We start from the raw sequence: 142248 nt of genomic DNA, 5'->3' as shown, positions 1-142248 counted from the left end.
ATGCTGCGAGGTAATGATCCCAGGTGGCCTTGCTGCTTGCCTCTGAGGGCACGGCTGTCATGGGTTCATCTGCGCATGCCCCGTACCCAGCCCCAGGCCTGGAGCTCCAAGTATAAGGGAAACAGCACTGCTGCCTTCGAGGTGATCCAGGAGAGACACACACAGACACAAACACTGACGCCCCAAGTAAACACTACGGGAGGTGACATCTCCGCAGGTGCAAGGGAAGCAGAGCGCGGATCTGTGTGAGCCAGGTGTGTAGACAGACGTGCTAGAAGTGAGGAGAGAGTACAGCGCGGGCTGTGTGTGTGTGTGTGACTGAGTGGGTGGACAAGGAAACGGGAGAGGGCGGGGCCGAGTTAGAGGGAGAGACGAGCGGCTGGGTGAAGTTCGCGAAATAAAATTAAAAAAGCATCAGCTACTGACAACACGTGCCACTTGCCTTTCTGGGAGGAAGGTAAGAAACTACAGGAAGATGCCATTCGCTGGGTGCCTACGCAGGAGACCTCGAAGTCACACCGCCCAGACTGAAATCCCAGCTCACCCCCTGGTTGGCTGCCGGGTTCGGCAAGTCATGCGACCTCGCCACGCCTCACCTGTACGTGCAGGTGTGGATGGTACCAGCCCCATCACATTGTTGAGAGGATTACATCAGCCAACGATGCAAAGCACCTGACACGGAGACCAACGCGTGCTACGCGGGATAGAGGCGAGTTACTGCTGCTGTGGTAGGCCCTTCTCCTGCGCTTGCATACACACTTGCAGAGAAATGTTTCCACTTCCTTTTCCTATTTTTATAACAAGATTAGAAGCTCTCCGAGGGCTTTCCGATGTTTCTGGGACTCACAGAGTCCAGCAAGGAGCTCAGAGGCGTCAGCTGGGCCCCCAGAGGACGCCCAGAGTAGAGTGACAGGCAAGCCAATTCTCCTGTCAAAGTCAAAGGCATGAGACCCAGCCCAGCTGGGGACGGTAGCACGACGCTCTGACCGGCATGCCCTGGAGCGGGCGTCCGGGGCCCTGTCTGCCGGCTAACTCCCCGAAACGCTTCTGTGCATTCTCAGAACAGCTTCAGTGAATGGGCAGTCCTAGAAACAAAGTGATTTGGATAATATAGTGATTATTATAAGGATGGCTGTTGCTTTCAGAATCAGTTCCCTCTGAACAAAGTCAAGTGGATCATAAGCAGAGTGTGAAAATATCATTTTCTCTCTGCCCCCTCCTGACCCCGCGCCATGAGAGCAGCAATAATGCATCACTCCACAAAATCTTCCTTTGGCTAGATTTTATCTGAATGGTGACTGGTGATGGCCTTGCCAAGTGGCAGGAGAGGGGTCTGTGTTGGCCAGCAGCTGCACAACGTGGGCACTGATGAAGACAGATGAGTCCATTTACTCAGTACACTGGATCTACCACTAATTTTCTAGATGACAATGACACTTCATCCTTCCAGCACTGGAGGCTGCTCAAAATAAGACTGGAAAAGTAGAAAACTGGCAAAAAAACTGACAGTCAGCCCCCAAAAGGCGTCACCGCGTTCATGCCCTTTACTCAAGAATTCTCAGACCCCCGAGCTCAGCCCTTAACTGATTTACTCGTATTATGCATATGATTCTAACACTAATCAGCCTGGTTATCTGACTTGGGGTCCAGACGAAAACCAGATCAGGGAGATGGTCACCTCTAACAAAGAAAGTCAGCCTTGCCCAGGAGCAGGGAGTCTGGAATAAGTCTTGCTATTTAGAGGATCGCAGGACACCTCTTCACTCACTATACCCCAGACCTGCTGCTAGAGCACCTGGCTCGCCCAGGCTGACGGCTTGGCTGCATTCCTGCAATTCCTACTAGGACCAGAGCCCAGTCCAGCCTCTGTCGGCTCTCATGCTCCCTGGAGGCAGGAATGGGATATGGCAACCTGATTCCTACACCCACCAACTGCTGGTTCAGAGGACTGCTCCAACAAACCAATCTGAAACCATAATAGTTCTCAGACGCTGGAAAGTATTTATGTCCTCGGTTCTGGTGTATCTTGGAAGATGCTATGTATGCTTGTCAGGGGACAGGAGAATGACATCAGCTTTGCACATAATCTGTTGGAACATCTAACAAGTAACCTTTCCCCTTTGCATTCCACAACTACGGGGACCCCGAAAGTACCAGAAAGCAGGAACCCAAATGAACAAATAAAGAGCAAGCAGGAAGCTCACCCCCCAAGGCTTGGCATTCAGAGCACCTCCTCGATTTGTTAGAACTATGCCCATTAATCCTCTTACACCCAGAGAGCTGGGTTCCAGGCTTTTAGATCTATTTGTTTGTTCAATAAATACTTATTGAGCTCCTGCTCTATGCCTGGCCCTGAGATAGCGCCTGGAGAGACCACAAGGGAGCCAGACACACTCAGGGCCTGCTCTCACAGTGCTCACGACGGGGCAGACATCCCCAAGCCTGCTACAATTCACAGAGAGAAGCAGGAACTTCCCCGTGGTCTTAACAACGAACCTAGCACCAGAGCCCAGACCGCCAACCCCATCTGGGACTCACACTCCCCTGGCTTCAGCCTGACACACCTGCTTGTTCCTAGAAAGGGACAGAGAGAAAGGCATCTCACCAGCCCCACGGCACATCATTACATAAGCCTGCAGAATGAGGATAAGATTAAGGAGCAGATGAATACGGATGCTCTTTGGGTGAACCATGCCATTTAATTTTCTCACCTTCCTACAATCAAAATAAATAACCAAAAAAGTAAGCGACAGGGAGCCACCTGTATTCACAACCAAACACAGGGAATGACCAAACAGGTGCCTCCAAAAGGGGGACACGCCCCCCCCCAGCATCCTCCGAGGACCCCTACCGCGATCGGCTCACACCACGTGCAGTGGTTTCTGTGTCACTGACCACCTGTTTAGACCACGAGCTCTTCAAGGGCAAGGTTTGCGTCCCATCTGCCTCTGTGTCCCAGAGCCTAGAACAGAGGCTGGCAGAAAGGTCCACCGATGAGAGTGGGTCACACTCGGGCACTGAGGCAGAGGCCAGGAGCAGCCGTGGAGGGGTGGCGGGGGGGGGGGGCGGTCGGATCTCCTCTGCAGGGAGAGCCAACAAGAGGAGTGCGGTCAGCTGATGGCCTTCCCTACAGCTTCAACTCTGTCACCACAGCTAATTCAGCGAAGGACACAAGCTCGCAGGCAGCCCGCAGCCAGTGGCTGAGTTGCGCAGGGACTCTAGAGGCTGGTTACTTTGGTCCGACGTGGGACCCCTCTAGGGGCAGGCTTTGCTCAGAGCACCCCACTGACTGGCCCAGACTTGTTGAGCCTCTCCCGCCCACCTCTCCTTCCCCCTCCTTCCGCGTGTATCTTCCCCACCTCCTCTTGTATCTCTCGTGGGCATCGCCCCCAAGAGCTCTTGCACTTCCAAATCCATCTCGGCATCTACTTCCAGAAGGACCCGGAACAAGTGTGCATGGCATCCACATGTTCTTCTACGCTTCCCACCTTCCTTTGAAGGCAGGTTGACCTGTGACTATCTCCAGCCAATGACACACCAGTAGGAATGATGTGTGTGTCACTTCCAAGGAAAGACGGTTAAAAAGCCCACGTGCCTTCCCCATGGATTCCTCCCTACCTCCATCTCCGTGAAGCCACAGGGATGCGAGAGTCACAACACAAAAGCTGCCTGGATCCCTGCGTTCCCGCTTAGAGGAGAGCCACTCAGAAGGACCTCTGACACGCCTTGGACTTCGGGCAAGCAGTATGTACTTTTTATTATTTAAGCGACAGAGGTTTCAGGATCTGTTTGTTAATGCAGCAGGACCCCATTCAACCTGACTGACAACAGACATATATCCTATACATCTGTTTAGCACCTCTATTTTCACGGCCCTCTTACACTTCCAGCTCGCTCACTTCTCTGCTGAGGCCAAAGATCTCTGCGTGAAGATGCTGGTGTTACTCTGTGTCCACAGGAGGGAAGGCTAAATGCACGAACAAGCCCCCGGTAAAGATAAAGTTAAGCTAAACTCTTAGCCCAACGCATACTAGTTTAGCACTTGCTAAACGGGCCCTCGGGTGTGGGTTCCACCCACTGCCCCCATGGGTGCCTGGCCAGGTCTGAGGAATTGGCTGGAGGCTGGCATGGCCCAGGGCACTGCCCTCACACTGGGGAAGCACCGGGGTGGTGTTGGCGGGAACACACAGGAGGCAGCTACCGCCCGGCAGCCACTCGATCCTCCGAGATGGAGTCACCTGCGTCCCCAAGGTAATGGGGGCGGGGGCAAAGAGCTAGAGGCCAGCGGGGGAGAAAGAAGGCAAGATGCTATGATACAAGGCAGAAGGGAAGATGTGCTGCTCGCATTCCCTTTCTCCAACAGCCCTCTCAGCAACGCGGCGCCGGAAAACAAGATTACAGATAACACTGCTTTACATTTACATCCTGTCGTGAGGTCCCATATCCGTGATATGTATTCCTTATTACAGCCCTGTGAGGTCAGCATAGTTGTCCCCATATGGTACAGGAATAACGACAACAGTGACAATACAGCAGCAAATATTTATCGGGCACTCAGTGTACCAAGCATCAATTTGATTACTTTACCAGGGTGGTTTCATTTGTCAGCCCCATTTTATAGATGAAGAAATGGAGGCAAAGTGGCTTGCCCCAGGTCACCAGGCAGATAAGTGGTACCCACCAGGGATACAAACCCAGGTCTCCTGACATACTGAGGAGCACATCCAACAGATGTCAGGAGCTCAGGGAGCTGAAGGGTCTGGAGACAGAATTTGGCATTCTGTGCTCAGCCTCACCCCTGCAGAATGCTCTCTCCTTGCTCCCCTACAATGTAGTGCCTCGCTTCGGGGATTCTTGCCTGCCAGATGCACCCACCTGATCCCCCAGGGATCCCTCTCTGTTGCCCCTCCAGCCCTCCGTGCCCCTCTCAGTGCTGCCCGCTCCCCTCCAAGTCCCCTCACTCTGCCTCTCCACCTCCACTCAAGCCTCAGCATCTCACCCTTCAACTGCTGGAATAGCTTCCTGGCTTCTGTGTCTCTAGGCTCATCTATCTACCATCTCGGCTCTGCATTCCCACTGGCCCTGATCATGTCACATCCATGTTCGAAACTACCAACCCACATGGCACCTCACAGTTCCAGAATAAAGTCCAGCTCCTTGACACATTATTCAAGGCCTTCCACACCCACCACGAGGCTACCTATCCCTTCACAAGCCCACCACTCGGGAAAACATAACAAGTCAGCGCTCCCCAAACACACCTCACACTTTGTCACTTCCATCCTTTGATCTTGGGGATCCCTCCTGGGATCCAACCTCCATTTCTCTGTGCGTCCCGGCTTCCCTGTGTCAACATTAGATTTGCCCTTCCAGCCCCACCTTGACTTCTCCTCCTCCAGGAAGCCTCTCTTGACCTACATATGATCTTCCCTTTCTCTTAATCCCCTTCGCATCTCTGGTTTCTTTCTTGATGTAGCGTTTGCCACGTGCCTGACTTTGTGGATATCGGTGATCAGAGCCCCGTCGCATCCACACCTTTCACAGCCTCTGATGTCCTTCAAGGGATCACTTCTTCTCCACTCCCCACCCATGTGGTTGGGCAGGTCTGACCTCACTGCCCTCCCCCTCCAGGAAAGCCTGGCTGATGTCCCAGACCCATGAGTGTCACGTGATTGGTTCAGGGATGGACACATGACCCAATTCAAGCCAATGAGAGCCGAGTTGGGGACTTTTGCTGAAACATTTGGGAAAGAAACCCTGGAGTTTCTAAACTGGGAGCGTGTAAATTTGCAGCTGGTAGGGGCCATCTGTGCCACCACAGATGTATAGGTAGAGGCTGCCTTAGAGTGAAGCCAAACACGAGGAAATCAGAGTGAAGGGACAGAGAGAGAGGGAGAAACATTCTTTAAAAATATCATCTCAGTCCCTGGATTCAACCATGCCTGAATACAGCCCACTCCAGGATTTTTCAGTCATATGAACCAGTTAACATGGGGTTTCTATCACTTGCAATGAATCCTAAGCATTTCACCTCCTAAGGGCTCGGTACCATGCTGGGTAGTGGGGCTATAACCACAGAGAAGAGATAGTCTAATTCTAAAAGGGTTCATTTTCTATCCTTTTATTTCTAAAAACAACTGTGTTGAAATATAATACATATATGATAACATTTATTCTTTTAAAATGTATGCTCTCTGGTTTCTGAATATTCGTATACCTGTCATTACTATGACCCCTTTCTGTCTTACCGTGAAAATGACAAATATGTGCTTGCCCTGTTCTCCCCTATGCACCGGCTCCTCTCTTGAACCCAGGGCTGGGCTTTACCCCCTTCTGAGCCACCAGCAACCGCAGCAGGTGCTCAACTAATGCCTGCAGAGTTGGACTCTGTGGATATCCTTGAAAAGCTCAGCCTCCATCCAACAGGTGTTTGGCCCCTTTCTAAAGCACAATGAATGAGACCATGGATTTGGCAAAGCCACTCAAGAAAAGGACATGCTCACCTATCACCAGGTTTTCTCTGGATTTTCGAAGCTGGATCCCTGCATCGCGGTAGACTTCCTGAGAGGTGCACACCTAGACTGTGCTCCTTTGGCTCCCTGAATTTTTCCTAAGTTTACTACAGAATTATTTAAAATAGTAACAAGTGGAAAAACATATAAATTCAACCATAGAGGAATGACTTAACATCTATGGTGCACCCATAGGACAGGCTAGCATAGAGCCACTAAAAAGCCATCTTTGCAACTGAGGAAATGGGAAAGTACCCATAATATAATGTTACTTTAATGAAACAAAATATAGAAGTACACATAGAGCAAGATCTCAAGTACATAAAATAGTAAAACCTGGCGACCAGAAGAGACTAACACTAATTATTAGGTGTAATTATCTTTGATAGGTGGATTATGGGCAATTACTATTTTTTGTCATGCTCCTCTCTAATTTTCAATTTTTCTAAAATGCACATTACTTTAATCAAAGTAAAAAAGCCAACACTATTTCTTAACTCATTCCTTGGTTATTATTTAATTAACGTAGCTACCAAAGAATGAGAAACAAATGCCTGAAGAACATTCTGAACTTCCTGCATAGCTATTGTTTTAAAAGACGATGTCCTGCAGAATCTTTCAACCAAACACGTAAGTAATGTAATCCACTATTTTTACCTTTTTACTTTGACTGCCAGGAAGCTCAGAACTAAAATTTAATAATCAAAATTGCAGTAACCCAGGTTCTTGGTATAGTAATGTCCATGCTTCCCAATGGTATCTGCTGCTTCCTTTTGTTTGCACATTCAGTTGTCTTGCTTCTGTTTTTATACACTCAACTCTACTTTGGAATACATAAAAAAATATTTGCTGATATGATTTTATCCACAGCAAAGAAAAGAGGTCCTAACACGCAGATGCACCCTTGGAATGTTTCAGTTTTACAAACACAAGTTCACTGAGTGGGGTTTTGAATATTCTACTGCTATGCTATTTACAGGAAGAGTCAATCTACAGAGATCCATGCAGGAGGCTCCTTTATTGAGACAGGCTCTCCCAGTGATCAGATTCACCCAATACTTGGTAAATCTCCATCTCTTTGAAGGCTGTGTGGACAAAAGTCCATCCTGGCTGCCCACAGTCTCTGGCCATTGACAACAGCCAATGTCGCAGAGCCAGCCAAAATCCATTCATCACCTCCATCTTGTGTTCAAATCTACAGACAAGTGACACAGCCAGAAAATGATAAGGGAATATACAAACCCGCCAAGACTCCCATCTGAATAAAACAGACCCCGGACACTCTAACATGGGCCCCAGATATCCTTCGGATCACTGTGGATTTTGCTGCAATTACCCACACTGGTCACCCCTTTTACTTCAGCTCAGCAAGCAAGTACCTGTACTTGAAGATGGGCCACTTGAAAAAAAACAAGTATTATATCACCTGGGTGTTCTCGCAAACATGACACCTCATGGCAGGAGATGACACACATGTTTGCTTGCAAGCCAGAATTCTTTTTTTCTGGTGATCACTTCACTGACCCTTCACGAGACTTCCAAAGTGAGAAAAACAAAACAAACAGTCTGAATTGTTAGTTGTGGCCATCTCATCACAACTAAAGTAGCGACGTTTGACTTGTGGGTTCACGCCAGAAGAAAACGAAGGAAGGGAGGCAGGAAACACTTTTTTTTGTTGTTGTTGTTGTTGCTTACAGCATGCCAGACAGAGCCCTGGCTGCTGGGCCTGCCAGCTCAAGGCATTTCTTCACCGGCCTGTCCTCAACCCCCCAGCATCACATCACCACCCTACAGAGTACATGTAACAGCCCCCACTTTTCCAGATGTGAGAATCTAGGCTTACACAGATTCAACACCCCACTCAAGGTCACCCAGCCGGGAGATAACGGGTGTCTGACTGGAACCCAGATCCGACCCACCCCAAAGCCGGTGCTCTGAGATTACCCCGTGCCCCCTTCCCACAGCCTCCTGCATCTTCCCACCAACTAAGGAGCTCCATTCTCTCGACTTTGGGCCCTCTCATTCAGAAAGTCATCAAGATGCACTTGAAAAATAAATGTAAAAGCTTCAACCGGCACCCTGAAACCAAGCACCCATCCCTTTGCTGCCACAAACAAGCTAATGTGAAATCTCTTTCAGGGAAGCGTTCCGAAGGGACTAAATTGATGATGAAAACATTATGCAGCTGACAATACTTAGCAATGATGCAAGCACGGCTGCCCTATCTACAAATGCCTCTGTCTCCACGGGCCGGCTCTCTCCTGTCCCTTCTAAAAGAATACGTATGGAAGCAACGGAGAAGCAGTAGGGAGAGGCATGCCTCCTTATAATTGCATTGCCCTGCCCATTTATGCGTGTCAGACAAGTGCCCCAGAGAACTTGAAATGTTAGGGCAAAGACGAGGGCGATGGGAATGTCATTCAGAAATTATTCCACACAGGGTTAGCTCTGCTCAGCCACCTAGCTTGCCTCCTCCCGGGGCAGAGGAAGCCTCTCCGCTTGCAGCAACCTGCGCGCACCACCACCAATTGCCACCCGTTCCTTCACCTTTTATTTACAGCGCAGAGCAGGCTGGTTCATGGGGGGGGGGGGGGGGCGGAGAATAATATGCAATCCGGAATTTCTGCTCTTTCTCAGGGGACAAAAAAAAAGGGGGTCAGACAGGAACGAAGTGGAGCCCAGGCTGCATGGTCAGCGAGGCAGCGTGAACCTCCTCACTAAAGGGTCTGCACCTGCGCTGGAGCAGAAGCTCCCGGGAAGCTCCAGGAAGCCAGGGTCAAGCTCAGCGCCTGGCCAGGCTCGCTCGGCGCGGTGTTGAAGGCGCCAACAGAGCGCACTGCACAGGAAATCACTGCCCCCTTCAGGCCGCGTCTCAGACGCGGCGGCCGGAGCGTTAGGGGCTCCCTCAGTCCGGAAAAACTCGCAAACCAGACCTCGCGCGGCGGGCGATCGCTCCTCCAGGCCCCCTCGGCGCACGCCGGGAGCCTTTAAGCGGCGAAGGTCCGCGCCGGGGCTTCAGCCAGCACCCAAGCTGCGAGCGTGAGGAGGGGGCTTGGGATGCGAAGCTCTGGGCTCTGCGGCTCCCCTCGGAGGAGGCGGGAGGGCCAGCCCGCTGATGCGCTCCAAGTCCGTGCTTCAAGTCTGCGCCCGGAGAAACTGCGCCTGCAACCGCAAGGCCAACAGCAGCGGCGCCGCCGGACACCCCCGCTTCCTCCGCAGCGAGACCTGCTCAGGGCACTCTCGGAGCAACTAAACCGAGGGGGAGTCTCCCCATTAAACCGCTCCGGCTGCAAGCAGCGCCGGGCACATTCAGGCAGCAGCCTTCCAGAGCCAGCGGCCCGACACCTGCTCGCGCGGTGCGGGCTCCGAGCCGCCAGCGCGCACCAACGCGCCCAGCCCTCCGGCGCGCTCTGGCCCTTCGGGTCCCGGAGCCCTCCAGACCTCAAAGCGCCGCCGGGCTCTCCTGGGGGCCCGTGAGCAGGCCATGGCCTCTCTAGCCCCGGGTGGCCCAGTTTGCGGTCAATGAGCCTGTTCCTCCCACCCGGCAGTCCACAGCCCCACCAGCGGGACATGGACAGGGGCAACCACTGCAGGCCTTTCAGAGGGTCCAGTCCCCACGTTCGACACTGCTTCTCTGGTCAAAGGAAACCCTAGTCTTCTATCCACCTCCCCCCACCAACACATACATAGACACATATAATCCCAGAGGGGAGAGAAGCTCAGCAAATCTTGGTGCCAGGTGTGCCAGCCAAGCCCAGAGGGACCTCGGAGCGAGCACTAAGCACCAGCCCGCGGTGCCCTCGGCAGGCACGGGTGGCTCAATCAGGGCTCTGCCCAAGGGCCGGAGCTTCCCTCGGTTGGGCACTCCCTCACCCACCGTCCCCCACAGCCCCGACGGCGCGTGCGGCCGGACACTCACCGCGGTGTCGTAGAGCCGCAGGTCGAGGAAGTAGGGGCGCAGGAGCGACTCGTTGCGGATCTGCTCTATGGCCAGTTCCACGGCGGGAAGCACGCCGCGCCCGATGCTGCCCTTGGCCACCTCCTTGGTGAGCGGCATGAGGCCCATGATGGAGAGCGGCGGGCTGCTGGGCGGCGGCCGGGGGGCACCCCGCGCCCAGCCCCAGGCCCCGGGCGCCAGCGGCAGCAGCAGCGGCAGCAGCAGGAGCAGCAGCAGGCGCGCGGGCGGCGGCGGCGGCGGCGGCCCGGGCTGCCCGGAGCTCCGCGGGGAAGCCATGCCGCGCCGCGGGCTGCGGGCGCCGGCTCACTCGGCCCGCATGGCCTGGCCCGGCCCGCCGCCCCGCGCCAAGCTCTCCCCGCGGCGCCCGCGCAATGGCGCCGGTCCCGGCCGCGGCCCCGGCTCCGGCTTGGGCTCCGGCTCCTGCTCGGCTCAGAACGGCCGCGGCGGCGGCGGCGGCGGCGGCGGCGGTGGCGCCCGTGACGGATCAATCACGCCGGGAAGGGGTGGGAGCGAGCGGAGTGCGGGAGGCGGGGAGCGCGAGAGCAAACGCGGAGAGGGGGGCCGGCGTCTTCGCGCGCGCCTCTCTCCGGCGCGGCCACCCCGAACCAGGCCGCCTCCGCCCGCCCCCGTGCGCGCTCTGAGCCGCTCTCCCGCCGGGAGCCTCTCCGCGGCAGCCCCTGGAGCCCGGCCGGGGGAGGGCAGGCGGCAGGAAACGCGGGAGGCGAAGGCGAGGCTGCTCCGCGGCGGCTCGGGCCGCCTCCAGGGACGGGGACGGGCCGTGCGCGCCGGGGGAGGGGGAGGCGCTGGCGCAGGGGCGGCCGCGGGGAGGGCCGCCTTCCCAGCACACGCACACACGCGCCCCTGGCCCTTCGCCGCGCGGGCTGCCGATGTCCGCGGACCGCGGGGGACCTGAGTGCCCGGGGACAGGGGTTGGGGGAACGTGGACTGCGTGCTGGTACACGCAGTGGCCGCCGCCGCTCCGCCGAGCGCTTCCTGCACGGTGATTTGGGACTGCTGCTTGGAGGTCTGGCTGGGAAGGTCTGGGCTGCCTGCGCGCCACGGAGGCGTCCTAGAGCCACCTGAAGCCTTATGCTCTTCTGTTCCGCGCGGGCGTCCGAGGAGGCCCTAAGCGAGCCCGAAGGGGCGGCCAAAGATGCCAGCGGCGCTCGAACATCCCTCGGTGCTAAGGTGTCGGCGCCTAAGGCCTTGACTGAGAGTCCCCCACTTTCCCCACCAGACTGAGAAGCCGTCCTCTGCCAACCTCAGAAGAAACCAGGGTCGTCACTTTGCGTGTGCTACCGCCCCCTCCAGGCATTTGACCTCCCCGCGTCCCCACTCCCCAAGGGCTCCGCCCTACAATTCTCCCTCCCTCTGGGTGGGATCACGGCCCAGAGCACATCCGTGCTCCCCTCGACTTGGCCCTCTCTGCACTGAAGGCATTGGCTAACCTTAGGCAAGGCAGTCTTGTGATCTGACTTAGCCCCTCCGTGCTTAAAGAATAGGAATTGTAGGTCAGTAAAATATAAAATCCCAAAGGTGATTAATGAGGGGGAAACAGTAGGACATCAAATGAGAAAACATCCTTGTGCTTGAACCAGCCATTGTGGACCATATCAATGACCTTGTAACAAGGTTGGCAGTTTACCCTTCACTGAACATTTTCTACATGCTTTATAATGTAATCCTCACAACAGCTCAATGAAGTAAGTACTGTATTTATCATCCTTGCTTTACAGGTGGGTACACTGAGGCTCAGAGAGGTTCCACAGCTTGTCCAAGTACACAGAGCTACCAAGGTAGGACCGGACCCCAGAGCCAGCAGACCTCTACCTAGTGCAGTGGGAGCCAGGATGAGGAACAACTTCCCGTGTGGGAGGGCACTGCCCTGACTTCCGATTGTTCTGAACCTCAGTTCCCTTGGGTATGTGGTGAAGGAGTTGGACCAGATGATGTCCACAGCCTTCCTCTTCTGGGGTGAGGTAGGGACAGCCCTGAATCACAGGCTAGGTTATCAGGGAGTATGAGGACAGAGAAGAGAGTCTGAGCCCAGCTCCTGGAGAGTGCCTTGGACAGCTCTGGGAAACGCAGGCCAAGTTCTCTCTGTCCCAAGTCCTCTTTCGAGGCTTCTGCAGACATCACTCTTGAGCTCACTTAGCTGGAGGGTTTGCGTGGGCAGAGTCCACTGAAGCATCTCTACCAACAAAACCAAAGAAGGTCCAGAGGACAGGTAATCTCGCTTAGCCAGTGCCTAACGTGACATCACAGGTAACCTCCTGGTCACAGGTCCTGGGCATCTGCCCTTCCTCAAATTCTAAGGTTTTTGAAGGAGCATTTTCCCTTTTTTCCTCCCCCCCCCCTTAGTCATTTGTGTTTTCCTTGTAAGCTGTGCCACTGACACTTACATCTGGGAATAAGTTGAAAACTGGGATAACTGCTTGACATTTACTAAGTGGTTGAAGGGCCTGCCTGGCAACCTGCCTTTCAGCCCCTCTGTCTCCACTTATGGGGTGACCTGGCTCCAAGACATATGGCTGGGACCAGCCCTGACCTGAAGATCACCGGCCTTGACTCTCTCCATCGGCCTGGCTCCAAGCCAGGCTCTGATCTCATGCTCACTTCTGGGCACCCCTTTGGTTCCCAGATCCTACCCTGGCCTGTGTTTCAGTTTGGACAACTGGATTCCTGGCATGCTTCCAAGGTCTGAGTTTCTGCCTCGGTCACCAGCCTCGAGTCAATATCCCCCTACAGCTGGAGTCCAGCCTCTTGCTTTATAATGATCACACATTCCTTCAACAAATGTTTTACAGCATCTACTATGTCCTAGTAGCTGGGGAGACAAAGATAAACAAGCCAAACTAAAATCCCTGCTCCCGTAAAATTTACATTCTAGTGGAGAGAGAGAGAGAGAGAGAAACAATAAACAGAAATAGTAAGGAGATATCTTAGCATGTCAGCTTGTGAAAAGTGCTATGGAGAACAAATGAAGCAGGAAAGAGGGTTGAGACTGACAGAGTGTGGCTGCAATTTGAAATAGGAGGTCACAGAAGGACATACTGAGGTGACTCTTCAGCAAAGACCTCAAAGAGGTAAGTAAGCAAGACATGCAAATAGTGTTCCAGGTGGAGGAACAGCAAGGGCAGGGGCTCCGAGACGGGAGTGTGCCTGGCATGTTCAAGGACCAGTCAGGAAGCCGGTGTGGCTGGAGCAGAGTGAGCAACAGGAAAACTGGTAGCACTCAAGGTCAAAGGCAGGCGGGACCAGGTAAGACCGATTCCACCTGATGAACTGGGGAGCCACTGGAGGGTACTGAGTGGAACAGTGACATGATCTGATGTGTTTGAACAGGATCAATCTGGCTGCCAAGTGAAGAATCCTTGATAAGGGAGGGAAGGTGGAAAAGGTAGAAGCAAGGAGATCAGCTAGGAGGCTGCACACGGTGGCAGGAACCAGGGTACAAACAGAAGAGACAATGAGAAGCCGCTAGGTTAATAATTGTTCTTATTATATTCTTAAAAAATTTTTAACGCTTATTTATTTTTGAGAGAGACAGAGCATGAGCGGGGGAGGGACAGAGAGAGAGGGAGACACAGAATCTGAAGCAGGCTCTGAGCTATCAGCACAGAGCGACTCGGCGTTCAAACCCACAAACTGCCAGATCATGACCTGAGCCAATGTCAGACACTTAACCAACTGAGCCACCCACGTGCCCCTTGCTCTTCTCATGATTAATGGGAATAATATGCATCAGCAGATGCCAAGTCCTAGGACTGTGGTAAACACTGATGTACAGGCTCGTCTACCTTACGAGGGACTTAGCAGAGACTTAAGAAAGCGTCAGCCCTGTTCTATATGGCTTAAATTCTCGTCTTAGCAATCCTTTCTCCCAAGCCCTCTCCCTCCACATAAGAACCAGAAGCCAGTGTCCAAACCCTGGCTCAGAGGTTGGGGCTGCTCTGAAAGATGATGCCCGTTCCCTTTCAGAGGAGGTTGGAGGCTCCATGGTCCATCTGGCTGCCTTTGAGCAGGATCCTGACAGAGAGGCTTCCCTCTGCTGTCCGTCCTTTTTCCAGGCAGGGCTGGACACCCCTTGCCACGCTGGTGCCAGCGGCTGGGATCTGCCATGTGGCAGCTGTCTCCTCCCAGGAACTGGCTCCAGTTTCCAGCACCCTGTTCCCAGTCTGACCTGTCATCCATGCCTGCCTCTGCTCTGGCTCCAACAACACAGAGTTCTTCTTTCACTTTTTTCTTAAAACAAAAACAGAAAAAAAAAAAAAACAACCCCAAATCATAAGTCATCTTACAAACATCTTCCATGTATTTCTTTCCCCACATATTTCTTATTTGTGTTTACATTGAAACGTTTCTTTCAATCAAGTAGCTCATCTGTTTTTTTTTTTTTGTTTAAATACCTTGTTTGTTTTCAGTCCTTTTTTTAATGGATAAGTTATGAATGATGGCTCCAAAAAAGATTAGCTGAATGAATCTAAGTTGCTTTTCCCTTTTCACAAGACATGTTTTTTTAAACCATAAAATTGGGTTTCAAACCATCAAATGTGGTCTGGTGACACAGTTCGAGTAATAATAATAGCTACCGCTTATTAAACACCTACCTACTCTGTGCCAGACACCTTGGTACGCACCATCTTAATCCTCACAACTGTCTGAAAAATAGGTCTTAGGATCCCAGTTTTGCAAATTACAAGACTGAAGTCCAGATGGATTAAATAACATGCCTAATGATACTTGGCAGAGACAATGACAGAGCCCAAACCCGGGCTGTCTGACCCCAAACTCCCGCACATTTCTCTACTCCACATGCCTCTCCTTGAAGTCATACCCTTCTATGACTGAGGAATTAATAGTCTTAAAGAAGTAAAGAATGCTCCTGAGGGTCAACACCAGAAAAGTTTAAAATGACTTTCGCCACCAAAACGGAGATGAAGCTGGCCTTCCTCCTGAGTTATCAGAGGAGAGCATCTGGCTGGGGAGTCTCTGACCAAACCCTTCAGGAGGTAATGCTGAGCCTGGGGTAGACCAGTAGAGCCTGGAGCCACTCCTTCTGCCCATGTTCTTTGTCAGTGTGACAAAAGTGGAAGGATGGGGGAGTCACCTTGCTCCATACCGGCTGGGCAAGCTCCAAGCAGACATAAGCAGGAAATCTGGCTCATAACTGAGAAATCTCCAGAAGGACACAGACTGGCAAGGAGGCCAAAAGTCCCTCCCCCCCCTCATTTACAGGTTTCACAAACAATAAGATCCTTTACAAAGCGGGCTATCAGTGAACAAGAGGCCCAGTTTAGGAACAGAGCTTTGGACAGATGGGTAAGTCTCTGGTCTAACCATTCACCAAACTGTAGGAAGCAGACAGTCCTGGGCTCAAAGTCTGGTTTACCAGTCATTAGCGGTGCAACCGTGGGTGAGTCGCTCACTCTCCGTTTCCTCATCTGTAAAGTGAAGATAAACAATTCCTCTTTCACAGCAAGTTTATTGCGAAGATTAAATAATTACAACGGCGAATATATTTCAGGTGCTCACGTGTGCCAGGCACTGTTCTAAGCACTTTTCATATCACTAATTCCCTTAGTAAGTAGGGTAATGCATACGTGCATTTAAGGTACTTAACATAGCACTAAGCTCTTACTAGGCATGCGACTAATAACTGTAATAGTAATAATACCACCAGAAATGGCAAGATCAGTGCCTCCTGAGGCTCCCACTCCATTATTTGGTCACTGGCAGTTTTGTGCATTGTTTCTTAGGCTCCACCAAAGTCAGCCTTCCAGTAGCACTCACTCTGGATCCCGGTGGGACTCACTACTGGAGTCCGTGTCTCCCTCACCCGTGGCATCCTTCACCAAAGACAGCTCATAGGCAACGTTGCATACCACCGCCAACCAAGTCCCCTCTTCCTCAGGAGGAATGTCCCCAGATTCCTCAACTCTCCCTGGCCACTCATCTGCTCCTGGCTTTTTTCAAGGGTGATGTCCAGAACCGATCACAAGCCTTCCATATGGACCAAGAGGCACATAGAATAGCAGGGCCATCCCTCTGTGTTCAGGCCTCTGGGCCGCTGTCCTTGCAATCTGGGGTCACCTGCATTTTGCCGGTAGCCACATCACACTGTGGTCCTCTGAGAGCCCAGGTTTGCTTTCTGTGGACCTGTAGTGCTGTTTCAAATGAACAACAGGCCAGATCTCTCTGAGCCTACTGACCAGCAGTTTAACTCGGGGGTCTGTGAATGGGGCGGAAACATTTCACCAATGATTATGTCCCCGTGTTCCAGCCTATTGAGGGCATCCAGATTAGTAACCACAAGCACAGGGAGTGTGGCTGAACCCATATCCATGGTTGGTGGTGAACCCACATCCATGCCTAGGGACCACCTCTCTCTGTGTGACCACCCAGCATGTGTACAACCGGGACTTCTAGAAAGCCCCTGAGGGTCCACACCCAAATCCCATATTGCTGACCTCACCCTTTTAGCCTCTCAGGACTCCCAGACTCTGTTGTGTCCCCCACTCCCTGCCCTTCTTTTCACTCATCTCCCAAAATATCCTTAGGTGCTCTGGCTGGATCCCATCCACAGTGCCCTGCCCCGCCCTCACAGGTACATGGGCCTGGAGACATGGGCTCGTTGAAGGCACTAGATGCGCTCTGGGATTCTCCTCATCTCTCCTTTCCCTCATAATTATGCTCCCCCCACTATTTCTGTTAGCTGGTCATTCTCCACCAAAACATCTGGTGTGCCTCTGTCATAGGCCTGGAGGTGAGAAAGTTCTTCATTCTTCTCCCCATCCGCCCATACTCACTCCAAGTACACGGTGCAAACCTCTTGAGTGGGCTGTGACGCATTCTGGCATTGAGTGCCGGCGTGTTCCCGCAGCTTCCTCCGTTCTAGACCCCCACTTCCAGTTTCTCTCTGTGTCCCTAACTTGGGGTGGGGAGAGGGGGTTAATTGTATCAAACCACAACACACAGACAGAAAGTACACAAATCTTAATGCATAAGTCAGTCAGTTTTCATAAAGTGATCACACCGATGTAAACAGCACCAAGAACCTGAACATGAGCAGCACCCAGATGCCCCGGCTGGGGCCTGCCAGTCACTGTCCTCCCTCAGGGTAACCAGCATCCTGGCCGCTAACACTGTAGACTGGTTTTGGCCTTTCCCCGGTCTTGGTATCAATGGACTCACCCCGTGTCCTCTTTTGTGTCTGGCTTCTCTCACTCAACCTTGTGTTTGTGAGCTTCATCCATACTGTTGTGTGTCATTGTGGCTCTTTTAGTCTCATAGCCTTGTGGTTGCCTTCGCCCTTGATAATCTGACTTGATCTTATGGATCCATGTGCAGCCCCTTGGTTTTCTCTCCACGTGCCCCCAGCTGGGCCGGCTGCAAGTCTCACCTGTATTCCCACCTCTGGTCTCACCCTTCAATCTACCCTTCATTTACCCGCTAGATGAACCTCTCCGCAGCTTGGCTCCAAGCATGCCTTCCCAGCACAAAACTTTCTATGGCTCCCTGTCACCTAAGGGGCACTAACTCCCAAGACTGGGGCTACAGGCTGCTGACAATCTGGCTTCAGCGGCCACAGCTTCAGCAACCAGCTCTACCTCCCACATCTTCTATATTCTAACTACTCAGAATGTATTGGCAGGTCCATAACCAAGCCTGCCCTTTTTCTGCCTCCGCAACTTTGCTTGTGCTATTCCTTCAACTTGAACGTTCTTGCCACTCTTCCTCCCATGAGTGAAATCGTTCATGACCCAGATCAAATGTCACGTCCCTGGGATGCCTCCTCTAGTCACCCAGCAGAAGTAATTGCTACCTTCTCCCAGCTCCCGTGGTGGGGCTTGGCTCATGCTGAGAGGTATCACCTATCACTTCTTTAAAAGTTCATTACCGCATCTCACCCATTCTGAGACACACATTTGTATTCGTCTCTAGCATCAGGATGCACCTCCCCACTGATGGTATCTTATAATTGGCAGTATTTTTTTCTCAGTGATACAGAAAATAATGGTGTCTTAGATTGGATGAAATACAGTTTTTCATTTTTCATCTCAGCACATTCTAGAAAGAGTCTCTGACACCACACTGCGTTGTAGTTAGTCTACATCTGTGTTCTTTCCCACATGTGAGACCGCAGGCACACAAATGCACACAACATGGGTTTGTTAAATGAATAGGTGTGCATTATTCATTATTGCCCGAACACCTTCTACATGCATTTCTACAATGGGGAGAGGAGGTAGTGTGGGGAAGTCCTCTCAGGGAGGCTCTTCATGAGGTTTGTCACAAACGGCAGGGTACTGAGGGCCAGGTGACAGCGGGGGAATCTCACTTCATTGGCACTGGAACAGCTTGGGAGGGGGGAAAGCTACATACAATTAATTTAATGCCAAATCCTTGATCAGCAAAGCCAGCTTCAATTGTAACAACCTTCCTATCGGGAAAATATGATTTGCTCTTCAAGGATCTTATTTATGGCCTGGTTTTCAGGAGCACGCTGAGACAGGAAGCTGTACATCCTATCTTGCCAATCTTGCTCCAAGCTTTAAATAACAACAGTGAGACTTTTCATTTGCCTTTTCCTAATGAAATCACTTACTCCCTCTGCCCTGTCCCCCAACCCAGCTCTCTAGTATATTAAATAGCAAAGGGCACAGGTGGGCTGGCATCTGACTTTAGTGGTATTTCGGTTACTCTTTGCCCTTTTCTTAATATTCCAACTGTTCAAATTCCATAGGTGATTTTAGTCAACTCCAGCATGTTCTAGTGTTTTCCATGTACTTCTAAAATTTGGAAAAACAGCATCCGTTGTCAGACGCTTTGGGATGATCGACTTGATGTGATGAATGGTACTGTATCTTCCTGAGGTTGCACCATCTTGCACAAGTCTGATTCTTCTGACTTCAGATGGATCTGTGTCTATGTTTCAAAGACTGGTTTGGCAGCACCTGGATGGCTCAGTCGGTTAAGCATCTGACTTTGGCCCAGGTCATGATCTCACAGTTCATGAGTTCAAGCCCCACATCGGGCTCTGTGCTGTCAGCAAAAAGCCTGCTTCGGATCCTCTGCCCCCCCCAACCCCCCGTCCCTCCCTTGCTCACACTCTCTCAAAAATAAATAAACATTAAAAATAAATAAATAAAAGACTGATTTGGAAGGAACTCTGCTCCTGTGTTCACCAGAGATCCTAAACAAGCTAACAACTTTATAGGATTTGCTCCAGTTAAGGTCAGTTTGATAAAGAATTCACTATACATATCAGGTGTTGCTTTCAATTGCATGGTTTTCTTGGGTATATCCAGGGCATAGAGACTGCCAGGCCGATGAGCATGATAAAGTTCAATAGCATGGCCATCTGGACTTCCTTTGGGGAGTTTTTTTGATTGATATCTTTATTTTGTCAGGATCTTGGAAAGCACTTAATTCTTTTATACAATGTTCATTATCTCTTAGCAAATTAGATGCCTCTGGGAATTTTCTAAATTCCATCTTCTCCTTTAAAAGATGGATACAATCACTTGCAATGTGAAAACAACAAATAAAAAGTTTCTTGCTGTCAAGAGCAGTGACCTCTGGCTAATAGGACCGAGAGAGAGAAGTAATGGAAGGGTAAAAAGAGATGTATTTTTCACCCTCTATCCTTCTGTACTGTTTGATTTTTTTATTTTACTACGAGCATATATTTCTTTTATTAAAGAAAAAAACCAGCTTCCTGTATCACTTTGCTCCCTGTTTTATTATTGCTTTTGGTTCTATTTTTCTCCCTCTTATATTTTCATTTCGAGACATTCAGCTAAAGGATGATTCAGTTCATTTAAAAAAATTCCCAACAACAACAAAACAACAAAAAGACTGAAGAAAAACCCCACTACATTTGGTTTCTACTGTTTACTGTTGCTTTTTCTCTTAAATTTTCTTTTTATTTATGCTTTGATTTTTTTTCAATATTAGATTTAATCTTATAATAGAAAAATAATATAACCTTTTGGTCTCTGAAAAATAAACGGGGGAGGAGTTAGGGACCCTTCGGAGAATCTGGAGGAGAATCTAGAGATCCCCTTGGCAGAGGAAGGCACAGACACGCAGCCTCAGAGACTGTACCCCCATAATATCTATTCAACACAATCAAGGGCACAACGTCTTTTCTATATATTATCTCGTTAAATGATGTCATTAATAATTCTGTAAGGCATTCTTATGCCCATTTTACAGAAGATAAAATGGAGCCTTAGGCTGAATGTCAAGAGAACACAGGAGAAGGGACAAACTTTGGGCTATCATTCTGGACTTAAGAGGCCAACCGGTCTTTTCTATCATACCGCAGTTTCAAGGTTAAGTGAAGTGTTGATTTTCTAGCTTCTCCTATCGTTTCTGTTCGCTTTGCTAAAAGCGGGTACCTGATGCCTCACTGTTCGTTTCTGTTAGCAAGCTCCCCTGTGGCTTGCATGTTCTTCTGTCCACATTATCCTATGCTGCTATGAGTCTCCAAGAGAGTCAGTTTGATTTACTGCCACTTTGGAGGTCCTCAAGAAAACACCCCAGAAGGGTCACGGGACCTGGAGTTCAATCTTTCTCACTTCAGCATCCCTGTCGCGTAACAACGTGGGCCCTAAGAGCAAGGAAGGGAGGTGGGGGTGCAGGAAGGAGAGACAGAGGGAACCCAAGAAGGAGACATGGAAACTGAATTTTGTTCCCAGTATGCTGGCACTGGGGAAGCTCCTTGGCCTCGGCTTCCTTTTTTTAAAATAGCGAGAATGATGATCATGGGTAATTTTAACAACTCCAAGTGTGTGCTGGGCTTTTACCATGGGCCTCACTCTGCTTGGCACTTTATAACTAGGAAAGGGCGGAGCTAGGACTCTAACCCAGGGCTGAAAGCCTCCAGGGCCCTCTACCCTACTACCTGATGCTCCCTTACCCTCACTATCATACCCCACTGGGCCCACTCTCCCGAAATGACTGGTAGGAAGATCAAAGGGATGTGAAAGGAGATATGCCACACCCTTCCAAATATCTCTTTTCTCTCTTTTTGTGAAAATTATTTCTTGCCAAAGCCTACATATTTAATGTTCATGAAAATGATACTATGATCAATAAAAAATTAATGTTCTGTGTCTATTCTTAGGCATTTATTTGTCTCCCAATCCACAACGATAACATTGAGCTTACTTCAGGAGAAGCAGCATGCATCTGGGGTGTACTTCCTCCCTACCTCAGGTAACCAGGGTGTTGCTAGGGCTTGCTACTGCTTCAGCGGCTCTGCCTACAGGTGTTTGGGGTGTTCAGCCACGACAGAGAGCAGGACCAGTGTCCCTCAGCCTGGCGATCTGATCGGCTTCTGTACTGGCCGCTTCCGGTCCCCTGACAGGCCGAGCATCCCAGGTCTGTGCCGCTGTGCACACGAAACCTCCACCCGGACAGCTTTTCCCTCTAAGTCTAAACCACACCCGGTTAAATTCCACCTCCTCTGTGAAGTCTTCTCTGGTTATCCCTCCGAGGAGACGACCCCTTTGTCTTCTGAACACTCAGCCCTTGTCTCTCACCGAGCTTGGCCAACCTGCTCGCACCATCACTGCCAGCACTCAGGACCCCTCTCCCACCAGGCCGCAGCCATCTTCCTCTGCCTCCTCTTCAGCCCCACCCGGGGGCCCTGGCAGGTAGTAGATGCCTGGCACACGTCTGTTGAAACGCACTGGGGACGCCCAGGACTCCTCTCCACTTTTTCCGGCTCTCAGAATCCTCCGATTCAGATTCATTGTCACCCTTCTGACCCGCCGTGTTCCCTGTTCTCATTTCCCCCCTCACTATCCGATCAACACTGCATGTTCTGGGAATCCATCGCCGCCACCGCAAACCACTCCAAGATCCTGCGGCTTAAAATAGCAGCCGTTTTGCTTAGGACTATCCTGTGAGCTGGGCTCAGCTGGGCAGTTCTGCTGGTCTCGCGGGTGATCGCTCGCGGGCACATTCAGTTGGCAGGTTGGCCTGGGCTGGGCTCAGCTGGGGACGCTGGCACATTTGGGATTCTCTGGCTTTCCGGTTGGCCTTGGACACCCTCCCTTTCCACATGGCCTCACACACCATCTCTCCATGAGGCCTCTCCAGCAGGGTAGCCAGATTTTATGTGTCAGCTCGGGACTTTGAGGGGAAATCGCAGAAACCCCAGGCTTTCTTAGGGTTTCGGCCCAGACCAGGGACCATGTCACCTCCATCACATTTCATGGGATGGCAAGTCACAGACCCAGCCCGGATCCACAGGGGCCACCTGTCCCATTGGTGCTCCCTTCCACTATGCCACGCATCAGGGCTGTTTGACCCTCTGCCTATCCTGCTCCTGTGAGTGCACCCCTTGAGGGCAGAGGCTGTGTCCCCAGAGCCAGCCCAGTGCGTGGCACAGGGTGAAAACTTAGTAGAACTCAGTAGAAATTCACTCTGGATGACTTTTGTCACAGCAAGACCGTGGGGCATCCCTGACCCTCTCCGGACCTCACCTTCCCCATCTATACCATGAGAGGTTGAGCAGATCTTTACGATCTTTTGAGTGTAGCTGACATTCTGTGATTCCAGTGGGCACGGTACCAGCATCATGTCTGGCTGTTCCCTGGACAGGCCGTTTTTAAGCCTCTGCTCCTTTTCACACATTATGCTCTCTGCCTGGACAATCATATTCTTTTCCTGCTCATCTTTTCAGGGCATAATGTCCATTTTAAACCTCATTTGCAGAGGTTGAGTAAACTACCTCCTGGACTCAAGATGCAGTCATCATTCATTCTTTCGATGCAACACGCTTCTGCTCTGTCTTCCGCTTCATTCGGGTCCCCATTCCTCCCCCAACCCCCAACATGGTCACCCCTCCAATGTGCTTACACATCGTGCATTACCTACCCTTGTACAATATCCGTTCCTCTGGCAGTGGGTGGCCATGCCCCCTCCTCCTGTCCGTTTTCACAAACACTGTAGACGTTCTTAGACATCTCTCCGTGTGCACCTGCAGGGGCGTGGCTCTGAAGTGCGGACCTAGGATTGCGGACTGCGCGGATCCTGGGATGTGAATCAGTCTCACCAGGAAACAGAAGCAGCTTGAGTAGTATTTAAAACTCAGGGACGTGCAGGCAGGGAATCGGTTACTTGCAGAACGGAGAGGCTGAGAAGCTACATGGGGACAGTGAAGCAGCCAGAAATTAGCAACAGTGGGAAAGTGCTGCTGGAGGACCAGCCAGGGGAGAGGTTATCTGGGAAAGCTGGAGTCATAACTCACCAGTCCTGGCCCCTTGGAAGGAGGCGCAGCTGCTGCTTGGAGACACCACCTGAGGCTGAGAAGAAGACGAGAGATGCCCTGGCTTCTCCCTTCCGCCCTCCAACCTCCCGTCAGTGCCTCTCAGTGGGAGTCAGCTGACAAGGAACCTGGAAAACACCCTCTGCGGGGACCAGAGCCTCACAGTACAGAGCAGGACAGGACAAGGAACATGGATCTCAGGGCACCCAGCCTGGGGCCAGCTCCTCAGTGGGCACATACCCAATGTCATGAAAATCTGCCAGACTGCTCTCCAGATGACTGTGCCAGCTTAACGCAGCCCACATCCTTAACGACACTCTGCATTCTCCACTCTTCTCATTTTTTAAATTGACAGGTATGAAATCGAATCGTGCTGTCGTAGTCTGGGTTTTTCTCAATGACCGGTGAGATTGGGCATCTCTGCATAGACTTCTACAAGATTCTGCTTCTGTGAAATGGCCTCTTCCCAGTTTGCAAATAGTTCTTGGATAAATCTAGCTCGTAACCCCTTATGAGCCCCTCGTCAGATCTAGGCTTTGAAAATATGTCTTCCCCCTCTGTCAGCTTGGTGACCTTCATTTATAAAGAAATCTGTAGGGGTGCCTGTGTGGCTCAGTCGGCTGAGCATCTGACTCTTGCTTTCGGCTCAGGTCATGATCTCACGGTTTGTGAGTTCCAGCCCCACATCGGGCTCCGTGCTGACGGTGTGGAGCCTGCTTGGGATTCTCTCTCCCCCTCTCTCTCTGCCCTTCTCCTGCTCACTCTTTCTGTTTCTCTCTCAAAATTAAATAAATAAACTTAAAAACATTTTTTAAAGAAATCTTTAGTGGGGGCACCTGGGTTAAGCGTCTGACTTCAGTTCAGGTCATGATCTCATGGTTCATGAGTCTGAGCCCCACATTGGGCTCTGTGCTGACAGCTCAGAGCCTGGAGCCTGTTTCAGATTCTGTGTCTCCTTCTCTCTCTGCAGCCCCGTTCCCCAGTCACACCCTGTGCCTCTCTCTTTCTCAAAAATAAACATTAAAAAATTTTTTAATAAAAAGAAATCTTTAATTCTGCCGAAGTTAAACCTACAGGTTGCCAGCTATCACCTTGGGTGGGTCGTGGCTCCCGGCGGTGCTGTAATTAGCTAAGTGTGCGACTGCTGAGATAGGGGAAGAAACTTGGTGTTTCCTCCAGGTTCCCTCGGTGGCCCAGTTTCGAGCTATTGTCTCAGGGAGATGTTCTCTGCTCTGTTCCCAGGCTGTGTATTTCATCGCTAAAGAAACCTTTGTTTTCTGGGTGTCAACTTCCCAGAGAACATACTAGACATTGTCTTCACAAACAACACCACAATTGCAAATAGCAAGGCGGAATATGAAGGAAAGACGCATGTAACAAAATTGGTTTCCAAACCAGGCCCCTATCAGGAAACTGTAAGGAAAGGAAGTAAATAGAAAATTGAGAGTTGGCATTTCTCAGTTCTCACTTTTCTCAGGTGCTGTGTCTCGAGGAAATATAAGCATCTCAAGTTCATTTTCATGCCCCTCATTTTAAAGCATTCAGAGAGCTGGACACTTCCTGGTTGCGAGGAGACAGAAGGAACTTGGATACATGTCGGACAGACCCCGCTCCAACATGTGGCTGATCTGGGGTTCCCCGCAAGTCACCCCGCTCCTTCAGGCCCAGTTTTCCCCAACCTGGAAAATGGGATTTACCATGGATTCTTTCCAAAGAAGCTTTAGAGAGTGGAAATGAAGTGTTTGTGCAATTTTTATAGATTTTTGTTTTTTAGTGATAGAGGTTTTTATTTGTTTATTTATTTTGAGAGAGATAGTACATAGGAGGGGCAGAGAGAGAGAGAGAATCCCAAGCAAGCTCTGCACTGCCAGTGTACAAAGCCCAATGTGGGGCTCGAACTCACAAATCATGAAATCACGACCTTAGCTGAAATCAAGAGTCAGATCCTTAATCAATTGAGCCACCCAGGCGCCCCTGCAATTGTTATAGATTTTTAAAGCACCTACTGTGTACTAAGCACTAAGGTTTCTTTTTCTCATTTAATTTTCCCAGCCATCACTGGGAGAGAAATTTAGTATCCACATCTTACAGGTGGCAAGGCTGAGAGATTCAGAGGTGCAGAGAGGTTAAATCTGTTCCCAGGCTTAAACATGTAGGTAGGATTGCTATGCCCTTGCCCCTAGTTGGACTAGAAACTGTCGTAGGAGGTCACCGAGGGGACGTGACCGCTGGTTGACCCCTGGTCCCCAGCTCGAGAGGCTCCTTGCCCCTCCCCTATCCTTGCACTGTGGTGCCACTTGCCTTCCCCACTCCCAGAGCCTGCTCCAAGCACATAGCCTTGGGATAGAGGTGGTGTTAAGGCCATCTGGATGTATATATGACTTAACCCAGTTAAGGCCTCCGTATAAACTTTTAACGGGTGGTGGGCGGTCGCGGAGATCCACTTGTCTTGCAGGGCGTCCAAGACAAGCCCCTTATGTAAGTTCTGTTGCTTATCAAACCTGCCTCCTACCTGTTTGGGGGGCCTGCCTCTTCCTCTCCCTTCCTTCTTCTCCCTGCTCTCCACACACGGGGCCCATTTCAGATCACGCCTGGGAAGTGGCGAAGAGCTTTCGAAACAGCAGAAGCATGGAGTTATTTGGGGTGGGGGCTTTGGCTCTTCCCTCAGGCAGCTCTCAAGTTCTTTCAGGCCACAGAGTAGCTCCCGGGAAATATGAATGAGCCACAGTCCCGCTTTCCCTGCCCTGGGCCTCCAACTGCAGACGGTGCCGCCCAGAGCGTCCCTCCTCACCCCGCTCAGGCACCCTTGTAGCCCTGGCAGACCCGGGGCTCCCCAAACCCAGATGCTGAGGCTTGGGGGCTCCCTCGAGATGGCACTGAGGTGCTTCCTATGGCTCCGAGCAGGGGAAGGGGTGGGAAGACTGGGGCTACCCCAAGGGGCAGAAGGTGGGTGACGGCCCCAAGGGATGCGGCTTGTCATTAATATAACGGGATCCAGAAAAACCAGGGCCATCCCAGGGAGTGAGGCTTCCCCTTAGGCTTGTGGAGCCACAAGATGTCCCAGGTCCCCAGCCCCTGCCCCACTGCCGGGAGAAGACGCTACCTGTAACCTGGGGGCGCCAACATAGGACAGAGGCGCTTGAGGACAGGACCTGGGAAGGTTCTGAAATTGGGGCGGGGTGACTTGGGGTAAACACAGCCATAGGCATGCTCGATGTCACTGCTGCCCCTAGGTGTCACCTGCCAGCTTAGGCTGGGGGTCCTGGAGCTATGACTGGGGACAGTGGTCTCAGATGTCCCCTCTCTTTGAGGCTGGATAGAGACTCTTTCTAGCTGAGCCCCATTCACAGGAAAAACCCGGGACCCAGACAGCAAGCAGCTGAAGGGCCAATGCCGATGCTTCTCTCCTTGGGTCCATGGCAGCTGCTGAACCGTGTACCAGGCTGGCTCTAGGAGCAATGTGTCTTCTTTCCTTTCTTAAAAAGTGATTAGCTAGTCACAGAATGTCAGAGCCAGAAGGGACCTCAGAAGCGGTCACGTGGGACCCTCCTCACGGTGCACCTGGGAAAACAGGCTCCTCCGAGAAGGTAAGCCCGTCTACACGGCAGCAGAGCTCTAAGCTCAGATGATTCCCGGCGCACTTCCCCCACCCCCCTCCCCCCCAGTCACGAGAAAAGCCTTCGTTCCCAGAAGACCTCTGCTGAATTTGGAGCCGGCAATGAAAGCCAGATAGTCCTCTAGACTTTGAAACCTCAAAGGCATCACCCTCTTGCTTTGAAAATTTCATCCCAATTCATTTGGGCTCATGGGGTTTACAGAAATCTTGTTGCTCCCAAGAAAACAACAAAGAAATGATGGCTTCCTGAGTCGAATCCCTGGGAGGTGCAGGACTCAAGAAACATTCTGCTTCTCATCTCGCAGAGCCCACGGGGAACCGGAGAAGTCCCCAGTCTTGTGGTTCCCGGGGAGCAGCATGACAGCGCTGGAGCAAATACCAAAGGAGGTAGCGATCGTCAAAGAACGAAAACAGTGACTTTACCATTCAGACACTTAAGATGCAAGTTTCAGTTTTGTCCCTGATTTGCTGTGACCTTGGGCAGGCACCATCCCATTCTGGACCTGTTTCCTCGCTCAGAATTTGGAGGGGAGATGAGATACGCTCTAAGCACCATTCCAGGGTCAGCTCTGCCTGGGGTTCCAGCCCCTCCTCCCCCCACCACTGCTGTCACCTTCAGCCTTCCCTCTGCACTTGCACCTTCAGCCTTCCCTCTGCACTTGCAAAGCCTAGGAGGGTTGGGCATGCATCTCCCAGCAACTTTTCTTTCCATTTAAGTTCAGGTTTACTAAGTGACTTGCCACCTTTCTGTTTTTAGAAGTGACAGCTAATGGATAAGGAGTTCCTTAGGTGCTTTGTCTGGATCTGACCAGGGAGATCAGCAGAAAGACGTTATCTAGGTTGCTCCGGGCTGACATTACTGCTAGAGGATGATGTTAATTCTGCTGTTTACAGAAATAAGTCCAGTGTGAGTCGAGGCTTTTTGGTGTTTAAAACCAGATGGTATTTCCTGCCTTGATCAGCCTTGGAGCTTTGGTTCCCATGACAACCCCGAAGTTCCGCCTACTGCAACTTCCCCATTCTCCAAGCTTCTTCCTCTTCCACCATTGTGCCAGGGTCCCTGGAGAATAAAGCCAGTGAGCAGCATGTGCACAACACTTTACAGTTTACAACACACTCCCGTATTTATGGTCTCATTTACTCCTCACCACAGCCTTGCCAGACAGCATTTGCTTTTCTCTCCATTTTACAGACAGGAAAACCAAGGCCTCAGAGATGAGCTCATCTGTCTTCTCAGCCCCCAGTCGTGTCAGCAGGACTCGAACCCAGGCTTTATAGCTTTGAACGTCATGTGGGGTCTGCTCCGCCTGGGTGGATAGGAATGCCCTGCAGAGCATCTATTTGCTGAGGGCTTCTAAGGGGTCAATTCTATACCTATATTGGGTCTAGATCAAGGTGTGGCATCCCTAGGCAAGTTAACTTCTCTGTGCCTCGTTTTCCTCCTCTGAGAAATGGGTAGTAATAGTGGTACCTCCAGATGGCTGAGGGGATTCAATTAGTCTGTGTGTAAAAGCACAATCAGCCCTTCCTGGATTCAGTAGGTCTGAGAAGCCTGGGTTTCACTCTAACCGTGTGACCTTGGGCGGATCACTTTGCTTGTTGGAGCCAGTTTCCTCTCTGTGTAGAAGATGACAGTCTCAGCCTCCATGCGGATGTTGTGCGTGAGATTAATGCCCGGGAGGGGACTTGGAGAGTGGTCTCACACCGCAGCATGTGCATGCATCCCCTGGGGGCCTTGTGAAGATGAAGGTTTGGGTTCAGTAACGTGGGACACACCTGCATTTCTCACCAGCATCCAAAGGGTGTCAAGCCTACTGGTCCAAGGACCGCACTTTGAGTAGCAAGGCTGTATCTTCTAAGAAAGCACCATGCAAGTGTTACTTCCAGAAAGCCATGGCCACAGGCCACGAGTTATAAGCTCAAAACTTCAGGAAAGTTGGGGAGTCAGCAGGAGTCCATTTGGAGAGTTTTCTCAGGGGGGAGATTTCCATCAAGAGAAGGGCTCCCTAGGCCCCCCAGCCCCGGGGCTCTGTATCCTGGGACCCCCACAGAGCTCTGGGAAAGCTATACCTGATCTCAGGGCTCTCAATAGAGGATGTAAAACTGTGTGTCACATCTTGTACGTCAGAATATTGCTCATTGATAATGACTTGTGCGTTTTTTTAAAAATAAAAATAAACTTTTTAAATAAAAGTCAAGGTGACCTAGGAATGCTAAGGGATCCAGGTAAAAGCGCATGGTAGAACGTGGATCAAAGTAGAGCCATTACACAGGTCTAAAGAACACAGGCTGCACCGTGTGCTTTGTGTCTAATTCTTTGTTCTGTCTTCTTCCTTATATAATTGCAGATTGTGAACTCAATTATGTGCGCTAAGTTCATTGTTTCGCAATAAACAAATGTTTTCAGCTCATTCCTGCAATTCATTTGGTTGGGTGCATCTCAGGTCCTAGTTGCAGGTCTATAAGCCAGCTCCTCTGACAGCCGCCAGCGCAGGGGACGTTCATGTAGTAGAGCACAGTGTTCCCTGCACCGTGGCGGCTGCAGGGCTCCCTGGGCCCTGGCCCCCAAAGAACAGGGAGAGAAATGAACGCTTATAAGTGGCTGCCGCCCCATGTGCACTTGCCCTGTGCCAGGCACCATGCTGAGCACTTGACATGGAATATCACCCTGTGAGCCAGGATTCTTATCACCCCTGGTGGATCACAAGGTCCGTGAAGGCGGGGACTTTGCTCCGGCTCCCTCGGTGCCTCCCCAGTGCCTGTGACGGTGGTCCATCGGTGTCTGCAGAGGGAGCATGCCTGCTCTCATCCCAACAATGAGGAAACAGAGCTTTGGTTACTCAGGGAAGACTCCCACCACCCACACAGCCCTCTGGTGAGCCTGTGGCTTCACATGCCCTGGGGGGCATTCTCTCAGAGGGTTCTGACTCAGGCTCTTCGCCACTGTCCCTTGTGAGAAGTTACTAAGATCAGTTTGCCCTGAGGTCACCTACCTCACCGATGGAACCAACCTCCAGAAGCTGCAGGGACTGCGTAGAGATCCTTCTTCATGGCAGAGGCTCCTCTCCACTCACACACAGCCTCCCCCCTTTATAAAGTCCCTGCTCTCAGGCTTCATGTGGAGATTAGCTTATGGCAGGTGGTCTAGGGGCTGTTTTGGGAAGACCCCTGGAAGCAGGGCAGGGGGCCGAGGGACTGGGCGGAGGGCGCAGCGCCGGTGGCCACTGCGGTGGGGTAAGTGGGAGCTCATGGGCCTAGGACCCTCGGAGGCATCAACAGCTGAAGAAGTCCTTCATCCACAGGGTGTCCATGCCAACGCAGAAGGGCTTCTGAAAACACCCATCTGCGATTCAAACAGAGTGTTTCTGATTGTGAGCAAAGTGGAGACAATTATTCCACTGAAAGAGCTGCGAGCAAGTGAAGCGGAGAAGCTCCGAGGTCCTTGGGGAGAAGAAACGAGAGCCAGAGAGGGGGCCTGGAGCACATGAGGTGACCTGGTGCCGGGAGAAGGTCCCCGCCTTCCGAAGGGGCTTGCCTCCCCAGAGCCAGGACCAGGAACAGCGGTGCCCCCCCCCCCCTTTCATGAGGGTTTTCTGGAGATGCTGGCCCGAGACCCTCCACCCATCTCTACTCTCTGATAAAGAGCACAGAAAGCCGCGTGCACCTGTGTGCATCGGAGGGCCAGGGAAGGAAGACCCCAGGGTGGCTGTGGACCTTTCACACGGTGAGAAGGTGGAGATGAGCACACTGACAGAAGAAAGGAAGACCAGCCAGGTGATGAGCTCCCCTCTTCTTTCTTTATTAAAATGATGATAAAATAGGTACGAAACTGAGCTCCCCTCTTCTTTTTTATTAAAATGATGATATAATAGGTACAAAACGTAACCACTTGAACCACTTTAAAGTGTAGTTTAATGGCATTAAGTCCTTCCACAATCTACAACCATATCATTTACTTCCAGAACTTTTTCATCACCCCAAAAGTAAAGCCCCTACCCATCGAGCAGTTACGCCGTGTTTCCTCAGCCCTCCAAACTCTGGCCAGCTCTGTGTATTTGCCTACTCTGGGCACTCTGTCTTAATGGTATCAGAACACGTCATCTCTTGTGTCCGGCTTCTTTGGCTTACTCTAACGCTTTCAAGGTTCGTCTCTGTCACAGCAGGTGTATTTCCTTCCTTTTTATGGCTGGATAATGCTCCATTGTGTGGCTACACCACATCTTGTTTATCCCTTCGTCTCTTGATGGCCATCTGGATCGTCTCCACCTTTTGGTTAATGGGAAGAGTGCTCTGAATATTTGCATCCAAGTTTTTTTTAATACCCATTTTCAATTCTGTGGGGTCTCTAGTTGGGAGTGGAATTGCTATGTTACATGGTAATTCTAGATTTAATTTATTGATGGCCCACTCCCCTTTTTTATAGACTTTCATAGAATCACAGGGCACAAAGGGACCTCAAAAATGACCTAAGATGGTTTTTCTCAGACTTTTGGATTCACACATCAGTAAAACTAAAACTACCACCACCACCACCCCTTCTCCCAAAGTGGAAGGGACTTGCATCAAGGTCAACCCTACAAAAGGCATATATTTACCGTCACGTAAACTCATTGCCTTATATACCTGCTTGTCTCCCCTCATCCCCACCTTTGGGTCATGGGGGAACCAATTGCTGGGTCCCATTCACATCCAAAGTCTGAATTCCCCCCTCTGGCTGCCCAGGTACGGGCTTGCCCAGCCTTAGGGGAAGCTCCCTCTCACAGGCAGCTCTGGTTCCTGGAAGACTCCTCCTCAGGGATAGCTGGCTCTAGTCCCATGGTCTCCGCAGTATCTTTGCCCCATCCCCTGGGGCCTCACAGACCTTGGCCTCACTCTACCCACTTCAGGACTGGAACCCACACCACCTTCTACTGCCTGTAGGCTCTACAGGGCTCAGCACACCAACATGACATACTCATACCAAAGGAGGTGGAGATGAGGCAGTCCCCGGACTTGTAAGGATTCTTAGAAGAAACAAAGAGAATCTCCAAGGTATTTATAGTATTTCATGAGCAAACCCACAAAAAAAAAATTGTGAACAAGCCATACAGACTAACAGGTTTTATTTTTGTTGTTGGCTGGGCTTATACCAATGGAACGTTTCTCTCTGTGTGGAAAGGCAGCAAGATAGCATGGAGAAAATGTGGCTCCTCTAACAGGGAGAGGTGAGATCTGCATTGAAGCCCACCATCGCTGGTTAACTGGGGGACCTTGGTGAGGTTGACATCTGTGTGCAGATATGACCAGAGGGGATAGAGAGAGAGAGAGACAAACCAAGAAACTGACACTTAACTAGGGAGAACAAACTGAGGGTCACCAATGTGAGGTGGGTGGGGGGATGGTTGAAACAGGCGATAGGGATTAAAGAGTGCACTTATTGTGATGAAAAAAATATCTGCGTGCCACAGCCACTGAATCGGTAGAAAGGGAATTTGAAGGCTGCCTGATGGGGCAATTGTGAAGGAGGCGGGACAGCTTACAGCCGCACCGGCACACCGCAGGCGCCTGCTCTAATTGTTATCACTGGAAGAAATCTGAGCAGTATTTATGCCTTCGATGAGCAAAATCAAAGTGAGAAGACAAATTCACGGTTATTTAATACACACTTGGCAAACAAAACTCCTTTAAAGGATCACGTTCCTGCATGGCAATAACCATAAACTAATGAAAAGTAACATTTGTGGAAACCCACTCCGCAGGGCTGAGGCAAAAGCGCAACCTGGTGTCTTATCAGACGACACAGGGGGCTTGCTGAGGGCGCAGGGTAAGGCTAAACTCTACCCCAGCCACCCGGAGGTGGGCACAAGGCCCCTCTGAAGAGGATGGCCGTGCCCTGTGTCTATCAGCCCTGGGGAGGTGGCTCTGACAGGAGCTGGGGACTTGGGATCGGCCTGACCCACTGGGCAGGGCCCTGAGAAGGGAGCCCGGGGTCGTCTCCACGCTAGAAGGGGCTGGAGACAGACGACCGGGGCTTTCTGCTCCGTCCTGCTACGGGGGATTCTGTGTTTGTCCCTCCTGTCATCCCAAGCGTTGGTGAGTCACCATCTACAGAGACTGGCTTCTTAGATGAGGGGCTAAAACTCAAGGCAGGATCGAATCCGCTCCTGGGCTTCATGTGACAGAGGAGCAGAGGCCCCCTGAGGCTAGCAGGGAGCCTGGCTGGCCCTGCAGGAATAGGGAAGGAGAGCCCACCCAGAGGAGGTGACTCGCCTACCCCATCTTCCAGGGAGGAGATTCATCCCCCGGCCTGTCCTCCAAATTTAGTATTGACTTTATCAGGGAAAAAATCAGGTGTCCTTACATGCTGAACAGGATCTGTTAGTTAAGAAGACATGATTATCTTTCTTGAAATGGACAAAGACTGATGGGCACAGATGATGCTTTACAACGCCCTCGGGCTGGGCTTCGGAATCTTCCCAGGAAGGGTCCTGAGCCTTCGGGAGGCATTCTTGGCAGCGCAGGTCAGTGCGGACGTCAGCAGCCGCCCAGCCGTCAGATCCTGGCCTGTGTGGCGGTGTCCTTGGGCAGCTCCAAGGAAAGAGGGAACTGGAAGGGGTTCCTGCTTCCTCTTTGTCTCCTGGGTCCACTCCTGCAATCTGGCTCGAACGCCTTCCTGCTTTTCTCTGTCCACCTTGCCGGGAATCCCAGTCACAAACACCCAGAGTCCGGCACAGCTGGAGTGCGGGGATCCAGTCAGTCCCCGCGTCCCTGGGCTCTGATGCCAGCAGCACCATCTAAGCTGGGCTACCTCTGGCCGCCGGCCCCTTCCTCTGGCCTTACTCCCCCTCCCCAACCATGGAGTGGGCGGTATGGGTTGGGGAAGGGAGGGAGGCGGGGGAGGGAAAGAGAGAGAGAGAGAGACTGATTTCAATGTGCAGCAGCTATAGTGGAGAGTTCTCAGATATGCAAAGCTCCATGCAGTATGAAAAGGGCTTTCTCACTTTCATCTGATTCTCAGCACCATGGGGAGCACTAGCCCCTTCTAACCAAGAGGGAAATTGAGATTCAAGGAGAAGAAATAAGCCCCCTGTTACTCAGCAAGTGGCTAAGCCAAACCCCAGTGCTAGGGCTGACTCTAGATTTGGTGCTCATTCCAGGGCGACAGGTTGCTTCCATGCATTCCGAAGAAAAGAACCCAAATCAAAAAAAAAACCAAAAAAACAAAAAAAACAAACAACAAACAACAAAAACCAAACAAAAAAAACCCAAACACACACACCCCAACCCAAATCAGAAACACAGGTACCTAACTTGTCTCCAGCAATATGTAACCCACAAATGTTATACGCGGACTCAGTTCACACAGGCTGTCCCTCAATCTGGGTGCCCTTTCCCTTCCTCACCTGCCAGCTCCCCTGTGGGGCCAAACCTCAGCCGTCACAGATGACGTTCTCTGTGCCATGGACCCAGCACGCGCTGTCATGACAAGACTCCTCCCACAGCACCGCAATGTTTTATTTACACGCTTGGCTCCTCTAAAACCCCGTGGGTTCCTTGAAGGCAGAGATGGGTGTATTTTCATCTCTGGATCTAAAACACAAGCAGGGGCAGGCTCAGGCTGGATGCTCAGTGAATGCTTGGGGAACGAAGTATGAAAAAGTAAGCATTCCCCTTGCAAAACTGGCCAGCTTCTGTGGAAAGGTCTGGCACCAAAGGAAGGAAGGTGGGAGGATGCCCTGGGAAGTGGGGGGCGTGGCACGGATGCCCAGTACACACCAGGCAGGACCCCGCACTCAAGCTGGATGGAGAGTCCCCTGAGCAAGGTCCCAATCACGTAAAAGTCAGGGGACTCCCCCACCCTGACATCCTGCTGGCAAGCAGGGCGCCTCGGCCAAGAGCCGCGGGGCAAGGACGAGCAGCGAGGCCCCCTGACCCAGCTGAAGTCTGAGTGCCCCCTTGCCTACTCCCGGCGGCTGAGGCCTCATGGCTGCCACTGTCCCAGTCAAAGCAGGGTTTCCGGGACAGTGTCCAAGGAGTCTGTCTTGCAAGAGCACCATGAAGCACTGCGATCAAACATACGGGAACTGCTATGTACGACCTGGCCCCCTGAAAAGGCCCAGCGCACACTGTGTGCTGAAGGTTCTGGGGTGTCCGACCGCAAGACAGTCTGGTAACTGGGCTTTACGCTGGTGCCTGCCAAACCTTTCTGGTCACAGAGCCTCACCCTACTTCCACATATACACTCTATTTTTCCTTATGAAAAACCCATTAACATCCTATGGAACTAGTGTTTCAGGGAACACGCTTTGGGGAATGCTGGTGAAGGTCACTGAACAAGGGAAACACGTACTGTGGAGGAGATCAGACCCTTGCAGGCAGCCTGGGGATGTGTGTGAGATGGCAGGGGCCACCAGGAAGGGGGAAGTCATGGCCCAGAAAGGGTGCCAGGAATCTCTCAACAGTCTGCACACAAACTGCCTTAGAACCACTAGAGTTTAGTGAAAAAGACAAGCGAGACACCTGTCCTGAGCCTCGGTGTTCCTGTCTGCGAATTGGGAATCAGGCCAGCTGTGTCTGGGGTCATCGGATGGCATCATGGGAGGCTGCACTGTGGGAATCTGACCGTCCAGCACAGCCCCGTGTATGGGTCAGAACTATCTGACAGGAGGCTGTACCAATACAGGGGTCATGAAAAAACAGGACAGCAGCAAGAAGCAGACACACCCTCAAGGCCTGTCACACCGGGCCCTGTATTTCGGGGGCAATCAGCCCCAGGTCCCTCGACAACGCCTGGAGAGAGGAGGCCATTCCTTTTTTTTTTTTTTTTAATATTTTTATTTATTTCTAGGAGAGAGAGAGAGAGAGACAGCGTGAGCAGGGGGAGGGTCAGAGAGAGGGAGACACAGACTCTGAAACAGGCTTCAGGCTCTGAGCTGGCAGTCAGCACAGAGCCCGACGCAAGGCTCGAACCCACGAACCGCAAGATCATGGCCTAAGCGAAAGTCGGACGCTTAACCGACTAAGCCACCCAGGCGCCCCGTGAGAGGAGGCCATTCCAACAGCAAGCGTCTCCAGTGCTTCCCGCTCCAGGCGGCTACGTGGGTTGCTGGAAAGGCAGGGGCCCAGAAGCGCCCCCACTGGGCTGTGGCTGGCCTGCAGCTGCACTCTGCGCATCTTCCAGATGCACAGGATTCTCGGGCGTGGCGGTGAGGGTGGAGGACACTGCGGGCAGGCTGCCGCACACAGTAGGTGTGGCCGGTTCTCATTAAAGGCCGGGGCTTGAGGCACATTTATAAAGATAAAGATGCCTGTCCGTGAAGGCAAAGTGAAACCTCTTCTCTTGAGTCATGTTGCACATCGGCAGCTGCCGGCACGAGCGATGAGTAGACAGAGGTGTTGGCCCAACAGGCAGAGGGCGCGCGTGGGGTGGCTCTGGGCTCAGCGGAGAGGAGCAGGCCTTCGGCTGGGGAGGGGCATGGGAGAGACCGCAACCCCTGAGGATATGTGTCCCACAGAGCTCGTGGCAAAGACTGCAACTGTGAAGGCTGCTGACTACTTCGTCAGCAGTAGACCAAATGCTTTCTGCACACTGGCTCTCAGCTCTGGGCAAGAGGCTAAGTGACCTGTCCCTGCCACACAGCTGGCCAGCCAAGGGGCTGGAGCCTGAGTCCAGAGCACAAACTCTTTCTACTGTCATACTGCCTCTCGAGGTTGGGATCACCCACTTGCATCTTCTCCTGCCTCTCGAGGTCCCCAAGGGTGGGACTGGCTCCAGCCGGTCCCTGTATCCCCAGCGCCCAGCACATAAAACAAATGCAGCAAGCACTGGCCAAACGAATTCCTTACTTGAAAACACTTCCAAAAGCTACTGGATTTTAGAAGTCGGGCGCCGCTAACATACAATGACATGGGAGAAAATTACAAGAACTCCCTCCTGAGGAACATAGCATTAAAAGGGTATACAAGAAATTCCAAATGCTTGGCTTCTTTGTCTAGAAAATGTGAGCACCAAAGTCCTTCCGCAACAGAATCTATTAGGGTCTTCTGCTCCCACCAGCAGTGCAGAAAGCCCGACAGTGATATGGGGCGAACAGCGTAGACTTAGAGCATCATCCTGCCCAACAGCTGATCTTGCAGGTGAGGACACTGAAGGCCGGGAAGGAGAAGGGATCCAAGATCCCACCATGGGCTTACTCATCTCCTATTGAAAAGGCTGCCCTTGCAACAAAGAGAAACGTATTCAACATACACATCCTGAACACCTGTCATATGCTGTATGCAGTAGGTGAGGCCAAGCACTGGAACAGTTTCAAACAAGCAGTAAAGGACCCCAGGGGCTGAAAAGTCCATTTCATACAAGGAAATCAAGAAAGGCTTCACTGTATGGTGACTTGGATCACAAAGAACAAGTTAGAAGTTCTCCTGAAAGATGCATCAAGGAAGGCTAAGCATCCTCCAAAACACGCACTGCCCCAGCTAAATTTAGAGTTGCTGTTAGGGAGCCACCCCCAGAACAAAGACTACATTTCCCAGCATCCTTCAGTCAGAGGATGCCATGTGACCACTGGAGGCAAATGGAACGAAGAGGAACAGATGGAACAGGAGCAGTTAAGAGGAAAGTAGTTAATGGCTGTGCCTCCTCCACTGTCCCTTCCCGCTTTTTGCCAACCAGAAGCAAAGATGCTGAGGCCCCGGGGGAGGGCAGGGCCGCAAGGAGAAAGGAGATGGGTCCCCAAATCACAGCATGAAGTCACCTGTCATGCAGAAGCAGCCATACCAGACTTTATGTGAGGATAAGACTGCCATGTTTGAGTCTGTTATACCAACGAGCATCACCAACTACTGCAGCAGGGAAGGGAAGACAAGTGTTCTGGGCAGAGGGAACGTGACAAAGGCATGGTGGTGTGACAAAGCGTGGTCTGTTTCAGGGAATGGGGAAGAGCCGATGGTGGTTGGAGCACTGGCTGTGTGAGGGCAGTACTGGGATTCAGAAAGCTTGCGCTGGTGACCACAGGAGGGAGATCATGTACAAGGATTGTTTCCAGGGGCCCTGGTGTTGCTGGCACTGCTCTCAAAGGAAGAGTGGAAGTTGTGAATGGTTTCCTGTAAAATCTGTCTCTCGCGTCCCTGTGGAGGAAATTGAAAACAGACACAAAGTCCTGTTAAATCTTTTAACTATGAGTTCAATTGACACAGTGTTGTTAATCCTCAACTTACACTTTAGAAACCCATGGGTGTCGCAGGGGAAATAAATTATCTGATTAAGAGAGTACTGAGTTTAATAAAAACACACGGAGTCAGAACATCCTCCAGCACCCACAATCAAGCACGCAAGGCTGGAGAGGGCCCCCGAGATGCAGGGGTCCAACCTCCCAGACAAGGACAGGACACAGAGCCCAGGGAGCTGGACCGACTTGCCCTGGGTCACATGGCCTGCAAGGGAAGTTTCCTCCCCTGACTCACCGTGTGTCTTTCTAGCCCTCAGAGTTCCAGGGGGTTGAGTGGGAGATGAACTTCTTTCCGCTACAGAGTTTGAACTGCCTCAATGCCCCAAGCGCAAAAGATGTCAGATTCCTCATCACAGTGATTCACTTCTCTTTCTATCTGTGCAACATTCCCCTGCAACCCCACTGCTCAACACACGTTTTGAGATGGTAAAAAAGGGAGGATGGAGATGTTTCTTTCAGCCCAGAGAACATCTTCACTGAATACCTGGCTGAGAGGCAGCGATACACAGCAGTTAAGAGCCGAGACTGGAACCAAACAGCCAAGGTTCAAATCCCATTCCTCCCACTTACTAGTTGGGTGACCCTGAACAAGACACTTAACCTCTCTGGGTCTTAGTTTCCTTATCTGTAAAATGGGATAGCAATGGCACTCAAATGGTTGCTGGTGACAGCAGACCTTACGTGGGCAGCAGGAGGCTGACAGGTCCTGTTGTCAGAGGATAGCAGTGTTGTCTCAGTGTGCGTGTATACACACACACACACACAATTTTTTAAGTAGGCTTCATACTAGGCAGAGCTTGATCTCATGACCGAGATCAAGACCTGAGCTAAGGTCAAGAGTTGGATGTTTAACCAACTGAGACACCCAGGTACCCCCAAACACATATTTTTAAAAAAATGTTAATGTTTATTTTTGAGAGAGAGACAGAGAGAGATAGAGCACAAGTTGGGGAGGGGCAGAGAGAAGGACACATAGCTCCAGGCTATGAGCTATGAGAACAAAATTTGACACGGGGCTTGAACCCACAAACCGTGAGATCGTGACCTGAACTGAAGTCAGACACGTAACCAACTGAGCCACCCAGGAGCCCCCCAAAGACATATTTTTAAAACCAACAAATGTGGCAGTCAAACTGTAAAGCAAATTAAAAATGAATAGTCTCTGGTAGATTACTCTCTGCCAGGAGTACAAAGAAAAAAAAAGTCTACTGAACGAGCCTTTCTCTTCTTTTTGTGGCCTCTCCAGACCCCAGAGAAGGGACCTCTACTGCTGTTGAGGCCTTCTTGGACACCGGAGGGGGCAGTAAGGCCTCCTGGCATGCCAATCCTTCCAGGTAAGTTAAATCAGCTAGAAAAATGCCCCCAGGAGCTCAACAACACAAACCTAAAGGCAGCAGGGCAGAGGACAGAGCACCAGATGCGGTTGTGAGGACAGTGAGTCCCTATTCTACCGCCCCCTAGTGGCGGCATCCCAGACAGGGCCCCTTGCTGTCGGGTGTCCTATCTATAAAATGGGGACAGTAGGACGTGTTGGGGCTGTGATGACGCTCAACCCGAGATAAAGAACAGGGTGACACTGTGCAAACTGTAAAGGGCTAAAAAATAAACAGGAGGGATGACAGCCATGTCATTATTAAACACTACCTTAGCCTTAATTGCTGGAGAAAGGAGGTCAGGATGAGACAGGGTTCCAGCACTCTGCCTCCTACTTAGGAGGGAGCCGTGGATGATGAAAACCATAATCGTTCCCCGAATCCACTGCTGATTGAAGATGATGATAATAATTGCCCCTAAAACCCCCTGAGCTTCAAAGGACCTGCTTGATGATTCTTAAAAGGGAAAAAGCGAATGGTCATTAAAAGTAGAAAAAAAAGCATTCAGTCTACCTCATAGTTAAAGAAATACAAATTAAAACAAGGCATGGTTTTTGGACTCTCAAATTAATAAAAATTTAAAGACAAACTAATAGTACTCAATCCTGGCAGGGATTCACACTGATGCTAGAACTATACTCCCACAGCTGGTAGAGATGTTCACTGGCTCTTTTTGGAAAGCAATTCAGGAAGAAACGCCGTATACCTTGATTTAGACTCTTTGACTCCAAAATTCCACTTTTAGGCATCTATTCTGAGGAGGTAATTAGAAAGCCTTACACACAAAGTTGCCCACTGCAGCACTCACTATTAATAGAAAGTTTGGACTGCTACCTATCCAACAAGTAGGGATTTAAGATAGATTAATTTTAGTACATCCGTGTAAATTTATCGTATTAAAAGAATTTTTAATGACATGGGTAACTGCATATATTTAATGTTAAATGAAGAAAGTAGGATGTAAAATTATAGATCCAAATTTATCTCAGCCATGGAGAAAAAAACATTTGGCACAAAACACTGCAGCGTTCGTCCCAAATGTGAAAAGCCTTGGCCTCTGGGTGGTTGGGTCGTGATTCCTTTAAAAAGTCTTTTCACCTCTGTGGCACTGTGCAAATTTAGCAAAATGAATGTACACTGCTTTGATAATCACACAAAAAAATGGCAGTGCAGAGAAGCAATGGCTTAGGACCAACCAAAGGTGAAATACATGCAGGTGAGCTTCCTCACTGACCTTCTCCGACGCAGAAACCGTTTCAAACTGATAAGCGGTCTCCAACACACATTCCAATGTGAGTACCGGAGGGGAGGGTCACCCAGAAGGTCGATGACTTGTAAGGCTGAGGATCCATACTGCTTTGCTGATATTTTTATGGCCAAGTTAGGGTTTGGGGCTTATATATTTTAGAAAATTTTTTATAGTTTTTTTATTTATTTTTGAGACAGAGAGACACAGCACGAGCAGGGAAAGGGCAGAGAGAGAGGCAGACACAGAACCTGAAACAGGCTCCAGGCTCTGAGCTGTCAGCACAGAGCCCGATGCGGGGCTCGAACCCACGACTCATGACATCATGACCTGAGCTGAAGTCAGATGCTTAACTGACTGAGCCACCCAGGTGCCCTGGCTTATATTTATTTAAAAAAAAAAAAAAACATTTTAGGCTAAAGTGTTCAAACGATTTTTAACTGTTTAAGAACTACATTTTATATCACAACCTTGTTATGTGCAAATACATAAAACTGAAACAAATTTTACCCTCCTACATTTTCTACCCTATTCTGTTTTTAAGCTACTGTAGGGGTGCTTGGGTGGCTCAGTCAGTTAAGTGTCTGACTTTGGCTCAGGTCACGATCTCATGATTCATGAGTTCAAGCCCCGCGTCAGGCTCTGGGCTGAGAGCTTGGAGCCTGCTTCAGATTCTGCATTCCCTCTCTCTCTGCCCCTCCCTGACTCACATCCTCTCTCTCAAAAATAAACATAGGGTGCCTGGGTAGCTCAGTCGGTTGAGTGTCCGACTTCGGGTCAGGTCACGATCTCACAGTTCGTGGGTTTGAGCCCCGCGTTGGGTTCTGTGCTGACAGCTCGGAGCCTGGAACCTGTTTCAGATTCTGTGTCTCCCTCTCTCTCTGCCCTTCCCCCACTCGTGCTCTGCCTCTGTCTCAAAAATAAATAAAACCAAAAAACAAAAATAAACATTAAACTAACAATAATAATAATAAATAAAAAGCTGCTGCCAAACCACTAAATTGAGTGCACACCCTCTGAGCCTGACAAGCTGTGGACCATGGCCATTAAGACATTATGACACTAGTGGGCAAGGAAATCGGGGCCCCCTCTCTCATGGGTCCTGTGTGGGTTCTCGAATGTGTACAGACCGTTTGAGCCACCAGTGGGTACTCTCCTGGCAAAGGCTGAGTTGCTAAAGGAAAAGTATGAACACTGAAGGGAGGATTGGTGCCCTGTAGCAATCAAGAAAGAGGCAGGGAGCCCTGAAGTTAGAGTGAGGCAGGTGCAGCCCAGAACAGCTGAGGCTCAGGGCATCCAAGAGCCATCTAAAGGGCTCCAAAAAGCCACAATTGGCTTGCTAAGAAGCAGCACATAGCTCCAACGGGAACCCGTGGCTGGTACAGACGATAAACCTGTTTTTGTAATGCTTAGCGTTGCCGCAGCCATGTTTTTGCTCCCCGGCACGTCGTGGTACGTGGCCCTCACTTTCACAGGACTCTGTAGCTCAGAACTTCCCTCTGCACCTGTTTCCATGTGGGATCCCCTGGCTTTGAGGGTGGGCGCTGCCTGCGGGAAGAACGTGGGTGGGACAGGGCAGACCCTCAGTCGCAGGTCGGAAGCGCCGGGTCTCCTGGTTGGGAGTGGTCAGCTGGCGCCCCCAAAGACCACTTACAGAAGGAATGTGTCCCCCCCCCCAGTTCACATGTTGAAACCCCATCCCTGGTATGATGTAATGAAGGGGTGGGGCCTTCAGGAGGTGACGGTGCTTAGACGAGGTCACAAGGGGGGCTCCCACGATGGCATGAGTGCCCCGTGGGACAGGGCTTGCTTCCCCGTCCCCTGCCGTGTGAGGACACGGTGCGAGGTCGGCAGTCTGCAACTTGGAAGAGGCCCCTCACAGATATCTACCATGCTGGCACCCTGATCTTGTCTTGCAACCTCCATGCTGTGAGAAATAAATTCCTGTTGCTCACAAGCCAGCCAGTACGTAGCCCTTGGTCATGCAGGGGCCTTGGTCGAACCAAGACCACCACCACCAGCTGTGCTGCCTTTGCTTCTCTGGACGGGGCCTTATCTGGTGCAGGACGCAGACCATTACAGAAAGAGAGTGTGGGGGCAATGAATCTGAGAGAAAAATGGTCCCAGTTTGTGTAAATATTAAGAAAAATGTTCTCCTGTGGAGCGGCGAGACCCTTCACTCTATGACAGCAGTCACCCTTCCTGACATTTTCAAGCTGGCGCAGTCTGCCCCCTTGCTGGGATCCCAGACTACAAAGGCCATGGCTGTCGAGGGCAGAAGGGAAGTTCTGGAAGCATTTGCAGCTACTATCTACCATACCCTGGGCCAGGCTCTAGTGGCACCCAGCTCCTGGCCTGTCCCCCCACACCCTCCCCGGTCCTCACTAGCCCTATTTCTAGTACCTTACCTGTCTTTTCTTGGTTGGCTTCACTTCCCCCACCTCCATCCTCTCCTTGGCTCACACATCTGGCCTCTGGAGCCAGAAGCAGGAAGGGTCCTTTAACCCCTGAGCCACATTCACCTACCATCCCTCGCCTACCTCCTCCCCAAAACCCTTGGCCTTACTTGACTGGATCCCTCTCAACCACCCTGAGGCCCTCGTACGTCCCCTGTGGCCTCTCCTCACACCACTCGTCCTGATCTCAGCTTTGGCACTTCTTTAGTTCTTGAGAGGCTCTGCACACCCTCTCACCACAGGGCCTTTGCACATGTGCATCCCTCTGCCTGGTCTGCACTCTTCTAGCCCTCTACCCCATGGCTCCCATCTTTCTTCAGATCCCAGCCCTCCTGCCACTTCCTTGGGAATATCTTCCAAGACCTTGCCTTTCCAGCCTCCTCCTGAAGTCAGGAGCTCTCCTTAATGTGCCTGTGTGGGTTACCCTGAGGCAGGGCAGCAGAGTGGTCAGCGCACAAACTCTGGATTCCAATTCTGGCTCTGACATTTACCAATTACGTGATTTTAGGCAAGTCCCTTAACTGCTCTGTGCCTCAGTTCCTTCATCTATGAACTGGAATTGGCCTCAGTGGCTTCTATGAAGTTAAATGTATGACTAGACGTGACAGGCTCAGAGCAGGGCTGGGCACAAAGTGTGCTCAGTGCCTAACATCCACAGAGTGCCTGGGACATGGTGGAGAGTCAAGGGTTATTTCTCATGACTAAATCAATGCTCCAAAGACCCCAGTGCTTGCTCCAGCTGACTGGTGCCCCATGAGCCACCCTGGTAAGCCCCTCCTACTAGCCCAGGCTCGCCCACCTCCAGCAGCCCCATGCCTGCTTCTCTCCCTCCCTCCTCATCTACAACGGAGCAGAAGCGGTGCTGGGCTGGGAGCCAGGGCTCGCTGTCCGTCTCTGAGCCTCAACTTCCCCCTCCTAAAGGGAGGCGGCCGGGCCCATGCTACAGATGAGCAGTGTACAGGAACAGGCTACTAATAGCGGAAGAAGAACTGACAAGAGAGACTCAGCGGAAAACGCAAGCGCTGGAAGTCCTGCCAGCCAAACCACTCTGAAGGCCCGCCTCGCAGCCGACGAACAGGTCAAGTAATGACGGCGACGATGGCACTAAGACCCACCTCCCGGCAAGGAGGGCCGGAGCCGCGCCCACGCAGCCCATGCTGGGGGGACACAGGAAGACTGGGTGCAGGTCCCGCCTCTCCACCTGCGCCGCCTGCCTCCCTGGGGCTCCGCTCCCTGGCCCTGGCCGGCCACCAGCAGCCAGACGGGGCGAGTGTGAGGACACAGCCTCCTCGGCTTAGCTGGGGAAATGTATGTGGAGTGTCTCGTGAATGATGAAGCGAGACATGAATATTTACTTGCTGTCGGCGCTCCAAGCCTGTTCAATATTTGCGCGCACGCCCGGCAATACCCAGAAAGACCCGTGAGACCGGTCACGCTCTCCGACACAGCCTCGTACCGTGGAGTGCAGCCTGAGGAACGGAACAACAGAAGGAAAAGGAACGAGGCGGAGATGCCTGCTGTGGTGGTATTTGTAACGGCAAAACCCCACATGCCGCACGACTGTCTTACAAGAGGGTGGCGGTCAGGCAAGGCGTGAAAGAGCAACAGGTAATGGGGCCTACGCGTTGCTGGAGCGAGACAGAAAAGTCCATCCCGTGTCAGAGAAAAAAAGCAGAAAATGAGGGAGCTTTAATAGCCCAACAGCACTGTACAACTAAGGTCTGCAAAGTGAATGGTGACTTGCTTCTCATTGTTTTCACTGTTCTTTTCATGTGTGCCTTGAGGGGGGAGGGGCATGGTTAATCTTTAGTTTAAAGCTGGTGAGACAGAAATTTAACGTCAGACAAAAATGCAGGCGCCGATGACAACAACAGTGATTGATGGGTCTGTGTGTGCCAGGGGCCCTAAGCATTTTGGTCCTGGCGATGGCCCCACTGTCCCCGGCCATCACAACAGGTGAGGAAAGTAAGACACAGAGAGGTGATGACTTCTAGGTGACACAGTAAGGGGAGCAGTGGGTTCACACCCATGTGGGCCTGACCCCACCGACCTATTAGACAAGCGCTCTGATCCCACTGTGCACTGGAGGGTAACACCCAGACTGTGGGTTGAAATTTCCCCAGGGAACACTTTTGCTGAATCCATGGGAAGACAGACCTGGAAAAGGTACAGGGACGTAGTGAGTGCTGGGTCATGAGAGGCGTGCACAGGGGCCTCCTCTGCCAGATGTTCCAGAGAAGATGAAATCAGACCACAAACGTCCTTGGGAGCACAGAGGGCCTGGGGCCCCAGCTAGTGAAGCTCTCCATTGTTTGCAATGGGACAAAAAAGATGGAGAACAATACCTTGCCTGCATTCAGTTCAGAAATTGCTGCCAAAATCTGCTGCCTGGACCCATCTGTCTTAATGCCCAGCTCCTTCAGGTCGCCGTCAGTGAGTGTGAGGAACGCTTCCATATCCACCTGCAGAGAGAAGGGGGATCTGCTACCATCTGCTTGACACCATACCTCTTTTTTCCAACCACAACAGAGATATCATGATTATGGACTATTAGTGCTTATTAGTAATGAATTAATTATGATTTACTACTTCCAATTCCTGACTTTACGATGAAAGTTTAGTTGAAAGTATTATTATGAAGGACTAACTCTCCTCAGCTCTAGGCCTGGGAATTTCAGGACAGGTATATTTTGGAAAGTTCTAGAAAAGGCCCTGACCATTTAACAAGGAAGGAGAGCCTCCAAGACTGTAAGGTGGGTGGCCCGAGGGGTGCAAATCCGAGTCCGCTATTAGAAAGTTGGTTCCAGTGTTGCTGTACTTCAGACGATGTTGGGAACTGCACAGAAACGGTGGTACTCACCACGTTTCCCCCCAGAGGACAAGGGAGATGCAGACTGTGGAAAGACAGAGTGAGAAAATAAACAGGCAGAAGCGATAAAGGGAAGAAGGGCCATGGAGAACTGAAGCAGAGGAGGGCTCAGAACCAGGGCGTCTCAAAGCTGTACGGCCCTTGGCTTCTACAGGTGACATCCTAACACCCCTGCTAAGGCCTCAGCTCCAGGAAGAACACTAACGGGCCTCCCCGCTCCAGAGTCTCTCCTTCAAAGGTCAGATGTGGCTCGGAAGAAGCAAGCACACCCGCCCTCACACACAGAGGGTGGAGGCCGGCCCTACACACCCCAGATCTGTCCTGGAGTCACACTGTCAGGTGGGGGTGGGGAGGACACAGACCGAGTGGTTTACACCTTACAATGTAAGGTGAATATACCACCGTTGGCCATTTGGGGACAGGGAAACCGAGCCATGGAGAGATTCGGTTTCCAAAGTCACATGACAAGTCAGTGAAAGCCAAGATTTGAACCCAGGCAGCAGGCTCCAAGAGTCCTCGCTCTTCTCCATGGGGTCACGTCACCCTTCGATGCTGCAGCCGCCGTCCCTGTGTTCCCTCTTGGAATTTCTGAGGGCAGCGGCCTCCTTGTTAACAGAACTTGATGCTCCCTGAGGACGAACAGGTCCTGTCACCTGTACGGGCTCTCGAATATTAGACCCCAAAAGAGCAGTCATCTGGGAGAGGTAGGAGGGCGCTGGCCTCCCACAGCCTCATCTCCAGCCCGTGCTAGGGAGAGGAGGCAGACACGGACAGACGGGCCTCAATCCCCACATGCCGCCTGGGGCCTCGGGCAGGTACTTCCATTTCCCACCTGAAATGTACGGATTCTCTCACCACCTCACCTATAGGTGGCTGTAGGCTCTACAGAAACTTTAGGCAGAGCTTTGTGAACTACATTTATAAATTATAAAGATACTATAGTTTTATATTATATAATTCTGCTGTCATTTAAAATAAAGTTTCCTGGGCACCTGGGTGGCTCAGTTGGTTAAGCCTCTGACTATAGCTCAGGTCATGATCTCTCAGCTTATGAGTTAGAGCTGAGCCTCTGTCTCTTCTCCTCCCTTGATTGTTCTCTGTCTCTCAAAAATAAATAAACATTCAAACAAGTTAAAAAAAAAACTTCTGTAATTTATCCTTAGTCCTCCACTTTATTTTTTCAAAGTTTATTTTTGAGAGAGACAGAGTGTGAGCAGGAGGAGGGGCAGAGAGAGGGAGACACAGAATCTGAAGCAGGCTCCAAGCTGTGAGCAGTCAGCACAGACCCCGACGCGGGGTTTGAACTCAGAAACCGTGAGATCATGACCTGAGCTAAAGTCAGATGCTTAACTGACTGAACCACCCAGGTGCCCCGTTAGTCCTTCACTTTAGAAGTAGGTTTTGTTTTAGGGGCACCTGGGTGGCTCAGTCAGTTAAGCATCCGACTTAAGCTCAGGTCATGATCTCACGGTTCCTGAGTTCAGGCCCCGCGTCGGGCTCTGTGCTGACAGCTTAGAGCCTGGAGCCTGCTTCAGATTCTGCATCTCCCTCCCTCTCTGTGCCTCCCCTGCTCACACACTCTCTCTCTCTCTCTCAAAAAAAGGAATAAATGCAAAAAAAAAATTTTTTTAAAGTAAGCTTTATGTTCCCTCACAGATACCGAACGAGATTTTAAACACTTTTCTTCAAGATATTTGATGTATGCAGAAATAACAGAATTTTTTTCTGAAAACTTTTCCCTATCTTTCCTTCTCTATTTTAACTGTCATTCTACTTTCCCGGATTAAAAAAGCCCTGAACCAGGTGCGAGTCAGTGGGGAAGAGTCTGCTCCCTTACAAGCCCCAATCTGAGGTGCAGGCATCCCCCGTCTCCCTGTCCCTCCCTGGGATGACAGTTCACACGGGGCTGAGGGCCTGACAGAACAGATGACATGGTTCTGACAGAACCCGCCTGCCCCTGACAGTGCCAGACACTCCCTCCTCCCCTCACACGCGCCCCCCGCCTGCCCCCAGGCCATCCTCGGCACCTCTCTGCGCCCCTGTCCAGGGCCATCTCGCCCCTGCCCCGGCCGTCTGCCTGGAGTCTCCCTCCCTGTGAGTCTGCCCTAACTCCCCTACCGACCCTGGGCCACCATCCACACCAAGGCCGGAGATCTTGCCGGACCTCATCTGCCTCCAGACGGTGTTCCAGAGGGTCATGTCCATGCTGGCCAGGCCCTCTCTGCTCCAGATGTGCCAGCCTCTGTCAGGACTCGACCAGGCCAACGTGCTGACGGCTCTCGGCACACGTCTGCTCCCTCTTCCCAGCTGCCCTTCTGGCCTCACTCCCCTCATATAAGGCTCAGTCTATGCTCAGCTGAGGGCTCCTCTGGCCCTCAGTTTATAGGCCCCTTCCTTGGGCTCCCGGACTGTGGGTGTTTCTCCCTATCCCAGGGTCGGGCACTGGCAGAGGGCCTGGGAGGGGGACAGAGACCCGAGGAGTGTTTGCTGACTGACCGAGTGACCACGTCAGTCGATATTCGACTGCATCCCCATCTGCACTGATCTTCTCAATCTCTGACCTCTGTCAACCCTGGGGGTTGCCAAATCCTCACAGCTCATTTTAGGTGGAGAAGCCAGAGACTGAATTCTCCTCATGTGAGTACTGCTGAAGGGTTAGCAGGATGCGGCAGAAACATCTGTGTCCTTTCAATATTCATGCCCTACTTTTTTTTAGTAATAGAATCCGAGTTGTCAGCGAGGCACATTTCCATGAAGCTAAAGTACTGTATTTTTGAGTTTCCCTTGCATATGAGTATGTCAATTGACAAACTTCTGGCTAATGAGATATGAGAAGGTTTATGTTACTTTGAGGAAGCCTCTCTAAAAAAGGAGAGCATGTGTCTTTTCTCTGCCTCCTTCCATCCTGCCACCTAGAATGTGGATGTAGTGGCTGGAGCTCCAGCAAGCATACTGGACCCTGAGGACAAGGGCCACACACCCTAGTGATGGTGGAGCAGAGAGCTAGAAGGAACTTAGACAACTCACCTCAAAACTTCCTGTGCGGGGGGGGGGGGGGGGGGGGGGGGGGGAGGAGACTTCCATTTTGTTTAAGATACTATTATTTGGGGATTTTCCAATACATGCAGCCAAATCCATCCTAACATAAGTAGAGACGTGAAAATTATTTGTCTGTCTTCAGTTTCAAAATGGCAAGAGGAGAAAACGTATTAACTTCACTCCTCTTTCAAATTCTCAACCAGGACTAAAAGCACACAGTAATAGTGAGGACTGTTTACCAGCCCTGGAAGTGCATGCCAGGTTCTTCGAGGAGTTCCTTATGGGACTGCAGCTGTGGAGACGGGTGAGGAGGTTAGGGCAGGGGTGAGCAAGGGTGTTAAAACCCGAGTCCCATCAGAGCCTTCAAGGGAGCATGGGATCTCTGTGTGGATAGACCGCCAATCTCACACAGCACTACCTAGCTTGTATGCTGTCCAGAGAGGGGCTGAGCACAGGGGTGGGGGACAGCTGAGCTGGCTCCCGGCAAGGGTGCCGGCTCAGCGAACTCACACACAGAAACCCTCCGGCCAGCGGCTCCCAGCACCCCTCCAACGGTGCTGTCTCAGGCCTCCGCACGTCCCCCAATCCCAGAGACTGTGGGGACTTTCAGCTGGGTGGGTTGAGACCACCGCAAATCTGGATGGTCTGCTCTCTCCCTTCCCTTTAAAGCTCCGAAAGCTTGCCATCTCTTCTGGAACATACATCAGTTCCCTACAAGGGACACCTGCAAGAACCGGACAGCGGTGAATGACAGGTGTGCCCCCAGACAGGCCAGCTCCAAACCTGGGGTGCAGCCAAGAACTCAGAAGCACCGCTGCCTTAGGGAACCGACAGATCACTGGAGACGTGCTCTCTGTACACCCCAGGAAGGCATGGAATGTAGGAAACAAAAGCAGGCAGCCATCAGCACACGGGGAAGACTTCTTGGCGATGAGAAAAAGTCACCGCTGAAGTTTAAAATGCCAAAGACGCAGGGAGGACACACCGGATACGGCGGAAAAGCAAATGGAGGAGGGAAGCCGCCGCACTCTGCCTGCTTCTTTAAACAAAGTACAAACTCCTCAATAGCATCACAAGCTTGTCAGGGACACCGAGTGGTGGCTGTGATTGCTACTGTGATGATGACAGCTGTCACACAGTCAACCGGGCAGAATATTCTAAACCAACGGGTGTACCCTGGTGGCTAGCGGGCCTGCAGAGGAGTTTTATTAGGCCAAAACATAAGGTTGTTGTTGTTTTTTAACAACTTATTGAGATGTAATTCACTTACTATACACCCCACCCATCTGAAGTACACAACCCATAGGGGACACAGTCAATGCCACTGTACTGGCGACACGATGGGGCAGATGGCAGCTACACTGGTGGCGAACAGGGCATAACATATAAACTTGTCACATCACTGAGCCGTACACCTGAAACTAACGTAACGCTGTGTGTCACCTATGCACAAACAACACAATTGTTTAATTAAGGAAATTAAGCGTACCATCCAGTGATTTAGTACATTTGGAGCTGTGCAGCCATCACCACACTCAATTTTAGAACATTTTCGTCACCTGCAAAGAGAAACCCACCCCCAGATAAGCAGTCGCTGCCCCCATCCTGTTCTGTGCTCCCCCCACTCGCTGGCAACCAGGGATTACTCTCTGTCTCTACAGAGTTGCCTAATCTGGACACTTCTTATAAATGGAATCATACCATATGTGGCCTTTTGTGACTGGCTTCTCCTCAGCATCACGTGTTGAGGGTTCATCCGTGCCATGGCGTGTCAGTGCCTTGTTCCTTTTTATGGCCGAATCATACTCCACTGAATAGCGATAACAAACCTGGCCACTCATCAGCTGATGGACAGCAGAGCTGTCTGCCACTTGGTGGCTATTAGGAAGAAGGTGGCTGTGAACATTCATGTGCGAGTCTTGGTGTGGACATATGTTTTCAGTTCTCTTGGGCACATACCCAGGAGTGGGATTGCTGGGTCACATGGGAATTCTATGTTTAACATTTTGAGAAACGGCCAAACTGCAAAGCAGTGTTGTTGTTTTTTTTAAAATTTGACTGTGAGTGCTTTTAAGCAAATGGGAGCTCCCTCAGATTAACACTGACCCTGCACGCAGACACTTAGCACAGATTCATCAGGATTTGCTTTTGACCCTCTTTTAATCTGAAAGCCTGCCAGTCAATCCCCTTCGACGGAAGTGCGTGCAGGACAGACGCAAACTTTGCTGGCGAGAGCAGTGCTCGCGATCACACAATTCTGTTCCAACAGAACAAGCCAGAAGGTCCCTGGGACTTCACTGCGGGGAACTGCACTGAGTGTGCTGAGCACAAACTCTGTCTCCGGGGCAGGGAGAGACACCAGTCAGGCGTGCAGGGTCAACACCCGTATGTGCAAGACTATTTTTTTTTTTACAGTAAGGTTTAGATGGACACCCAAAAATAACATTCTTACCTCTTGCTCCTCAAAAATGGGCTGATATTTCTCAAGTGATAATTTCTTTAGGATTCCAGTCAGTTCATCTTCAAGAGGGAAAGATGTGAAAAGATATTTTAGAATTTGGCAAAAGGCACCAGAACAGTGGTCTTCAAACTTTCATGAAACAGTGGCAATGGCAATCTTATTTCAAATGAAATGTCACAAGAAACTCCAACATGGAAAGGAGATCTAAGATGCACTCGGGTGGAGGCAGCGGGGCTGGGTCTGAGTCGTACCCTCCCCCTCAGAGCAGGCCCTTGGCATCTCCCCAAACCCCGACATGGGGGGGTTGCTGTGGCCGGGCTGACCTTCCACTGGTTGCAACCCCCAAGTTCTCAGAGTTTTAGCTGCCGGGACTAAAGTCCCACTTTCTGTCCAAGGATGGTTTTCATTATGATTTCTTGCCTGCTGCTAGCTGCACCTGCAGCAAATGCTAATGCCGGCAAGTTGTCAGCGAGGCGGGGAGAAAACTGAAGAGAACAAGCAGGTGGCTTCAGACCAGAACTGGAGTTTGGCTCAGTGTGAGGAGGCTGTGGGCTTCCTGACGGAAGGACAGACACAACTGAGTGGAAGAGCAGGGCCAGAGGGGCACAGAGCAGGAGAAAACAGAAGATTTTGGATATGACTTCAGAGCAGGGAGGGTGAAGAAAAGAGACAAGAGTGGCATTTGGGCGGGAGTCGGGGGTAGCTTGAAAAAATATTCGTTCACACATTCAACAGGGATTTAGCAGACTAGGCACTAGGGACTCAAAGACTAAAAGAGATAAGCAGGCTGCCAGGCCAAAGGCAGTGAGGAAGACTGGAGCAGGGCAGGGGTAGATGACAGGGAGTGGGGGAACACTGTTTATTACAGAGAGTGGTAAAGGAAGGTCTCCTTTATATAAGGTAACATTTGAGCAGTAAACAGAGTGAACTGTGTAATACTAAGGGAAAGATCACCAGGCACTATTCAGGCAGAAGGAACAGCAAGTGCAAAGGTCCTGGGGCAGTGGGTGCAATTTAGGAGGCCTGAGTTCCTTTTTTAATTCTGTTATTCAAGAGTGGCTACCAACATGCCTACTACTACTACTACTGCTACTACTACATGCTGGGAGTGCAAGGATGAAAAGGTCCGTGCTGTGAAGGAACTCAGTGTGGTTGGGAAGACAGAATGATGAGGGTGACAGCCGTTGCACCATCAGGCACCCTGTGCACAGGTAATCCATTTGCTCTTTACAACAACCCCAACAATCCTATCACCGCCTCGGTTTACAGACGAGGAAGCAAGGCACAAGAGGCTGGCTACCATGTGTCAAATGAGATTATACCGCTAGTCTGCAGGAAAGCAGGGATTCATACCCAGTGGCCCAGCTACACAGTGCCACCTCTCTCCTTGGTGATAAGCGTTATGAGGAGGGGCATCGGCAAGGGGACAGAGAGGACAGCTACCCGCTTGAAGGACTGGAGAAGGCTTCACGGAAGAGTACTACTGAGCTAGGGTGTACGAGATGAATCGAGCCCCGGTCCACACTGAACCCACTGTGGCTCCATGGCACCAAACCTTTGCTCGGGCTGTTCCCTCCACACAGTCTTTCCCCGCGGTAGGGTGCCGGTAAGTGGTTAACAGCCGGCTCTTGGAGGGAAAATGCACGTATATACGCAGGTAGGTAGGCAGGTACGTACATAAGCTTATAGCAGACCTTACTGATATAAAGGATGTATAACACACAATTTACATATGATAATCAACTACACAATGCTGTTTCTTATAAATTCCCTGTGGCCGATGCTTGTGTTGCATTGCAGGCACCTCACTGAATGCTCTCCCTCATTTCTGCCTTCCTCTGGAGTCCACAGCCAAGAAGCATAGTTCCAAAAGGGACGCTGGATGGTTCCGCATGTGGGAACACAGAAGAGGAAATGAAACAACAAAGACGCATATTGGACTTCACGTGAGCAACTCTGCTCGATGACATGATGGTTTTAAAATCCCGGCAGAACATTGTTTCAATTTGTTTGTGCTAGTCACAATAGGACAGACACACTTTTAACTTTTGTCTGCAATATGGACATTTTCTCCATCACTGTCCAGATTACATCTAGATGGCCAAGGAGATAGTAATCTGAACCCCGACTGGTGCCATTTGCTGATGTCATGGAGTAAACACCCCCCTCCTGGCTGATTTTAAGCTACCAACGTAACTAATGTTCCTGAAAGTGGGAGGGAGAAGGGATGTGTGTACTAGCACATCATTATATGGTATTCCTACTGCATAAAGAGCACACGTTATTAGTAAAATGTATTAATTAATAGTAACATATTGTTTTAAATACCCTATGCTTTTATGTTTAACATAATTTAACTGTATAAGTTCATAAACTGTACTCTTTCTTTGGCTTCTTTGCATTTGTTGTTGTAATCTGACTTATGATGGCCGCGTTCCATCCCTGGCTTATACATCTCTCGTAGACTCAAAGGCGGAGTCTAGCCCCGCCCGAGCGCCGGCTCTCCAGTGACGCCTGTGCCACAGCACTAGTACTGAGCTGATGACACAGATCTGACCCCATCTGTGTCACGGTTACTTAGCGCTGTGGTGCCGAGTGCAGCTGAGCCCTCAGCCTGACTGAGTTACCCAGACCCAGCAGAGGTTAAGGTGCCCAGGACACAGGCTTCCCACTCCCCACAGAGGGGGCCCGGAGGGGGCCGTAGGTGGGAAGTCGGGGCAGGGCAAAGGCTTGCGTATGGTCCTCGACTGGGGCTCGTGTTTCTCAGAAGTATGTCATAAATAGTAGCTGTTTGGGATGGACTGAAGCTCTGTCCTGTGACAATCTCATGCCCACAGGACAAAGGTCTTGCTGCCTCCAGACCCAGGAACTCTGGAAGGGAAAACTATGCTTCCTACGTCAGAGAAATTAAAAAGAAGTTGCGGTCAGGTCCTTCCTCTTCTGTTTTTATCCCAACCAGGGCTTGCACACCTTTCTGAATAATAAGAGAGAGGAAAAAGAGTGGGCATGGACAGTGCATACAGACAGCCACCACTGCCACTCTTTTTTGAAAAAAGGTGGGGTACAAATTCCTAACTGAACCTCTTAGAGTTCAGATTCCCGAAAGCCTCTAAGGTAGGAGAATTCATGATTCTACATAGAAAACACGGTTAGGGAGGAATGGGGTTGCCAGTGAGTCTCTGAAGCTTTTATAAATGATCGCACTAGATATCACAAGACAATAACAGGAGCCCCCAAATAAAGAGGAGGCCAACGGCGGCACGCATTTATCAATTCAGTGCAGACCACAGCCTGCACGGTTGAGTTCAACCTATCACCTGCCGGGCACTTAGCACCTGCCGGGCACCTTCCTCCAGACATCTGCGCGAGACGCTGCATCTGGGGGGCCCTGGCGCACCTGACATTTCTCCCCCCTCGCTGAACGCTGCTACTTGGCTTGCACCTGTCTGGGCCCCATCTCTCCCCAAAGCCCTGCTCCCCCTTTTCCCCTCTCCCCACTGCCAGGACCACCAGAGGGCAGTCATCTCTCTTTGTCTTTTGTATCTTCCTGTCTTTATCTGGAGCCTCCCAGCGGGGCCTCCACTCCACCTTCCTTTCTGCATCTTCCCCACAAGAGCGACCTGCATTTCACCCACGCAGGTTCTAAAGTTCTCCTAGTTACAGAGGACAGCTGCTGGCCCTGCTTGCCACCCTCCCTCTCCTCCTCCTCCTGGAAACAGCACTTCGATTTTCCTTTGAGGAGTCACCTCTCTCTGGCTCCCAATCCACACAGTGTCAGCAGGGCAGACCCCCATGTCCAGTTACAAAGGCAGACATGAGACCTGCGCCCAGCCAATCAGCACGTTCCCCTGCCACAGATGCATAGTCAAGGATGGGCAAATGTCCCGTCATTGTAAACAGAGCCAGGGCAGGCCAGTGACATTTACCCCAGGATCTTGCTGGACCTACCAAGAAAGCAGCACTCTTTCTGCTGGCGTTGCTAAGGGAGCAAGAAAAGTAAGCAAGCCTGAAGTTCGTAGGGGACAACTTTGCCACCACCTAGAGAGAGCCTACCTGAGGCACAGAGAGAAATACTCCCGAAGTACCTAGATCCACACATGCCTGAAGCGCTCCCTGAACACTTCCATTGTATGAGCCAACAAAGCTGTGTTTTTTGCTTTTGCTTAAACCAGTGCCAGTGGAGACTGCATTGCTTGCAAATGACGGAATTCTGATCTGTACAAGGCTCAGGGAAAGGGACATGACTGGTGTTATAGCAGCATTTCTACAAGTGCATGTCTGCGTATGTAAACAAAACTCAACTATGTTCAAAAACGATTTCAGGTTGCCTGCCGGACCATTAGCACAACGAAGACAAAAATACAAGACAGAATCGGGGACGAATGGAGACAGGTGTTATTGTTTGGAATTTTAAAAACTCGACCCAGGACCTAACTGTTGCAACTGAGAGCACCTGCCAGGTCACAGTGGCAAAGAGGAAAGGCTGGCATTTCAGGACCTTGGTGGGGGGGGGCTCACCCTCATCTGTGATGGTGCCGCTGCTGGAGCCCCCACTGCTCTTGGACTGGCGATGGGGTGAGGACGACACGGAGGACTCGGCTGCGTGCCCTTTGGGTGAAGGGGAGGGCGTGAGTGTGGGGGAGGTGCTTTTGGAGGTAGTGGAAGTCCCAGACGGAGGCCGTTTGCTCGTCTCCAGTTTCTGCTGAGAAGAGTAAGACAGATATGTAAGCCATCACCTGGAGGGTAGAAGTGATTAAAACAGACACCCGACAGGGAACACGGGTGCTATCTGACTCAGCAAGATATCTAACCAGGACTATGAAATCTACTTGAAAAAACATGCAAAGCAGAAACAGCCTTATCAGAACGGTTACAGGAAAAATCCTGCCCTGGAGCAGAGAGGCAGGGGGTGGGATGGAAAGTGGCACCGGAGGAGCCAGGAAACTGGGTACTAATCCTGCCCATATGGCCACCAGCACTGTGTCCTTGGCCAAGTCCCCTTACCTCTCAGTTAACTCAGCTCTAAACGGAAGTGTGGCTTATAAATACATGAGGTCCCTTTCTGCTCCTGACGTTCCTTCATCTAAACCAGTCATTTCCAACTTCTCACCAAAGAACACATCGTTTTTTCCCCTTTGTGTGTGTGTCATTTAGTTTAAAAAAAAAAGCGCCTTTTTATTTTTAAATAATTTTAGACTTATAGACAAGTTGCAAAGATAGAACAGAGCATTCCTGTGTATCCGTCAGCCAGCTTCCCCTGACGTTAATATCTTACATAACCGTAGCACAATCATCAAAACTAAGAAGTTAACAGTGGCATAGTACTATTAGCTAAGCTACGGACTTTACTCAGATTTCACTGGTTATTCCACTCAATGTCCTTATTCTGGCCCAGGATCCCACACTGTGTAAACTTACCATGTCTCTTTGATCTCCTCCAATCTGTGACAACTCAACTTTCCTTGTCTTTCATGACCTTGACACTGTGGAAGACTTGAGGTGTTTGCAAAGTGTCCCTCAGTTAAGGTTTGTCTTATATTTCCTCATAATTAGATTTGCTTGTGGATTTTTGGATTAATGACCACAGAGGTAATGAGCCCTTCCTACCGCATCATGCCCAGGGTCACACAGTACCCATTTCTTATTACTGGTAACGTTAACCTCGATCACTTAGTTAAGGTGGTGTCTGTAGGGTTTCTTCATTGTCAAGTGACTACCTTTTCCCTTTATAATTAACAAATATTTGGGGTGGGGAGGACATATTTTCAGCTAAATATCTTGTTTCTCCCACGAATTTTAGCATTCTTTGCTCCATCTTGTCTATAGCAATTACTACTGTGATATTCTAATCGTGGGAGATCTGCTATTTCCCTTATTCCTTTCACATTATCTGGAATCCTAGAAGGAAAAGTTACCACTTCCTCCATTTATTCAGTTATTTACGCCTAGCAGTATGGGCTCATGGATGTTTCTTTTATAATCTAGTAACTACTGCTATTTAATTTACAGTTGTTCAAACTGTTCCAGTTTGGGCCACTGAGACCTTTCATGTCGGCTCCTATGTTCTTTCCACATGTCTTTTTTGGTTGTTGTTGTTTTCTTTAAAGAGCATCTCCTGGGGCGCCTGGGTGGCTTAGTCGGTTAGGCGTCCGACTTTCGCTTGGGTCATGGTCTCGCGGTTCGTGGGTTCGAGCCCCGCGTCGGGCTCTGTGCTGACTGCCAGCTCAGAGCCTGGAGCCTGTTTCAGTCTGTGACTCCCTCTCTCTCTGACCCTCCCCTGCTCACGCTGTCTCTCTCTCTCTCCTAGAAATTAAAAAAAAAAAAAAAAAAGAGCATCTCCTTACTTCCTGACACCACAAAATGCTTTAGGCTCATCTTGCATTTTCATTGACCCAATACTGGCATAAACCACTTCTCCAAGGTTCTAGTGCCTTTTATTGGAGAGTGGTATTTAGGAACCAAAATCTGGGTACTAGGTTGTTGGTGGCCACTGGGATGGCACTGATTCTAGGTCCTCTCAGTGGACAAGGGAAAGTACACTAATCCATGCATACACATATCCATACTTACTTCTATATAAATCTGTGTGTGTGTACACACACACACACACACACACAGGCACACACACAAACCATGCATTCATACCAATTCATACTGATACCTCTGAGAACAATCCAATATCCATGGGGTTTGTTCTAACATTTCCCCTTTGATTCAATCTCTGACAGTTAAAACTGGATTATAATTACTTATTTGTTCAACTCTAGTATGTACACAAAGTGCACATGTAAACAAAATGTATAAAGTGGTTTCAGAATTAAACCCGTATCCCTATAAAAACAAAAACTGATCAACTAGAACACAGTGCTTCGGTATGGTTATCTGTCTCACCAGATCCACTTGGCATAGTTTTCTCCCCCCATCTCCCATGTGGTTATGTGAGTTGTAATACGGTTAGATTTGTTGTGATAGTCTGCATTCCCCTTTGGGTTCCCGGTTGATACTGTTTAATTTGCATACAGCAGAAATAACTGTTGTATATACTTCAATGGGTTTTGATAAATGCGGGGGGGGGGGGTTACCATACAGAACAGCTCTATTAGCCCCTAAATTCCCTTGAAGGTCCATTCAAGCTACTGCACTATCAACGGCGTGTTCCTTGCCATAGCTGAGCGGCACTCCCCTGCGTGGATGCACCACAGGTAGTTTATCCATTCACCAGTTGGTGCAACGGTTCCAGTTTGGCGTGATTATGGATCAAACTGCTATAAACATGCACAGATTTGGGCATGAATGGTTTTTAAAAATACACTTGGGTAAAGACCTAGGAGGGCGACAACCAGTTCATATGGTAAGTGTGTATTTAGTTTTATAAAACACTGCCAAACGTTTTCAAGGTGGCTGTACTTTTATTACATTGCCATAAGCACTAGAGGGAGTTCCAGAAGCTCCATTAGCTCCTCAGCACTTGGCTCTTTCAAGTGTTTAAGTTGTAGTCAGTCCAAGAGGTGTGTTGTGCTATCTCACCGTGGTTTTCACCTGCATTTTCCCCAGTAGTTAATGTTCAATGTTTTTTCATGTTTATTTACCCTTTGTATATTTTTGAGTAAGTATCCAGATATTTTGCCTATTTTTAAATTTGTTTTCTTATTGAGTTTTGAGAGTTATTTGGTAGTTTAAATAGGATGTGGCTAGGTGTATTCTTTTATTTTTCTAGTGTTTTCTGAACTTCTTGGATCTGTGATTTGGCATCTATCATTAATTTGCAGAAATTTTCAGGCATTAAGATATTCCTTCTGTCCTACCATTCTCTTACTTGCTTTTCAGAGATACTTATTAGCTGTATGTGAGAACATTTGATATAATTCTACAACTGTTTTTGTTGTTGTTATTTTTGTTTTAACTTATTTTTTCCTTTGTGTTTCAGTTTGGGTGATTCCTATTAACCAATCTTCAACTTCATGGATTCTTTTCCTTGGCTGTGTCAAGGGTACAAAGGAGCCCATCAAAGACATTCCTTTTCTCTGTTACAAGTTTTGTATTTCTAGAGTTTCCTTTGATTCTTTCTTAGAGTGTCTATCTACTGCTAAAATAGTTACTTGTATGACCTTGAACTTTCAAATTTTACATCAGAGCCTTTAACAATTAATTATAGTTCTTTCAAATTCACAGTCATGTAATTCCAACACCTGTGTCATATCTAAGTCAGATTCTCATGACAGCTTTGTTCCTTGGGTGTGCAGTTTTTTTGCAGGTCTTATAATTTTTGGTAAAATGGGACATCTTGACTAGGATAGTAGAGACTAAGATAAATAGTTTTAATGCCTGGAAGTGGGTATACCTCTCCTTCTGCTAAGCCTTAATGCTCCTCCTAACTACACCTCAGAGTGGAACAAGAAGTCCCTCTTTTAGATTTTGAAAGACTTTACCAATTAGCTGCCTATATTGCTAATTAATTCCTCCTTCTGCCTTTTTATAAAGAAAGACATTCAATGATAAAGCTTCTGATTAGGCAGGAAATAATCAGTATATCTCTACTAAACAGATCTATCCCAGCCAAAGCAAAGACCTAGTGGACAGCATTATTGTGGGGAGGGGCAGATAAATATGATTATTTGAGATGCTCCAATAAAATATTTGAACAGTTCCCTATGTTCCCAGTGTAGCAGACTGTGTTAATGGTGTCCTCTCCACTCCCCTCTGGACTCATAGCCTTTGCCATGTAATTCTGTGTGTTTGTTCTTCTGCGGTGGGCATGCTGACTTGCTTCAACAACCTGACTGGCTTTCAACTCATGCCTCCGGCTGCTGCCATGAGGATATATCTAAGCTTGTTGTGGACATGCATGGCCCAGTCATCCTGGTCACTCCGGTCAACAGCCAAATGTGTAAGTGATCCCTCCAGACCAGAAGGACTGGAGAGCTAAGTTCAGAGGAAACTGCCAACCCACAAGTTCACGAGCTAAAGAAATGCTTTTTGTTTTAAACCACTAAGCTTTAGGGCGAGACTAGAGAGTTTGACATACTCAGTGGGACTTGGGCTTCCACAGGTCTGGGAAGCACTGACACACACTCTGACTCCCCCAATTCTGTGGCTCCTCAGGTTGCTTCAGGCTGATTCGTGAACATGCTGGAAGCCATGCCTTGTGAATATTCTACCATTATGGTGGGGCTTGTTTTAAGCGAAATATGAAAACCAGATTTAGTAGGCTCCTATTTTGAGTATTAGTTTCTAATTCTTCCTCAGAGAGTCTTTGAAAAACATTCCATGTCTCCATTTTGCTGCTGGAGCCTTTGACAGATGCCCCCTCCTTGTAGCCTGTGATTTAGGGCAGTGGTTTCTAAGAGCCCTGGGCTGGGCTGGTTACAATACTCTCTCAGGGGAAAATCAGAGTTCTCAGATCCTGTCTTGCAGAGTCTCATCCAGTTATGCTGGAAAATTCAGAAACCTGAATTTTTAGACAGCTCCCCAAGGTTACAGCATATTGTTAAGAATATCAGGTGCCAGTGAACTGGATTGTTCCTCCAGTTTGCTTCCTGAATGTGTTTTGACACAGTCTCCTTTCATTGGAATACACCTGTACATAGATTATATACAATAAGTGCATCCAAGGGAGAGGACAGTTAATATAACTTAAAACTTAGATGCCTACCTATTTTGAACACTAGTTAAAGAAAGCTAATAATATCTAACACATCTAGTAAGATCATCAAAAATAGAAATAGAAAAATTTAAACAGCAGAGAAGAGGAAAACTGTATCAAAGCTCAGACCAGAAGACTTACTTTAATTAGTAGCTCTGAGTTTCCTAGCAGCAAAGGGAAAAGGAGAAATGTAAGAATTATAGAAGTCTTATTATCTGAGGAAAGAAAATGTACTCAAGTATCAGCATAAACATTTTTTCTAGAGCTGAATTCTAAAAGGAACTTAATTACATAGATCCTTTCACACGAGTAATTTTTGATTTAATGGAAAATATGCTAACGCACAGGGAGAGAAACTTTTTCTGGAGCTATACTGTAAAAGGAACCTAATTATGTATGTCTGATTGCAAGAGGGACTTTGAATAACAAAAAGTTACGTAACTGACAGTGGTGGGCAAAAAATAAAGACTGTTGCTTATACATCCTTTAAAATATCAGTCTCCGGAGGCACTTCTGGGCAAGGGCCCAGGGGTGAGGCTTTTGGGTGATCTAACTTTTCTCAGGGAAAAAGCTCAAACCATTTAAAAAATATGAAGAATGGGATAGTCCCTGGCCATGGGGTCCTCTCAGGGGAGGAGATGGGCTGCGCTGCACCGATGGAGGGGGAGCACCTGAAGGAGGGGCCAATTTATACTGTCAGGAACCCATACTCGGTGGGGGTGGGGGGCTCATTCCAGCAATCAGTCCAGGTGGAGGGGCTGCAGAGCTAGAAGGGGCGGATTCTAAGGACACCAGAAGACTTCGCACTGCAGAGACACTGAGGGCCCTGTCCCTTGCAAACTCATAGAGATATTGACAACGGGGTGACTGCTCTTGGGCTGCATGAGTGGAGGAAGGTGCCGGGGCAGAGAGGGGAGGCTCCAACTCCGTCCTGTCCACCAGCAGGACTGCGGCTCTTCCCCTGTGGATTGCCGCACGGGCTACTCCCTGACCCTGGTACAGTGTCACTCCCTACCCCGGCCCCGCCCCTTCACCCGCTTCCCATCCCTCAGATCCCCACCGGGTGTCACTGATGCCCTCAGGCTTGGGTAGCAGCCCCCGTTTGCAGCCACAGTATCCTCCTCCTCCACGGCAGCCCCTAGCACAGCGAGTCAAACTGCCTGGGTCCGCAGCAACACCCTAAGAGGTGTCACCAAACCACCGGTGCAGTGCTGGGCACAAAGCAGACGCCCTGAAGATGTGCACAGTGAATGAGGAAGGCAGGACCATAGGTACTACAGCTGACGTGTACAGGCTCCCCAGGTGCTGGGCCCCACTCGAAAGGCTAAAGTTTGGGGCTGAGACCCGACCCCCTGCAGTCTGCTCCCGATCCCACACCGCACACCTCATCGCACTAAGCAATGAGCCATGCGAGGCTGAAGGAGGACCTGGAGGTGCCCTGCAGGTCAGGGGGGAGGTAAACGCACGTGTACAGGAGGTCGAGGGCACAGGGTGTGATCCCGGCAACCTCCTGCACGATCCAGCCCTTCTCAGGAAGCCCGGGAGCAGCCAGCTGAAGGGGCCGGTCTTCAGGGCCGTCCCACGACTGTGGCACTGCCTGTGCTCCCCAGCACGTGGGCCACGTTAGGACAGAATGTGAGTGTAACAGGAGACAGAAACAGAACAAGCACCTTGCCACCGGGACCGCCGCCGCCTGCAGGGGACACCGGGAGCTCGGACGAGCCGGACCCTGGCGCTGGCCCGACAGGACTTGACCGCTGGCGGGGCTTCTGCTCGGATAGTCCGGCTGCCTTCTTCCTCTGGGCAGCAATTTGTGACAGGACACTGTCTATGCTGCCACCTGAGGAGAGAGGAATAGACATGGCTGCCTCAGGGGCCCAGGGCACAGCAATGAGAGGAGAGCGGACTTGGTGGGCTGACTTCGCTGAGCTGGGGAAGCGTTCCCCAGGCTCCTCCAGAGCCCTTGTGGCTGTGGCTCAGGGCGGACCGTGGAACCCGGAGGTGGCCAGGCGCGGTGGTCATCACACTCCGAAGGCACCATGGTGGGAGGTGTTGGAAGGGGCAGTGCGGGCGCCATCAGCCTGTCCCCGCCTTCCCCTGCCACAGCTGGCTTGTGAGGTCTCCGACAGGCACAGACGCCCTGCCGGGCTCCCGCGGCCCCCCACGCCCCTTCCAGCAGTTGGCCTGGCCTGCCCAACCAGCGGCCCCCCCCCCCCGGGGCTCCCCGCCTGCCCTCTGACCCCCCGCCGGAGCTTCACTGGCCCATCCTCCACAGCTGTGCCAATAACTTGCTCAGCCCCAGCACTCAGAGCTGATAGCCACGTTCCCTCTCCCAGTTCCCCCACATCCACCAGCAATCTCAAATTATTTTGAAACAGGTCAGTCTAGAGAGCTAGAGAGGACCCGAGTGGGAAAACACAGATAACTAACATTTGTGAGGCAGTAACTAGGTGCCACGTACTGCTGGGAACATTTCACGTGTTTGAACAGTGCCGCTCTGGGGGGCAAAATTGTGAATTCATTGGAAAGTCCCTTAGCCGCCCCAAGGAAGGGGACACAGTGTGTGCCGTTGTTTCTGGGGCTGTCGATGGAGCAAGTGCAGGGGAAGCTGGGGCGGGGAGGGCACTTCACACCCACAGCCCCAAGGGGTCTTCCCGCCATCTCCCCCCAGTGGCCCTGCCTGGCACCCACCTGAGCGATTATGCAGCTCCCCACCATGTCTGCTGGAGCCCCCGACTCCACTGGAGCCGCCTGAGGAATGAGGTGAGTGGTTGAAGTTTCCAGAATTGGCAGGAGAGGTGGGGCTTCTGGTGAGAGATGGAAATTTAACCGGCCTGACAGGAGTCTGCAAGCACAGAGTGGGTGTCGTGGTTAGGGTCTGTTGTTGCCTTCTCTGACACACACGATGGCAGGGAAAGGGCTGTGGATTCCGCTGGTTCACCCCAGCCCATGCGGCCCGTGCCAACTGGTGCTCAGCCTGTGGGGAGCCCCCTAGGAAGGGGTGTTCATTTTCATCCGCAGGCAAGCAGACCATAAGCTTAGGCTGAGCCCCTGTGATGTTCCCCCTGAATCACCCCACTTTCAGGATCTGACAGCTCTCCACACGGTGCAGACTAACGACAAACCAGCCCTGCCCACTTGGAGCACCTTGGGGCCGGGCTCTCACTCTCCCGCTAGAGATCTGATACTGCAACAGCCCCATGAGGCAGCAGCAAGCCAAGGTCAGCCCCGTTTCACAGAGAGAGATGGAGGCTCTGGCTCCTTCTGATCACTCAGCACACAGTGACAGGGCGAGGTCCTAAATCCTCATCTGTGGTTTGCCATTTGCTGCATCTACGGTGTGGACAGTCTACACAAATGGGGGTAAGCTCCCACATCAAGAGGGACGACATCAGGACTTTACAGAGACACAGCAAGGGCCACAAGGTCAGAAGCCACGGTAGGCAAAAGGCTGGAAGTCACACTCCTTGTGGGTGAAAGAAAACACCCATAGTGCACATACTTGCCTCCCAGTGTTTGCTCTTGGTCATGGCCCTGAGCGATGATGTAATGTGGAAGTTGGTTAGAAACCAAGAACCTGGTCCCAGGCCCATGCCACGTGGCTGGGTGCTCTGTGGTAGGGTGGTTCCCTCCTGGGTCCCAGTCTCCCCATCTACTCAAGGGAAGCTTAGATTAGATCAGGTCTTCAGGCTGTGCTCCTTGGGGCTCCAGGGCTCCAGAGAAAAGACAGACAAGAGGGGCCCTTGCTTTCATTGCCTTCACCCCACGTTTTAATCTGTTTATAAAGGAAATCCCTTTGTAGGGCAGGGGACACAAAAGGACATCCTCATTTAAAAAAAAAGCTTGAAACCCACTGGATTAGCGGGTCTGAGGTCCCTTCTGCCTGCAGCACACCCCGACTTCAGTGTGAGTGACGTGTCAAAGCACGTCCACTGGGCCACTCACAGTGTCTGTGCTCCCGCCGCCCAGGCCCGCGGGGGCACCCCTGCCGGCTCTCTGGAGCAGCACAGTCTTCACGGGCTCTGCCTTCCCGCTGTGACATGTCCGGGACCGATCCGAGCTCCACAGCTCAAAACTGGAAGGGGGTAAGAAAGGGGGGATGACTGCCTTCAGCTTGTCACTCGGGAGTCTGGGGAAGGGGGCTCCATTTCGAAGCTGAAAAAGACAGGCTGTGGGTTAGACAAGCCTCCCCTGGGTGGGGGGCTCCCAGCTCTTCAAGAAAGACTCCAGGCTTCTCAGAATGGCACCACCATCTACCCCCTCGTCCCCACGCCCGGCCAGACACCATGTGGTAACCTCTGCGCTCCTACCAGCAACCAAGCAATACCCGCATTTACTCTCCCCACCCCCCAGCTTCTCTTGGGGCCATGGCTGCAGCCAGATGGGAGACAGAGGGGATGGGGAGCGAGGCGAGGCGAAGGGGCGCCGGGTGTGCTGTGATGGCGGCACCGGGGGGATGGGGAAGAGGGCACTGCAGGCCCAGCGGAAAGAACGCAGGCGGGTCCGGCAGCCAGAGGAGCAGGACGTGTGTGCGCGGGGCTGGGCGTCTCCGGAGGAAGGGCCAGGGCGCAGGGCACCGGGAGGCCCGGGCTGGCTCTCTGTGAGCCCAGCAAACACGCTCTTCCCCACTCCACCGCACCCTCCCTCGTCCAGCCACACCTCCCACTGCTGACATTTTTAACTGTAATTTTATATTTTGAAAATGTGATTTAGGGCTAGTATAGAATCCACACAATGATGACTGGTGGACTGTCAAGGAAAAGCATTCACACAGTCCGCACTAACTTTAATTAAGAAAAGACAGTGGCCTTGGTGCCAGATGGTGCTTTGCAGGGAAGGGCATCCCACAGCTAAACCTGCCTCGGGAGCCGGGCAGCCGCGTGTCTCCGCAAGGATGGCTGCAAACGCCCACTCGGCAGGGCTCCCTGGCCGTCCTCCATCTGCCGAGGGGCAGGAGGAGGTGGCCAGGGAAGGGCCAACGCAGGAGGGGAGGCATCTTGGCTCCCACCCTGGCTGTCCTGAGCTTTTCTGAGAACCTGTGAACAGTGCTGTCCCCTTGGACCTCAGCAACCTCATCCGGCAGCGGGGGTGGGACTGGAAGAGGACTAAGGACGCCCGCAGCTGCAAACCCACCACAGACGGACGTTTTCACTCCTTGGGGACAGAGTCTAAATTGTTGCAAACTTTCTGGAAGGCAATGACATTCGCACCCATTGACCCAGAGATTCTATTTCTAGACATTTAGCCCAAAGAAACAGGCAAGTGGGAGAAATCGAGGCATAAGGATATTCATCAGATCTGTGACAACAACAAAAAAATAAAACCCCCAAAGTCCAAGGGTAAGCCTTCACTGGTCAGTGAGGCACATTCCCAGGACGGAATGTTGCATCAGGCAGCCATCAGATGTGATGTGGCTAAAGAGCATTTAATGGCATGGAACAGACGGTCAGACAAACTGTTAATAAATCAGGCTCAGCACAGTACGGGGAAGAGAAGAGTGCCCACCTCGCAGGGCTGGCCACGGACTAAATGAATGAATATATGCAAAGTGCTCCGAGGAGCGGCTGACACTTAGTAAGTGCTGTAGTATTATTATTATTATTATTATGCAGGACATGATATATTCATAATGCTAAATACCGGTTAGAAAAATACCCAAAACTTATCTACCCCAAAACGTCAGTCATTATATGTGTCATCAAGGGGGATTTTATTTTGCTTATTTATATTTCACTGCATCTTCCAAAATTTCAATAATAGCCCTGGTCTTCATACAAAAGTAATTACTGCTCTTTAATGAGATTATCAAATGTCAGGCAGTACAAGCTCCCACCTCAGCTATCCGGTCTAGAGACACCAATTTACACCTTTTACACCTACCGCATAGCAGGGCGGGATGGGGCTCAGAGAGCTCCCAGTCAGGACTCAGCCGGCTCCGCCCCTCCTGAGGATGCTTGGCTCCCTTCTCCTCTCCAATACCGCCCTCTCCTGGCCAGCCTCCAGAGTAGGGTCTTAGAGCTCAAGGGACTTCAGTTCAACCCCAACCCTCATTTCAAAGAGGAACGCATGCAGCCCAGAGAGGTGAAGTCACATGTCCAAGGTCATACAGCAGATAACCAGGAGCTCATTCTGGGCCAGACACGATACTAAGCACTTCCTGGGGATAACCTCATTCAAGGAAGCAGCCATGAAGGATAGCATCCTTTAAGTCAGACACTGCTAGAGGTGCCCCAGGGTCCGTCTTCCACATCTTCTTTAGTAGACACCCCTGGCATTTAGAGGGGACACAACCGCCTGGAACAGAGGCGTCCTTTCCAGCCTCCGTGCATGCAGTGTGATGTGACTAAATGCTGGCCGATCTGATATAAGCAGAAGTGATGTGTGAGTTCCCAGGAAACTTCTTTAAAGATACCTGGTGTGTGCCCCTGGCCACTTTTTCCTCCCCTCATCTTTCTTGCTGGCTGGAAGGAGGCAGTAACGGCCACAGCTCTGGTGGCCATCTCATAATAGAAGGCAAGCCCGGGAGACCAACAGGTAGAAGGACACCATGGGTCAACATGCTAGTCCTGACCCGCACTTGAGAAAAATAAGCTGCTGTCTCATTTGTGCCAGTTATTGGAGGACTTTTTGTTACTCACAGCTGAACCTATTCCTGATGCATCTCTAATTCACAGATGAGGAGACAGAGGACTCTCAGGCTGGGCTGGAAACACAGCCTCCTCTGGGACTCCTCTCCCCGAGTCCCCACAACCAAAACGGTGAGCTCACTGTCAGCCATCAATTCCTACCCTGCAAGGCCTGGCCTCAGTGCCGCCTCCTTGTGAATGCAGTCAGGGCTGACATCTGGCCACTAAGCCCCAGCACAGCCTTACCCACAGTTTAGGGCTGGCGTTGGTTCCAATTCCTCAGTGCCAGAGGTGTGTCACACATTTCGCTATCAACCCCATCTGTGACCACCACAAAGAAAGACACATGTCCACATCCAGCCTTGTGAATCAATCAACTAATGACAGGCAGAGGCCTGAAAAGCTTTTAGAACAGCCCCATACTCACCATGGTTGTCAATAACACATCTTCTTTGTCTCCTCTCGTGTTCCCGGGACCTGAGAGACAAATGGAAGTTTCCTGAAATGAGCCCCCCCCAACAAGTTCGTGGCATGAGGATGAGTAACCAGGTCGGCCTTCAACCTGGAAAACCAATTCTCCTGAGCGATTAAGTATTTAATAATAATTGGTATTCAATATCTGAATAGAGGGAAAGCATCTCAAAGGTATCTCAGAACGTGTTTTCAGCCTTTCCATAAGCCACTGCTGTGCTGGGTCAGACAGTGGGGCACCCAGCTCAATAGTCTGTCTCAAATGGAGGTGCCGAAGGAGCTAGGCTGGGTGTGGGGAGTCTGTTCGAAGGGGTGTGATCTAATCAACTGCCCAATCAGTGTGGGAATCTCCTTCAGTGCCCTGGCAAAGTCGTCCAATCTGTTGAATACCTCCAGTGGTGGGAATCTAACTCCCCACCCCTAGGTAACTCATTCTATTTCTAAACACTTCCAGTGCCAAAAATCAATCACGCGTGATAGGTGGGAAGATCACCTATCAAAGGCAAGAGAGAGGCAGTGGCTGGCCTCAGATCCGTGAGCAGGGTGTGAGGGACAGAAACTGGGGACCCTTGGCACTGATGTCCCCATCTACCATGCTGACTGCAATTGTGTCCCTGCCCGTCTCTTCTTCCCCAGACCAGCTGCTTTGTTCCAGGAACACGTTCCAGTATCATCTCACCTCTGACATCAGCCCAAGAGGTAGGACAAAGAGCAGAGAATTTGGGTTTGACCATTCTGGAAATTCTACAGCACATGCAGTTTTTTCTCACCATTCTCTTTCACTGTGGGGGCCACGTCACAAAGCCCCAAGCGGCCTGTCTTGTCCTGGGGGGCCGCCCTCATGGTGGAGTCCAGCGCTGGCTCTGGTTCATCACAGAAAGGCAACGGCTGGTTGCTGGAGAGCCCGCGGGGCAGGGTCTGCATCAGTTTGAGCTTCCGGAACCGATTGGACATTCGGCTCCACCAGGACTGCCAAGGGAACGCAGAGCAGAGGTCACACTCCACGAACAGCCAGCCCAGGGACAGTGACACACTTTACACGTGCTTCCCCTCTGCTCCCCTGCGCCCGTGACACGTATTCCCAATCGGTCACAGGAACCCGTCCCACAAAACCGTGGTTCTGTCTGAAGCCTTTCTGACTCAGCCCTTCGGGGCTCTGACCTCTGACGGCGGACCCTATTTGCCACCCCTCATCCAGTCAGTCTCTGCATTGCACAGATTGAGAAATGGAGGTCCAGATGGGGTGCCAACGTGCGCAGAGTCTCACAGTGAGTCAGAGACAGACAGATGGACAGGAGGCAACGTCAAACACCATAGCATCAGTCACTGCGTAAGCTCTCCCCCTGTTCCAGTGACAACGTGAGAGGTGTCGTCCACACCCAGGCCCGGGCCATCTGCTCTGGCAGCTGACACCTCTCCACCTGCAGAGAGGCCCAGTGCTACTCCCCAGGGTGCCCCTAACCCCGTGACAGTTCGGGGGTTATGGCACGGCGGGGAGGGAGGCTGTGAAGGCCTGGCTGAGGGAGACAGCGGCGAGCACAGGGCTGAAGGGACCTATACAAACAACACTGAGAGGACACCCTGGGCTCTAGTGAGCAGAGAGCAGGAGCTGAGTGCAGATTTGAGGAGGCATCAGAGCCCCAGAGCCCCACAGAGGATGCAGGAAAGGTAAGTGATTTCAACCAAGTAGCCAGGATGGGGAGGACGAGAAATTCAAAGAAAAACACTTGGCTCGCAGTTAGAAATGAGCAACTGGAGGATGTTAGGGTATTTCCACAGAGCCCCAACTGGAGGCCTGTGGGCCGCAGGGAGACCCCAGCATGTCCCACATGCTGAAGCAGAGGCCGCAGACAGACGGCCTGGGAGGAGAGGCATCTGGCTCGGCCAGCTCAGTACCACATCATGCAAAATTCTCCAACTCCCGACAGCTGTTAGCTGAGTTTCCACATCTAGCGTTCCAGCGTCTCTGGGAAAACATGGGACAATCTGACAACACGAACCCACATTCCTGCAAAGTGGTCACCGCAGGTTATAGAATCAGCCCAGTTTTCCCGGATACTCACTGTTCCTTACTGCTCACCAACGGCTTAGTTCCTGCCCTTGCAGGGCCACCCTCACCCTAAACCAGCCTTGCGTTAAAAGGAAGCAGCAGGCACCCCCCACCCCGTCAGCTTGTCTCTCTTTAAAGCCCTCTAGGACAGGAAAAGGCAAACCTTGAGCCCGCCTTTGTCATCGGGCAGCACTGGGACACTCCAGGGCTGTCGGACCTTCGAGTGAGGCAGAGGTGGTGGGTGGCTGGGCCGGCCTTTGTCTTTGTTCACCTGCATGCAGACAGATGCCAGCAGTCGAACAAGTTCCGTGTCTATGGGCACAAAAGGCAGCACTTTACCTGCAAATTCGTCTGTTGGGCCAGGGAGAGAGGGCTCAAGAAGACCCATCAGCCTTAGAACTCAGCTGTGAAGCTCCAGCGTCTATGTTACTCCAGGATCGAGGCACTGGTCTCTCCGTCTGGTCTTCAAAAGGTGGCAAACAGGCCAGCAAGGCTTCATCCACTTGACCAGAAAGGAAAACCAGGAGCCCTCTCCCCACAGACAGACAGTGGGAGAAGCGTGTTTTAAAAGCACAAGCTTGGGGCGCCTGGGTGGTTCAGTCGGTGAAGCATCCGACTTCGGCTCAAGTCATGATCTCACGGTCTCTGCAGCCAGGCGGCAGGGAGTTAAATTCCACCTCTGTCCCTCCCTGGCCGTGCAACTGCAGGTAAGCTAGAGAACCTCTCTGTGTCTCTGTAAAAGGGGTGACAGTATGCACCACATGAAGGTGTCTGGAGGAGTCGAGGGAGTTTCTAGCTTAAGGGAAGTGCTTAAGAAAGGGGAGGCGTTATTAGTAGTTAATAACTGGGTTATCAAAACAACAACAGAGATTGAGAAGAATACCTTACAAACTATTAACAGTGCTTTTCTCTTGATAACTGTTTTTTCCCTCTCCAAGTGTTCAATAATATACATGTGTTTCTTAAAAAATTTCAGGCAAAAACTTCATTTAAAAAAACCCATTCGGAAAAAAAATCAACTAGGGAGAGACTGCCTTACTGGGCAAGGGAGGGGGAAGTGGTCGGAGGGGGCGAGGGAGAGGAGACACAGCGAGACACAGGTTTGTCTGAGAAAAGTGTGCGTGATCCAGGGGTTCTAATGACACAAACTCTTGGTACACCAGGAGGGCCTCCAGCCAGGTGGAGTGAGCTCATTGGACTTGGCGGAGGACCCCACTTCATTGGCCGGGGACAAGCCATTTCCCCCGGCCCCAGTCACCTCCCCTCCACGAGGGGATACGCAGCTCTGCTTCCCCTCACGCACCCTGCGAGGATGACAGGGAGCCGGGTGTACATCTGAGACAGGCAGGGCAGGCAGCGGTGGGAGAGGGGGCGATGCTGGCGGTGCAGGAGGGCTCTCTGGCCATCACCCTGTAGCCAAGAGAGGCAGCAGGACTAAGTCCACTTGGGACCGCAGAGGTCAAGTCCTCTCCCAGGGCCAGCAGGTTGGGATCTGGCTCAGGGCTCAAAGCCTGTGGGTCAGAAGGGCCTACTAGCCTCTCCCCTCCCTGGGCTCAAACTCCAGGGCAACAGGAGAAAGGATGGACAGACAGACAGACTCTGATCCTTGAGCTGCCTAATTGGATGCCTCAGGTCCCAGAGGGGGCCCTGTCATAGTGAGGGAGGGTCCAAGAGGAGCAGCAGATGCCAGCGGGGCCCAAGAGAGGTGGGACCAGAGACAGTAACACCCTGAGCATGGTGCCCTTGATCCAGCAGCCCCCACCTACACGACTGAGCAGAGGAAGTCGCTGCTCCACCTCCGATTCTGCCTGTCGAAGGGGCCTTTCTGTTTCCTCCCAGGGCAGGGCTTCTGGTCGCGAAGCCCAGATACCATTCTGGAACACGTGTGGCCTGCTAAGGCAGACTCCTGTCTCACCGGCCTTCCTCCTCGGAGACTCCCAAAGGCTGGCGCCAGAGAAGCGTAGGGGACTACCTGGTGCCAGCCCAGCCTTTGCGGGGGAGGGGAAGGACCCGCCTGAGGACATGTGGTGAGCCCTCGGGGCTTGAGGGTGACCTCCTGGGGGAGTAAGCAAGGGCTGGACACAAAGGCGATTATCCTGATTCCCAGACAGTGAAAGGCCATTCCTCATGAAAGGCCATGAGGGTTTTCGACCCCTTTCCTGAAAAAACCCACCAGGGTCGCTCAGCAGCATCACTAGGTCGAAAGCCGTGTACCCGTTTTTTGCACGAAGAGTGACATCTGCTCCTTGGTTTAGCAGATATTTGACAATTTCCTTATTCCTGGGGAAGAAAGAAAAATCCTGAGTTAGACGCACTGAGAGCAAAAGCCTGGCTTTGCTCTTGGGTTAAGAAGCTGACGATATCAGTGCCCCCTTTTGAGGCTGAAAGAAGGACATGAAGAGCTGCAAACTGTCTCACACTCTCTGTGCCCTACCCGGTGGGAAGTAGCCCTGAATGTGATGGCAGCCATAGCTCATGTGCTCCATCCACAAACAAAAGAAAAACCACGTGGCCACCACCCACAAGCAGGTCCCAAACTCCTCCTGCCCCAAATCGGGACCCCTGCACTGCAGAAGCCTCACGCAGGCCGAGGTGTCTGAAGTAGATGTCCGAGGCTCACCAAATAAGGCAAAAACTGCTTGAGGATGACGCAGCAAAGTGCTGTGATCACCTGAGACAGGGCAAGGAAAGGGCCCATAATTTGGAATCAGATCACTTAGCCGCTGTAAGACTGTCTGCAGCTCCCAGCCCTTGGGTCAGCCTACCCGAAAGAGGTGGCCTCCAGGACAGGACAAGAAAGGACTCAGAAGCACCAGTCAACGCCGGTGCCTATTCAAATGGAGAGGGTTAGGCCAAGTGTCAGCACGGGTTGCCCAGGAGCCAGTAGTATGAACAGCCATTGTTCATTTCCAATAGGGGTGACTTAAGGGCTTCAATGAGAAAACTCCAGACTGTTCAACTGAAATCAACCTACGGAAAATCATCTGCCTGCAGAAAACGTTCCTGCTGTGTGGTTTTTACGGCCCCTGGTGGATTCTGTGATGAGGTAATAGGAATCAAGGCACAGAAGGCAGGGATGCAGGATAGAACAAGCCTGCGCTTCTTTAATTTTGTGTGTGTGCCTCAAGCTCTTCACAGCTCTGAGTTTATGTGTACTGCACTCTGCTGCAGGAGTGGCGCGGGCACTGACCCGTGGTAGGTGGCCTGCATGAGGGCCGTCCAGCCATGCACACTATCCTGCTTGTCGATGTCGGCGCGCCTCTCCACCAGCAGCTGCACCAGAGGCAGTTGCCCCGTGACGGCCGCCAGCATCAGTGGGGTTGCCCCATCCCCGTTGACCAGGTTCACGTAGTTGGGGTCTTCATCTGCGATCTCTTTGACCAGCTGGAAGTTTCCTGCAAACAGAAGCAGGAGACCTGGTGATCCATGGGCCTGGCACTGCTGGATTACTTATGGGTGGGGGGGAGGGTTTATGTAACAAGCATGTGCTCTACCTGCCTCTGCACTGGGCTGCTGGGTGTCACACAGGCTACAAAGACGAGAAAGAGGTAGCCCCCACGCTCAAATCCCCCAAGCTGGGAGGGATGGAGGCAAGCACACAAATAGCTTTGCTAAAAGAGAGAAGTGTTATTGAGATTAGAGAACAGATGAAAGAAACATGAAGGGCAATGCACATACAGAGGGCTCAGATCACCCTGGGGGGTGAGAATCAGGGAGGGCTTCCTAGAGGTGGGGTCTATATCAGGAGAAGAGATCTTAGGGCTAACTAGCCCTTCATCACAAATAAAGTAGAGAGTAGGTAGGCCACTGCCTATGTCGGTAGTAAGCATTTCAGAAGTAAGGAAAAGCCAGAGCATTGCCACAGGGTTGGGCCAGAGGGGTGGGGGTCTGGAACCAGTGTATAAGCAACGTCAGAACTATCAGCCTCCAGGGGCTGAACCCTCCCTGTGTGAAACTACAGTCAGGAAACAACAAAATGCCTATTTTCTTTCACAAACACTCTGGGTGGCCTGAAGAATGACTACAGATGCTAGATTGGGAGACTGTGTCCCTATCTTCATAAATGTCTAAAAAGATTTTCAAAAACACTTACCCATTTTCAATGCGTGGAAAATATCAGGCCGCCTTTTCTCCTCATCTAGGTAAATAAGGATTTTAAAAGTTAACCACGAAAGGTTTAGTAGAGTAGAAAAGTCACAAGCATGTAACAATATAGCCTAGCATTTAAAAATGATCTACTTTCCAAAAGCAATCTGATAAGAGACATATGTAACGGATGAACCCAATAGCCCTTCTGGAAGAGTTACTATCACAGAATGTCTGCAAATGCTCCATAGATAGATTCCGGGCAGTCATCTGGCCAACAAAACATGAATAAGCAGAATGTTTCCTGATCCCTCACTCATAAGCAATCATTTTGGAGCATTCCAAACTCTGGGATATCCTCTCTTAGATGTAGTAGAAAAGTATAGTCTTGGAAAAATATGGATTCCTATGAAAATTTAAAAAGAAAGTGACTTTTTTCCCCTGAAAACTAATGTGCAACCATGAGATAATTCCAAAGCAGATCCCTGAGATACTGAGCAGCTGAGCCCAGAGGGAGATCGCAGAGACAGCCACCAGAAGAGCCAATGTTAACTTTTGTTTTCCTTCCCCAAGAAGAAGGAATCTGAAGGATTCTGAGAGTCACCTTGCCCCAGACTTGCAGCCATGGCTCCCTGCAGACCACTGCCCACCGCAGGTGTCCGTGCTGGCCCCTGCAGCCCAGCTCCTCGGCTGGCACACAAGTCCATGCCTACCCCCAAACCTGGGCCTTGATGCACCCACCAATGCTTGCCCCTCCCTCGTCTGCTCATCTGTCCCCTTCCTCCAAGCTTGGGCTGTTGAGTACCGTGCTGTCAGAAAGCAGACATCCTCATAACCAGGCCCCTCACAGGTGGCCAAAAGCAGGACTTCCTGCAATCTCTGACTCTAGGGATGGAGCGGCTGTGAGGGGGACCTGTGACTCTGGGCTAAATCTCCGGTCCAGGTCAGCCCCTCGGGCAGCTGGGAAGAAGCTGCAGCACAGTGCAGGGACCACTGAGTCTGGAATTGGCGTATCAGAATTTGAGTACGTCTTTCCAGAATGACTGGTCTCCTCATCAACAATGGGGGATAACATGCTAATATGGGTACCACGTGGTGGTGGCAGGGATAAGTAATATAGGTGGGAGAGTGCTTCAGAAAGCCTTAGGTCTCATTCAAAGAGCAATTTTTGTTACCTTCACCAGTGACTAGCACCCACCCCAGAAAGGGTAGTACTTAACTCCGGAGTTCTTACAGAGAAGGACAGACAGGGCCACGGAACTAAATGTCTAATTTTGCCTGTGCGATACCATCAAGAAATGATTCTGAGCCAGGGTGGCTCAGTCGGCTAGGTGTTGGACTCGATCTCAGCTCAGGTCTTGATTTCAGGGTTGTGAGTTCAAGACCTGAGTTAGGCTCCACACTGGGCGTAAAGACTACTTAAAAAAAAAAAAAAAAAAAAAAAAAAAAAAGATTCTGCATCTTAGTTTTAAATAGGTCACATTCTTTTAAGTGTTGAAGAATCTAATTTGCTATGGGCCGGGACTTCTCATGCCAAGACCCTTTGACAAAAAAAAAAAGTATGTCGCCTGACCTTCATGTTGGTTGCTGAGAAACCATCTAGTACGAAAGAATGACTGACCCTCTAGTCTGACCCCAGGAGGCCGGGACAGTTGTGGCATTGATGCCAGGTGACCCTGGCCTGGCCCGTTCCTCATTCTGGATGTCAGTGTTGGCCTTGATAGCACCACAGTTCTGGGGACCCTTCCCGGCCCAAGGAGCCATCACGTTGGGGTATATCACAATGACCGTTACAGCCTCGAGAGCACCCTATCCTGCAGCTAATGCAAGGGAGAGAGCTGGGGGTCTTCGAGGTGAATTTCCTAGCACCTCACAAAAAGAGCCGGGGACCAATGGTTATGGACGGAATACTCTACCCTTGCTGACACAGCCTCTCCCTTCTGCTGTGCTACCTGAGAGCCGGTGTGGAGCACTCCCTCAGCTCTCGCAGGTCAGCTACAAGGAGGCTACAAGCTCCAAGCTCCAGGAGGCCGCCCAGCCTCGAGGCATCGCCCCCACACCCCAAACCTCAACCCCGCCCACTTTCCTTCCCCGCCACGGTACCTACCACCTACCTACCATGTAAGTTATTATTCCCAATAGGTTTATATCCCGTTTCTCCTCTGTCTTCCCTACAGAGGCCAAGGTCCTCAAAGGCAGAGGGCCCATTGTTCTAGAGCAGGGGTCCTGGGCCAAATCCGCTCTGCAGCCTGTTTGGGTAATTACAGTTTTATTGATACATAGCCATACCCACTCATTGACATATAATGTCTGGCTGCTTTCACTCTAGCAGAATTGAGTGGTTCTGACAGAGACTGGCCCATAGTCTAAAATGTTTTCTATCTCGTCCTTTACAGGGAGTCTGCTGAACCCTGTCCTAGAAAGATCCCAGAACATTACACATCAGAATCATCTGATTAGAAAGGAGGGGCCTTGCCACGGGGGTTCCTGGCTCTTCCCAGAGATACCAAGTCACTCTCTGGAGGGTGAGCCAGCAACCTGCAAGTAATAGGCACTCCCAACTGGTTCTTACGCACAGCACATCTTAAGACCCACTGCTCTACAGGCTAAACTTCCGATTTGCACACGCCCTCAGGTTGGGCGGTCCTCAGCTTTTGTCATTTAGGGTCCCTGTGAAGCCACGACAAGGAAGGGAAGCAAACTGATGGTGGCATGGCCTGACCTGTCTTGGGCCTGACAGTGGTCAGTGGGTCCAGGTAGTCTGCAAGGTCCCTGTGCTTGCAGTCGAGTGCAACCTCGAAGGCGGTCTTCTCCAGCACGCCGAGGTAGTCCGGGTTGGCCCCCTTCTCCACCAGCTGCTGAGCCACGCCGAGCCTCCCGATGAGTGCCGACAGCATCAGCGGGCTCCAGCCCACGGTTCGGGCCACGTGGTTGGGGTCTGCACCCCACTCCATCAGCAGACGCACCACGGCCTCATGCCCATGCTGGATGGCAGCCATCAGGGCTGTGATGTCCAACGGCTCATCCCTGCTGTCTCCTGACTGCTCGCCTGAGGAGCTGCGATGGTCCACGAAGGCACCGGCTTCCAGAAGCAGCTTCACCACCCCCAGGTGGCCACCCCGAGAGGCCACAGTGAGCACGCTGACCCCTAGTCGGTTCTGGGCATTGACATCAGCCCCGTGATCCAAAAGGAGGTGTGCCACGCTCGCATGCCCAAATCTGCCAGGAAGATGGACAATTAGTGACGCTAACATAGGACACTGATGAAACAGCATACATAACCCTCCTTTGTCATTAATTATTAAAATCATAGTGGTTATATATAATAAAAGGCCTTCTGGCGCTAGGCACTGTACCGGCCCTGCATATCCACCAACACAAAGGTAAGCAACTGCCCTGTCTAGGTTCGAATCCAGCTCTGCCAATCACTAGCTGTATGATCTTGGGAAAGAACTTTAGCTTCTTCATGCCTGCATTGCCTTATCTGTAAAATCAGGATATAATTGTATCTACTTCAAGGGCTGCTGAGAATTAAATGAGTTACTACACATATATGTAATATATACAGCACTTAAAACAGAGTTTGGCCAAACGAAGTGTCTCATAAACGTTAGATACAATAATCATTTTACCTTACACGTTGCACAAAGTACCAAAGTCACGCAGCTGGCAAGAGGTGGTGTCAGGGTCAGAACCCAGGTCCGTCTGAATCCCGATGCCGTCACTCTTTCCCCTACACCATACTACATCCCACATCTCAGAGTTCATTTTATTCTGTCTTATACAGCCTTGTAATCTATCTCTCTGCCTGTGCTGACTCCCATGGGCAGGACTCCTGTCTGACTCATGTCTACGCATCCCCAAACGCACACAGAAGGTCCTTCAAGATGAGCCAGTGCACCCCATGCCAAGAGGTGTGGCATGGCTGTGGTCAGCAGAGAGGGGCTCGGGCTCCTCTTACCAGAGACCTGCTGCCACCTGCTGGCAGGAATGTCCGCTGCCAGTGGCTAAGAACAGGGCCTGGGCCAGACCTTCCTCCGCGAAGATTGAGCTGGCCGGGAGACATAAACAAGCGACCTCCAACTCCATACCAGGAAGAAGAAAACAGAGGCCTCTTCCCAGCAAAAAATCTCTTCCTTCTTTTGCCACCAGGGGGCAGAAAAGACCTGTTTTGCAGGGTTTGGGTTGGCACACTGGGCTCAGAGCAGTGTGTGTCAGAGCTGGAAGGAACCCTGGACTAACTGGGAAAGAATGACAAGAGACGGGCCAGCGGTTCCAGACCATAATGCCTGCATAATGTCTACATCTGTGAGGCAGTGTTTTGAATCTCTCGTTGCATTCCCGAACTCCTTTCCGGAAGTGAGGTGTGTGTGTGTTTTTAAACCTCCTATAAATCCAGGGCCTCCCTTCTCCCTGTGGAGGCAAAGCCAAGGCCAAACTCTAATCTGGACTTACAAATACCTTCAGGGACATGAACCTTAACGGTACCGGGTCAGCTCAGCCTCTGGAGGGAGAGCTTGGTGAACTGGGCCTGTCCCTCCTCTTCTCCAAGAGCAGAGAGGGAGCAAAATCAAATGGACATAAACTCCAGTGCAGAAAGCAGCTACCCCAACCTATCTTCCTGCCTCCAGTCCCTTCCTGACCATCCTGCGTGATGGTGCTGCCCAAACCTAAACCTGATGGCCACTCCCCAGCTTCCCGCTGCCGGAGGAAGGCCTGCCGACTTGGTCGGCTTCATTTCCGCCCAACCCTCACGCCAGCCCCGATTATACTCCTCCCACACCTCTGCCATGCCGCCTCTCTGACCAGAGTCCTCTCCTGTCCCTATATCCTGAGCACACCCTTCATCCTGCTTCGGGACTTGGCTCAGAGTTCACCTCTGAGCAGCTTCCAGCCCCCCTGCCCCTCAGTTCAGGTACCCTTCATCTGCGCACCTGAGCCTCCCTCCTACAATCGTGTCTTCCTGTAAGACCGTGCGCTCCCCAAGGACAGACAGGACTGGTGGCTGACCTACAGTGGCACTCAGTAACTGCTGGAAACGATTAAGTGTCTAAATGAAGGACGGGCATAACCACGTGGAGGATGGTCTAGAGACAGACAATGGGAATAACTAAAGAACTCCTGCATCCTCCTCTGAGGTAAAGAATTTTTAAAAATTACACTATTTCATTATGAAGTGTAAGATAAAATCTGGCACAATTCCTAACAGCAGATTAAAAGGTATTGTCACTTTTGTCTCATTTGATCTTTTTATTTTATAGAGACAAAGAGAGGAGAATGCAAGGGACAGAGAGTTAGAATCTCAAGCAGGCTCCACACTCAGTGAGGAACCTGACGTGGGGCTTAGTCCCATGACCTGAGCCGAAGTCAAGAACTGGAAGCTCAACCAACTGAGCCACCCAAGCACACCTCATTGGATTTTTGACATCTTTTTTTTTTTTAAATGTTTTTTTTTTAATTTATTTCTAGGAGAGAGAGAGAGAGAGACAGCGCGAGCAGGGGAGGGTCAGAGAGAGAGGGAGTCACTGACTGAAACAGGCTCCAGGCTCTGAGCTGGCAGTCAGCACAGAGCCCGACGCGGGGCTCGAACCCGCGAACCGCGAGATCACGACCTAAGCGAAAGTTGGACGCTCAACCGACTAAGCCACCCAGGCGCCCCTTTGACATCTTTTTTTTTAATGTTTATTTTTGAGAGAGAGAGAGAGACAGAGTGTGAGCAGGGGAGGGGCAGAGAGAGAGGGAGATACAGAATCTGAAGTAGGCTCCAGGCTCTGAGCTGTCAACACAGAGCCCAACATGGGGCTTGAACCCATGAACTGCAAGATCAAGACCTGAGCTGAAGTCAGGCATTTAACCAACAGAGCCACCCAGGTGCCCCTTCCTCTCACTGGATTTTTAAAACATGTTTATTTATTTACTTTGAGAGAGAGGAGGTGTGCATGACTGGGGGATAAGCACAGAGAGGAGAGAGAGAATCCCAAGCAGGCTCCACAGGCTTGACACGGAGACCTGTGCAGGGCTCAACCTCATTAACCATGAGATCAGGACCTGAGCCAAAATCAAGAGTCAGAGGCTTAACCGACTGAGCCACCCAAATGCCCCTGATTTGATCTTTAAAAAACCTAAAATAAACTGATAATGTCCATTTCATAAGTGAGGAAACTGAAGATTTGAATGGAAAGCAGTAAATTCAGGGCCTCTTGATTTGAAAGTGACAGAATCAAAACTTGAACCCAGACTCTAAAATCCCCAAACCCCAGCTCTTCTGGTATAACAAATTTTCAGAGAGAAAGAAAAGGGATGAATTTGGACAGAAATGCTGACATTTGGAATGCTTTCTGAATCCATGGGTAGCCTAAACGGTCATTCAATTAGGCTGAAAACATAAAAGACTTCAAGGAAGGCTGAGATCATTTTGTGGATGCTAAGATTCTACCAGGTAATTACTGAGGATAGGGAAGCGTGGGACTTTCTGAACAGCTGCTGTGATTACCAATTAATTTTGGCAATTCACACCTGTGTTTAAAGACCTGGTACAAACTCCCACCACCCAAAGCACTGAACAGAGGGGCCACCTCTGCCATATTGGCGGGCAGAGAAACGAAGGGCAGAAGTAAAGAAGCCAAGGGTGATGTTAGGGCCAAAGTAAACACCACGTAACCTATGTCTTTAGCATTTGGCCAATTTGGGGAGTAGCTTCCCTGTGGTCAACACTAAAAAGGAACAGGCACAGATGTGTTGAGAGCAGAGGCTGGGGAGCACAGGCGTTGGGGCCACCTGCCTGCATGTGCATGTGACTCTGCCACTTACTAGCTGCGTGGTCCTGGGCAAGTTACCTACCTCTGAGCCTCAATTCCTCATCTGTAAAATGGGATGACACTAGCCATACTTCCTAAGGTTTTGTGTGGATTGAATGAGTTACTTCATTTAAAGCACTGAACACAGTGCTCGACACAAAAAGGGCTCAATAAAGGCTATCGTTTTCAGAACAGGAAAAAACACGAATGTGACCATTTCTGATACTAAAACATCCATCAGAGACCAAACTAAGGGGTGGGTGGGACCGAAGTAGATGGCCAACAGGGGTGAGTGACTTTACTGTACACCTGAGTTCCTTCCCACCAGGCTTTCAGGGCCTGTTCACCCTGCTTCCTGAGTACAGCTCAAACATCTCTTTGTTCTCCCACTGCTGTCTCGGCTCTGGTCCAGGCCACCATCACCTCTCCCGAGCCGCTGCAATCCCCCGCTAACTAGGCTTTCTGACGTTAGCCCGTCCCTCCAATCTGTCCTCACACTGCACTGAAAGCGATCTTTCCAAAACATACATCTGATTGTCACTCACTCTGCCTAGAACCTTCTATCACTCCCCAGTGCTCTTAGGAGAGCTCATCCCTCTCAGCCCTGCCACATGGCATCTGCCCCTTCTCTCCAGGGAAGCATCATCTCCCACTACTTGGAGCCCCTTCCTGGTACTGACATCAGTCTAGCAGTCCTACCAACGCCTTATGTTCACTCGTGCTTCGAAACGTTTGCGTGAGCCTATCACCCCATGGCCACTTCTTCTGTCCTGGTTCATTCTTACAGAGTCTCGACATGAATCTGTACATCATTCTTACCAAAAACCTTTCTCCACTTCCCCAAACGGGGTCTGCCATCCCCAGAGCTCCCTGCACTTTCCCCGTCAAGCCTGATGTCCTGCCTGGCCTGCCCACTGGTGCGTGAGCTGCTCCCCGTGGGGCTGTGCCTTGGCTCCCGCAGTGTCCCATCTTCAGGCTAGGTGGGGAGGTAGGGTCGTAGGAACCCATGTTGAAAGGAGGAATGAATAACCACCTCTAAGATGATGGATCTCTTAAGATTCCATTCGACGCAGTCTTCAGATTCTGTTTCAAAAGACCCACTCTTTCTAAGATTCTGATTTTATTACTAAAAAGCACTTCCACTTCTCGTAGTATCCCAAGCTGCTCAAAGTTTACCATGCCGGCTCTCCGGAACGAGTCCTTGACTCTTTGCCTCCCGGGGCGTCTGCGGAGGGCGCCCGGCAGCGCCGGCCACCTGAGCCCTCCTCGCCCCGGGGACGGCGGCCCACCACCCCCAGCCCCCGGCCCCTCACCTGGCTGCCTGCATGAGCGCGCTCCAGCCGTAGTGGTTGCGGCTGTTGACCGAGGCGCCGCGGCGCAACAAGAAGCGCACCAGCGGCTCGTGGCCCCCGGCCGCGGCGAACTGCAGCGCCGTGTTGCCCGCCTCGTCCGAGCAGTCCACAGGCACGGGCGCGGCGGCCGCCGCCGCCGCCGCCGCCGCCGCCCCGGGCCCGGCCGCCTCGGCCCCCGCCGGCTCCGCGCCCGCTTCGGGCTCCGCGCCGCGCTCCGCCGGTTCCGCCGCCCCCGGCTCCAGCAGCCGCCGCGCGGTCTCCGTGTCGCCCTGGTCGCAGGCGCGCAGCAGCAGCTGGAAGGCCGGGGGCAGCCCGCCCTCGCCCATCGCGGCCCCGCTGCCCGCGCTCGTCCGCCTGGCCGGCCGCCCCGGCTCCGCCCCCGGATACCGCGCGCCAGCGCCCCCTTCCGCCCGCCGCCCGCTCGCCTACTGTGTGCCCGGGGCGCGCCGGGGGCGGGGCCGCGCGCCTACTGTGTGCCGGGCGCGCGCCTACTGTGTGCCGGGCGCGCGCCTACTGTGTGCCGGGCGCGCGCCTACTGTGTGCCGGGCGCGCGCCTACTGTGTGCCGGGCGCGCGCCTACGGAGTGCCGGGCGCGCGCCTACGGAGTGCCGGGCGCGCGCCGGAGTCCCGGCCGCGTGGGGAGGGACGGCGAGTTCCCGGAGCCTCTGAGCGGCGTCCGCGCGGTGCGTGCGGCGCCCAGTGGTGGCCCTCCCCGGCGGCTCGGGGGACTTCCTGCCCCGTGCGGACGCCGGAGCGGCAGCTGCCCGCTATTCATGCTGCGAGCTCGGAACCACGGGGTGTGGGTCCACCGCCGCTTCGGGCCGGCCTGTGGCGCGCCGCTGCCCCTACCCTACCAGTGCCTGGCGCTGCACCGCCGCTTCCTAAATAGGTGTTGGCGAGAGTGAGGGGCGGATGGATCCGTTCTGTTCCTTCCGCTCCCCTCGGAACGTCCTGCGTGGCCTTCGGAGCTGGTCACCTGGAAATTAAGGCTACCAGCGCCTCCTGTCCTTCATCTCTTTTCATCAGTGATTCTTGCATCTGCACCTTCTGGGACGTTGTTACAAACGCAAATTCCCTGACGCCACCCCAAATCTACCGGATCAAAAATTCTGTGCGGGGGTGGGGGTGGGGGCGGGGGGTACCTGGGTGGCTCAGTCGGTTACGCGTCCGACTTCGGCTCGGGTCATGATCTCACAGTTCATGGGTTCGAGCCCCGCGTCGGGCTCTGTGCTGGCAGCTCAGAGCCTAGAGGCTGTTTCAGATTCTGTGTCTCCCTCTCTCTCTGACCGTCCCCGGCTCACACTGTTTCTCTCAGAAATAAATAAAACGTTTAAAGAAAAAACAAAATTCTGTGTGTGGCTCCAGACCGCCGGTATTTTATTTTTTAATGTTTTATTTATTTTTGAGAGAGAGATAGAGACAGCGTGAGCAGGGGAGGGTCAGAGAGGGAGTCACAGACTCTGAAACAGGCTCCAGGCTCTGAGCTGGCAGTCAGCACAGAGCCCGATGCGGGGCTCGAACCCACGAACATGAGATCATGACCTGAGCCGAAGTCGGACGCTTAATCGACTGAGCCACCCAGGTGCCCCAGACCGCCGGTATTTTAATAAGCCCTCCAGGTGATTCTGGTGCACACTGAAGTTCAAGACCCACATTGGGTCCTCACAGCATCCTGTTAGCCACCGGGGAGGGCTCAGACAACCACTCCAATTGACAATAAGACACAACAGAAACTTAAAGGAGGTTGAGTGTTGCTATAGGCCCCACGACGGTCCTGCAGGAGAGCTGTGCTAGGACCAGGTCTGACATCCAGCCCAATCCCCTGTTCTCAGCAAACATTTAGGGAGTGCCAACTCTGCACTGTTGTAGGTACTGGAGAAGCCGGAGGGAACAAACTAAAATCCCTGCTTCTCTGGAGCTGACAGTGGAAAAAGATAATCTGTAAATACACAAGTAAGTAACTTGTATGGAAAAAGACAAGCTGTAAATACACAAGTAAGTAACTTGTATGTCTGTTGGTGATGAGTGCTACTAAAGCAATAAATAGAGCATAACATAAATCCAAGTAAATAGGATAGAGGATAGGACGTTATTTTATAGTAGGGTGGGTAGAGAAGGCATCGCTGACAATGTGGCACTTACACAGAGACCTGAAGAAATTGAAAAATGGAGCCATGATGACATCTGGGGAGAGTGCAATCCAGGCAGAGGGGAAAAAAGGTCCTAACAAGGGCAGTCCTGTTTGCAAATTGCCTACGCTTCCTGCTCATCGTGATAACATCAACATTCGGATATGGGGTAATTGGTTTCAGCGGATTGTGAGCTGCGGTCCAGAAACCTAGAAGATGGCCAGTCATATAGTAGGTGCCCAGTACATGAGTGTTAAATGACTAAGTCTCATGTACATAGACATAACACAAATCAAAACTTGCAGAGAGCCTGAAGAAGGAATAAAGGTCATGACATTGGAAGATCAGAGAAGACAGTAAAACCCTTAGGATCTGGGCCAGCAGAGCTGGAACAGTCTTCTAAGCGCAGTGTAAAGATGAGGAAAGGTCTCCAGAGTACACAGGACTCAGACTGCCAAGGGCTTCAGGGCTAGGATGGAGACTGTGGGATTTACTCTATGAGTAATGGGGAGCCATGGAAAGTGACCAGGGTGAGTTACAGGGCTAGAGCGAATCACTTAGGCCCGGTGTCTGAGGCGGTACACTCTCACTCGCTTCTAGATTTGGCCCCATTCACCGGAGAGGGGAGGATGACTTCCTTTTTAAGGCCTAATGAAGACATTTGTTTCTGGGGAAATCCTGAATAATTGCATCCTTTTCTTAGTCTGTTTATTTAGGTATCTTTTTACTAACTAGTTGTTTCATTATAAAAGTAATACGCATGATAAAAAATAAATTCCAACAGTACAAAAGGACATAAGACAAAAGTAAAAGCTCCTTTCCCTCTTCCCCCACTTTCCTGGTCCAGCTCCCCCCAGGTAACCAGTATTCACATTTGTTTTATCTTTCTGATGATATTTCACACGTATACAAACATGCCTTTGTCTGTATAGGCATTGATCCACCTTCTTGCTTGCAAGCTGTAGAAATTAACCCTTTAGCTAGAAATTAGAAAGAGGGATTAATACAAAGTTCTTCTTGTAGCTCACAGATCCTACAAGGGCCAGAAAACAAATTTTGGAGGCCCCACAACCAAGAGTGATGCCCCAGATCATTCTATGGCTGCACCCTATACCAGGATGGAGTCTGAACAGGCCTTTTTTTTTTTTTTTTTTTAAGTTTGTTTGTTTGTTTTGAGAGAGGGAGAGAGAGAATCCCAGGTACACTCTGTGCTGACAGCATGGGGCTCTATCTCACGAACTGTGAGATCATGACCTGAACTAAAATCAAGAGTCAGACATGTAACCACAGAGCCATTCAGGCGCCCTGACACAAGCCCTTTTTTGCATTACCAGCTTGAGAGCCAAAGCCTGAGATGAGAGCATGTAAATGGCTCAGCCTGGGTCTCATGTTTTGCCTGGCAAAAAGGGAGGCTGGGGAAAGCGCCTTTCTGGAACTTTCAGCATGTATAGCCGGGGTTGGGGGGGGGTGCACTCCAGTATACATGCTCTAGAAGGTAGGAGACTCTCCAGAATAGGCAGGAGGACTCAGATAGTGAGCAGACAAAAAAGACAACAAATGTTGACGACAAATATTCCCTAGAGCGAATCCCTGCTGCCTACACCTGTCCTGTTTCTCTTACTTGGGAAAGAAATCCCCCCTTTCTCCCGGGGAGCCTCCCTCTCCGCTCTCAGTGTGTATGGTTCAGTGGTTAGCATATGTCCAAGTCCGTCCTTATTGCTTTGGCCCAGGATTGTTTGCCAAACGATTGGGAACAAAGCCGTCTGTGCTGAAGTGTTCACTGCCAGGATGTCCGGGTGTCGTGAGCCGAACGGGTCCTTGCTCTGCCACCACTTGAAGATTGGCTGCCTGAGAGTGAAGCTACCACTCAGGGAAGCAAGACGAGTGATGGAAAGAGAGGGAATCGGAAAATCCTCGCCGCCTGCCCCCCCATACTTTTTGATAGGTTTGTTTTGAGCAGGGTTGTCCTCACCTCAAACCCAGCCTTAACAAATGTGTATTTTACATTTTGGATGAATGAGTTCAGACAATGCAGCCTATTCTGAATCTTGCTTTTTAAAATTTTGACAAATGCCTGGGCATCTTTCCATGCAGGTGACTATAGATCTGCCATATCATTTTCAGTGGTAGCATGTAACATGATTAAGCAGATGTTCCATAATTTATTTAATCAGTTTTTAATGGTGCACAATTAACTTGTTTCCAGAGTTCTGCTATTATAAAAAAATCTCGCGTGGAACAGTGGCTATAGCAGTCAGGGTCCCAGCAGGAGACAGATGGTACACTTGGCTGAAGAAGTGAGGAAGATTTACTAAAGGACTAATTATAGAAGTCTGGGCAGGGTTTACTAAAAGCCACAAGAGCTGGTGCAGTACTCCAGAGCTGGGAACAATAGGGAGCCATTGTCACCCAGGCCAGAAGGCGGAAGGGCGAGAGCAGTCACTGGAATTCTGCAAGAGAGAAAATGGAGAGATCTAGCTGATAGGAGTTAGGACCTTTGGTAGAGGGACACAGCCAAGCCGCATAACCTAGTAGGGAGCACTCCCCAGAGGAATAAAGTCCTCTGACCTCACCCGCCTCCTGTCCTCTAGTGCTAAACCCAACTGTTAGCCAGACGTTCGAGTCTGCTCCTACGGTCCCCACAGTCATCCTCTCAGGGGTCAGGGCAGGGCTCTCTGGAAGGATGATCCGAGCAGCGTACCTCCATCACCAACACAGACTCATCCAGCCAACACTTACTGAGCACCTTCTGTGTGCCCGGCATCGTTTGTGATGGAATGTTACGGACAATAGGGTCAGCCGCTGGCTCCCAGGGGATCCCACATGACTGTGGAGAGGGTGGTCTGTGAGCTTCATCATCAGTTCAGAGGCAGGTATCACAGTCTGGGGGTATCACTGACAGCTTCATGGGAGAGCCTGGTCACAAGTTGGGCAGAAAGACTGGGGGAGATCTGGGTAGCGGGAAGAAAAGAGAGGATATAGATTGGAAAGAGGGACCAGGGGCTGGATTCCAGACACTGGTGCAGTGGATTAGAAAGGAGGTAAAGACGGCCTGCAAGTAAAATCATCTCTGAAGACTTACTGGGGCCTGGGTGGCTCAGTTGGTTAAGTGTCCAACTTCGGCTCAGGTCATGATCTCATGGTTTATGAGTTTGAGTCCCACATCGGGGTCTGCACTGACAGTGCAGAGCCTGGTTGGGATTCTCTCTTTCTCTCTCTGCCTCTCCCCCACTCTCACTTGTGCTTGCTTGCTTGCGCGCGCTCTCTCTCTCTCTCTCAAACATTGAAAAAATAAAGAGTACTTATTTACTTTTAAATGTCTAACTTGTTTTCCCTAATATGATAATAATGTTTGTTGAAAAGAATTCCAAGGTTGTGCAAATATAGAATGTGAGCTCCTTTGAAATCAGTGATAGGTAGGTGGTAGGTAATCAATAAATATTTGTTGAAAAACATGATTCAATTGAATGGAAAGGAAAGGCTCACAGAATCTGAGTCATCAGAAATAAATATAATAGTTAATAGTTTGGATATTTCCTTAGAGTTTTTTTCCTTTGTGTACACTAAGAAATTTTATCAGAATAGGATCATACCATCTATACAGCTCTACAACTTGCTTTTCTTGACTTAATAATGCATCTTAAGCACATTTGTACATTAAACACCTAGAATTAGTTTCATTCCTGTTAATGATACTTTGGTATATTAGTGTGTGAGTGAATGTGCAGTAATTTATAATCTCCTATTGTGGACATTTGGGTTATTAACACCTTCCTGCTTTTAGACACGATACTGCAAAAGGCTTCCTTTTCTTAGCACATCTCTTGAGCACTTGTGAATCTATTTCTGTTGACGTGACACTGCAGAATCAAAAGGATATAGACATTAATATTTCTAATAAATGTTGCCTAATTGCTTTCCAAAAGGTTATGCCAGTTTGCATTCCTACCAACAGTGGATAAGAGTGCCTGTTTAGTCACGTCCTTGCCAACACCGGAATCAAAAACCTTTTAACCTTTGCCAATCTGGTAGGTGAAAACGTGATTCAGAGTAAGTTTAATTTGCATGCATTTTAAATAGAGAAATTGAACACATTTTGATATGTTTATAGACCATTTGTATTTCTTTATTGGGTGAACTGTCTTTCAGCCATTTTCTTTTTTTTTTTAATTTTTTTTTTAATGTTTTATTTATTTCTAGGAGAGAGAGAGAGAGACAGCGTGAGCAGGGGAGGGTCAGAGAGAGAGGGAGTCACAGACTGAAACAGCCTCCAGGCTCTGCGCTGGCAGTCAGCACAGAGCCCGATGCGGGGCTCGAACCCACAAACCGCGAGATCATGACCTAAGCGAAAGTCGGATGCTCAACCGACTAAGCCACCCAGGCGCCTCCTTTCAGCCATTTTCATTTCTGTTCTTTTTATTTCCCTGCTGATTCACATACTGGGTAAATGTCATCTGCAAATATCTCTTTCTGATTTGTCTTTTGCTTTTGAGTTTATATTATTTTGGGCCTTACTGAATATTAAAATTTTTATGTAGTCAACTTTATAGATCTTTTCTATAAAGGTTTTTTGGCTCTTTCATCCAATACCTTTATTACTGGATTTTTTTATTATTAATTTTTACTTTTACATCTTTAGATCATTTGGAATTTATGTTGGTATAAGGTGTGAGTTTGGGATTCAACTTTATTTTTTTCTGAATGGCTATTAAGTTGCCCCAGTCATTGACTGAATCAGCCATCTTTTCTCCACTAATGTTTGAAATTTCACATTTACCATATATCACGCTAAACTCTCAAAGGGGTGTAATGACCCCTATGAAGGGAGCTAATACAAAAAAATCAAAAGTGTCTTCTAGAGAGATCTATTTGTTGGTTGAACAGCTGATGAAACAAGATGGTATGGTCAAAGAACAAATAAGCTCCCCCAAATGAACAACAAACCCAAGGGAAGGACAAGGTACTCGAAGTGGTGCAAAAAGAATTAAAGTCCCAGCTGGATTTTCCCAGCTGGGTGCCATTTGTCATCATCGGTAACATTTGTATAGGGCTTACTCTGGGCAGAGACCATTCCTGGTGCTTTATCTCCACTAACCAGCTGTTGTATTTCTGACAGCTCCCAGTTGGTACCAATGCGGCCGGGCTAAGGACCATACTTCGAGTAGCAAGGTGCTGGACACCTTCCATTTGCCTTTGTAGAAATTCTTCCCACCCTGCTTTGAGCCTGGGGTGGCTGTGTAGACTACAGCACTCAATCCTCCCCAGAACCCTACTCAGGAGGTACTATTATAATCACCACCATTTTATAGATGAGCAACTTGAGTCAAGAAAGGTTAAGTAACTTGCCTAAGGCCACCCAGCAATCTGTGATGGGGCTGAGGTGTGAGCTCAGGCAAGTGGGCTCCACAGTTGTGTGCCTATGCATTAAACTAAGCTGCCTTTTCGCCTCACAGCAGTCTGCCAGTGAATTGTGTGGTGGGGAATCCTGAATTAGGAGTCAAGAGACTTGGACCCAGACCATCACTCTGCACTTCCATGTCTTTTGACCCTGAATAAGTCACCTCGCCTTCTGAGCCTAAATTTCCTCATCTGTCTACCTTGCAATGTCGTCATAAGAGTGAAAGGAGAGTGGGGCACCTGGGTGGCTTAGTCAGTTAAGCGTCTGACTTTCGCTTAGGTCATGATCTCGCGGTTCGTGGGTTCGAGCCCCGTGTCGGGCTCTGTGCTGACTGCCAGCTCAGAGCCTGGAGCCTATTTCGGAATCTGTATCTCCCCCTCTCTCTGACCCTCCCCTGTTCACGCTGTCTCTCTCTCTCCTAGAAATAAATAAAAATATTAAAAAAAAAAAAGAGTGAAAGGAGATAGTACATGAAAAATAAAGTCTAGCAGTTTATGGCACTTAGAAATGCTCAATAAATGACAGCCCCTACCATTATCTGGGACTTGAACCCGGGTTTTGTAGAGCCGTTCTTTTCTTGGCAGCTGAGCCTCTATCAGGAAGCATTCCAATCTGGTAAACTGATCCAAGACAGTGTGAGTTGTAATCCGAGTCTGCTTTCTAATCTGACCGCAGATCTTAATTGTGTTGAACATCTGGATAGGGGCCAAAAGGCACAGCTCCAGGCCTTTCCTCTCACACCTGCCTTCTAGCACCAACCAGCAGACTCTGTTCTGTGGGTGAAGTCACCTCCCACCAGTCTGGTGTCCTCAGCAGGTTGTCCTGTGTGGGAGTGCTTTGCATGGTTCTCTTCAAACCCATCCCCCGCCTGGAGCCCCGGGGCGTGGGGGATGGGGGAGGAGATGCCTGGAGCCCAGGGAGATGTTCATGGAAAGCCCCTTTCCTCCAGGAAGGCTGTGAGTCAACAAGGATGGAGGCTTAAATTCTACCTGTATCTGAGACACCAACTTGTTCAAGGCCCTTTCCCTGCTCTGTGCCTCAGGCTCCGCATCTGCAAAATGAGAGAATCAGACCACATTTATGCCTCTTAACTTTTTTGGTTGTGGTCCCCTTGAAAATAGAGAATATCTAATTAAAAAGCTTTGGACTAGCTTCCCAGGATTTTTTTTTTTTTTTTAAATACAGTTTACTCACTCTGTCCTTTTATGGGAGAGACAAAAATATTCATTTCCCCAAATTTCCCTCCCAGCAGAGGGAGCTCCACCTTAACCTAAAATACGGTTTCAAATCTCTGATATCACTTTAACATTCAGGTCCCCATGTAAACATTACTTCCTCAGAGAAGCCTTCTCAAAGCCCTCAACTAAACCAGGCTTTAGCACGCTGTAATTCTTCAAAAACACTTCCCACAACTCCAGTAAGATACCTTTTTAATATTTGTCTATTCCATTGCACTCTAAGCACCATGATGTTGCAAATAGGCGTCGTGACAAAGACTTTCTCCTTGATCAAACAAACCCCGGCCAGGCTCCTCTGAGCCCACTTCTCAACCAAGCCTTAACTTTGGCCTATAAAGATGACAGACTCTGAACACAGATGATTTTATACATCCACCTCCCTTCATATTAACAATGTAAACAGTAACAGAGTTTTTAACAGCTCAAGGCTGCACTCTTAGGGTGACCCCCGCCCCCTCTTAAGTGTCTGCCTGAGAAAGCTCAAGGATGTCCAATCTACTGTTTGTCATAGCAGACACCTAACTGTCAGTCCCTGACTACCCTTTCTTAGAGAACTTACTAAGAAGGGCTTACAGTTATAAATCCTTTCTCTGTCCCTTTGAGATGTATATGTATCTCCTACGATTCAAGAGTGTCTTTCTCAAGGACTGAAAACCCTTCCTTTACAACGTAATCATCAGGAAGGATAGGGCCTCTGTCTCTGTGTGAGAACAGAATCCTAACTTTGATATTTGCCAGACACAGACAGAGCTGGCATTATCGGCATTTATGCTGACTACTCCTTTCTCATTTTTCACTTCCCTGACCCTATTTACAACGCCCAGTCATTCTGTGCAAATCAAAGTTGAATCTGTTCACGCTGGGCCCTCTTCCCTATTGCGATAGCATGTTACTGATGAAAATCTGCCCTTACCACTTTAGTGTCTGGTTTTGTTTCTCTTTGACACTTGCTCGTTATAGTGTGCCTAGACTCTACCATGGTCTTGGCACATAGTCGACGCTCAATAAATATTTTCTGAATTAAAAACCGTGTTCCATTTGTTCTAGTTACCTCTTGCCGAGTAACAGACCATCCCCAAACTTCATGGTGTAAAACAACCACCATCGTGTCGTGCTCCTGGATTCTGTGAGTCAAGGATTTGACAAGGGCACCTCTGTTCTCCATTCTGTGACATCTGGAGCCACAGGTGAAATGACCTTAATGGTTAGCATCCTGGAATCATTTCCAAGATGGCTTCTTCACTCACCTGCCTGATGCCTGGGCTGGCTGGGCCGGTGGAAGTTTGGGCACAGCTGGCACTGTTGGCTAGGTTGTCCACCTGCGGCTTCCCCAGCATGACAACACCGAGATAGGGATTTCTTCCCTGGCAGCTCGAGCTCCAAGAACAGTGATCCTGTGAACAAAGTGGAAGCTTCATGTCTTCCTGCTCCTAGCCAGTGAAGTCAAGGAGCTCCACTTCTACCATAATCTAATAGTTGAAGCAGTTACAGGTCTGCCCCAATTCAAGGCAAGGGGCCTATTGAATAATTTGCAGCCTTGTTTTAAAACCACCACACTATCAGAGCCAGATTTGGGAGGAGTTCTTGTGCAATTAATCTTGTTATCACTTAGAATTAGATTTGGCTGCATAGGACAAAAAAAAAAAAAAAAAAAAAAAGAAATAAAAGGAAAAAAACAAAGAAAATAGAAAAAAAGAAAGAAAAAGAAATAGAAACAGTGGCATAAACAAGATAGAAGTTGATTTCTCCCTCATGTAAGCAAAACCTGGAAGGGGGTTATCAGGACTGGTTCAATGTCCACAATGTTAGGGACCTGGGTTTCTTCTGCCATGTTGTTTAACCACTCTCAGTGCATGGCTTTTACTGCATGACCCACAGTGTTGCTTGAGTTCTGATCTTTATAGCCACAATCCAGCCTACAGGAAGAGGCAAGGATAAGGAAGTTTCCTTTAAGGACATTATTCAGAAGCACCATCTGATAATACCACTTATAGTCCATTGGCTACACTCTCAGTCATATGGCCGTGCCTGGCTGCAAAGGAGGCTGAGAATTCTAGTTTTTATTTTGGAAGACCATGGGCCCAGAGAAACAAGCACACAACTCAGGGGTTCTACTGTTAAGGAAGGAGAAGAGAACGCATATTGGCAGACATCCACAGGTTTCTGCCACACCTTTTTAGGCCACTTTATTTCCTGTTCTGCCACTGACATGCTGTGGACTTGTATGATACACTTTCTTTGGTGTTGTTACCAGTTCGTCTGGTAATTAGGGAGGAGGGTGCTGTAGTCTAAGAAGGAAGCTCAAAGCATTAAACAAATAAAAGTGTCAATGTTCTGGTTTTAGGGAAGAGAACTGGAGCCTCAGTCAGCCCCTTTTTCCTTTCCTGGGTGTCTCCCAGCATTCCTGGAAGCCAGATTTTTGAAAACTCCCATATTAAGTTACCACGGAGGCCCTTCCAGGAACCAGACCTGAAGAATTCATGTTTGTCACATTATGGGAGTGACTCCTCCCTGCATGTAACCATCAGACACCTACCGCCCCAGCGAGTTCAAAGCGATGCCCACAGAAGTGAGTGTGAGATACAAAGCCAGCCATTAACTGAGCACTTTCTGTGTGTCTGACTCTATACCAAGCTCTGCAATCATGAAGTGACCGCCCGTCATACTCTAAGTCCCTTACATTCTTTTTGTTACAAGGCTAGGGTTAAATTAAACATGGCCCAGTGTACCAAGCACTGTAACCAAGTATGATGGTGTTATGGATTGCACTGAGTCCCCCAACAAGATATGTTGAAGTCCCAATCCTTGGTACCTATGAATGTGACCTTATTTGGTCTTTACGGATATAATCAAGTTAAGGCAAAGTCGTCAGATCCAATTTGACTGGTGCCCTTTAGAAGAAGAGTAGAAGAGACAGAGACAGACACACATCAGAAGAATGACAGTGGAGGCAGAGATTAGAGCAATGCGTGGACCAGCCAAGCAATGGCAAGCATTTCAAGCAACACCAGAAACTAAGAGAAAAGTACGGAATGGATTCTCCCATAGAGCAGTCAGAGTAAGCATGACCTTGCTTATGGGACTGACTGATTTTGGGCGTCTAGCCTCCAGAACTGAGAGGGAATACATTTATGTTGTTTTCAGCCACCCAGACTGTGGTACTTTGTTGTGGCAGCCCTAGGAAACTAATAGACATGGTCAGTTTGGTATGTCAGCTTGGTTAGGTCTTAACCCCCAGTTATTCACTCAAACACTAATTTAGATGTTTCCATGAAAATATTTTGTAAATATAATTAAGGTCTACCATCAGTTGACTTTAATGGAGATTATGTAGGCGGGCCTGATTCAATCAGTTGAAAGGCCTTCAGAGCAGAACTGAGGCTGCCTTACAAAATAAGAAATTCTGCCTGTGGACTGCAGCTTCAGCTCATGCCAGAGAGTTTCAGCCTTCCCTGCTGGTGGCCTGCCCTACAGATTTTGGACTTGCTTAACCAGCCCCCGAAGTTGTATAAGCCACTCGCTTGCAAAAAAATCTCTTAATATATCGCCTCCTGGTTCTATTTTTCTGGTGGAACCCTGACTAATAACAAAAGGGTGATGCAATCATGGAACGCATTTGCCTAAAAGGCTGTGGAGTTGCCGGAAGCTTCACAGAAAAGGTGGCTTTTGGCAGGGACTTAAGGGTAGACAGGAGTTTGCCAGGTGGGGAAAGGCACTTCAAGTTGGGAGAACAACATGTGTTACAAAGGTGTGAAATGGTAAAGGCCCTCTCCCCTCTCCCCCAGCGGCATGGGGAGTTTGACCTTGACATGAAGTCGTATTCTTAGCATCTCTTCCTGCCAAATTGAGGACTTCAGCATTTGTACTAGAGGCCAGGGGTATTCCTGTTTCTTATTCCTCATAGTTCTCTTTATTTTTTATGTTTTTAATTGAGATAGAACTTTCATAAGTCAAATGCATATTTTTAAAAGGAGAAATTGATGACTTTTTAAAATAAATTTTTTATTTTAGCGAGAGAGATTGAGAGAGAGAGAGAGAGAGAGAGAGCACGAGCTGGGGAAAGGGGCAGAGGGGGAGAGAGAGAATCTCAGACTGCACCCGCGCCCCTGGGATCATGACCTGAGCCTGAATCAAGAGTCAGAGGCTCAATGGGCTGAGCCCCCCACGTGCCCAGAGGACTTTTTACATATATACATATATATGTGTGTGTGTATATATCTCCATGTAACCACCACCAAAATCTAGACACGGAATCAGGGCAGGGATTAGGGTGAGTGAGGCCTGTGAGGTGAGCCATGTAAACACAGGGTCACATTCTGTTTTTTTTTAGAATTTTGATATTTTGTTCATTATGGATTTTTTGCTTTCATTTTGATTTTTAAAAGCATTGTTTATTTTTGATTGCTGATTCTTTTTGGCCCAACCTATCATTTCCTGCCTTAGAGAGAGCCTCCTGCCTCACTCTAGTCTTGACTCTGTTAAATATTTTCAGCACCCCAGCGGCTCCTTCATTTCTTCAATCCCCTCAAAGGAAACCTCTGGCCAAGGTCAGGGGTACTTAACAGGAACGGATGGCCTGGGATGTGTGCGATCATATTATGGGTGCCTCTGCATGTGTTTTCCCTGAGGGGGTTCATTCCTTTTATCAGTTTCTTGGAGGCCTTTGTGAAGTGAGGGATAAAACAAAGATTGACTAACAGAGAACCAGGAGAAAGTTTGCTATTCACGGAATCTAAACACTTTTGTCTTTGGTGGGGCCTGCAGGCCTCGGTGACACAGGCTCACTGTGCCTCAGTCCCATCATCCGTCAAGTGGAGCTGGCAATCCTACTACCCTGTGATTGGACTGCGTAAGGGTCAGATGAGATAAGGGCTTGCAGGGCGCATTCAGCCAACACTTACCGGGCGCTTACGATGTGCCAGGCGCTGAGCTGAGGGTTTTACGGCCGTCACCTTTTCCAACAAGAAAGGTAGTGCGAGTCTCGGCAAGTCCGCGGGGCGACCCAGTGAAGACCAGCCACCCTCCAGGGCGCGGGGTGGGCTGGAAGGGGGCGGGGCGCAGGTGGGGCGGGCCCGGGGGCGGGGCGGCGCGGCGCGGCGGTTCCGGGATCCGGGTCCGGGTCTGCGCCGCAGCCCCCGCGGGAGCCGAGCGCTGGCCCCAGCTGGCGGGCGCATGTGGGGGCGCGCAGCGCGGAGGCGCTGCCCGCTGGGGCTGCGGCGCGGCCGGAAGGTGCTGCTGGCGCTGCTCTCGCTGCTGGCGCTGGGCGGACTGGGCTCCGTGCTGCGGGCGCGACGGGGGGTCAGGGCGGCCGAGCCGGCACCCCCGCGCACCCCACGCCCGGGGCGGCGCGACCCGGTCCTACCGCGGCCGCCGGTGCCCAGCGACGCTCTGGGCGCGCGGGGCGAGGCGGTGCGGCTGCAGCTGCAGGGCGAGGAGCTGCGGCTGCAAGAGGAGAGCGTGCGGCTGCACCAGATCAACACCTACCTTAGCGACCGCATCTCGCTGCACCGCCGCCTGCCCGAACGCTGGAATCCGCTGTGAGTCCGCAGGTGGCAGGGGGAACACTGTCCGCGGAGCCCTGGGCCTCAGTTTCTGCATCTGTGAAGTGGAGGGGTGGAGCTGGGACGTCGAAATACGTGGGGATCGCGCGTCTTATTGAGTCTTTCTCGGAAGTGAGCAGGGCAAGGGGTCATCTGGGTTGGGACGACGCAAGAAAGTTAAAAAAAAAAAAGAAAGAAAATAGGAAAAGTCTCAGAAATTGACGAATCTCAGACTGAGTGGTCTCCCCCCCTTGAAAAGCATGCCATTCGGCTATGAAATAGTGGCAGGAGGGTGAGGGCTAAGCAGATAGGTGTGAGACCCCCTTTGGTTGCTCTTCCTGGTTCCACAGCAGCCCGCGCCCCCACCCCCAGCCCAGCTCTGCCATATGGCTCTTACTTGGTGAAACTGAGGACTCCTGGGGTTTGAGATTGGCTCCCCATTCAGTTATCAGTGTGTGTCAGGCCGTGAATGAATCCGGAGGGGAGGGCGCCGGCGCAGGAGAGGTGAAAGGTCGCTGGAAGGCCAAGTCCTAAGCTTCCCTTTCACTGGGAGCTGGATTCCTGAGCTTTCAGCAGAGGAGGGCAGGAAGGAGTCCTGGTGGGAAGGGCTCCTTCTGGCTGCGGCCCAGCTCAGCTCACTCCTGTGGGTGGTGCAGGCCCCGAGCCTGTGCGGTCAGAGGCCTAATCCCTGCTGGAGCTGCTGGCCAGGTGAGAAGGGAGCAAGCTGGCAGAAGGGCAGACATCCTGGCCTTCTCTCTCCTGTCTCCATCTGTGGGAATCTCCCAGGTCCCCAGCTGAGCCCTGTTCTTAAAGACTTGAAGGAGAAGAGGGCTCGGCGGGGGGTCCCAAGAGCAGCCTGTTGTGAGCACCAGGCACCTGTCACCATCCCCTGCTCCTCTGCATTCCGGCTTTGGAGGTGAGGCAAAGATCTCTGGTGTCAGGACCAGTGACTCACCTAACGTCCCACAGCTGGAAAGTGGGGGATGTGACCCTCCTGGCCTCCTTGGCGTTGTGCTGATTTCAGGATCTGGGAATCTTTGGCCAGAGAAAGCGTGAGTGCCTGCTCCAGAAGCAGAGTTGGGAAGGACTCACTTCACTGTCCACCTTACTTTCTGGTATCTGTTCATGCTTTGCCCTGAGGCATCTTCACTGTTAATCTTTTCGAGTAGAACTTTGTTAGTGTTGGTAGCAGTGCCCCCCCGTCACCCCACTTTCCCTATCTGCAAAATAAGGAATGTGTAGAAATAACACAACCCAGGAATTAATAAAACATCGAACACACTATGTATTCAATTCTCACTAGTTTTTCTTCCCTTCCCTGTTGCCAACAATGTCCTCAGGAGGTCGCTTTTAAGAGTCATCCAGGGATTGGTTGTAAAGTTTTTCTTTTTCCGGGTTCCAACTTCCTTTATTGTCCCAGGTTGAGAAATCTCTTTCAAACACTGTGGATAACCTGTGGGGCTTGTGGTATCCGTCTCCATGGTGACACAACTGCCCTGTATCCTATCAGGATTTGCTTATAGATCTTGCTGTTGCATTGACTCGGGGAAGTTAATCCAAACCCAGCGTGATAAGGAGTGTGAATGCCTCTTGCCTTTAATTCCTGCTGCAAGGCCTATTGGATTATTCTCGCCTAGCTGGAGAGAAAGGTGAGCTTGATCTGTGTTAGTCTCAGCCAGGGAGGCCTGGAGGCGTAACTTCCGCGAGGCCAGTAAGATCAGGGTCTTTAATGGAGACTCGCTTTTACTGTAGTTCATACAAAGGTGACAACCTAATCAGGGTCTTGAGTTTTAGCCTGAGAAACGAGTATAGCAGAATATAAATTTATGATTGGAGTAAGGGTGGGTGTGGGGGAGTCCCTTGGGACTTTAACTGATAAGCAGAGGGGTGGTTAAGATCCTTGAATGTCACTGAGGGAGAGGCCCTGAGGGAGCATTCACTTGACTACACAGAGAGGAAAAGCTGTGGCCCAAGGTAATAATATGCAGAGCTGATCTAGAACCCAGATCTTTTTTGTAAAGTTTATTTATTTATTTTGAGAGAGAGAGAAATAGAGAAGTGGGAGAGGGGGAGAGAGAGAGGAAGAGAGAGAATCCCAAGCAGGCTCCACACTGTCAGCACAGAGCCTGATGTAGGGCTCGAACCTACAAACTGTGAGATCATGACCTGAGCCAAAATCAAGAGTCAGATGCTTAACCAACTGAGCCACCCAGACGCCCCTAGGACCCAGATCTTTTATTTCCTCCTCCCTTTTGGGGTGCAGGCAATTATTCATCTATGAAAGCAGTACATGTTCACTCTAGAAATTTTGGCATATACAGAGAAGCAAAAAAGAAAGAAAAAAAAAATCTCCCACATACCTACCACCCCAGGGGAACCACTGTTAACATTTTGCCGTGTATCCTTTTGAACTTTTCCAGGTGTAGAAATAGATCTTGAAAAATATACCCATGGGTATGTGAGCAAGAACCTATTCAAACATGAGTATGTACTTCGGCTCACACAGTTTTAACCGAAGCCTTTCCACTATGTTGATGAAGCTGTTCCCATAGGCAAGGAGTTGGGAACTACTAAGTTGGTTTTTCTTGGTATCTGCAAGCCGTCATACTGCATCTGCTCTCGTACAGGCCAGATAGAGACACTTCAGTGTTGGCTCTAATTCTTTGAGACTTGGTGTAGACCGCAGTTCTTCTGTGAGTCTGGTAATTCACGTGCCAATGGATTCGAACATGGCTTTGTTTCTGTTGGTTATAGCACTGAATTGAGGAGGAGGAGGAGGAGGAACGGGATGACCAGGAATCCTTACGTGGTGGGATAGTCAGGGCAGGGTTTGCAAAACCTAGACACCATCTCCTCTGAGCTGAGCAAGGAGATGGGACTTTCACTCTGAGATGGCAGCAGGCCAAAGTGGGGAGCCAGGAAGCTGGATTTGTGGCCTTGGGGAACTTTGAAAAGTATTGCTGGCAGGGATCTTGCCCAGAACAACGAGTTAGGATTTCTGTAGGTCGCACGTAGGCCGAGGCTGATGTACAACTAGGGCTGAAAGCTACCATCTTAGGGCCTGTGGGTTTTTTACTCAGAAGATGAAAAGTGGGTGCTTTTGAGCAAGGGAGGGAGAATGCCGGAATTTGACAAAGTGGAGATTCAAAACATGTCAGGTGCCATGGAAACTAGTGATGACATCACAGTCTGTTGTAAGGTGCATCACGAGTGAGGGTTGCTAATGCTGTATCAATATTGGCAAAGAGTTTTAGTTTTTATAGACCAGAGAGGCCTTGAGATAATCACAATACTGTCATTCTCATTTATGTTCTGACCTACTGAGCAGGATAGAAAAGTGGAGTGACGGTGCCCTAGGGGCTGTGAATTCCCGCATTTCCATGGTACGTGGACGGGATGCCACATGTGAACATCAGCCGTTCTCTGCTGTAGCTGAGGAATTTTGAGCTGCGGGTTACACAAGTGTGCCTCCAATACATAGGTGTCCCGTGAATGCTTCCTCTGGTGTTAACTTTGTTAGTGCTATAATTGCAGATGTGTGTCCGAGTTCAGGGATCAGGACTTGGGTGCTGGGATGGCAAAGGGTTTCAGAGTCACTCATAAGAGACAATTTAGTAAAAGAGTATGTCTTGCTGGGGTTGGCAGGAGGGAGTTGGTTAGGATTTCTCTTTTTGCAGAGCAGTAGCCTGCTTGACCGTTCTTATAACAATGTTGTCTTTGGAGCATCATCATACATGGTGTGGAGGTCAGGCTAATGTTTCTTTGCTTCCCCAACAAGGTTGTAAACTGCAGGTTATTCTATTAATTTTTTACTAGATTCATCTTGTGGTTGTCAGGGTAACATCCTTTCTTCAAATAGGTGCTTTCAGTCTGGAGAACATGTTCAGTGTTAGTATTTTCATGATATGTTTTTCCATCCTTTTACGGTCATTCATTCTATGTCCTAATGTTGGTAGGCTTGTCCCTAAATAGCATGTTGCTACGTTTTGTATCGTCATTAAAGAGAAAATCCGGACTGATAGTCTTTTATTTTATTTTATTTTTTTTTTTTACAAATAGTTTATTGTCAAATTAGTTTCCACATAACACTCAGTGCTCATCCCCACAAGTGTCCTCCTCCATGCCCATACCCTCCTCCCCCCACGTCCATCAGTCCTCAGTTTTTTGTCAGCATTCAAGAGTCTCTCATGGTTTGCCTCTCTCCCTTTCCCCCACCATTTCCGCCCTTCTTCTCCTCCTTGTTCCTCCATCAAGTTCCTCCTAATCCTCCTATACGTGCAAACATATGATATTTGTCCTTCTCTGCCTGACTTATGTCGCTCAGCATAACACCCTCAAGGTCCATCCATGTTGCTACACATGGCCAGATTTCATTGTTTCTCATCGCCATGTAGTATTCCATGGTATAGATAAACCACATCTTCTTGATCCATTCATCTGTTGATGGACACTTAGGCTCTTTCCATGTTTTAGCTATTGTGGAGAGTGCTGCTGTGAACATTGGGGTACATGTGCTCCTATCCATCAGCACTCCTGTATCCCTAGGGTAAATTCCTAGCAGTGCTATTGCTGGGTCATAGGGGAGTTCTAGTGTTAGTTTCCTTAGGAACCTCCACACTGTTTTCCAGAGGGGCTGTACCAGTTTACATTCCCACCAACAGTGTAGGAGGGTTCCCGTTTCTCCACATCCTCGTCAGCATCTAGAGTTCTCTGATTGGCTCATTTTAGCCACTCTGACTGGTGTGAGGTGGTATCTCAGTGTGGTTTTGATTTGTATTTCCCTGATGAGGAGGGATGCTGAGCATTGTTTCATGCGGACTGATAGTCTTTTAATTGGACACTTATGTCCTCATATATTTCTCATGCTTATAAGATACTTAAAGCTTGATTATTTTGATCATGCCATCTTATTTTATGCTAATTGTTTTTCTTTTTCTATGCTGTTTTTTTTTTAAATGCGACTCTGAGAGTTGATGGATGTTTTTTTCTCTACCTTTCTCATCCACTTTTTCTTCTCTACTTCTTCACTTCTTCTAATCTTTAGTGGTAAACTTGAAAGTACATATTCAGCTGAGCAGGATCTAAAGTTAATCACTAGCTATGGGCCTTAGGATGTTGTAACATTGGTCTTCTTCCTTCCCAATTTGCATGCCATTTTACCCCAAGATTTTAATTTTATCTAGCTTTGTAAACTAACACATTGGGGCACCTGGATGGCTCTGTCGCTTAACTGTCCAACTTTGGCTGAGTTCATGATCTCATGGTTTGTGAGTTTGAGCCCCACATTGGACTCTGCATTGGTGGTACAGAGCCTGCTTGGGGTTCTTTCCTTCTCTTTCTGTCCCCTCCCCACTTGCACACTCTCTTTCAAATAGTAAATAAATAAATAAACTTAAAAAAAAGCCTGACACATTAAAACATTTTTTAAAATGTAGTATTTGTTTGTTTACTTATCCACAAGTTTATAATTTTCTCTGCCCTTCATCCTTGAATGCTGGGTGGCCTTTGGATCTCAGAGACCTTTCTGGGGTTCCTTTTCTCCTTGAGACATATCATGTATTAATTACTATAGACAAAGTCATCATTGTAAACTCTTAGTTTTACTTATCTGAAGTGTTCTTAGTTTGCTCTTGTTCTTGAAAGATCATTTTAGTTGGGTATGTGATTCTAGATTACTAGTTTGGCATTTGAAGATAATATTCCATTGTCCTTGACTTGCACCACTGCTGTGAGATGTCTATACATAGTTAAATTTGCCAATCACTCTTATTTCTTTGTCATTCATGAGGGCCTCTTTTATTTATTCAAGCATGTTAAGCATACTTATTTTATGCTCTGTGTCTGATAACTCTAATATCTAGATTTGTATTTTCATGTTGTTCCTGGACTCTGAGACTTTTTTTCCTTTTCTATAAGCTGAGACATGCATTTAAAAGATTTTTTTAAGGGGCACTTGGGTGGCTCAGTAGGTTGAGCAGCTGACTTTTGGTTTCAGTTCAGGTCATAATCCCAGGATCATGGGATGGAGCCCTGTACTGGGGTCCGTGTTCAGCAGGAGCCTGTTTACGATTCTCTCTCTTCTCTCTCGCTCGCTCGCTCTCGCTCTCTCTCTCCCCTCCTACCCCTCTCCCCTGCTTGTATGTTCTCCCTCCCCCTCTCTCTGATTCATAATGAATAAATAAATAAACAAGAGTTTTAAAAAGTGTTTTACCAAGAATTTTTTTCAATAGCTTCCCCAGACGTTTTAATCTTCCATATTGCCAGAAGTGGAAGTCTTACATTCACTTTAAAAAATACCTATTTCCTCTATTAGTCATAGTACATTTGGTTGAAAGTGACTGAAAACCCAGTGCAAAATGCAAACTGACTTGAATATAAGAGAAAATATATTGGCTTCTATTGCAGAAACGTCGGGGATTGGGACTAGGTTCAGATTATTCTGGGCCCTGGATTCAGGGACTCAACAGGTGTCATCAAGCAAAAAAGGTTCACTGGTCGGGCCTGGGGCATGTGACCTTCCCAGAGGGATGTGTGTATGTACACACACATTGTGTGTGTGTGTGTGTGTGTGTGTGTATGTGTGTGTGTTCAGCCTTGCACAGACCACACAGACTGAGAGTCTGGAAGACATGGTTCCTGAAAGGGAACTCAAAGTGCAGGAATGTGAAGAAAAGAGAACGGATTCTGGGTGGCAGAACACACCAAGGGACACTTTGACCTCCCTGACCTGTTCTGCAAAGGATATGGATTTTCATTTCTTCAAAAGACTTTTATGTGATAACCTGAATATAGAGATAAAGGAAGATCAGGAGGCATTTACTGCTTCCGTTCATTCACATCCATATAATACATAGTCATATATTATGCTAGTGGAGTTTATGGAAGTCCCTACCCAACTGGGTTGTTGGGAAGGGAGAGTGGAATAGTGCATGTAAAATGCTTAGCACTCTGCCCACCGTATAGTCAGCGCTCAATGCATGTTATTATTATTATTACCAGGTACAGTATAAGGCGTGAAGAAAATACAGCAAAAACCACAATTCACCCCTGCCCTTACAGGACACATGGATTATACCAGAATGGTTTTTTTTTTTAATGTTTTATTTATTTCTAGGAGAGAGAGAGAGAGACAGCGTGAGCAGGGAGGGTCAGAGAGAGGGAGTCACAGACTGAAACAAGCTCCAGGCTCTGAGCTGGCAGTCAGCACAGAGCCCGACGGAGGGCTCGAACCCACGAACCGCGAGATCATGACCTAAGCGAAAGTCGGACGCTCAACCGACTAAGCCACCCAGGCACCCCTATGCCAGAATGTTAAAGAAAGGATGGCTTGCTATGATTTAGCAGTGAATTTGGCTCTGACCTTCCTTTTGTCCCCTAGGCAAAAGTGGAACCCTGAGGGATGGCAGCATAGCTGTTCTTGTCTAATTAAAGATACACTTCTTTTGGTCAAGAGGAGAATGAGAAATGCCACATAATTCTTTTATATCCCTTCGTAGCACCTGGGATGGGGAAAGGCGTGTAGAGGTTTTCAATAATTTTTTTTTTTTGGTTAATAGACTTAAATTTAAAAGTTGGAGAACTGAATCAAAGACTTAGTTAATTCACAATTCTTGAAGGTTAGACGTATGCATTTGTAAAGTCTTTCAAATTGCTTTGAACATGCAATGAAAGAAAATTGCACATTTTTTTCAGCAGTATTTGTTTTGCAACCTGAACTTTTGGGACCTTGCTTTAAGAAAATGGGAAAAGGGAAAGCGTTTTTCCTGGAAACAAACTTAGACCTTCCAATTGGACATTCATGAGGGAGAATGCCTTTAAGGTATGTTTAAAGAAAGGAGGAGAAACTATACCAGGCCAAGAAAAAAAGGAGTGGTCAGAATATGAAATTACTGCTCAAGGAGGACATTTGCTATGCTAAAGAAATATGATTCAGCCTTTTAAAAATAATCTTTCTTGGGGCATCTGGGTGTCAGTCTGTTAAATATCTAACTCTTGATTTAGGCTCAGTTCATGATCTCACAGTTTGTAGGTTTGGACCCCGCCTTGGGCTCTGCACTGACAGTGTGGAGCCTGCTTGAGATTCTTTCTCTCTCTCTCTCTCTCCCTCTGCCCCTCCCTGGCTTGTGCTCTCTCTCTTTCTCTCTCTCTCTCAGAATAAATAAAGAGACTTAAAAAATAAAAATAAAAATCATCTTTGTGATTATAAAAATGATGCATGTTCATTGTGAACAATCCTAGAATGCAGGAAAATATCAAGAAGTAAGAATCAGTGATAATCCCACTGCTCAGAGATCTCCATTGTTAACATTTTTGACAGATTTCTTTCTATTGTTTATTGTTTGTGTGTAAGCGAGTGCTCATGCAAACTGCTGTTTATAGATTTGTACCCTCCTTTCTTGATTTAATGTGATGGTGTGGTTATTCTCGTGTACTGTTAGATAGTCTCTGAAAATGTGGTTTTGGATGGTCTTTGTAGCAATCCTTCACGCAACTGCACTACATTTCACGTTTTCTTGTTGGACCTTTGGAATTGTTTACAGCTTTTTGCTATTATAAATAATGTTACAGAGAATAATGGTAACTACAAGCTTCCCTCCGGGTATCCCTGATTATTTTCTTAGGTGAGAAATTCTTAGATGTATTATGACAGGACATTAAAGAGAAGAGGAACATTTGAAGCTCTGAGTATTATTGCCAAACAGGTATCCAGTGCTCTTGTGATTTAAAGGGACACAAATAGCATACCTGGACATTCTAGAACAATGGCCTTGGGCTTTGGGGTTTCACAGAGCAGCGGAAACACATAAACAAAACACCGAGGAGGGACTGACATCTGGTCCCAGCATTATGCAGTCAAGCAGAGGTTTTTCTACCCCCTCCCCCCCCACTTATTCTCATCGTGGGAAGAAAGACATTTTAACACCAAACAGCAAGGATGTGATTTTATACTAAGGGACCATTGTTTACATTAAATAAACTTTATTTTTGAAAACTTAACTTTTCCATCCTACTTTCCATTCATTTCTCCTCAAACCTATGTACATTTGGAACTACATTTTAGCTTTTTTTTTTTTTTTTTTGATAAGTCTTTATTTTTAGGCTGGACGGAAACACATTTTTTTTTCATGGAGTATAAGCAGTTAATTCTTTCTGAAGCTTCCAGTGGGCTGTGGCTCAGCCCAGCATAGCTTCTCCATGTGCCTTGTCTATTAGTCAGGGGCTTTTAAAATGCAGATCACCTATTAATATTTTATATACATATATATGTTGTCCGTTTGTTATAACATATATTGCAGGAGGGCAGCTCTTTTGGCGGAAGGGGGAGAGGCCTTTGTCAGGGCCACTAAGCTTGGGATACATATTTTTAGAATCAGAATCAGCTTAGCACTTGGATATACCCTTTGCAACACTGACGTTTTTTCTTCTTTTTTTTAAGTTTATTTATTTTTGAAAAAGAGAGACAGTTGGGGTAAGGGCAGAGAGAGAGAGGGAGCGGGAGAATCTCAAGCAGGCTTCACGCTGTCAGCACAGAGCCTAACATGGGGCTTGATCCCATCTGTGAGGTCATGACCTGAGCTGAAATCAAGAGTTAGATGCTTAACCAGCTGAGCCACTTAGGGGCCCTCTTTCTCCTCTTAATTTATTATGCTTTTAATTTTGAAAAATTCAAAGCTAGAGATTATTTGTAAGAATAGCAGAAGAGACTCTTATGCATCCTTCACCTAGATCCATTCATTATTTTGCCCCATTTACTTAATTTTTCTCTATGTGTGTGCTATATACTATTATACGCATTTGAGAGTAAGTTTTAGCAATAATAACCCTTTATCCTTTGTTCCTTTGGCATGCATTTTCTAAGGACAGGGACAATCTCTTGTGATACGATGTAGTTCTCAAATTAAGAAAGTTTATACAATCCTGGATTTTTTCCAATTGTGCCAACTTTCGGAGCAGCTTTATTTTTACTGGATCTGGTATCTAATTGAGAATCAAGGGTGACATTTAGTTGTTGTGTCTCTTTAGCCCTGTCTCTGTCTCTTAGGACACTGTCATTTTTTTAAAAGTACAGGCCTATTGGTTTATAAAACATCTCTCCGCGTGGGCTTGGCTGAAAGTTTCCTTGTGATTTATTGCAGCATAGGCAGTACCATAAACTTAGTGACTTGAAACAACAATAAACATTTGTGATTTCACATAATCTGTGTGGGTCAGGAATTCGGGAGTGGCTTGGCTGGGTGGTTCTGGCTCTGGATCTCCCATGAAGTCGCAGTCAAAATGCTGCCTGGGGATTTCATCATCTCAAGGCCTGATTGGGGCTGGAGGATCTACTTTCCAGAGGGCTTATCCCATGCTGGAAGGCTGGGACTGGCTGCTGGCTGGAGGCCTCAGTCCCTCGCCACAGAGGCTCTCCATGGGATGCTTGAGTCTACCCGCTTCACTGCATGGGGCTCGCTTTCCCCAGGATGGATGGTCCGTGGGTGGGAACGAAGAGGAAACCTCAGTGTCTTAAGGCCTGGTGGTGGAAGACACGGACTGTCACCCTTCTGCTGCATTCTTTCCCCGCATGGTGGTTTTCAAATATGTCCACAAGTTCTGTGCAATCCTCCCCTACAAAGGACGGAGACTACGTCCCCTCCCCTGGGATATGGGTTGGACTCCCCTCTGTGGAGTACAGTAGTAACCACTTCTGCGAAGTGGAAGCCTTTGGTGTCCAAGGACTTGGGTCCTGCCGCTTGGGCTGCTGGGGATGCCCTATTGTCGCGTTAGGACACCAGAGCTGTTAGGCTTCCAGCCTCGGCTGACTTCAACTCAAGTGTCTAGAACAGGGCCTGCAAACGCAGCAGGAATGAGGATGTAGAGGTGGTTGAGAAGAGCCAGCCTCTAACAGAGTCTCCCAGATAAGCCTGTTCGTGTGGGAGAGTCCTCCCAGCGACAGCAGAGCTCTCTGCAGAGACTGCCCTGGAGTTTAGGAAGAGGGCCTGGAGCAAGACCCTGGGAGAGGGGAGAGGTAGGAAGAAGGGCGAGGCAGGGCGATACGGGGTAGGGATCTTTGTTAGACCACGTGGCCCACCCGAGCGTCACAGCCCCACGACAAAGTCTCTGGACACCAGGGCCTCAGCCACGTTCACACTCACAGGCATTCTGTGAACTGCCCAAGTTTTTCCTCTTCTCTGAGCCTGGGCTTCCAAATGGGAACAATAAATGCCAACACTGAAAGTGGTTTTGAGAGTTAAATGAAGTAGGACATTTCATTAATTTAAGGTCTTTTTTTTTTTTTTCATATTGGAGCACTTCTGAGATTTGAATACATCTTAAAGTCAGTGTACAGTTACAATAGGCAACACTTGGCCTTCTTAGAGATTCTTAAAAGAAAGGTGTGTTTTCCAAACATTGGTGCCTTTAATTTTTATGAAATATTGCAGACTGGAGATATGATAGCAGTAAGGAATTGATAACTTTTTAAGAAGTTTCAGCTGTATTGTGTTTTATTATGAAAAAAAGGAGTCCTTATATCTTAGATATATTGAAATATTTATGGATGCTGTGATATTCTGAGTTTTGCTTTAAACTAGTCTGGGACGGGGCGCCTTGGTGGCTTGGTCGGTAATGTGTCTGACTCTTGATCTCGGCTCAGGTCATGACCTCACAGGGATCGCTGAGTGTGGAGCCTGCCTGAGATTCTTTCTCTAAAACACACACACACACACACACACACAAACACACACACACACACACACACACACACACACTCACACAAACTATTCTGGTGAGGGCATAGATGAATCAAGATAGACCATGCATTGAGAATTGTTGATGTTGGGTGAAAGGTCTGAGGAGTTCCTTATAATGTTTGAAAATTCTCATACTGAAACAAAAGGAGAAAAACCAAAAGAAATAAAGTGGATACATAAAGGGCTTTTTTTCTATGCTTTTTTGTGAGATGGGTTCCCTCAATATTTGGGTCTTTCCCTCAATGTCACCTCCTCTAAGAGGCCCTCCCTGATTTCCTGTTCTATGGTTGCCCCCTTTCCCTCTTCCCATTCCCTAACACAGTTGCTCAGTTTCACATCATGCTTTTTATAGCACCATTACTTCCTGAAATACTGATATGTTTGCTTACTTGATCATTGTCCCCTTGAATGTAAGCAGGGTGGCTTTTTGTTTTTTGTTTTTTTAAATCCACATAGTAGGTGGTCAGGAGTTATTTGATGACTGACTGGTAAGGGTCCGCTGATGCATTGCCTGGTACCCTGCAGTCAGCAGATCTAGCATCACTCGTATCCTGCTTGGGTCTGCATCTCTTTGACATGCCTGCAGCCAGCTGTGAAGCCTTCCTTCCCTTTCTGCCCAAGCCGCCTGGCTGGTCTTCAGCACATACGCTCTTCTTGCACCACTAGCCCCGCATTCCAGCCCCGGTCCTGTGGGTGCCCCTCAGAGTTCTGTTCCTCCCTCTCTCTTGCCATTCCCTACTGAAGACCTCCAGGCACGGTCCAGTCCCAGGGATGACATGGGGAGTTTGTCATGAGCCACTCTAAGAGAATTCTGTCAACTAGGGAAACTTCCTTATAAAATAACTGGAAACCCTACTAAAGAAAGGGGAAGCTTATAGGTTCGGACCCCTGACAGTCAAGGCATATGCCCCACCCTCACCGGGAGTCCAGAGCCAAGCAAGGGGCGGTGTGGGTACTGGAATGGGGTGGTCAGTGTCCGCTACAGGGCCCTCCAGGATGGTTCGCCCGGCCTGGCAGTGGCTCTGGTTTCCACACACCACCTTTGTATGCGTCGCTGCTGCCGGGGTGACGTGCTGGAGAGGGCACTGAGACTCCAGTGAGCAGCCGGAGCGCTGTGACTGACACCTGCTGAAACAGGCAGGGTGCCGAGGAGCATCCAGGAGCGAGCAGCTGCCCACACAGGCTGTCCCAGGGAGAGCGTGGGGCCCAGCTGTTCTCGAAAGAGGACGGAGAGCTTGCCAGGTAGAGAAATGAGGAAGGGGCGTTCTGGGCAGAGGGCATGGCCTGAGCACAGGCCTGGCAGTGGGATCGCAAGGGAGCAGACCACAAGAGAGGCACTAAGGAGGGAGAGGTGGCCACCTTCCTCCCTTCTAGGTCTGCTTAGCTGGTATGTTGCTCAAATCTGAAAATTGCTTTAAAGCCTGAAAACAGTTGCCCACCATTCAAGCTTATGGGTTGTAGTTTTAGAACTTTTCTTAGAATCTGCTGGCACTCCTAGTGGAACCCTGGGGTCTCTGAAAGATCCCAGCAGATTGTTTTACACTCCCCAGGAGGAGGCCTTGAGACTGGGACCTGTGTCCCCTTCACACCTCCGTCCCTAGGACCAGCCTGGGCCTGGTACACACAGTCAGCAGCAGGTTCTCGATTCCTGAAGCCGTGTTGTGTTTGCAGGTGCAAAGAGAAGAAGTATGATTATGACAGCTTGCCCACAACATCTGTTGTCATAGCATTTTATAATGAGGCCTGGTCAACTCTCCTCCGGACAGTGTACAGTGTCCTCGAGACGTCCCCGGACATGCTGCTGGAGGAAGTCATCCTTGTAGATGACTACAGTGACAGAGGTAAGCCCTCCGCATGGGCTCTTAGGAGGGTGTCTGGATTCCCGGGGCAGTGCCTGGGGGGCAAAAGTGCGACTTAGGGGGGGTGGAATGGGTCCAGGGAGGACGGGCTTTCTGTGTCCCCGTGGGCCTGGCCCTGGCCCTCAGGGAGCTTGGAGCTGCTGGGATGCAGGTGTGCGGACAGAGAGCTCTGTCACATGGAGCTACAGGAGACAGAGCACTCAGGAAGAGTGGCTGACCTTAGTCTTGAAGTCGATTGTGGGCAGCAGAGGTGGAGGGAGGGTGTTTGTTTGTTTGTTTGTTTGTTTTAAATATTTTTATTTATTTCTAGGAGAGAGAGAGAGAGAGAGACAGTGTGAGCACGGGAGGGTCAGAGAGAGGGAGACACAGACCCTGAAACAGGCTCCAGGCTCTGAGCTGGCAGTCAGCACAGAGCCCGACGTGGGGCTCGAACCCACAAACCGTGAGATCATGACCTAAGTGAAAGTCGGACGCTTAACCGACTAAGCCACCCAGGCGCCCCTGAGGGAGGGTGTTTTAAGCAGAGGCACAGAATGTGGAAAGCCTCGGGGGCCCAGTGTTGCAGGGATTGCAGGTAGTTCAGGAAGGATGGAAGACCAGCAGGCGGAGGAGAAGTATGAGATGTGGGGAAGGGGGCAGGCGTTACACCTGAGGCTGAGGAGTTGGGACTTTGTCCTGAAGGCAAGGAGAACAAAGGCAAGATTTTTAAAAATTTTATTTATTTATGTATTTATTTATTTTTGAGACAGAGAGAGAGCAAGCTGGGGAGGGGCAGAGAGAGAGGGAGAGAGAAATCCTAAGCAGGCTCCACACTGTCAGCACAGAGCCCGACATGGGGCTTGAGCTCACAAACAGTGAGATCATGACCAGAGCCAAAACCAAGAGTCAGATGTTTAACTGACTGAGCCACCTGGGCGCCCCTAGGGTAGGATTTTAAACGGAAGAGCAGCTTTGCCCTTTGTGGGGTCCCTCTAGGCTGGAGATACCTGTGGGTGGAGAATGGTGTACAGGGGAGCTCCGCAGGGAGACCAGGGGCTGTAGAGGCGGCCCAGGTGAGAGATGGAGACTTAGAGTCCGGTGGTAGTAGAGGGAAGGGGAGGAGAGGAGGGATGTTTGAGAGATGGCATCTGGAAGACCTTCAGGCTTCCGGTGTGGGTGTCTGGGTGAATGGTGGTGCCATCCCAGAGCTAGAAAAGCCACCCAGGGCAGGAGTGACAAGTCTGGGAGAGGAAGTGGGGGAGGTGTTTGGCTTTAGATGTGTTGAATTTGAGATGAGATCAAAATGGGGCAGCCCAGACAGAAGAACTGAATCCAGGGAGAGGCTGATTGGCATCCCTACAGGCCTGGCCGGTGACTTGAGGTCCGGCAATTCTCATGCAGTCCAGAGTTGGCCCTTTATTTATTCAGTGACCATGTTCTGAGCTTCCACCTTTGTGCCAGGCACCGTTCCAGGCACGGGGGATTCTGTGGGAAACAAGACAAGTCCCTGCTCTCGTAAAACTCACATTCTGGCAGGTGGAGATGTGGGTGGAGATGGTCAACGAACACGTGAAGAATAATGCAGCATGACACAACACAATATAAAATAGCATACCTTAATACAGTGATATAGCAGGTGGAATACAGCAGGGTACGAAGTGCTGTGAAATAAAAGTCGGAGCAGGACAGCAAGGGGAGCTTGGGGATGGGCCCTCCTCTGGCCTGGGGGAGGGCAGGAAGCCTCCCTGAGGAAGTGGTTTTAAGCAAATGCTAGGATGTAGAGAAGGAGGCAGCCCCGCGGCCCCAGGTGCAGGAAGAAGCTGGGGCGAGCAGGCATTCTGCAGGGCAGACCGTTGGCCTGTAGGGAGGTGACGCAGGAGATGAGGTTGCAGGGTGGGTGAGGCCAGACCAGGAGGCTCCCATAAGGGGGTTTAGGCTTAAATATGAGCCTGGTGGGAGCCGACTGAGGGCTGCTGGGAAGACAGGGAGGTTGCTCAGTCTTGGGCTCACTGTGCTGCCATGTGGGGCATGGCCAATGGATGGGAGGGGGGTGTAGGGGCTGCTGTGGTCATGCCACATGCCACGTGACTAGCTGAAGTGAGACTGCTAAGCTCCACTGAAGGGAAATGTCAGGGTCATAGCATTGCGGAGAGCCGGGGGCTGAGTTGTTCGTCTCAAGCCAAATTACTATCCTGGGGCCACGCAGGAGGGTAGCAGCTACTACTTCATGGGCATCTGCTGCTTCAGGCTCTGCCTCGACTTCAGAGCCTCGAGCATGTGTCCTAACTGGTGGATGTGTTTGGCTGTTCTCACAGGGACTCTACACCAGTGATGTACACGGGATAAAAACCCATCTCTCTCACATCACAAAGCTTGCGTAATGGTCTAGGGCTGGTGTGGCGGCTTCACAGTGGTAGGGCCCCGGCTCCTTCTGCCCTGTATCTCCACATTCTCTAGGACATTCTGCTGCCCCAGTCGGCGCCCCCCTGGCTGGCTCTTCACCTTCTGTGCGCTGTCATTGGTAGAAGGGTCTCATGGGGCTGCGGAGCCCAACCCGGAAGTTGGCCTCATGTCCCATGGAGCAGAACAGGGTCACTTGGCCACACCTAGCTGCAAGAGAAGCTCGAACTGTGGCTTCCATGGTGGGCAAGTGGCAACAGTTGGCATTCTCCACGACAGCACACAAGCCAGACTGGGGCTTGATGCTGCATGAGGCCCACTAGGCACTGAGCTCTGGGCTCAAGGCACCTGGGTCAGGGGTGAGCTTTACCGTGAACCTGTTGTGGCATCTGAGCCAAATCACTTGTCTTTTCTGAGCCTCAGTTTCTCATCTGTGAATGGGTTTGTCCACCCTTACATCAGAGAGTGGTGAGGAACAAATGAGATCATGCATAGCATGGAATCTCATGTCAGCCAGCACATAGTAGGTACTCATCTCCCCTTCCTTTGGTCCTCTCCTCCCAGGGCTCTTTTAAATCTGTGTCAGCACTGGCCTGAGCTCCAGCACTTTGCAGGTACGCAACCTAGAGCGAGTCCAGTGTCAACCTTGGCTTCAGCCCCTGTAAAGTGGGATACTAGTCCCTAGCTTGTAGGGTCACAGTGAGGATTAAATGACATAAAGGCAGGTAACATGTTAGGTCAGTGCCTGGCATATTGTCATACTTGTACTTTTATGAAATATTAAAAAACTGTACAGTGCCCCAAATATTTCAGAAATGTATTCATTCAGAAGCAAAGAGCAGATTATTTATTTGATCTTCATGGGATTGAATAGCTCCTCAGCAGGAATCAGGGTATGAACCCCTCCCTGCGTAGCTCATTTCTTCTCGTGAGTGTCAATGTGAGGTGCCGTGGGGCCAAGGCTACCCTATCCATCATGGTGACCTGCGCCATGGGCTGGAATCCTGCTCAAGCCCTGATGACAGGAGTTGTGCCCTGTCCCCCAACCCCTGGCCTTTCCACACACCAGTCTTAGCTCCATGCCAGGGCGCCCACCCTCCCCAGGCATGGGAAGGCAGCTCAGACAGACATAGAATGGATGCTGACCAAATCCATAGAGTGCAAGGATGCTACACGTGCATTTTCTTTTTTTCCTTTTCTTTTTTTCCACGCGTGTGTTTCCTGGGCAGAGCCACCACTAATTTGCTTTGCTTGGGAAGTCACCTCCTTTATTCCTGCTATCAGTTTACTTGCAATTATATTTAGGATGAAAAAAAAATCAATGACATTTTTTTAATGTCAAGGATATTTAGGGGAACATTTTTACCAACTGAAGCAACCTAGAACAGTTTACAGACTTTTCTCTTTTGCCAATGATTGAGGACGTTCAAACAAAGCCCACGATGATTAGGGGGAATTCTAGGGAATTAAAAAAAATTTTAATTTTGCCTGATGGTCTCCCTCCACCTCCACCTGACCCATGGGTGGGCGGGGGGGGGGGGGGGGAATCAGGGCCTTCTGTCCTAGAACCTGTGTTGAGTCTGGAATCAGGCTAGCCCGGGCTGTGGGCACGACCTTTCAACTTTTAAAGCCTCATTTCTTCTTATGCAAAATGTCCTCCTGACAAATTTTGCATTTGTTTAGCAAGGCTGAGAGATTGTGCAGGAAAGCTCTGGGAGGCAGTATTAAGTCTATGGATTCAAGCCAGGGCTGCTGGGTTAAAATCCTGACTCCTTAGCTCACTTATTCTGGGATCTTGACACATAGCCTCTCTGGCCTCAGTGTTCTCATCTATCAATGGGGATAGTTGTAGTACCTACCTCATGGGCAAGTTAGAAGACTGTCATGAGTTCATATAAATCACCTGGACGGTGCTTCATACAGTTCGCCCTCTAGTGGTATTTGCCATTATTATTATTACTATTACTGTATCAAATGAAATGTGCTCCAGAGAAAATTTGGGTTAACATAAATATAAATACAGTTTATTAACATAATCCCACATAAATTAAAATGTGATAACGTGTTACATAATTAGTTAATATAAATAGAGCAAGCTTATATTAACCTAGTTTTTCTGAAAAATTGTGGTTGGGCAGTTTTTGTGTGTTTTATTTTTAAATGTTCACCAGTCAAGGTGAACATACATACTTTTGAGGGGGTGACAGCTTTATTGAGACACACCCACATGCCCCCATTTCAAGCGCACAACTCAATGTGCATGTGTTTTGATGGGAGCCCTCGGTGGTTCTGGAATCCCTCTGCCCCAGCACCGCCCCCTGCCCCCTCCCCCCCTCCCCCTCCCCCACCTTCGTCATGCGCATCCAGCATCCAGCCTTGGTTCCGGTGAGGTGAGGCCATCCCAGGTAGGTGCAGCGCAAAGGAGGCTTCTGTCAATTCCGTTGTCACTTGGGGCTAGGGAGGGTCTGGAAGGACACGGCTGGGCATGTGTGACGGTGACCCCGCTTGTCTCGCTTGCCTCCGCAGAGCACCTGAAGGAGCGCCTGGCCAACGAGCTGTCTGGGCTGCCCAAGGTGCGTCTGATCCGCGCCAACAAGAGGGAGGGCCTGGTGCGAGCGCGGCTTCTGGGCGCTTCCGCGGCAAAGGGCGAGGTGCTGACCTTCCTGGACTGCCACTGTGAGTGCCACGAAGGGTGGCTTGAGCCGCTGCTGGAGAGGTGCGTGAGCGTGCGGGGGGCGGGGGGGGAGGGGGGCGGCGGGCGTGCGGTGCAGACGCAGCACCAAATTTCTTACCTTGGCGCCTGGGTTCACACGCCCCTGGCGCGAGCCGTCTGTCACTGGGCATGACAACAGTCTGTGTCCCACAGGGCTGTGGAGGCCTCTAAATGAATTACTACACATTGAGTCCTTAGAACGTGCTGGCATGGATGAGGCCTTGTTAGAGTTTACTTTTATTGCTGCTTATTATATACAGTACTTAGGAAGCATGATCAACCAAGGAAAAACAATCGATCATATAGAATCGCATGCTGAAGAATATACGTTTTGGTGTATTTCCTTCAAGCAAGGCTGTCTTCCCATCCATTATACCCAGTACCTACAATGCTTAGGTCCCATGCCATTTTTTTTAATTTTTTTTTTTATTTCTTTCTGAGAGACAGAGAGAGAGAGAGAGAGCATGAGCAGGGGAAGGTCAGAGAGAGAGGGAGACACAGAATCTGAAGCAGGTTACAGGCTCTGAGCTAGCTGTCAGCACAGAGCCCAACGCAGGGCTCGAACCCACAAACCATGAGATCATGACCTGAGCCAAAGTCTGATGCTTAACCCACTGAGCCACTCAGGCGCCGCCCCCCCATGCCATTTTTAACAGACCCACAAAAACGTTTTTATGTTAATTATTTTAAATCCGAAGGAAAAAAAAATGAACATCATAATAATGGATTTAGCCTGGATTGTGGTTTGTCCTTCTACCGTATAGTCATAAAGCATAGCTTTAAATATATGGTTTTTAAATTTTTTAAATTTTTATGTATTTTTGAGAGAGAGAAAGGCAGATTCCCAAACAGGCTCCATGCTGTCAGTGCAGAGCCTGACGTGGGGCTCGGACCCACGAATAGTGAGATCATGCCCTGAGCCGAAATTGAGAATTGGATGCTTAACCAACTGAGCCACCCAGACACCCCTGTTATTTTTTATGAAGCCATGAAAAGTCGTAACACAGCCCTGTCTTTAAAGGCATGTCTCCTGCTGTCCCACAGCCTCATACCCTAACCTTCCCAATCTGCCTGTCCTCCAAATCTACTGCCCTGAGCCCCCTCTCCTCTCCTCTCCCCTCCTCTCCTCTCCTCTCCTCTCCTCTCCTCTCCTCTCCTCTCCTCTCCTCTCCTCTCTCTTCTCCTCTCCCCTCCCCCCCCTTCCCTCCCCTCCCCTCCGTCTCTCTCTCTCTCTCTTCTGATTCTTCATCACAGCAGGCAGGAGCTGGGCTGGCAAAGTCAAAGCTCTCCAAGTGGGGGAGGAAGGTTCAAGGTAGGGGGGTCTTCGTTTGGTCCCTTCCCATGGAGCAGGTGAAGGGTCAGAGGGTCAGAGACTCTGCAGTTGGCAAACTGCTTTCCCATGGCCTCTAGCACTTTGGTTGCCACAGTCTGTCTGGAAGATCTGGGGACCCACTGGCCTCCCTTGCTGTGTGAGACCAGTCTGTCCCCTGCTCTGCTACTTCTGCTGTCTGACGTCCTGTCCCCTGTGGGTCCCACGGCTGCCTCCTTCTCCTCCTCAGCTCTGATGAGCTTTACCGGCAGCAGGGACCCAGGGTTCCTCAGCCTGTGATAGAGTCTGAAGTTATTTAGAACATGGTGACTGCTCAAGGTTCCCTCCAGAAGCTGGGCCAGCGGGTTTGCCCTTCGCCCCTTCCCCAGCGTGCACACAGATGGCAGCCTCTAGGCCGGTCTGAGGTCCACTGATGCACTAATACCACCGAGCACTCCACTCCAGCCCCTCCTCTGGAGGCCAGCGAGGCAGCCCTCCCCATAGACAAGTCCTTGTTCCATAACCCCAGACAAAAGGGTTCTCCACCTGGCTGCCCAGAGAACCCCATCTGGGGAACTTGCAAAACATACCAACTCCTGGGGCGCCTGGGTGTCCCATTCAATTAAGCATCCAACTTCGGCTCAGGTCAGGGTCTAGTGGCCCGTGAGTTCAAGCCCCGTGTCAGGCTCTGGGCTGACAGCTCAGAGCCTGGAGCCAGCTTCGGATTATGTGTCTCCCTCTCTCTCTCTCTGCCCCTTCCCTGCTCACACTGTCTCTCTCTTAAAAAATAAATAAACATATAAAAAATTAAAAAAAAAAAAACATACCAACTCCAGTCTCATGGCCAGCCATTTGGATCTGAATCTCTGGAGATGATCCCAGGCTTCTGGACGTTTCAGAAGCTCCCCAGAGACCTAGGCGTGCACCAGAGTTGACACACACTGGTCTCTCAGATTGTCCCAAACAGGAGCCCTCCCTGTCCCTCAGACAGTCCAACAGGAGCAATAACCCCTGTTCCTCCAGGGCCTTTTGGAAATAGATCTTCTTTGGTTTTCAAGTCAGGTGGGTGGTGCTCCTGGCGTTTTATGAACCGAGGACTAGGGATGCCAGACGTCCCACAGTGGACAGTTCCGCCGTGGACAACAAAGACCGGTTCTGGCCAAGATGCCAGTAGCATGCCTGCCCCCGCCCCCACCCACGGGGATGCTGTTACTGCGCCTGCACACTTTGTAAGTGTGGTTCAGGGTCCTTTATTCTAATGCGGGCTCCCTCAATTTTCCTTTTCTTTAAAAAATGAGGCCTCCCAACCAGCTTAATTGCAAGTCACAAGTTCTGGTCCCTGCCAGGGGCTAAGAAGCCTCTTTGAACCTGCCCAGCAGGTCTGCCACTGGCCCTCTCAAACCTTTTAAGAGTGCCCTCAGTTTATTTAAAGAACTGGGGGGCACCTGGGTGGCCCAGTCGGTTAAGTGTATGACTTTGGCCTCAGGTCGTGATCTCACGGTTTGTGAGTTCAGGCCGCGTTGGGTTCTCCCCTCTCAGTGCAGAGCCCACTTTGGATCCACTGTCTCCCTCTTTCTCGGTCTTTCACTCCCTGCCCGCATCAAAATTAAATTAACATTTAAAAATTAAAAAAACAAAACAAAACAGAATGGGAGGTTGGTAGGTACCCACTCTGCATCTTGCTCAACTTAGTGAATTCATAGGTTTTATTCATACAGTCTATCCTGAACTGTGCAATTTCACTTAATATTGTAATTCTTCCCTACACGTGATATTCACATTGCCCCATCTGACTCTCTGGGATTATTCTAAGGACACTTACAACTCAAGTCTGGTCGATCGCTGTGTCTTCACATCATTGCTCTGTGTGACTGATGCTTTCTTAGGTATCAAATTCCAGATAGAAGCCCCCAGAGCGTAACCCAGGGAAATCACACACAGGCCAGCCCCAGTTCATCTTCTCTGGGGCACTGTCAAGTGCAAAACCTGGCACACAGTATGGCAGCATGGTGGAGGATGTTGCAGATAGAGTAGCCAAAGGAGACCCATGGGCTGATGTCTGCAGCCCTTTTCTCTACGCTTCATAGTATTAAAGATCACACGGAGGGATGAGCAGTAGACCCCACGTTCTCTGCCTGCCTCCTTATAAACATTCCCTCAGGGAGTCCTCATATTAACCCTGTGAGTAGATATTATCATTCCAGTGTCACTCACAGGTGACAGGTTCTGAGAGGTTGGGTGATTTGGCTAATGTCACACAGCAAATGAGGGGGCAGGCTTTGCATTTTTATTCTAACTCCAAAGCTGATCCTTTGGTCTGGGCGCATCTCTGTTTTTTAGGGGGATAATTTGTTCTTGACGTTAAGACATTTCCTTGTGATTAAACGAGGAAACCTCTTCGCGGTCTTTAGAAGTTGAAAAATCTACTTTCTTTTTATTTATTTTTTATTTTTTTATTTTTTATTTATTTCAGAGAGAGAGAGACACACAGCGTGAGCAGGGGAGGGTCAGAGAGAGAGGGAGTCACAAACTCTGAAACAGGCTCCAGGCTCTGAGCTGGCAGTCAGCACAGAGCCCGACGCGGGGCTGGAACCCATGAACCGCGAGATCATGACCTAAGCGAAAGTTGGACGCTTAACCGACTAAGCCACCCAGGCGCCCCGAAAAATCTACTTTCTGTCTTAAAAGTGGCCTGTGGTTTTCACATGTCTTGACTTTCATGGAAGGACTCAGATTTGTCCAGAATGTCTATAGGTGGAATCCGAATATCGAAGCTGGGGGACTTCTCCTATTCAGTCCAGAATCCTTCCTTCCTGGGTCTCCCCCGCCACCTGGGCATTCCCTGTGAGGATCACCCTCAGGTCCCGATGTGGCTGCAGACCCCTGCAGCGTCAGACGCAGGCCTTTCTCACACAGCTCTCCTCCCACCTAGTGGAAGGATGAGAGTTCATCTCCAGATTCCCTAATCCCCCTGCCACCTGGCCTCCCAGAGAGGCACATGGGGCACCCCCGGTGTTTTCAGGATCCACGAAGAGGAGTCCGCAGTGGTGTGCCCTGTGATCGATGTGATTGACTGGAACACCTTTGAGTACCTGGGCAACGCCGGGGAGCCTCAGATCGGCGGCTTCGACTGGAGGCTGGTGTTCATGTGGCACATGGTTCCCGAGAGGGAGAGGATGCGGATGCGGTCGCCCATTGATGTCATCAGGTTAGGGGCCCACTTCTAGGCCACTCGCTCTCTGCACCTCCTTGCTTCTGTTTACCGTGTCAGTGAGGGTACCTGGAGAGGGCTCGTTCCCCCACTTTCTCCAGAGCATTTCTTCATTTTATTTTATTTTTTAGATCTTTATTTTTGACAGAAAGAAAGACCAAGTGCGAGCAGGGATGGGGCAGAGAGGGAGACCCAGAATCCAAAGCAGGGTCCAGGCTGTCAGCACAGAGCCCAACATGGGGCCTGAACTCATGAACTGTGAGATCATGACCTGAGCTGAAGTCGGACGCTTAACCGACTGAGCCATCCAGGTGCCCGAGCATTTTTAAATTTTTATTAAAAAATCCTTGCTATGCACAATAATTTTATATTGGTATATTTTACTTATTTACTTATTTTATTTACTGTGGTAAAATATGTATAACAAAAAATTGCTCACTTTAACCATTTTTTTAAGTGTTCAGTTCAATGGTATCAAGCACCTTCACAATATTGTGTGACCTTCACTTTCAGAACTTTTTCATTGTCTCGTACGAAAACTCTATACCCATTGGGCAATGACTCCCCTATCTGTTCTTCTTAATGCCCTGGTCCCTTCTATTCTACTCTCTGTCTCGATTAATTTCCCTAGTCTAGATTGCTCATATAAGTGGAATCACACAATATTTGTCCTTTTGTGTCTGGCTTCCTTCACTCCACATAATGTTTTCAAGGTTCTTCCAGAACCCACTCCTTTTTATGGCTGAAAACAATATTCTACTGTACAGACATCCATGTTTATGTATCCATTCACCTGCTGATGGCCACGGGTTGTTTCTACCATTTGGTTATTGTGAACAATGCAGTTGTGAATATTGATATACCGTTACCTGTTTGAGTCCCTGTTTTCAGGTTTTTGAGGTGCACACCCAGGAGCGCACTTGGTGGGTCATATGATAGTTTCATGCTTAACATTTTGAGGACATGCCGTCAGGTCCTTTTTCAAGTGGGCGATAGGTGGACCTGGGGTGAATGGGCCACCTTTGGCCAGTGGGTGAGCCTGAGTCTGAGTAGAGTGGGTTCAGCGGGGAGTTAGTTGCTCTCATTCTTTGAGGCTTCTTCCTTCCCTTCCAATTTCAGGACCAAATAGGGGGTAGGTATAGGAGTCAGGCAGATGGAGGTCAGACATCAGCATTATTGCTGGTGTGTTGAGCTGGAAATGGTGTCCTAGATCTGCACCCATGTTTGGGTGAGGCCTTGAGATGAGCCACTGGCCAGAGGGAAATACCTATGGAAATACAGAGGGAAATACCTAGGGAAATACAGTCTTAAGAGATGGTTGGTAGAGGGGTGCCTGGGTGGCTAAGTGTCTGACTCTTTTTTTTTAAATTTTTTTTTTTTTTTTAATGTTTTTATTTATTTCTAGGAGAGAGAGAGAGAGACAGTGTGAGCAGGGGAGGGTCAGAGAGAGAGGGAGTCACAGACTGAAACAGGCTCCAGGCTCTGAGCTGGCAGTCAGCACAGAGCCCGACGCGGGGCCCGAACCCACGAACCGCGAGATCATGACCTAAGCGAAAGTCGGACGCTTAACCGACTAAGCCACCCAGGCGCCCCAAGTGTCTGACTCTTGATTTTGCCTCAGGTCATGAGTTTGAGCCCCACATGGGGCACACTGTCAGTGTGGAGCCTGCTTGGATTCTCTCTCTCTCTGCCTCTCCCCTGCTTATGCTCTCTCTCTCTCTCAAAAATAAATAAAGAAAACGAGAGATGGGGGTAGAGAAATGAACAAGGCCAAGTCATGTCCAGCCTGCAAGGCCAAAGACGGGGCTTTGGACTTTACCCTGAGAGGGTAGAAGCCACTGAAGGGATTTGAGCTGGAAATACCATTTGCCTGTTGCATTCTTTAAAGATTGCTGGATGCCATGTTGGCAAGGGGCCTGGAGGGGGCAGGGCCGTGGGCAGGGACCTTGTTAGGAGGCATCATAATCTTCGAGTCAGGAATGCTGGTGCAGAAGAAGATGGAGGGAAACGGAGTATTCCAGAGATGTTGTGGTGGAGGAACTGAGAGAGACTGAGTGGGAAGGGGGAAGGCAGGGATTGTGGTGACACCCAGGCTTCTGTAGGAGTCCTGAGCGACATCCTACTCAACCTTTCACCAAACAGATTTGTAAACTGAGGTTCAGAGTAGGAAGGATCTTATCCAGGGTCACACCTCCAGCCTGGGAAACTGACATGAACTCCCATGGTCCCCCCACCCAACACACACACACATGTGCTCAGGGGTGTCATGGCCAGCTCCCCTTCCCTTCTTCTAATATCCCTGGGCCTCAGTTTCCTCACCTGTGAAATAGGTACAAGCATATCTACCCTGCCTATTCCCTAGATTTAAGGATGAAACACGTGGAAGTGCTTTGTAGTCTAGAGCCTTCCCTTCCATAGGGAATCTTCCTGTCCTTTTCTTGTTGGCCCAGAGCTTGGAATGCAGGAAAGCCAACACTTCGGCAAGGCCCAGAAGCACTGACATTTTTAAACAGTTAGACTCTTGATGATGGACAGCTTTCTACTTCCGAACACATTCCTCGGCCCCTGCATCTCTTGGTGTGTTGACCTTTCAGCTTTCTGCTGTGGTAGGAGGGAAGGCTTGGGCCATTTCTAGAGCCAGAGGAACCTGCTGGGCAGAAAAGAAGGCTGGCTGAAGAAGCAGGCCAAAACTGGCCATCGGGGTCCTGGAGGGAGGCCACTCATGCAGGAGAGGAATGGGCCCCGGGGGAGCTTTAAGAAAGAGTTGCCTCCTGTGGTCTTCTATGCTCCCTGTGACCGTGTGACCAAGGCCACTGCAGCCCAGCGCCAGCCATCCTCTTGGGGAGCGTGTCTCCTGAACTCTCCGTGTCATCTGTGCTTCTAGAGGTGCAAGGTTTTATCTCGCTCTCAGGCCTGTGCTCATGCTGGTATCTTCTGGGAGAAACATTCCATTCCTCTCTTCTGCCAACTCCTCCATGTTCTTCGGGCCTCGTTTCCTCTGGGAAACTGAACCCTACGCACCTGCCCCAGAATCTCCCCTCTGTGCCCACAAGGCGCTGCCTGTTGAGATGTTGCTGAGCCTCCCGAGGGCAGGGACTGTGGGGCACATCTATGCCTCCGGGCCCGGTGCAAGTCTTGGTACAGAGCGCAGAGGCGGCTGGGCAGCCGGTGGACAGTTTACCTGCTACTCACACTACAACATGGTTGTCACACTCTCCTAGGTCTCCAACAATGGCTGGAGGGCTGTTTGCTGTGAGTAAGAAATATTTTGAATATCTGGGGTCTTATGATACAGGAATGGAAGTTTGGGGCGGAGAAAACCTCGAATTCTCCTTCAGGGTAAGTATTCCGGTCTTCTCTTTGGACTCACCCTTCACCTGTCCTCTCTGTCTGTCTGGGAATGATGGGATTTGCCAGGAGAACCTGGCGGACTTCTCCACCTTGCGGTTTTTAGCGGTTTTTATCTACTGATCCTGAAAGATGATACTAGTAGCATTCACATCCTGCAAACCTGCTTGCCTTCTTGTTTGAACTTTTACAAAAGTGTCCTTTTCATAGATCTGGGGCAGGGAAGGGCCTTGCAGGTCACCTAGTACTTTTCTCTCACTACAGCGGGGAGAAACTGGGGCCCAGAGAGGGGAAGTGACTGGCTCAAGTTCACCCACACAGTGAGTGGCAGAGACGGGGCTAAACCCCAGGCCCTTTCTTCCCACACCCATCGTTTGGAGCCTTGATTTGCTTGTTTACTTATGAAATAACCTGTTTAGCACAGTGACTTTCAAACTCTGCCACATATGAGTGTCGTTTAACAAAGAACTTGTTTAAAAAGGCACATTTATAGGTATAGTCTCCAAAAAGTGAGGTTCAGTAGATTTTTGGTAGGGCAGGAATCTGCTTTTTGGGACAAGCCCACTTCCTGATTCTGCTGATCAAGGCCCACAGATGGCCCCTTTGAGAAGCCACTAGCATTTCAGTGGGTTTTCCAGTTAACCGAATCCTGTCCTTTAAGTATCAACATTTTATGCCAACGTCTCTACTTTTTAATAGAAAATTTTGAATTTCTGTAGTATTTTATATGGTGTCCTGCTTAGAAAGAGTTAATAAGAATTGGCCCTCCTCTGAGGACTCACACCCGCCGTGATTAAGTACCAGATACTACCCCTGGTCGTGGATCCTGGGGACAGTGGGGTGTTCATGGCCCTCTGCCCCAGCATGGGACGGTCTCAGACAAGTCAGCCCGTTGAGGTCAAGGATGTGCTTTAATGGTCTTTCTGCCTCTTCCCAGGTGTCAGGCTGCTCCGCCTCCCTCTAGAAGTTCTTCCTTTCCCCCTTCCAAACCTCTCTTCTTACTTGCTGCTTTCCTATCTTCTGTGGCTAGGAGATCAGGTAACGAGCCTGGGTTCTACATAATGAGTAATGGGTTCCCAGTGAGGCCAGATATGGGTGCTCCTGAGAGTCAAGTGCATGAGCTCTGGTGCATGAACTTTGGGATCTTGCTTCTGAAGGCTTATTTGTCTTTGGGGCTGTGTTCTTGCTCCTTGACTGCAGTCTGTGTCCTGAATGTGCAGGGGAGGTGGCCTCCTATCCCATGGAGGGTGAGGCCCCGGCAGTGTTCATCATGATGTCTGTGTGCCCGGCCTCCTTGCTGCAGGCGCTGTGGACCAGCAGCTCTCCCTTCCCTCCTCCCGCCACTCACCCACCTGGCCTCCTCCCTGCTCTGTGCACAGATCTGGCAGTGCGGTGGGACCTTGGAGACACACCCGTGCTCTCACGTTGGCCACGTTTTCCCCAAGCAAGCTCCCTACTCCCGCAGTAAGGCTCTGGCCAACAGTGTCCGAGCGGCTGAAGTGTGGATGGATGAATATAAAGAACTCTACTACCATCGCAGCCCCCATGCCCGCTTGGTGAGTTCCCCCGCCCACCTGCACCCCAGCTGAGCCCCTTATTCTACCCCCCAACCACCATCGTGGACCTGGTTCCAGAAATAGATACAAGTAGGGGAAGACTTTATTCCTGCTTTTATAATAATGCATTCATATTGATTCTCATTATTCACAGTAATTATGGTCTGTGTTGTCATTGCAAACACTGCATTCAAGACTACGGAGGCCTCGGCTTCTCGGGGAAATACACATTAGCTTCCTTCAGGCCTCTTGCAGGTTGACATTTTTACCAATGGATCAATATATAACTTGGTTTTATGTATATTTCTCTTGAAAGATTCTTTCCCTTGGACTTATGGCCAACAGCCCGGTAATGCGTGCCTAAGCCACACACTCTCTCCCCCAGGCACAACACAACCTCTTGCCCCGAGGAACACTAGCCAGCCCCTCAGCACCGCACTTGGGGGCCTCTTAAACAGTGAGGTCACCGACACAATGCGGCAAAGCCTGAAAAAGTGGCACTGGGTGGACAAGCTGAGACGTGATCTCAGCTAGGAGCATCAGGTGGGGTGGCTCGGATTTTTCACCTCTCTCTGGACGTGTTTGCAGATGACGGTGGTGGTACAAAGCCACAGGTATTTATTTTAGGGTCACAAATAAGCTTTAGCAAAGAGGTCCACTGGTCTGCACTGGCCGGCTCTGCGGGCCCCCGGACTGGGTGCCCACTCTGCACTAGCACACGCTAAAATGAAAATGAACATCTCTTTTTCTGAATCCTTACAACAGCCCTTCAGGATAGCTATGAAATTCTCATTTTTTATTTATTATTACTTTTTTAAATGTTTGTTTATTTTTGATAGACAGTGTATGAATGGGGGAGGGCCAGAGAGGGAGACACAGAATCTGAAGCAGGTTCCAGGCTCTGAGCTGTCAGCACAGAGCCTGACACGGGGCTCGAACTCATGAACTACGAGATCATGACCTGAACAGTCAGACACTCAACTGACTGAGCCACTAAGGCACCCCAACTCCCACTTTATAGATGCCAGAACTGAAGCTCAGAGAGCTTGTCTAAGGCCTTGTGGGGGATGTGGGCAGAACTGAGCCTGGGGCGTGTGGAGCCTGCTCCCTGCTCTGCAGAGCCCTATGGACCTGCCCCTGACCTTCCCCTTGGCACCTCTCTGCCTCTGGGCTCCATGGCCATTGGTTCCTCTGTCCTGCCCAAGACTGCAGGGTGGAAACATTTGCTCCTTCCTGTTACCCAGTCTGGCACCCACAGCTCTCTCTTTCCGAGGTTCCCAGAGAATGACATACCTTTTGTATGTATGCCCATGGCTGAGTGTTAAAATGGATATTTGGTTGACGATGAGGTACAATGACTTATCAAAAGAAGACCCTCTGGGAAATTAAGTAAAAATCTGAAATTTTGCTCAAACTTTTTCCTGTGGTTACCATTTTGTTACATATTTAGCCTGTTAAATTTTACTACTTTAACATCATAGTGCAAGGGCAGTAATAGCGCTCGACATTGCTCTCGTGGCTATGCTAAATAGATGCTTGCTTTATTTAATTATTTAGAAGTTTAAAAAATTTTGTAATGTATATTTATTTTTTAGAGAGAGAGAGAGAGACACAGAGTGGGAGAGGGGAGGGACAGAAAGAGAAGGAGACACAGAATCCAAAATAGGTTCCAGGCTCTGAGCTGTCAGCACAGAGCCTGATGTGGGTCTTGAACTCACGAACGGTGAGATCATGACCTGAGCTGAAGTTGGAAGCTTAACCAACTGAGCCACTCAGGCGCCCCAATTATTTAGAAGTTCTTAATCACTTGTTTTGTCCAGAAAACTAAACTTCCCAAGTATTTATCACTACAGCACTTGGCACTTAACATTGTAAGCATATCTGCAGATGTCAGTTTGTTGAGCACATAAGGTCTATGCACGTGACTACATTGAGAATATTCTGTGTTTGAAAGTGAACGCTTCAGGAATCAGGAGTAGTTCAGAACGTCAGGGTGTGTGTACTCTATGGATGTTCGCTGCTCTGTGATCATACACGCCTCGATGGTGCAGATACATGGGTCCAGCCCCAGGACTCGGCTCCCAGACTTCATTACCAGGTGCTTTGGGACCTTCCCTTGTGCACCTGGCCACACCTCCTTGTAGTGAGAGCACCCGAGAATGCAGTTGTTTGTGTGACGGGCTCTCCTGCCAGGTGCTATCACTGGTCTGTACAGGGCCCAGCACACTGTGGATGCTGAGTAAATGCTGTGGAGGAAGAGAGTATCCGTGGAGATAAGGCTTTGATGGGAAGCACATAACCTGCAGGGACTCACTGCTTTTGCTGTTTCCTCAGGAGCCCTTTGGCGATGTGACAGAGAGGAAGCAGCTCCGTGCAAAGCTCCAGTGTAAGGACTTCAGGTGGTTCTTGGAGAACGTGTACCCAGAACTTCACGTGCCTGAAGACAGGCCTGGCTTCTTTGGGATGGTGAGCGTGACGGGCCTGTGGTGGGTAGGGGCTTTTCTGAACAACCAGTCCTGGCCAAGAAAGGCCCCTTCTTGGGGACTGCTAGCCTTCCTCGCCCCTGCTCCCCTCCCCGCTTTCATCCACTGTCTTTCCATCTCCCTATGTCTGGGCCTCAAGTCTGGAATGGCAGCACTAGAAGCCGTCTCCAAATTGGTGACTATAAGCCTCCCATTTTATAGACGAAGAAACTGAGGCTCACTTAGTGTTCCCATGTTGGGTTTCACATTACTTCAAGCTTCAAATGGCTGGACCAGTTAATATTTCCCAACCTGGGGATTGCTAAAGGCAGTAGTGGAGGGAGAAGAGTCACTTCAGTTATTTCAGAGAACCTGAAAGAAATGTCTCTGGGATGAAGCCAACCAAAATGTCCAGTGCCTTTGGCTTTTGGGAGGAACGACACCAACTTAGGAAAGTGTCCTCTGCTGTGTTGTTGATCAGAAGTGCCCGTGTTCCATTCTGGAAGTCTTTGATAAATACAAAGCAGGACATTAATGCATTAAATTCAGTCTTCGTTATGAAAAGGTTCAAGCAGAGAGAATGATGTAATGAACCCTGTCCCCGAACTTCTAGAATTATGATGATTTTGCCTCTGTTGCTTTCTGTCTCCTCTGCTCCAACCTCTCACACTTCCCTTCACTCAAGCAAACCCCAGGCATCCTGTCATTTCACTCCTGTTTGCTTCCACACGCACATTTGTATGGATGGTGTCTTCTAAAATCACAGGCCATTATCACACCCCATCAAGTGAGCAGTAGTTTCTTGGTACCCTTTAATATCTAGCCCTTACCCAGATTCCCCTACTTTTTCACACCTCTGTTGGGGTAACTGGCTCATTCCAACCCCAGGGTCCAGATGAGGTCTTACATTGTGGTTGGCTGCCACATCTTCCCTCCCGCATCTCCTTCATTTAAGGCAGACCTCTTCCCTCCGCACTCCCCACTTTTGCTAATATTGTTGAAAGAAACAGCACCCATTGTCCAGTTGCACGTTTTACCCTTGGCATTACCTAACTGCGTCCTCGTGGTGTCTCTTAAATTGTGCCTCCCTCACCCATAGTCCTTAAAATGGAAGTGAGGTCCAAAGGGCTGAGTGGAATTGGACTCATCAGCCTTTTATGGCAAGAATACTTCACACGTCTGTTTTCTGCTCCTGCTTCAGCAACGCAGAGCACCTAACCTCTAGTTGTCCTGCTTCTAGCAATGAGATTGATCAGCGGGTCCATGGGGCCTCTCCGGGACCGGCCACCATCAGGGGCCACATCAGCCTCCTCTCGCGATTTCTGTAACTGTTAATAATCATCAACAGACCCGGGGCGCCTGGGTGGCTTAGTCGGTTAAGCGTCCGACTTTCGCTTAGGTCATGATCTCGCGGTTCGTGGTCTCGCGGTTCGTGGGTTCGAGCCCCGCGTCGGGCTCTGTGCTGACTGCCAGCTCAGAGCCTGGAGCCTATTTCAGAGTCTGCATCTCCCTCTCTCTCTGACCTCCCCTGCTCACGCTGTCCCTCTCTCTCTCCGAGAAATAAATAAAAATATTAAAAAAAAAATTATCATCAACAGACCCAAACTTCAAGTGGGGCTGTCAAATTGTGCTTTTTCTAATCCTTTCCTTTCTTCTGCATTATTAGCTGAGATGTTTTTGTAAAAGAAGAATGTTCCCTTGTTAAACTGGGACCATTTGGTATCCATGAAATTTAGAGTTCATACAGAGAAGGCATAACAAATTTTGGGGCACATGGGTGACTCAGTCAGTTAGGCATCCAACCCTTGATTTCAGCTCAGGTCATGATCTCCCAGTTCATGAGATCGAACCCCACATCAGGCTCTGCACTGATAGTGTGAAGCCTGCTTGGGATTCTCTCTCTCTCTCTCTCTCTCTCTCTCTTTCTCTCTCTGCCCCTCCCATGCTCAGTCTCTTTCTCTATCAAAATAAAAAAATGAACTTAAGAAAATTTTTAAAAAGAAGGGCGCCTGGGTGGCTCAGTTGGTTAAGCGTCCGACTTCAGCTCAGGTCATGATCTCGCGGTTTGTGGGTTCGAGCCCCGCGTCGAGCTCTGTGCTGACAGCCAGCTCAGAGCCTGGAGCCTGTTTCAGATTCTGGGTCTCCCTCTCTCTCTGACCTTCCCCTGCTCACGCTGTCTCTCTCTCTCTCAGAAATAAATAAAATACTTAAAAATTTTTAAAGAAAAGGCATAACAAAATTTTAAGTCCTTCTCTTTATTTGCCTGTTTTCGGAGTAAGAGTTAGTGCTTCAGGTTCCTCCAGTTGTATTGATGGGGTTGCTTTGTTTGTTTGTTGGCTCATTTGCTTTTTGGCATTTTCTTTCCTTGAGCATCACTGTAAGGCAGTGGGGTTTTATGTGGCCGCTGTGCTGCCGTTCGTCTGTTGGTTGTTTTTTTCTTTGAACTAGTCAGGTTGTCCATCTTTGGCTGGTGAGAACCTCTTTATTTTGGCTTCTGTGATCTTGACCCCTTGTAGTGGCCTGATTTCTCCCTTGATCCTGGCCATGCTTGTCTTTTGCATTTGCTGCCATCCGTCCTGGAGCCTCTGAGCTTTTCAGTGGGGAGCACTGTCCAGATCCCACAGTCCAGATGCCAGCGGTGGTCTCTGTATATAGATCATGCTCCATACCAGAAACGTAACGCTGGCCACATAAGTAATTAAATGTTGCTTACTTACTATATTTTGCTTTATTTTTAAAGTTTATTTATTTATTAAAAAAAATTTAATGTTTATTTTTGAGAGACAGAGAGACAGAGCACAAGTAGGGGAGGAGCAGCGAGAGAGGGAGACACAGAATCCAAACCAGGCTCCAGGCTCTGAGCTGTCAGCACAGAGCCCAATGCGGGGCTCAAACCCATGGACCTCACAGACTGTGAGATCATGACCTGAGCTGAAGCAGGACACATAACTGACTAAGCCACCCAGGCACTCTATTTATGTATTTTTGGGAAGAGAGCACAAGCATGAGAGGGGCAGAGAGAGGGGGACAGAGGATCAGAAGCAGGCTCCAGGCTCCAACCTGACAGCACAGAGCCTGACATGGGGCTCAAACCCACAAACCGCAAGATTGTGACCTGAGCTGAAGTCGGACACTCAACCAACTGAGCCACCCAGGTGCCCCTAGTAACCATATTTTCAAAAGGAGCAAGTAAAGTTAATAATATATTTTATTTAATTCAGTGTATCCCCAGCATTATCATTTCAACATGTAGTCAATGTAAAAATTTATCGAGATGCATTACCTCTTTTTCTCATACTGTCTTGAAATCTGCTGTGTATTTTACATTCACTGCATATCTTGATTTGGGCTTGGTCACGTTTCAAGTCGCCAGTAGCCACATGTGGCCAGTGGGTACCGTGTGGGATGCACAGCGCCATAGTTTTTCAGTGGGTAGAGAAAGGAAATGCATATTTTTGAGAAATAAATCATAAGTCCATACTGATATCTAAATTCAAATGTAATCTTACAGGATATTTTTTTCTTTGATATTAATTATCAAAAGATTAATTTCTTTGATATTACTTGTATTTCTTTTTTCTTACACAGAAAGTCTTAGTTTCAAAAATATTAACATATACTTATTTGCTTTGTCTTAAAAGATATTTAAGGGGTGCCTGGGTGGCTCAGTCGGTTAAGCATCTGACTTTGGCCTAGGTCATGATCTAATGGTTCGTGGGTTCAAACCCCATGTCAGGCTCTGTGCTGACAGCTAGCTCAGAGCCTGGAGCCTGCTTCAGATGCTATATTTCCCTCTCTCTCTCACCCTCCCATGCTCACACTGCCTCTCTTTCTCTCTCTCAGAAATAAATAAAAAAGATTTTTAAAAATAATAAACTTTAAGAGAATTAAAAAAAAGATATTTAAAGTAGTTTCAAAATAATAATACACTGTTACCACTGACAGTGTGATACTGAATGAGATTTAAGATTTCTTTGCAGCTCTATTTGTTTATAGAATATAGGTCGCGAAGAAAATGTAATCAAACATGAAATGTTCCAAAAAAACAAACAAACAAACAAACTATGGAATGTTCTAAAGTCACTTAATATCATTCTTCTTTCTGTTTCACCAACTTGATTCAGCTAGCTTAGTTTATCTCAGTTTTAGTTTGTAGAGGCTCCCACCTCTCTTTTAGTGTTTTTTCAGTTTCTTTCAAATCTTTCTGAACATAGGGAGTTCATTTGAGGTCACTGTCCTTTGGTGGTCAAGTGTGGGGACTACTTGGCTAGGTGACATTTGAGCCCTTCCAAATCTGAGATGCTCTGACTATTCTAAGTGTCTCCTGTTCCCAGATTTCTTCACAAAGCAAAGGGACTTCAGGAACATGGAAGTCTGTGCTTTGTGAGCTAGTGGGTTAGATTGTGGAAACTTCCTGCAATATGGCTGAGTTTTATCTTCAGAAACGGGCTAGTCAAAGGTAGACAAGGGCCGGGGAAGAAGAAGGGTACACACAGAGTTCGTTGAGGGGTCTTTGAACTCTCCAGAAAGGGGTTTGGAAGGTGTGTGTCTTTCCTTGGAGGCTCCTGAAAGGGAGATAGGTGCATGGTTTTTTCTCTTAGAATGATTGAAGGGCTTTAGATCTAAAAGGTACCTTAGACATGACATTAAATGAGGCAGCATTGAACGATGGAGAGAGCACTGGACTTGGAGTCTGAGTTCCTGGATTCAGACTCAGGCGTCTCCACTGCGTGACCTTGAGCTAGTCATTGGCTCTGTATTGTGCTGTTGCTGTAGTCTAGAATGGTGGACTTCTCATCTGGGAAATGGTGAGTCTCTCACATGGAACATCTTTTGCAGATGCCTACTTACAGGGGTCCTTGGTACAGGTGTGAGGCAACAACCCAACTCTGCACTGCACAGACCAGTGCAGTAATAAGGCTGCACCAATAAGAACTAGAGAGATAAGAGCTTTCAACCATAAAGAGTTGGTCTGTCTGCAACTCACATTTATCTTTGGAAATGGGGGTTATGATTCTTGCCTATGGTATAGAATGTGAAGGCACTTGCAAAACTAACAATCTAAGGAGCTCTTAACCATTGAGTCCGGTTCTTGACTCAATGACTCCTCTCCAATGGAGTCATTACCGTCGGGGCCTTGAGTGGGATCTATTGTGTATAAATCTGGACGCAAGTGCCACCTTTATGTTTTGTTTAGCTCCAGAACAAAGGACTGAAGGATTACTGCTTTGACTATAACCCTCCCAATGAAAACCAAATCGTGGGACACCAGGTCCTTCTCTACCACTGCCATGGATTGGGTCAGAACCAGGTAGGTGCTCCTTCTCTGCAGTTTGACATTCTTGAGACAAGAGACAGCAGACAGCAGGAGCCTGCATGCTCAAGGGACCATTGGTGTGGGTCTTTAAAGAGAGAAATGAGGGGAAATCTCTGTTTTGTTTTTAAATAAATATTTGATTTTTTTTTGCATTATAAGGGTACTATATGCTCTTGCAGAATATTTGGGAAATATAAGCAGTAAGTGAATGACAGGACCCAACAGCCACCATTAGAATTAAGACGTGGTTATTTCCTTCCTTTCTTTTGCAAGGCCTTTGGATGATGTGTTTTAAATAGTTATTATCACAATGTGTATACGCTTTATATTCCATTCTTTCCACTTATTTCATCGTACTTTTTGTGTGTTATTAGACATAATTTGAGAATGTCATTCCTAATGGCCTCTTGATAATCCTTTGTGTGGGTGTATTACCTTTAGTTAACTGGTCCCCTGCCTGCCTGTTTTTGTGATGGTAAAGTAACCCTGCCACTAATCTCTGGTCAGAAAAAAAGGGGGGGTGGGGAAGCAACAGATCTGCGAGTCGGATGACTTCCTTAGAATGAATGCTTGAGGAGAATTCTAGGTTTTGATGGACAGTGTCACGTAAAGCCGTGTTTAGGGCAATGGCTGGCCGCCTGGGCACTTGTGTCTGGGATAAGCGCTGAGCATCAGGCTGGGCAGGGGAGCAAGTTCTGGAAGGGAAGGTCTGTGCATTGCAATAGGGTCCCAGCCCCGGAGGCAGATAAACCACCAGGGCGGGCCCGTGGAGGATGCAGGAGACGGAGAACAGGGAAATATTGGTTCCTTGGACCTTCAAAGCCTTCCTGCCCTAAGAAGTGTCTGACACCTAGAGATGACCGGGTGGGATTCGAGTTTCTTCCAGATCCGAGTCACCCTGGGCTCTCGTCCAGCCATCTCCCTCTTTCCACATCTGAGAGTAACTGGTGCACGATTGGCTGCTCCGTTTTTAGTTTTTCGAGTACACGTCCCAGAATGAAATACGCTATAACACTCACCAGCCAGAGGCCTGCATCGCTGTGGACGCAGGAATGGACATTCTCATCATGCAACTCTGCCAGGAAACTGCCCCCGAGAATCAGAAGTTCATCTTGCGGGAGGTAAGGGAACAGTCTGCTGCCCTCCTTGTTCTCGGTCCGTAGGCTGCGGAGGGGAGAGTGGAGGTAAGGCATGCTCCCTGACACTGTCCTCGAGGGTCTCAGGGATGCGGCCACCTATGGGAGACCGAGGAGTTCACCATGGACCCAAGAGTATGGTCGGGGGCCCAGCACCCAGCATCAGGAGTGCTTTGACTCCTGTCTGGTCATTCCAGTCTCCTTAGACCGTGAGCCACAGTCCTAGAGTGAGGAGCTATCGTGGACACACTCGAAGATGAAATGGGCTTTATTTTATTTTATTTTATTTTTAAATATTTTTATTTATTTCTAAGAGAGAGAGAGACCGTGAGCAGGGGAGGGTCAGAGAGAGAGGGAGTCACAGACTCTGAAACAGGCTTCAGGCTCCGAGCTGGCATCAGCACAGAGCCCGACGCGGGGCTCGAGCCCATGAACCGCGAGATCATGACCAAAGTGAAAGTCAGACGCTTAACCGACTAAGCCACCCAGGCGCCCCAAATGATGAAATGGGCTTTAAATGAGTGAAACCAATAGCTAACGTGTGAGGATGTGAGGTTCGATCCAGGGGCAAGCTACTCTATTTCGTTAAGCCTCATTTTCCCCAGCTATAAAATGGGAGCAATAATAGCAACCTGTCTACCTCTAGTGTAGATTAGATATACAGCAGAAATAGTCCTTGGAAACCATAAATCTCTAGAAAGATCAGTTGTTGCCTGCAGGGTAATCACCAAGAAAACCTCTCTCTGATGGAGCCGGCTCTCATTGAATAGTGAATGTTGCTTTGGAATTGGGTATTATTTCAGGCCCGCAAGGCGCTAGCCCCGCCACACTTGGCAACAGGCCGTAATGCCGCTTGTGTATCTGTCAAATCTAAAAAAAAAAAAAGCACTCGAGGGAGTAAATCCAAAGAAAATAATTCAAAAGAAGAAATGAGTTCACTTTTATCTTCATAGGAAGCTTTCATTTCCAGCCTGGCCCCAGGGATGGGAAGAGTGGTCTCATTTGGTAATAAATGGGTTAATTCTAAGCACGATTAGAAGTTGGAGTACACTTTCCTGTAGCAAATATGATTATCAGTGAAATTTGCGGGCTACCTGGACAAGCCTGCACCGTGGTGCTATCCCTCTGATATCAAAAATAAGAGGGAAGAGACTTCTGCAAACCCCTGGTCTGTGGTTCTCTGCATTGCCAGCCCCTGTCTCCTTCTCTCGTTTCTTCTAACTTTGTGTAAGCCCTCAAGGAATAGTCATGCAAGCTAGAAATCATAAAATTGGTTTGAAATGTCATTAAAATTTTATCTTAAATTTCAGTGACCAATTAAAGAAAAGTAAGTTTCCTTAGAAAGGTGTGAAAAGGGATGCTATATTTAATGATTTCCTTTTATGGTACTCTGAAGGCAACGTTTGAGCTCTTTTAAGGGTTTTCAGGGTTAATATTTTTGAGATTCTTCTGCATATAATTTTATTCCTAAAGGTTTCTCCTTCCCTGTGACAAGTATGTCACTTGCTCAGCCATGATTAAGTTCCCTGGGAACTTAAGCTTACAGCAGAGAGGTGGAGAGAAAAAACAAACTCCAGGATGGGGGAAGAGGCTTGCTTAGCTAACTCAAGAACAGTTGGGAAAAGGAAGAGAAGGGGAAGGCATTAAAGAGGACCATGATCTTTGGGGGATGGGGCAATTGGCACAGTCCCGCAGAACCCGTGTCCTCAGGTGACTTGTCCCCCCGCCCAGCTGTTCTCTGGCTGAGCTGGGGCTGCAGCCAAGTTTCCTGATTCTGCATTCTGCAAACGTAAGAGAAGGAGGTCGCCAGGGCTGGAATTAAGTTGACTTAAAGGAAGTGAATGACATAATAAAGGATCTTTGATCCTGATTTCTCTGAAGAAGAGTAGCAGTAGCGAGGAGACGTGGGGTCTGGCAGATCCCCAGAGCAGCCAGCAGGTGGCACCACTGGCCCTGCCGGTGGAGCTAGGGACCCTGGTGAGGAGCTCCCCTGAGAGGCGAGCCTGACGAGCTTGTCCACGCCTGGCCCTGTCTACGCACAGGCGGCCCTGGGTGCCTCAGCACAGAGCAGACGTAGTGCTCAGTAAGTATTTCTGTAATAGTAAAAATCATCTGAGCTCTTAACACATTTTAAGGAAAAAGATACTTTCTGAGGAATAATTTGTATTTCTCTTAAACAGCCAGTATGTATTCTCTCTCGTAGGATGGCTCCCTATTTCACGTACAGTCCAACAAATGCGTCCAGGCTGAGAAGAAGGCATTCAGTGACAGCTTCGTACCATTCCTACGGCTCTGTACCAACTCGGAACACCAGAAGTGGTTCTTCAAGGAACACATGTAATAAAGCGTCACTGTACCAAGGAGCTTCACAGAGTGGCAGAGCCCGTGGACTCTGTGCCCAACAGAGACTTAGCTGAGTATGGTGACAGACCCACCCCGGCCCCGGCTGCCTTGCTTTTCTAAGGAAGTCATTTTGCAATCTGTGAAAGTGACTCTGGATTTAATCAGCTTTGTACTGATTTGGAAACCTTCAAATTGCTCCCAAATGCCCTGTTTTCAAAGGGTGATCATAAAATGTTAACTCGTGGCATTCAGAGAATTAAAACCTTTAAATATTTTTCTATCAAGATGTATGTCCTACTGTCATGTGTTTCTGTTAACCCCTAGCTAAGAGGTAAATCTTCTCTTTGGGTGTTTGCAAGGGTGTTCTCAGGCATGAAGATGTTTGCGTGTGTGGAGATCAGACTCCTGTAATGTGTTCTGCGTACACTGGTAACACCTCAAGCATGGGGTTAGGTTTTTCTCAGTGTAGACAGATGGGCACGAGGAACATTGTACTGATTCTGTCACACTGTAGAGATATTCCAGGTTTGTTGAAATAAAGAATGCCATTTTCTTATGTGTTGCCATCATAGGCAAAATTCCAGTGAATGTTTGTATTAGCTAAAGAGGACTAAACCAAAGCTAATGTCTTTAAAAAAAATTTTTTTTAACGTTTATTTATTTTTGAGAGAGATAGAGACAAAGAGTGGGAGTGGGAAAGGAGCAGAGAGAGGGGGAGGCACAGAATCCAAAGCAGGCTCCAGGCTCTGAGCTCCGAGCCCAACAAACTGCGAGATTGTGACCTGAGCCGAGGACGGATGCTTAACCTACTTAGCCACCCAGGCACCCCGCCAAAGCTGAAGTCGTAAAGGTAGGTTGTGACTTGCCAAGCCACGGTCAGCTCGCAGCACACTGTGGCCTTCTGACAGTGCCTAGCTGTGATGTGGCTGGCTGCTTTCTGTGATTACCTCTGTGGCTTTAAAACGCATTTATGTCATTTTACTTTTTAATCACACATTAGCATCAGGGGAAATTTAATGTGCTCTATGAAACGTGGTTTTCAAATTTGTTCATTAATAAGATGTGGTCCTTAAACCCGTGTTCAGTTCCTTGCCAGAGCAGCCCCTGCTGCTGTCTCTGTCTGTAATTCTGATCTGTGAACTAGTCCAGATCCACCTCTGAGATCTTGTTAACCTGAGGACATCAGTGTGGCCATTAAAAGGAAACTATGAGGACACTGCAGAAATTTGTTTTTGTAACCAGTCAGATGTGAGCACGAAGACACAGGCGTACTTGATTTCAAGGTACATGCCCTACCCCCTCAGGCTGTTTTAAAAACATCCTCCCTTCTCTGATCTATCTGGTTTAACAATCACCCAGAACAACTCCAACTGACCTGGCAAGTGTCCATCCGATGCCTCTTAACCACTCTGAACTTCAGTTTCTTCTTCTGTCAAATGAGAATAAAGAAGCTAGCCTTGGGGAGGAGTTATGAGGATTACATAACAGAGCAGATGAGGACTCAGTTTAGTCCCTGGCATGCAGTACAGGCTCATTAAATTTCTAGTTTCATAAATAATGTGTTATAAAATGTGAAGCACAATAAACATCAGCGGGCATTTCTTCAAAAATAAGTATTAAAGAATTTAGTGATTTTATCTTTATGGGATTAACTAGCTCATTGGCAGGCAGGACTAGGGTATGAACCCCTTCCAGCACTGCTCACTTCTCTCGTAAATGGTTAAAGTGAGAAATCATATGTTATGCACATTTTACTGTTCTTGCATGTCAGCCCGAGCTTCATGCAGGGGCATGGGAAGATGGTTCAGGCAGACATAAATGGATGCCGACCAAATCCATAAAGAGTGCAGCGGTGGGCTCCTGGGTGGCTCAGTCGGTTAAGTGCCTGACTTTGGCTCAGATCATGATCTCATGGTTTGTGAGTTTGAGCTTTGGGTTAGGCTCTGTGGTGGCAGCTCAGAGCCGGGAGCCTCCTTCCGATTCTGTATCTCCCTTTCTCTCCCTGCCCCTCTCCCCCTCACACTCTGTCTCTCTTTCTCTCTCTCTTTCAAATAAATAAACATTAAAAAAAATAAAGTGCAAGGGTGCCACGACGTGTATTTTTGTGTGCGCTCGCTGGGCACTGCCACCAACTCGTTTGGCTTGAGAAGCCATCCCTCTTCCCCCTGCTATCTACTTATATGCGGTAATTTTTAGGGTAGAAAACTAATAAAAATAATATTTTTTTAGGACGCCAAGGGAAGTATTTTTACAGACTGGGAGGTAATTTATTTTGAGGAATATTTTGAGGAAATTTCCCTTCACTGATGGATGAGGAATCAGCCTGGTGTCTTCATCTGACCCACTGGAAGGTGTGAATTGGCTCTGAGTCCTGGCGTGCTGAGTGTGGGGTCCTGAGGGCCAGCCTAACTCTGTAGGTCATTTCACCTCCCAGGACTTATTTCCTCATCTACATAATGGGGATAGGAATGCCCTTAAGAGTGTTGATTTCTTTTCTTTCTTTTTTTCTTTCTTTCTTTTTTTTTAAAAGCAGGCTTCACACCCCGTGCAGAGTCCAATGCAGGGCTTGAGCTCACGACCCTGAAATCAAGACCTGAGCTGAGATCAAGAGTTGGATGCTTAGCCAACCGAGCTGCCTAGGCGCCCCAAGCGTGTTGATTTCTTAGCTGTTTTTTTTAGTTACACTTTTAGTGGTTACTCTAGGGATTATAGCATGCTTCCTGAATTTATCACCATCTTCAGCATAGTATTGAGTTAATTCCAGTAAAATTTAGCAAATTTGTATCGGTGTAGCTGCATTCCTACCCTCTCCTCTGTGCTATTGTGGACATACAAATTATATTAATATTATATTATAAATTCAATAGAATGGTATAATTATGACTTTAAATTATTTTAATTATTACTCTAAAGAGTATGAAGAGAAATATGTGTATACATATACACAGTCTCTTATATTTATCACATAAGTATCATTTTCCATGCTGTTCATTACTTGCTGTGAATCTGAGCACCCTCTGGAATCATTTTCTTTCAGTGTAAAGACTTTCTTTGGTATTTTATCTAGGTTGGATCTGTTAGCAACAAAAGCTCAGATTTTATTTATTTGGGGGATGTTTCTATTCTATCTTTAATTTTTCAGAGGATAGTTTGGTTGGATATAGAATGCCCACTGACAGGGTTCCCCACCCCACTCTTCATCACGGTGAGTTTCAGATTATATCACCTTAGTGTTGCCTTTGTTTTGAATGAGAGGTCATCTGGTAATCATTTGGTTACCTGTCTGTGATGACCCGTTTTTCTTTTGCTTCTTTTAATATTTTCTCTTTCTTGGCTTTCAACGGTTTAAGATACATCTAGATATGGTCTGTGTTTATAACACTTGGGATTCATTGGAGCCTTTCGGAATGTAATGCTCTTAAAATCAGTATGGGAAGATGTTAGTCATTATTTCTTCAAATATTTCTTCTGCCCTTCTATTCTTCAAATTGGATAATGTCTGATAATCTGTCTTTATTTTTATTTTTTTTAACATTTATTCATTTTTAAGAGAGGGAGACACAGAATCTGAAGCAGGCTCCAGGCTCTGAGCTGTCAGCACCGAGCCCATCGTGGGGCTTGAGCCCACAAACAGCGAGATCATGATCTGAGCCAAAGTCAGACACTCAACTGGCTGAACTATGTAGGCTCCCCTGATAAGTTCATTTGATTTCTTCTGCCATCTCAAACCTGCAGCTGAGGTTATATAGTCTTTTTGTTGATGTTATTATTATTATATTTCTCATCTCTGAATATCCATTTGGTTCTTTTCTGTAGTGTCCATTTCTGTGTTGAGATTTCCTCTGTATTAACCCATTGTTAGCATATTTTCCTTTAGTTCTTTGAACATAATTTTTAAAAAACTCTTTGAATATATTTTTAATAACTAATTTGAAGCTTTTATAATGTAGCAACTTAAAACATTAAATATTTTATCTTACAGTTTCTGTAGGTCAGATTTGGGGCATAGCTTGACTTGATTCTCTGCTCAGGGTCTCCCAAGGCTGCAGTCAAGGTTCAACCTTGGCTGTGACCTCATCTGAGACTCGAGGTCCTCTAAGCTCCCTGTTTTTGGCTGAGTCCAATTCCCTGGGGCCGCAGAATTGAGGGCCTCAGCTCTAAAAGGCCACTTCCTGCTTCCTGCCATGTGTCCCTCTCCACTAAAGGACAGTGTGCTTCTTGAAGGCCAGCAGGAGAGTGCCTGTGGCTAATCCTTATCTTTTTTAAGAGCTTACTTGATTAGGTCAAGTTGACCCAGGATAATCCCCCATCTCTTAACTCAGAAGTCATCTGATCTAGGATATTAATTACATCCACAACATTTCTTCAGTGGAGTCGTATCCCATCATATTCCAGCCCCTGCCTTCACTCAAGGGGATGAGACCACACAGAGCATGTTTGCTACAGGCAGGATACTTGGGCCTCTCATCCCATTCTGCCTGCCGTAGCCCCCTCTTGGCCTGCAGTAGTTATACCCCCTTCCACATGAAAAATACATTCGCCTCCCTCCCCAAGTTCCCGAGCCTTATCTCATTACAGTATGAGTTCCAAAACCAAAATTTCATCATCTGAATCTAAATCTCATCAGCTGAAAATCCAAAATCTAAGTCAGGTCCAGGTCCAGAGGCGGCTCCTGGGAGCCCTCCAGCAGGTGCTGTGGCCAGGGCACAGCTCCTCACCCCCCGCAGGCCTGCAAAGCCAGAGGGCAGGTTACCCACCCTCACACGGCCAGCACACCGTGGTGGGAAAGCATGTGATTACGGCCGCAGACTTTCCGTCTCAGAAGGGGGGACGTGAAGGTCAGAAGGAGCCACTGGTCCATAACACTTATGAAATCTAGCCACGTAAATATTTGCTTTTTCTGGATTCAGTTTCAAGACCTGGGAAGAGTCCTCCGGACCCTTGTGTCTTCTTGGCATGAAGTTACCCCCTTTTCATCCTCCTTCCTTTTTTATAAAAGGTAACGTGATTACAACTGAGTAGTTTTACCAACCCACTTCCCCCAGTGGAGTTTTGGGGGCCCAAGAGTCTCTGATCATGTTGTACTCTGTCCCTTTTTCAGTCCAGGCTGGCAGGATTTCTGCTAAAATACTTCTCTCAAGAACTTTGAGCATCTTGTATGAATTCACTGCTTTCACTTCACTAAGCAGAGGCCACATCCAAAGATCTTTTTAAACACGTCTCTTTTCTCTATACCTCCTGTTAAAATGCCTGGGGGATAATGACTTCAAGCTTCCTAGATGCCCCTGGTTGAGTTGTGAAGACGTTTGAGGTGCCCACACCCATAATCTCTTGAAAGAGCCCCACATTCAGTGTGACCGAATATTCTGACCTTTTGATTTCTCTGGGGTTTTAACAAAACGTGGTGCAATCACACACTTGGCCTTTTCTCTGTGATACACATTCAGCAACCATTCTGATTTTTATCATCTTTTGACACCTGGAGCATCTGAGAATTTTCTAAATAATTCAGTCCTACTTCATTTTTGTGA

The 142248-nt window shown here is 49.4% G+C and overlaps 3 protein-coding genes and 1 long non-coding RNA gene across 6 annotated transcripts in view; 1 reads left to right on the top strand and 3 right to left on the bottom strand.

Moving 5' to 3' along the window:
- The window catches only part of GABBR2 (gamma-aminobutyric acid type B receptor subunit 2), a 351400-nt gene extending 340654 nt beyond the window's left edge, over positions 1 to 10746 (bottom strand). The window contains exon 1 of the mRNA XM_039234825.1: positions 10432 to 10746. Within this exon, the coding sequence (XP_039090756.1) occupies positions 10432 to 10746 (315 nt within the window). The remainder of the gene's footprint in view (positions 1 to 10431) is intronic.
- A 25609-nt stretch (positions 10747 to 36355) lies between these two features.
- On the bottom strand, positions 36356 to 83373 carry ANKS6 (ankyrin repeat and sterile alpha motif domain containing 6). Its single transcript, XM_039234748.1, has 15 exons — positions 83009 to 83373; positions 77621 to 78117; positions 74906 to 74950; positions 74003 to 74207; positions 72986 to 73092; positions 70976 to 71124; positions 69533 to 69731; positions 68719 to 68768; positions 65611 to 65820; positions 64357 to 64510; positions 63336 to 63505; positions 56541 to 56721; positions 52014 to 52081; positions 45999 to 46115; positions 36356 to 38477 (listed from the first exon to the last, which is right to left on the bottom strand). Exons 1-15 carry the CDS (start codon positions 83371 to 83373, stop codon positions 38373 to 38375), a joined length of 2622 nt encoding a protein of 873 aa, XP_039090679.1. The 3' UTR covers positions 36356 to 38372.
- Positions 83374 to 91052: 7679 nt separating this feature from the next.
- Positions 91053 to 96764, bottom strand: LOC120233540. 2 transcript variants are annotated; one of them, XR_005528845.1, is made up of 4 exons: positions 96714 to 96764; positions 93060 to 93206; positions 91564 to 91625; positions 91053 to 91396 (listed from the first exon to the last, which is right to left on the bottom strand). It is a non-coding gene; the product is annotated as an uncharacterized LOC120233540 (long non-coding RNA). The 2 variants fall into 2 exon arrangements; XR_005528844.1 differs by having other exon boundaries at positions 91053 to 91625.
- A 170-nt stretch (positions 96765 to 96934) lies between these two features.
- Positions 96935 to 137001, top strand: GALNT12 (polypeptide N-acetylgalactosaminyltransferase 12). Of its 2 annotated transcripts, XM_039234858.1 has the most exons (10): positions 96935 to 97349; positions 110756 to 110925; positions 115849 to 116038; positions 120367 to 120552; positions 123777 to 123894; positions 125283 to 125459; positions 127794 to 127925; positions 133119 to 133232; positions 134213 to 134359; positions 136578 to 137001. In XM_039234858.1, the coding sequence occupies exons 1-10, from the start codon at positions 96985 to 96987 to the stop codon at positions 136713 to 136715; spliced, it is 1737 nt and encodes a 578-aa protein (XP_039090789.1). In that variant the 5' UTR covers positions 96935 to 96984; the 3' UTR covers positions 136716 to 137001. The 2 variants fall into 2 exon arrangements, with proteins under 2 accessions (XP_039090789.1, XP_039090790.1); XM_039234859.1 differs by lacking the exon at positions 120367 to 120552.
- Positions 137002 to 142248: the final 5247 nt, after the last annotated feature.

This window comes from Hyaena hyaena, unplaced genomic scaffold, assembly GCF_003009895.1.
Source record: "Hyaena hyaena isolate Hyena2069 unplaced genomic scaffold, ASM300989v1 scaffold_93, whole genome shotgun sequence".
Classification (NCBI taxonomy): Eukaryota; Metazoa; Chordata; class Mammalia; order Carnivora; family Hyaenidae; genus Hyaena; species Hyaena hyaena.
This window is presented reverse-complemented; position numbering and strand designations above follow the sequence as displayed.

Coding starts and splice junctions, on each gene's coding strand:
- ANKS6 (XM_039234748.1), bottom strand. CDS start 83,373: ATGGGCGAGGGCGGGCTGCCCCCGGCCTTCCAGCTGCTGCTGCGCGCC. Junction 74,208..74,905: donor TTTCCACGCATTGAAAATGG/GTAAGTGTTTTT, acceptor TTCTGTTTGCAG/GAAACTTCCAGCTGGTCAAA. Junction 71,125..72,985: donor GATGCTGCTGAGCGACCCTG/GTGGGTTTTTTC, acceptor TTGTGCCCATAG/ACACGGAACTTGTTCGACTG.
- GALNT12 (XM_039234858.1), top strand. CDS start 96,985: ATGTGGGGGCGCGCAGCGCGGAGGCGCTGCCCGCTGGGGCTGCGGCGC. Junction 116,039..120,366: donor CTTGAGCCGCTGCTGGAGAG/GTGCGTGAGCGT, acceptor CGGTGTTTTCAG/GATCCACGAAGAGGAGTCCG. Junction 134,360..136,577: donor AGAAGTTCATCTTGCGGGAG/GTAAGGGAACAG, acceptor TCTCTCTCGTAG/GATGGCTCCCTATTTCACGT.